This window comes from Equus caballus, chromosome 1, assembly GCF_041296265.1.
Source record: "Equus caballus isolate H_3958 breed thoroughbred chromosome 1, TB-T2T, whole genome shotgun sequence".
Lineage (NCBI taxonomy): Eukaryota > Metazoa > Chordata > Mammalia > Perissodactyla > Equidae > Equus > Equus caballus.
Window position 1 is genome coordinate 38,537,292 of NC_091684.1, and position 144,179 is coordinate 38,681,470.

General features: G+C 40.5%; 1 protein-coding gene and 1 long non-coding RNA gene across 3 annotated transcripts in view; one reads left to right on the top strand and one right to left on the bottom strand.

The window, feature by feature from the left end:
- Positions 1-7,634: 7,634 nt before the first annotated feature.
- Positions 7,635-87,638, top strand: HTR7 (5-hydroxytryptamine receptor 7). 2 transcript variants are annotated; one of them, XM_023642865.2, is made up of 3 exons: positions 7,635-8,494; positions 77,451-78,209; positions 85,931-87,638. In XM_023642865.2, exons 1-3 carry the CDS (start codon positions 7,950-7,952, stop codon positions 85,971-85,973), a joined length of 1,347 nt encoding a protein of 448 aa, XP_023498633.1. In that variant the 5' UTR covers positions 7,635-7,949; the 3' UTR covers positions 85,974-87,638. The 2 variants fall into 2 exon arrangements, with proteins under 2 accessions (XP_023498633.1, XP_023498638.1); XM_023642870.2 differs by having other exon boundaries at positions 7,819-8,494; positions 77,451-78,214.
- A 56,527-nt stretch (positions 87,639-144,165) lies between these two features.
- LOC138916702 (uncharacterized) overlaps positions 144,166-144,179 on the bottom strand; it is a 3,271-nt gene continuing 3,257 nt past the window's right edge. The window contains exon 4 of the long non-coding RNA XR_011424043.1: positions 144,166-144,179. This exon is cut by the window's right edge and continues 366 nt beyond it. This is a non-coding gene — a long non-coding RNA (uncharacterized lncRNA).

Here is a 144,179-nt window from a genome sequence, read left to right on the forward strand (position 1 = left end):
AACACTGCTAATGTTATTTGGCTTTTCAATGCAGCATACTGTGTCACTCTGCATTTATAGCAGTCACATTCATGGTGATTCATACATAGACATATAACCACACATACTCATACATACATACATATATGTATATCCTCGTTTTATAGATTATCTAATACATGTTAAATAAGTAAATATATGTATGTATTTAGCCCTTACTTCAAAATATTACATGTAAATTAGAAGTATTGACAATATTCACTTAGTTATCTTAAATCTAAATTTAAACATATTAAAACCTAAACATATTTATTAGAAGTAGATACAGGCATCTAACTACTATGTTTTTGATCCAGTGGTGCCCAAGCATACACATACTTAAATACATATTTATTTACTCTTTCCTCTATCATTACAAAGTATTTTATTTAAAAGGAGGTGCTATGAATTGAATGTTCAAAAACCCTCCAAATTCATATGTTGAAACCCTAATCCCAGATGTGATGGTATTTGGAGATGGGCCTTTGGGAGATAATTAGGTCAGGAGATTGGTGCCCTCATGGTGAGATTAGTGCCTTTAGAAGAAGAGACACGAGAGAGCTTGCTTCCCTTCTCTGATCTCGGCCATGTGAGCTACAGCAATAAGAGGGCCATCTGCGCACCACGGAGAGGGTGTTCACCAGGCCCCACCCTGGCGCCCCGATCTCCACTTTCAGCCTCCAGAACTGTGGGAAATAAATTTCTGTTGCTTAGGCCACACAGTCTTTGGTAATGTCTCATAGGAGCCTGAACTGACTAAAACAGGGATTTTGGCTCTTATGCATTGAGAATTATTGCCTCGAATATAAAATCCATTGTGCAAAGAATTTTTCCATGTTCAGAAGTATTAATATTTCTGCACAATAGTCTTTGGTTATGAAAAAATGAATAAAACTAAATATTGCTTCCAGTTGGAGGAATCAAGGCTGAATCCTGTACTGCACACAATGCAAAATAATAATAATAAAAGCCCAAAAAACAACTCTGTAATTTATTTTGGTTCAGAAAAGAAGAAATGCATCAGGTTTTCTGTCTAAAGCCAGAAAATACTAAATTATTTTTAAAAACCTGTTAAATATTTTTATTTCTCAAGCTGTGTGTTTTCAGTTTAAAATGAAGTCTATAATATAGTTTCTCAACCTTAGCACTATTGACATTTCATGTGATAATCCTTTGTTGTGGGAAGTTGTCCTGTGCCTCTACCTGCTAGATGCCAGTAGCAGCCCCCCAGCTGTGACAACTGAACATGTCTCCAGGCATTGCCAAATGTACCCTGGAGGGCAAAATCCCAGGCCAGTAACATTTAAGTGTTCATGCCAGGTAATGGTATGGGCAGAGTATTGGTGACTTTTTTTTTTTAAAGATTTTATTTTTTCCATTTTCTCCCCAAAGCCCCCCCGGTACATAGTTGTATATTCTTCGTTGTGGGTCCTTCTAGTTGTGGTATGTGGGACGCTGCCTCAGCGTGGTTTGATGAGCAGTGCCATGTCCGCGCCCAGGATTCGAACCAACGAAACACTGGGATGCCTGCAGCGGAGCACACGAACGTAAACACTCGGCCAGGGGGCCAGCCCCGATTTTTTTTTTTTTGAAGGAAGTTTCAGAAAGCCAGAGGGAAATGGAAATGAACAAATTTCCTGACTATAGGGAAGATGTGGTTTGCATCTCCTTATGTAGTAGAAATCTTCAGGGAATTGGGCAAACCTACTGGAGTAATAGATGCTCCATGTACCCAGGGAGGCTGGGCCTTAGACTCTAGGTGTCCAGGCTCAGCCAAGGTTCCCATGCTCTCGAAGGACACAGGAGCTACAGTACTGCTTCATGGGATTATGGGGGCTTGGACAACAGTGAAAAACAAAGCACCCTTCTGGAATGTTCTGCTTTGGGTGCAACACTCCGTGTCCATCATGCAACCTGGCAGTGGGGCAGGGGTAGGGGCAGAGGAAGACACAATAATGATTAGAGTTGAATTTCTCATCAGATGAATAGGATGGGGGCTCAGTGTCATTTAATTTAATTTTAGAAAAATAATGTGACACTTCTTACTCAGAGTAAAATTCATACCCACCTCGCATGGCATACATATTTCTTTATGATCTGCCCCCAATAAGTCTACCCTTACTACTTCCAATGCATTTTACCTGACATAGCTTTGGCAAGTGTTCCACATACTTATGGAACCCTGTTGGCACTGCACTCCCCTTTCCTCCAGTCTACTAATGAAATATCTACTTGAGCTGAAATGTTAGCTCTGTGAATTCCTTAGTTTCCCCAGGCAGGGCCACTGCCTCTTTCCTCTGGGCTCCTGTGTCTTCGGTCCATACCTATATTATGAAGCTTTTCACATTGCACTGTAACTTGTCTGTCTCTTCTACCAGGCAGTGAACATCTGCAGAGCAGAGAATTTACCTTATTTATCCATCCCCAGCACTTAGCACAGTGCCTATTAATATGTAGCTGGTACATGTTTATTGAATGACTGAAAGAATGAATCAGGTATAGTCTTGCCTGGAAATGGGACATGAACACGATGGCAATTTTCATTTCAGATATTATTTTGAAGAATGTAGAAGGATTCCTGAACTTCTCCAGAGCATTAGAACATGTAGAATAAGATGCATCCTATCAATTCTTCATTGAAAGCCTTTCTTACGTCTTTCTAATTTGATTATCTTTAAATACCACACGTCCCTCTAGCTTCTGCTCCAATTCCCTGCTACTCTTTTGAATAAAACAACTCCAAAAGTTGTCTACTCTCCCAGTTGCCATTTTCTCTCTTCTCATGATCTCTCAAACCCATTCTAGTCCACTTTTATCCCTACTACTCCACTGAAATAGTTCTTGCCTTACTTGGCATTTGACTCAGTTCATCAATCTCTTCTCCTTGAAACACTGTCTTCCCCTACTTTAAGCATCCAACCTTACTGGTTCTCCTCCTAACTCAATGGCCTCTCCCTCTCAGTCTTGTCCGTTTCTCTTTGCCTCCCTGACATCAGGATGTTGGAGCATCCTAGGGTTAATTCCTCAGACCTCTTCTCTATCTACTCTTCCTCTTGACGGATCTTTTCCTGAACTTGTATCTGACTAGCTGACATCTCCATTGGATATTCCATAGGACGTCAAACTTAATGTGTCCTTTTAAGAACGAACTCCTAAAACAATACCTGGTATGTATTAGACACTCAATAAATGTTGATTCAATCAATGAGTAAATGCTGCTTTTATCTGTTTTCCTTTAAATTGAAAAACTTAATTTTTCTTTTAATTAGTCCTTCAGGTTTGGACCATGGAAGCTGACATTGTCCAGTTTGTTCCTTGAAAAAACCTTTCCATGGAAGCTTCCTCTTCATGGAATTTGTACTGAGGAACAGATTCCCCACTAGGGGGTGTGCATGTACCACTTACATTTCAAAATGGTCCTGGTATGAAAAATTGACTACTTAAAAAAATACACAAGTGTTCGTGGATCTGTTTTCTGATGTTCTATTCATCTTTTTTTGATGAAAGTTTTTAAAGGTTGTCATTTTCTCTCTTCTCATGATCTCTTGAACCCATTCTAGTCCACTTTTATCCCTACCACTCCACTGAAATAGTTCTTGCCTTACTTGGCATTTGGAGGAGAATGAAAATTTTCTAAATGGAAGGAACCAAAGAAAAAAAAAGTGCATTTTGTAGTCAGCATTAAGGGATAATGCAAATGAAATAAAGTAATTAAAGGAGGTATATATCTAAGTTAAAACTCATGATTCACTTTTAAACTGAGGAATTATTTTAAATCATGAATGACTCTTGGTTATAGGCATTATTCTATATCCTATTCATTCGACAAATGTTTATTGAACACCTAGTAGGTGGCAGGAATAAGAAAATATCCATGCCTTTGGGGAGTCCACAGTCTAATGGGGAAGATAGTCATATATATGTAAAGCATAAGGCAACAGTGAGTGCTATAATAAAGGTGAGAAAAAAGTACTTTAAGAGCCTAGAAAGGATAAGACGAGCTATGGTGAGGGGACTGTCACAGAGAAGGGGATATTCCTGTGGCCCAGACTAAATGCTTTTCCGCAACTGGGCCTCCCCAGTGTCCATGTTGCCAGATTGCGGTCCTCATCAGTAGGAGGTCTGTTCTGTCTCTTTGCTACTGCTCTACGGCCTGACTGGCAGCCACAGGGTAGCATTTGGGTATTTATAGACAATAATCTCAGCATTACACCTATCTGAGCAGTCTGGCTTTCCTAGTCTTTTCTCATCCAATTCTGGGGTCAAGGGACACCCAGACAATTAGCTCAGTTGAGTGAGGCAACGGGCTGTCAAAGTGAGCAGCTGAAAAACTCGGGAGAAGTGAAAGAGTAGACCTGTGGGAAGTCAGCTGCTTTGGGCATCAGAAACTACTGGAACCCCAGTCAGCATCACATTAGCATGCTTAACTGAGTAGTCAGTTGCCAATGAATCCTATGGCATAGAAAGCTTTATTTTACTTGTGTTTCTTAAAGTAAATCTAGATTGTCAGAGTATACTTGTTTAGGGGAAAATACACTCTCCTAAGCTGATGTCCTGTGGACGGGCATGTGTGGGTCTGCATAGATATGATTAAGGACATGCATTTAGATGAGCCAGATGAATACCTAGAGGGAAGAAGAGCTTATTAAAAGACGATAATTCCTGTTGTAGGACTCGGCTGCTCTTCTGTACTCCCCTAGAGCAGTTCTGAGAGTGGGAGATTGCCATTTGGAAACATCAGAAAGCTCTAGTCTCCAGTGCCCTCGTTGCCCATCTTACGAGAATACTGTTATAGGCAATGAGAGTCTAGACAAGGTTCGGTACTTTTTAAAGCAATAGAGGTATTTTTTAAATGAAAGAAAGAAAAGTGATGAAAACTAAAGACATATTTTGATTCAGATGCCAACACTTCCCTTATTATCTGCAGTATAACTGCCAAAGAGTGGGCAGGCCGGGGGACGAGGAAGGAAGCAACACCTTGACATGGATTTTAAAACACCAGGACACCAAGGGCGAAACAAATAACAAATTGAGGTGAATGTTTGGGTAATTTATGAATATTTTTTTGTGAAGCTGTATCTTCAGCTTTTCTTTGTGAGAAAATTATGGAAAAGTATACATGAGATTTCAGCATTTTTATGAAGATAGGATTATTTGTTAGTCAAGGTTAGAGGAAAACTGATAGAATTCCAGATTGTTCTGTCAGGATTTTGGAATAATACAATGATAGATGATATTTAAATTCAACATAAGCAAGGTAATGCTGCAGAAGCCGAGATTTTCAATAACTATGTTTATGCATTGTGACAGCTTATAAATTAAAAACCTAGCAACTCTTAGGAAATACATTCAGCTATCACCAGGTTTAATGTAATAGGGGTGACTGCTCGATCAAAAGGGGAATTTTGACCTGATGCTCTACTGAAAATGGAAGAGGAAGTAAATTAGAAAGTAGTATTTTACTGATTATTTGGTGGGTTTATACGTCCTACAATTAAAAAACAAAAGCAAAAAACATCAGAAGGTGCTAGGAAATATAAGTGGGCTGGGTAAGGGCTGGTAAAAGTGTAGGTGGCAAATTATATTGACTGTAGATTCAAACAAAAATAAAACAACTGCTTTTAAAATTCTTGGTGTACTTATTTAATGTGGAATATTATTTAAAAGAGCCAAGACAGAATGTAAGCTGACCTGATTACTCAAGGAAAAAAAAATGAGAGAAGCCAAATAAGTTAAAATAAGTTAAAAAGTTAAAATGAGAAAAGTCAAAAGTATCTTGTGAAATTTACTTCCTTATGGAATTTTTAAGAGGCCTTGAGACAATTCTAAACCTCAAAACCAAAAATGGAGACATTTCAAAATAGTCAAAGATGATCTTGAAAAAATCATTTAACTTTCCCAGCCTCTATTTCCCTCTCTGTATTGAAGAGGGAACAAACGGTTTCTTAGATGACTTCCAGCTACAAACTAGTTTTCTTTTGTCTGAAATTATGTTTAATACTAACATAAATAAGGTTGAAGAAATTTCCTCATCCATCCTCTTGACTATTAAATAGTATTGCTTTGTGGCCTGCATGTTATCCTCTACTCTTACTCTGACTCAATCTATCCATCTGCTTATCCCAGGCAGAGGAGAGCCTCTGACATCTTCCTAAACAGTGAAAGAGCAGTGAACATTGGCCCACCATTCAGGGATTTTTTTCTCTACTTAATTTTTTTTTTCTTGGGGAAGATTGGCCCTGAGCTAACTCTGTGCCAGTCTTCCTCTACTTTGTATGTGGGTCTCTGCCACAGCATGGTTGCCAACCACTGGTGCAGGTCTCTGCAGGGAACCGAAACAGCAGCCCAAGCTGAGCATATGGAACTTAACCACTAGGCCCTGGGGCACCACCCCTCCATTTTTTTTTTTTTTTTTTTTTAACGTGTAGAGGGAAGACTACCGACATAGTAATCAGATAAACTTGGGTTTGAAACCTAACTATTACTTACCAGCTAACTGCAATAGCAGCTGTGTTTCCTTATCTGGAAATATAGAGCTAATACCCACCTTGAAGAATGAGAGTATTATTCAGCCCCCAGATCAATACATTTAGAGGTTTCTGTTTCTTTTCTTCTTATTTATAATCCGCTAGGGCCTAACTAGAAAAGGAAACAGATTTGATTATTTTTAGAGTCTTAAACTAAACAAATCACTGCTGGCTCCCAAGAAAACCCTGAAACAAAACGGAGTGAACTAAGTCTCACAAACGATAAGAATCAGCCACTCTGACAGGGTTTGAACACCAAGGGCATTTGAGGCAATAGGCATTAAGTCAACGTACACCTCCAGCATTCTTCTGCAGAACATTATAACCGGTCATTTCTTCGCTTATGTGCAAGCTTTCCCGAATGCCATGGGAAAATTAACCCTCCTTTCAGGGTATTAGGCTTTGTAGTCTGAATATAAAAGCAGCCAGGGTCTATTTTCAGGCCTGTTTCTAGACGCCTGGAGGGTGAGCCAGAGTGGGTTTAAGCCCCCTGGAGGGTCCAAAGCTTTCCCAGGGCCCCCAGCTCCTTCTCGGTACCAGGACCTGAAGGCACCATTCCCTTTTTCCTTTCTTCTTCTTCTTCTGAGCTCCCACCCCCACCCAGTTCGGCGGTTTCTCCTTTTCCCATAAGTGGTCAACATAGGAAACGGAAGTATCTATTTATTGTTTGGTGTAGTAGTGCTCGAAAACGTTTTTTAATTAAGAAGAAGAAAAATTCCTCTCCAGGTTCTCCCTTTGGCCCTGAGTGCGAAGGGCCGCTGGCTCGCGATCCTCCCCCCGCGCATCTCCGGTGACCGCCCGGAGGAGGTCGGGCTGTCGGAGGGGTCGGCGCCCGCGGCCGCACACAGGTCCCCGTGCGGGCCGCCTCGGGAGCCCGGGAGGTGCGTGGAGCGCCGGCCCCCGCCCAGGGGGAGGCGCGGGAGAGGCGGCGGCCCCTGTCCCGCCTGGGAGGCCCGGCCAGGAGCCGAGGAGCTCAGCGGCGGCGGGGACGCGGCGCGGCTGCCGCAGGGGAGCGGCGGCGGCGGCGGCGGCGGCGGGCGCGAGGGGCGGGGCGCACTCCGCAACTTCTGCCGCTGCTCCCGGGCGCTCTCGGCCGAGCCGCGCGGCGGCGGGCGGCGGGCGGCGGGGCGGCCCGGCGAGCCGGCGCGTCCCGAGCGTCCGTCGGTGCCTGTGGCATCTCCGGCAGGGAGTCCCTGTGCGGCCGCGCTCCCGCGGTGTCCGCAGCGGCCCGGGGGCCCGGGACGTGCGGGGCCGCGAGGCCAAGCCGGGGCGCCCCCCAGCGGCCGGCGCGGGCCCCATGGCTGGGCGGCGCGGAGCGGAGCAGGCGAGGTGAAGCCCCAGGGCCGGCAGCCGGAGCTCGTGGCGGGGGCGCCGGCTCCATGGGCAGCAGCGCACGGCGGCGCGATGATGGACGTTAACAGCAGCGGCCGGCCGGACCTCTACGGGCACCTCCGCTCTTTCCTCCTGCCCGAGGTGGGGCGCGAGCTGCCGGACCTGAGCCCCGACGGCGCCAGTCCGGTCGCGGGCTCCTGGGCGCCGCACCTGCTGCGCGGGGTCCCCGAGGTGACGGCCAGCCCCGTGCCCACTTGGGACGCGCCCCCGGACAATGCCTCCGGCTGCTGGGAGCAGATCAACTACGGCAGAGCCGAGAAAGTTGTGATCGGCTCCATCCTGACGCTCATCACGCTGCTGACGATCGCCGGCAACTGCCTGGTGGTGATCTCGGTGTGCTTCGTCAAGAAGCTCCGCCAGCCCTCCAACTACCTGATCGTGTCCCTGGCACTGGCCGACCTCTCGGTGGCTGTGGCGGTCATGCCCTTCGTCAGCGTCACCGACCTCATCGGAGGCAAGTGGATCTTTGGCCACTTCTTCTGCAACGTCTTCATCGCCATGGACGTCATGTGCTGCACAGCTTCGATCATGACCCTGTGCGTGATCAGCATCGACAGGTAAGGGCCGGGGCGCTCCGTCCCGGGGTCCGGATGGGCATGTGCTGGCAGCTCAGCCCCGCGCGCTCGCTTTTCCTGAGAGGATAAGCCAGACTTCACGGCGGGTTGAAGGGCTGCGCTTTAAACATCAACCCCCACACATCCACCCTACACCAACGAAACAACTTCAGGCACGGCAAAGCCTGTATGCACCGTTAAAAGAAGAGCCCGAAATGTTCTGGTTTACTGTAGTGAAGATTTTAAGACCAAAGTTAAGAGTGTTTTAAGCATTAGCAGTTCCACCAGGGGGTCCCTTGGCTTGGTTTTCAGAAAGGAAGGGATTTGATCCTCTCTGAGTTTGACAGACGTTTTCTGTGAGCCTTCAAGAGTCAATTCTTACTTTAAGAAATCAGTGGGAGAAAAGCCACCCTGCTTCCCTGATTGTAGGAGCTACTCCCCAGGCCAATGGAAAGACCTAGGATGGTCCCAGAATTGGGGGTCTGCGTATACCCGTATGATTGCTGATTCTGAATCTTATTCTTTTCGAAGTCTGTTTTTCGTTTTTGGCAACGGTGTCTGTAACCTGCAGGCTTACTGACTGGAGCCTTACTCCCTGTCTGAATGGTTAGTTCTAGCCTGTCATCATATCCCTTGGGAATCTTCTCTTGAAAACTCCCCCACTGGCGTAATTGAAACAGAGGCTGACCATCTGTCAGGGATGCTGGGGAAAAAATTCCTGCCTTGGGTGTCAGATGGGACTAGGAGACCCAGGGTTTCTTTAGACTCTGGGATTACAGGATCCTGCAATGGACCTAGTCTTTGGCTCTCGAAATATTGTGCAGTTGACAACTTGAAGTATAGTCCCAGTGCTCTGTGGCCACAGAACAGCTCTGCTTCTCTTGAAACCGAAATATTAAGCCTTAATATTCACATGCAGAATTCTACTGGTGGTTTAAAAGCAGCACGGGACTGGTATCCTGTTGCGTTTAATGATACAGAGAAACGGTTGCTTATTTTCTTAGTGGACCTATAGAACCTTTACTGTGTAGACTTTTCAGCATAGGAGAAGTAATTGATGCCTCCACACTTAAAATGACAGTGTCTCAAAGGATGGTCTAGCACGAAATGGAGATTTTCCTCCCTGTAAATGCTTCTCATAATGGTTTGTTGATATTTAACATGTTCTGCAGTTTTACTCCTTGACCAGGGTTTATAATTACTGAATAAAGGGAATGATAGGAAAGGGGATATTTTCAAGGAAAAATACACTGTAGCTGCATTTACAGATCTAGATTGTTTTTTAAAAATTGATCCTGCCATTTTATATATTGTGTTAGGATCTTCTGACAGCAAACAAGGAATTATTTTTAAGAGTAGAGCATGAACTGCATGTATGAGAATATTAGCTCCACACCTGACAGCTGAAGTTCAGGATTACTGTAGTTAAAAATGACAAAAACATTTGCATTTACAGCCTGGCTGTGGCAACAGGAACTAGGAGAGCACACTCCATGTGCATAGTAAGTATATGTATGAATTATAAGCACAGGAACTCAACTGCTCAGCCAACCAAAACAGTGCTTCTTGTATGAATGGAGGCCTTTAAATGGAACTTAGTGTAATAAAGCAAATGGCAATTTATGCTGCAAGTAATACATTTATAATTTTTTTTTCATTTCCTAATTGGTAAATGATAAATAAACAGCACAGTGTGCTAACTTGTCTCCAAAGACAGCCAGTGCTTCTGTTCTTCTGGGCACATTCAGGTCTGGCTGGGACATCCTGTGATTCCCGTACGTGATCGAAAGGCTTTCTTCCCTCGCTGTGCATGTGTGACTTACCAGCAGCAGGAAGGTTCGAATACAGAGAAGAGCTTAATCTTTCTTGGCAAGAGCTTCTAATTTCTTTGTCAACTATATCCTTATGATTGTCACAAATTGTGGGAATACAGGGATATAGGTTCTATGTCTTCATTTCCTGTGAGAATTACCCCATTGTTGAATTCTGCTTAAAAATTAGTTTAGAAGATGAACATATTTCTTTACCTAAATGAAGAATTGATAACATTGGAAGACACAGATTGCTTTTCTTCCAACAACACTCAGAACTAAAAATGAGAAAAAGGAAAATGCACTTGCTATCTAAGGTGAATTATTTCTGAAAAGAATGTTTTCTGCAGTTCCATGGTAGACGATGACCAGTGATATAAAAATGTGCTAAGAAAATGGGAAAAAAATGTACTCTTCATTCATTCATTTCTTCATTCCCTCTTGAGTACCTAATGTAGTTATGCTGTGCTTTGTGCAGCATAATGAAAGGTGAATGACAGTATTCCTGCTTTTGAGCTCAGCCTGTATTGTGAGAATTCAGATATCTGCTGGGCATTTGACCTATCCAAAAGGGAACCTTTGACTTGTCTTAACCAATCCCCACCATACCAGGATGCTTTTCCAATGCAGTGTCATGCCATTCTTCTTCATGGGCTTCAATACTCCCATGCCTACCCTTTCTAGATAATGACTCATGTTCACTGAAAATGTAGCAGCCATTGCATGGGAACTCCCTTACCTTACTTTCCACCGCCAAACAAGCAATCTTTCCTCCATCTGTACTCTTCTTTTTATTTCCCTCCAGTTAAAAAGCAAGAAGACATGGTGTCCCAGCAAAGACCAAACCACCTGTACTTCATATCCCTTCCCTCTCACCTTCCTGAGGACTTTGTTCCTTCCTTGATCCCTCATCTTTTCTTTGTCTTCAGCTTTGCTTCTCTACCAGGTTAAGCTTGATCTTCCGTCTTTAAGAATTCCTTCTTTGGCCTCACTTCTCCCTCCAGTTGCTGCTCCGCTTCACAGTTAAGTTGCACAACGAACTGTGCCCACAACCTGTGTTTATTTCCTTACCACCCCTCAGGTATATGAGTTTGACACTCACCAGGTCTACTGCAATGTCTAACTGGCCTTCCTGGTTCCACTTCTGTCCACCTTCATCCATTGCCTGTGAAGAAGCAAGAATAATCTTTGTAAAAAAATCTTTAAGTGAGATAAAATTTTCCTATAGTGAAATGAGCAGATATTAAATGTACAATTTGATGAGTTTTGACAAATGTGTATACCCATGTAACCAACATTCCAATCAAGATATAGACTATATTTGTCATCCCGGAAAGTTCCCTATGCTCCTCTTAGAATGATCTTTTAAAAATAGAAATAATTACCTTTTATATACTGTTTAAAAACCATGCAAAACAGTTGTATGTATTGATTAGGGAAGCTTCTATAAAGAGTGAAAGGATAAAATAGGGCAGAGGAATGGTGACCACCAAATTCCCGAGAGTGCTTTTTTTCGCTGGGGTTGGTGGAGGTGTCCTCAGGGGTGGTGCACAGATCAGCTGTATTGGTAATGTTTTGTTTCTTAAACTTGGTGGTGGATACAGTCTTGTTATTCTTACTCTTTTTTTTTTTTTTTTTGAGGAAGATTAGCCCTGAGTTAACTGCTGCCAATCCTCCTCTTTTTGCTGAGGAAGACTGGCCTTGAGCTAACATCGGTGCCCATCTTCCTCTACTTTATACGTGGGACGCCTACCACAGCACGGCGTGCCAAGCGGTGCCATGTCCGCACCCGGGATCCGAACCGGCGAACCCAGGGCCGCTGAGAAGCCGAACGTGCGCACTTAACCACTGCACCACCGGGCCGGCCCTCCAGTCTTGTTATTCTTTGTGTAATTTTCTGTATGTCTCAAATATGCTTTTTACCTTTTTTGGGAAATACCTGCTATAGAAAAGTGAACAATCCCAAGTGTAGAGCTTGATGAATGTAGAGCTTGTAGATGTTGTTGCTAATGTTATTTTACTCCAGAGAAGATAGCCGCTAGGCAGGTGAATTGGGGAACTGATTATTGTAATCAAGTTAGAGACTGTAGAAACAAAGTGAATAGGTAGATGTGATCTGCAAGTAGATCAAGAAATTGAAAATTACTAACCTTCCAGAGGTCCCCTCCTGCCCCTTCCCACTTCCTTATACTCCTAAAGATAACCATTGTCCTGCCTTTTAGCATCATAAATTAGTTTTGCTTGGTCAAAACTTCATATAAATGGAATAGTATAGTATGTACTGTATTAAATCTGGCTTCTTTTGCTCAGTAGAATGTCTGTGTTATTCATTCATAGTTTTTAGCCTATCAGTACTATTCATTCATTTTTATCACTGAATAGTAATCCATTGTATAAATATACCATAATTTGTTTACCATTTCACCTGTGGGTAACATTTGAATTGTTTCCAGTTTCTGGCTGTTACTGCTTCTATAAACATTTATTTATGTAGAAGTCATTTTGTGGACAGGTTTTTGTTTCTTTTGGGTAAATATGATACTGGGTAATAAAGTACCTTATTGCATGTTAATTCTATTTATCCCCTCACACCTTTTGTGTTATTGTTGTCATACATCTTATTTTTTATTTCCTTTTTTTTTTTTGAGGAAGATTAGCCCTGAGCTAACTGCTGCCAATCCTCCTCTTTTTGCTGAGGAAGACTGGCCCTGAGCTAACATTGTGCCCATCTTCCTCTACTTTATATATGGGATGCCTACAACAGCATGCCGGCGTGCCAAGTGGTGCCATGTCTGCACCCGGGATCGGAATTGGCGAACCCCAGGCTGCCCAAGCAGAACGTGCACACTTAACCACTGTGCCACCCGGCTGGCCTCATTGTCATGCATTTTAATCTACATATTTTTAAAACCCGTTAGATAGTACTTTTATTGTTCTTTTAAACAATCAGTATTCACAGATATGAAATGTACAGTTTGATGAGTTGTATTTACCCACATGTTTACCTTTTCCATTGCTCTATTTTTTCCTGCATTCTTATGCTTTCATCTGGGATCATTTTATTTTGCCCAATTAGAATTTGTTGACTTTTTTTTTTAAGTGAAGGTTTGCTGGTGACAAATCCTCTCAGTTTTCACTTGTGTGAAAATGTCTTAATTTTCCATCATTTTTGAGTGATATTTTCTCTCAGTATGGAATTCTATATTTGAGGTTTTTTTCAGCACTTTAAAACACTATTCCATTGTCTTCAGGTTTCCATAATTTCTGTTGAAAAATCAACCATTAACCAACCTTATTATTCCTTTGAAGATAGCCATTTTTCCTTTGGCTGCTTTTAGGATTTTTTCTTTGTCTTTAGATGTTATAAATTTTTCTATGATGTCGTTAGGTCTGGAGTTTTGATTATTTTTTGCTGTTTATTTGCTTTTAACCCTGCTGGAGTTCTTTCTTATTTTTGTATTTGTGCATTGATATCTCTAATCAGTTTGCTATTGTCTCTTCAAATACTTTTCTGGTCCCATTTTTTCTCTCTACTTCTATATTTTCAAGTTTATGTAAATTAGACCTTTTTACTCTAATGTGTCTTACACTCTTTTCTATATTTTCCATTTTACTTTTTTCTCTGTGCTTCAGTTTTGAAAAATTTTTACCTGCCTTCCGATTTATTAATCATCTCTTCTACTATGTCCAATCTCCTGTTCAGTCTTATCTGAGTTCTTACACAGTCCTAGAAACTCCATTTGATTCTTTTTATTGATTCTGATTCTCTACCTTTTCACCTAATTTCTCCATCTTGTTATTATATTTTTGAGTATACTAATCATAGTCATTATTTTTCTACTAATTCCAATATCTGAATCACTTGTAGTTTTTTTGTGTGTGATCTGTTTTTTTTTAAACACTGTTTTCTGTGTGTGTCTTGGCATGCCTAGTAAATTTTGATTGCACACTCAACATTTTGTATGAAAAATTGTAGATGTTGTTGCTAATGTTATTGTACTCCAGAGAAGATAGCCACTAGGCAGGTGAATTGGGGAACTGATTATTGTAATCAAGTTAGAGACTGAGCTTACTGTAGGCTGTTTTAGTCTTAATAAAGCTCTGCCTGTCACTGGACTGATGCCTTGTCCTAGGGTGTAGCCTTCTTGGTATTTCAGCTAAGAGCATGGGGTGTTCTCAAGGACTCCTCCCCCTGGCTAGTTCAGAACTCTAATTTTTCTCTCCTCAGTACTGTGAAGCGTTTTGGGAGCTTTCTCCTTGGCATCTTAGCCTGCTGCCCTATACAGCTTCAGAATTCAGCAAATATCCTGAGGGGACTACCAGCCACGTTTTGGGCTTGGTATTTTGCACTTCCCATCTTACTGGAGCCTGGCCTCTCAGGTCTCTAATATTTGTCTTCTAACCTCAGTAGTCTACCAAAAGTTCTTCTGGTATTTTTGCCTCTTAATAGCAACTCTGCTGAGGCTTTTTGCCTGGATCTTCAGCTCCTTACCCCTCTCCTAGTTTTGGCCAATGTGCCCAAGGAAAGAGTGGTTACAGAACTTTGGCTCACCTCTCTGTGGTTCTCGCTTCTCCAAAATTTTGTCCCCTCAATTCCTGGTTGTCTCAACAGTTCCGTGATGCCTTCAAGCAGGGGTGTGTGGTTGTGTGTGTATGTGTTTGCGTTTTTGTGCTATATGCAGCTTTTCTAGTGGTTTTCAGCAGAAGCATTGATCTGAAGCATCAAGCAACTCCATCATCGCTAGAAGTGGAAGTGTGCCTGAAATATTTTAAATATATAAAAATAGAGAAATATAATTATGTAAATTTCCTGCTTAAAAGCCTTCCTTGGATTTCATTTAACTTAGAATAAAATTCAAACTCTTTAGCATGTCTACAAGGTCCCTGGTTTGTCCTGCTGTACTCCCCAACAACATTTTGTACCGTATTTCATCTTTCTCTTTGTAGTTTAGTCATATTGACCTTTTCCAGTTTCTCCATCACGCCAAATTCTTTCCTGCATCAGGCCACTTCCATGCAAACCCACCAACTGATATATTTGTGAAACTGTGATTTCACGTCTCAGGTTTAATTCCCTTATATATGTTTTTTGATCCCAAGTTGGAAAGCTTAAAAGTGTTTAACCCTCGAGAGAGCCACAATTAAAATATCTGAAAAATACCAAGTGTTGGCAAGGATGTAGAGCAAAGGGAACTTTCATGCATTACTAGTGGGATTTTGAAGTCATGAACCACTTTGAAATAGTTTGGTATTCTCAAAGAATGCTGAAGGCATGTACATCCTATGACTCTGTTATTTTACCACTAGTTATGTATCAGAGAAACTCTTGTCACCAAAAATCTTGTACAAAACTATTTATAACATCCACAAACTTGAAACCCAAAAACTTGAAAAAAATACGTCTGTGTATCAATAGTAGAATGGACAAATTGTGGTACATTCATACAATAGAATAGCATTCAGTGGTGGTTATCAAACTTGAGTGTACATCAGAACTATCTGGAGACCTTATTAAACACAGATTGTTGGGCCCTACCCCAAGAGTTTCTGATTTGGTAAGTCTGGGGTGGAGCCCAAGATTTTGCATTTCAAACAAATTCTCAAATGATTCCCATGCTACTGGTTTGGGGAACTTACTTAGAAAACTGTTACAGATAGCAATGAAAATGAACAAACTGTAGCTAAAATGAATCTAACAAAGGAAGTTAAACAACTTTTTATTATATTTTGAAACAAATGTGAAAGTCTAGAGTAGGGGCTGGCCCTGGGGCCAAGTGGGTAAATTTGCATGCTCCCCTTCGGTGGCCCAGGGTTTCACCAGTTCGGATCCTGAGAGCGGAGGACATGGCACTTCTCATCAAGCCAGGCTGAGATGGCATCCCACATAGCACAACCAGAGGCACTCACAACTAGAATATACAACTATGTAGTAGGGGGCTTTGGAGAGAAGCAGAAAAGAAGAAAAAAAAGATTAGCAACAGATGTTAGCTCAGGTGCCAATCTTTAAAAAAGAAAAGGTCAAGTGTATAGTATAAAGGGCTTAATTATATCCATTGCCTAGCTTCAACAGTGATAATTTATGGCCAATTTATTCAGTGTATACTTTGCAACTCCTCCTTCCTCCCATTGTTTTAAATCAAATTTTAGATGTCATGTCATTTTACCTAAGTACTCTGAGGTCACAAACACAATGCTGAGCAGAAGAAGCAGAGTACAGAAGAACACATATAATGTGATTCCATTCAGATAAAAAGTTAAAACAGACAAACAACATTGTTTAGGGCCATACATACATGGAAATATTATAAAGAAAAGGACGGAAATAAATATCATGAGAATGAGAATAGTTATTACCTCTGGGAAGGAGGGGGTTGTGATCAGAGAGGCATGCTGCTGAAGTCGTGTAACGTTCTATGTCTTGACTGTAATGGGTAGTTACATGAGGGCTCACTTTTAAAATGACTGGTAAAATATCCATGTATATTTTAGGCACTTCCCTGCATATGTATCTTGTTTTATAAAAAAAGGGACGAAAGTGTTTATTTGATGACATCTCATGAGGTGTTTTTGGATGCCTATCAGCTCTGTAATTAATCTGAGCAGATGCAATTCTTGTTTTAATGCTATTAGCAACCATTAGTTTTAGTTTCATGTTTGAGGGCAGGGTCATCTTTGGGTGGTTCACGGTTACAGGAACTCATCTGGCTCATTTGCAAGAGCCATAAGCTTTAGTTCTGACTGGTGTCTGGCTAAAGCCTTGCGTCCTCGCCAGGTACTATGACTCATTGGCTTCCATGGTCTGAGAGTCCTGCTCTTGGCTTTAGTTCTGCTGTGATCAGCAGTGCAGGGTACATTCTGGCTTCTCTGGATTGCCTTTCTCTTTGAAGGAAGTCATCCTTGCTCATCTCTCAAATTAATTTTCAGCTTGTAGAATTTCGCTTTAAGAGTTGATATAATCCTCTTCTAGCTTTGCTATGGGAAGGGGAGAGGGCCGAGAAGGAACAGGTCTTCTGCTTTATTCTTTTGTGAGGTAACACTTCCCACAAACTACTTTCGTTTTTTCTTATGTTAACTAACAGAAAGTAATACCTCAGGGTAGAAATGCTTACAGCTAATAGATGTTTCGTGTTTTATCGTTCACAGACCACTTTCCCCATATAGAAATCTCCTCTGATCCTCCCTACAACTTTATGAGGGGGGCATTATTATCTCCACTTGATGTAGGAGGAACTGGAGGACAGAAGTGACTTGTCCAAGGACACACAGTTTGTAGGGGTGGAACCTGTGTTCAAAGCCTATTCAAGTGCCATGTATTTATGTATATATATATTTAAGGAAAATAATAAAAGTTTAGACATGGGTCGTGATGAAGGAGATAGTTTCTGACTTAGGTCTTAAAAGAAATGTTGAATTAGACTGGTGATGAAATGGCAGGAGAATTTCCAGGCAGGGAAACAGCAGATGCCAAGAGCATGGAGGCCGTGAATCAGTCTGTGAGTGAACTTATAGAGAGGGAGCAGGAAGGCTTTCCATGTGAGAGAAGAGCATAGGAATCTACCAAGTCAGTAAGACATGCTGCTTGTTGCCCATCCCGACCCCCATCCTCCCCTTTCTCCTTGGTTATAGGACTTCCTGTTTTTACCTGGGAATATGGCTGTCCAGAATAAAGACTACATTTCTCGGCTCCCCTGCAGCAGGGTGTGACCATGTTACTAAATTCTGACCCAAGAGATATTGGTAGAAGTATTGTTTTGGTTTCTTGGAAATTTCTTTCAGGACAATTGATGTGTGCCCTCTTCCTCTTCTTTTTTGTTCTTTCTTTCATCTTGTCACCTGGAATGTGAATATGGTGGCTAGAGCTCTGGTCATTGTCTTGGTCAAGATGGACAACCAGGGCCACACTTGAGAAGGAAGAGCAGTGCGCTGGGAGGGTAGCCTGGGTCCTGGAGGATTGTGGAGTCCACAGGATTGCTGGAACGCTGACTTCTTACTGGCTGATAAACAGATGCCATTATGTTGTCTCTCACATGCAGCTTAACTCAATCCCAACTGCTAAGTGCCAGTTTCTTATCCCACTCCCTCATCCTTCCTACTGGTATCCACACACACTTCTTAAAATATCATTGTGAGGGTGTCACTGTGTCAGTCTCCTTTGGAAACCCCTCAGGAATAACAGCTACCATTTTTGAGGACTTTTTGTGCTATATAAATTCTGAGAGATTTTGCACACAATATCTCGCTTAATCTTCATCACACTCTCGTAAGGGTGTTTATTGAGTGTCTGTCATTGAGGGTCTCTGTTGGCCAAAGGAGAACAGGACAGAGTATGAATATTTTAATCACATTCTGTAGATGAGGAAGCTCAGGAGACATACACCTTGTATGCGGCAGGAAGAGCATCTGAATCAAAAGCCCATGTATGTCCCCTACATTGTTGTAGCCATTGCCTGCTACATGAGGAGAATATTGTTAGGATAGCATTCAAGGCCGTTTATAATTTGACCCCCTTGTAGCCTCAATCTGACTGACTCCATCATAGGCACCCTCCTTTTTAACACTATGTCAAAACAGAACTAATGCTCTTATCCCCCAAACTTGTTCCTCATCTAAGGAACTGATGCCGTTCCAGTAAATGGCATTAGTCTCCACCCAGTTGCTTTGCTAGACATTTGGGTATTATCTTTGAAACTTCCTACTGACTGTCACCAGCCAATCAACAAGTCCTGCTGATTGTCCCTCCACTTTCCTTCTTCTCCTCTCTCAGCACTAGCAACTCATCCCAAGCTCATATAAGCTTTCATTTGGACCATTCTGAGTAGCCACCCAGAAGTCTCCCTGTATCTGCCCTTGCCCCATGTTAATGCAAAGTGTGTAGCCCTAGGTGCACATAAGAATCACCTGGCCAATTAAAAAAAAATACCAGTGCTTGGATCCCACCTCTAAAGATCCTGATTTAATTGGTCTGGGTGGGCCTGGGCATCACTATGTTTGAAAATATCCCGCAGGTGTTTCTAATGTGTAGCCAGAGGGAGAACCCTTGAGTTAGGGTGACCTTTTAAAAATCCAAATATGATTTTATCCATGGATCCCAAACTTATCTGCACATTAGAATCACCTAGGAATCATCAAAAAATTCCAAAGCCCATACCCAGGCCATACACAAGCCCAGCTAATTCACAATCACTGGGGGTGGGACTAATGCATCTGTATGTTGAGAGCACCCTAGATTAGTCCTGGATTATGCTGTTCTGCTACTTCAAACTCTTTGTTATTTATTTGTTTATTTATTCTTTTGATGAGGAAGATTGGCTCTGAACTAACGTCTGTTGCCAATCTTCTCTTTTAGCTTGAGGAAGGTTGTCCCTGAGCTAACATCTGTGGCAATCTTCCTTTGTTTTGTATGTGGGACGCTGCCACAGCATGGCTTGGTGAGTGGTGTGTAGGTCTGCGCCTGGGATCCGAACCCGTGAACCCCAGGCTGCCGAAGCAGAGTATGGGAACTTAACCACTAAGCCACCATGCTGGACCCTCAAACTCTTTAAAAGGTTAATAAGTTGGCTTGCTCTTGGGATAAGATCATAAATCTTTAGTTGACCTAAAAGATTGTGTTATTTGACCTTGCCTATCTCACCAGATCAGGGGTTGGCAAACTTTTTTCTGTAAAGGGCTAGATAGTAAATATTTCAGGCTTGTCCACCATGCGGTCTCTGCTGCAACTATTCAACTCTGCTGTTATAGCACGAAAGCAGCCTAGACAATATGTAAATATATGGGCGTGGCTGTGTTCCAATAAAAACTTTATTTGTGGATCCTGAAATTTAAGTTTCATATAATTTTCACGTCATTAAGTATCATTCTTCCTTTTGATTTCTTCAACTATTTTAAAATGTAAAAACCATTCTTAGCTGTACAAAAACAGGCAGAGGCCAGATTTGCTCTCACTGGAGCTTTCTGACTTCTGCCCAAAATTTGATATGATTCAATTCAGTTCCTATCTAACCTTCTATCTATCCACCAATTATCCATCTTCCTCCCCTTGTCCACGTCCCCCCAACCCCTGCCATTCTGCGGCTGTGGTCTTCTTTCAGCTCCTTGACATTTTGATGTTCAGGGCCTTCACAAGTCATTGTATTGCCCAAGCCCTCTCACTCACCCAACACGCTTTTCTGCCTCCTTGGCTGGTTAATTTTCATCACTCTTCAGACAGCTCCTTGGTTAGATGTTATTGTCTCATGGAAGCATTCCTAGAATCCCCAGACTATCCTTAAACAGTCTTATAACTCCCTGCATTCTTTCTTCCTAGCGCTCACTTCAATTTGTAATTAATGGTTTGTGAAATTAACTGTAATGTATTCATGATTTGTGGGATCATCTGTACATTCTGCATGGCAGGACCCGGGTCTGTCCCGTTGGAGCCTACTTCTCTGGCATAGTAATTGGCACACAGTAGGTATTCGGTTAATCTTTGTGGATTGACTGAGGAAGGAAGGAAGAGAGGGAAGGTGGGGCCTCTGATTCCCAAATGCCTGGCCTGCACTCCTGCACTTCTGGTTCTCCAGCCTCCTATAAAACGTTCCTCTTGGTGACAGTGTAGAAGCTTCCTTGGGAAACCAAATTAGGATCAGGAGATTGTCTGATGAAACAGAAGCAGCGTGGAGGCAGAGAGACAGTCCCCAGGGCTTGTCCTATCAAGGTGTAGTAGGCTGGTGAGTCACTTTCTGCTCTCCTTGTCTATGCAGAACACTGACTTTAACAAAGCCCCAGTGATACAAAAGCCTTAGCAGCTTAGAGGCAGGAATCAACTCTTTATTATCATCATTGCTGTGCCATGAAGCAGGGTGAAAATGCAGGGAAAATTAAATGAAAATCCCAGAGCCTTTTTTTTTCAGTGAATAAGCACATTTTTGACCAATCTTGTGCATCCGAGAGGGAAAGCCATGGGTGTCAGGCATGAAGGCGATACCCAAGTAGGAGAGCATAATAACTGGCAGTCACGATTTCATTTATTGAGTGTGTACTGTGTGCCAGGCCCAGTGCCAAGGGCTTTAGGTAGTTCATCTCATTTAATCTCCATGACCACTCTCATCCCTGCCGCCCCTGCGTGATGAGGAAGGGGAGGCTGATGGAGGTTAAGTAACTTGCCCAAGAGCACACAGGAAGAAAGCAGGGGAATCACATTTGGCTGGGGGAGGTCTGACTCCAGGTTGTCTGAGGCTCAGAGGGGTGCTGGCTTTATGAACATCATCTGTGAACCACATCAAGCAGTAGGTGTTTTCTCTTGCCTTTCAGAGAGGATGACGATGATGTTAATATAATAGTAATAATTATTACTACTATAATATTAGTATAAGTCCATAGTCTCTTATCTAATATCCTTGGGGCCAAATGTGTTTCAGCACAGTCTTCTCCACTTTATTGTTGATCCAGGGCATCCCCTACTCCAGACCATCTGTTAACTTCTGGGTTAGGGTTAAGGTGAGGTCATTATGGAGTATCAAGATCCATTCCTTCACTGGTTTAAGATAGAATCTGAACAGCAGGCCCTGACAGAGAGGCCAGGGGTGTGTGTGTGTGTGTATGTGTGTGTGTGTGAGAGAGAGAGAGAGAAAGAGAAGAAGAAATGGATGGAGACAGATAGGAAGAGGGGAGAGGAGGAGAGAGGGAGAGAGAGAATGCATGCATGAACAAGCAAGAGGAGATGGTGGAGGTGAGATTTATTTAATAAGCAAACCGTTATTGTTGGCCTGCTGGCTATTTAAGTACTGAGGGGATACAAAAATGGATAAAGACAGAGCCCCGTCATGAAGAGGTTATCTGTTTGAGCATAAATTAAGATTATTTTATTCACATATCAGAAAACTTGGCGCTTTAAAAAGTTGGGTTATACATATTGCTTTGTAGTCAATCCCTGTGTGATATGACCTTTCTTGAAGGAGTTTATGAGTCCTTTAGTGTCTGGTGGTGCACAATTGGATTGTTTGAGCATTTCCATCGATAAAAAACAGAGTACTCTGTGGTCTGTTTTTGACCAGCCTTTCTGTGCCTGAAGAATTCTTGTTAAGGACTGCTGTAAAATGATGACTCCTAGGTCAAATCTAAGTGCTCACTCTTCTGATGTTGTTATGTTGAAGTACAGGATGCCAACTGCTGGGAGCTGAGCAGCTGTGAACCTTTGGGGGAACACCTCTAGTGCATTTATTTGTGGAGCTTTATTTTTGTCCATTTAGCTGGTTTGCATTCTCACTTTCATCATGGCCTCTGTTCTAGCTCAAATTCCTAAGCATCCTACGTTTCTGGGCATTCTGATAATATTTTCCACTTTTCAAAGAGGCAGCTGGATAGCTTTCTTTCTTCCAAATCGTCCTTTCATCTGGAACATCAGCCAGAACCATCCACCTCAAGGGGGCTATCAATATTTATGGGTAAACATGGGGAGACTTAAATGGTGTGCTCCAAACCGTCTATAATCAATCTGGTCCAGCTGCCTGAATATTTCACAATTTTATCTGGGGAAATGTATATTCTGTATGTTTGGTTTGAAAAAGTCTATTTGACTGATAGTCTCAGTAAAAGTCTTTGAAAAGTCTTCTGTTCTGATCAACAGATTGCCTTGCAGTTTCATACTTGATAATTTTCTGGATACTGCAGGCCCCTACTACTCTGGCTTTCTTTCTGAGTTACAAAGGTGATAGTCCTTTATTAGCAAATTCTTAACATCAAAATCGCCTTCTCTTATCATGGGAGTCATAGGGGATTCATCTATTCACTTCTTCAACATTTACTGATTACTTAATCTTCATTGGATACTCTTCTATATCCTAAACAAGGCAAATAAAGTCTTTGCTCTCTTGAATCTTATATTCTAGTAAGAATAGGCAAGAAACAGATAAATTAAAAAAAAAACTACACACTAATTCATTAGGAATAAGTGCCATATGGAGAACTAAAACAGAGTGATGCGTTAGAGTAGGTGATTGCAGAAGGCCTTTCTGAGGAGGGGACATGTGCGTTGAGATGTAAGTGACGTGATAGAGCTGGCTGTGTGAAGATCAGGACGAAGAACATTCCAGGCAAAGGCAGCAGCTGGTGCAAAGGCCAATGTGATTCGAGTAGAGGACCATGAAAGGAAAGCCTGGAAGGAGATGAGAGTAGAGCAGTGGTCACAGATCACTTTGGGATTTGGGGAAGGTAAAGAGTTTGGATTTTATTCTCAGTGCGATGGAGCCACTGGAGAATTTGAAGTCTAGGGTCACGTGATCTGATTTATAATTTTAATAGTTCATTGTGGTTACTTTGTGGAGAATTAACTGGAGAGGGGAGAGAGTGAAAGCTGGGAGACCAATTGAAAGGTTCCCATAATAGTCAAGATGAGATAATTGTAGCCTGGACTGGGTTGGGAGTAGTGAAGATGGGGAAAACTGGAGGGATTCCGGATATGTCTTGGAGACGCATTAGCAGGGCTAGTTGATGGATTGGATGTGGGGAGTGAGGGATGGAAGAGACTAAAGGATGACCCTTGTGCTTTTGGCTCAAGCAACTCAGTAGACGGTGATGCTGTTTACTGAATGGGAGAATAGTAGAACCGGTGGTAAAAATCAAGAGTTCTATTTTGAATGGTAAGTTTGATATCAATAGACATCTGGACATAAGAGTCTAGAATTCCAGAGAGAAGTCAGGATTAGAGATACAAATCTGGATGTCATTGTAAATGATATTTAAAGCCATAGGGTGCGAGAGAATAGATAGCAAAAGGTGTCTGGATACCAAGCCTTAGGGAGATAAAATATTTAGAGGTCAAGAAAAGAGGAGCTGGCAAAGTTTGAAAAGGAATGGTCAGTGAAATATGAGGAACACCTGGAGAGTGTGCTATCATGGAAATGAAAGGAAACATGTTTTGACAAAGATAGATTATCAACTATGTCAAATGCTATTGTAAGATAAGGCTAGAAAAATGACCAATTTGGTGACCTTAGATCACTGGTGATCTTGAGAAGGACAGTTTCAGTGAAGCAGTGGAATGGAAGCCCATGTGGAGTGAGGTGAAGAGAGAATGAGAGGAAAGAAATAGAGACAGTGACTAGAAATGACTCTTTCAAGAAGTTTTGCTGATATCTACTCAGCTGGAAGTCAGAAAGTCTAGATTCCAGCCCTATATCTACTGCATTGTACCCTGATGATAGTTATTTGTGTAAATGTCTTAAATTCCATTAGAATGGGCAAGGACTTTGACTTCATTTTTCACTTCTCCTTCCTAGCACTCACAAAGTTCCTGGCACACAGTAGGAACTTAATTCATCCCTCCATTCATTCAGTTAATATGATTAATGAATATCCTACTAGAGTAGAAACCCTTTAGGCTCGAGACCATGTCTGATTCACATTCTGCAGGCTCACGTATACTAGTTGGGATGCAAAAATATTCCTGAATGAATAAATGAGTCTGGCAAACTTGGGAGTTGAGTGAGGAGCTAGGGTTAGGAAAGGTCAGAGATGGGAGCTGTTTAGACCAGGGTTCCTGTAGGACTGGGGAAGGGCACAGAGATCCCTGGTGAGGCAGAAGCCAGGGGTTAGGATACAGATTCTCTCTCTGTGGCTCCTAACTGTGACCTTTCATAAGTCACTGTACCTTATCTCTAAACCTTCCTCGTAATGACAGAAATATCTCCATAGAATTAGTATGAGGAATAAATGAGATTATATCCATGAGGAGTTTAACAAGGGCCTGACTCATACAAAACACCCACTGGTTGAGAGCATTGTTATTATTACTATTATTAATATTGTTCAACTCTGAGCTGTGCGAGGGCCTTGAGTTCTATCAGCCAGTGAGGGCCGCTTTCTGGGATTAGAGGGTTGTTTGAATCAGAGGGCCCTTCCTGACTCTCCTTTCTTCTTCCATCCTAAAAAGAATCAGTAACTCAAGTTTGCCTTTAGGAAAAGTCTATATGGGTTTTTGATGAGGCTTCAGGGAATGCCAGCCTGCCCCAAACCACCCTACTTGTCCATTGATGCCAGAAATAGCAGCCAAAGTCTATTCTATGATTAAGTTTAGATGCTGCTTGAGGCAAGCCAGAGTCTTGAATTCCTTCCTGCTGGGGTGTGCTCAATGGGTCAGTCAGGAAGGATAAATAATTGCTATCTTACAGAATGCTTTAGGTAATGGGGGGTCGAGGGTTTGTGGTGCATCGTGACTCCTCAGATAACATCCTAGCTGTTTCCTCCTCTTGCCCTTTCTCTGTCTACTTCCTGTGTGTTGAAGGAAGTATAGGGGCTGTTTCCATTTTCCCAAATATACCATGTCCTCCCTTGCTTCCATGTCCCAATATGTACTGTTCCTTCTACCTGGCATGCCCACCCCTTTTCTGCCTATTTCCTAAACATTCTTCAAGATTCAGCTAACATCTCACAATCTCCAGGAAGCTGTCCCTGACACCTCGGTCTGGGTTAGGTGCCCCTCCCAGGCTCTCCCTTAGCACTCTGAGCTTCTTTCTCTATTATCATCATGCTGAAATATAATTGTTTATATTTCTATGTCCCCCATGCACCAAATGCTGAGATCCTTGGGGACAGGGGCATCTGATCCATCTCTGTTTGCTCTCAGCTTCTCTTGGCATGTGGAAGGTGCTTAATAAAAATTTGTTGGATAAATGAATGAATGAACGAATGAATGAAGCAAGCAACAATTGGCTATTTAATTGGGTCTTGGGTATGAAACAAGTAGGCAGGGAAGATGAGAGAGGCACCTGGAAGCCATACCATTTATGATCCAGCTCTGCTTTGGTGGGCCTTGTTTCCTTCTCCCCTGAGTGGGGACCTCATCATAGCTGCCAGGAGCATTTTTTTTCTGTGACTTTGAAAGCACAGTTCTGCTTTGCATGATTTGTGAAGACACTGCAAATTTCATTCCCAGGATATTCTTTCATTAAGGTCTCCCTCTAAGGGCTGTCAGTATAACAGAGTTTTTACTTGCATAGCTCATTACGTGAACATCCCCAGCAGCCTTGTTGGGTTGGCTTCCAAGCCCCAGGGGCAAGACTAGACACTGGAAATAATATGATGGGATCCGCTACAGCCACAGATATTTCAAATATACGTGTGCAAAATGGGAAATCATGTGATGAAATCCTACCTTGCCTCCAGAAGCTCTTATTGCTACATCTTGGGCCACTCAGACGCATTTTTACATTTCCACTGGTTCCCGTCTTGATTCTTCTTCTAGGGAATAACTCCCACCCTGGTAAATTCCTAGGAGACTGTTACACTTCCCTCAAATATCACTCATGTATAGCCTTGTGATAGAGTATAAAAATGGCCCCCAATTTTTCCCGTTCCTATATGCACACACCTTTCAAGGGTGACTTGACAGCCCTTCCCATGTTGAGTCCAGGGTTGGCTTTATAACTTGCTTTAGCTAATGGGTCTTTAGCAAATATGATGCAAGCCCAGACTTGAAATGGCATGTGTGTTGGAATTTGCCTTCTTTTGATGCTTTTGGGGAATCCTGTGATTGCTATCATGTGAAGAAGCCCAGGATGGATGCCAAGAGACCCATGGCTTAGTCTTCCTATTTCCATGGCTGCCAGTTACCAGTCAGGTGAATGAGCTTGTCATAATTACTCAGGCACCAGCCGATTTATCCGCTGACCACACACATAAGAAAACCCACTTGAGGTGAACTGAACCTGCCTGGACCAGAACAGCCTAGCTGACCTGCAGAAGTGTGAGCTGAATAAATGGCTAGCGTTTAAACCACAAGGTTTTAGAGTAGTTTGTTACACAGCAAAAGCTAACTGATAATGTCTGTAGCGATTTGACCTTCCTCTCCCCTGAATTTATGTTCCCATATTGATTTGTCCATTTTATAGCACGTCCACCATGTTCTCTGGATGGTTATTTATGAGTCCAGCTCCCAGGTATACCTTGGATACTCCAAGAGCAGAAGCAGTGTCTGGAGTACTAATAGGATTTGCCCACCTAAGACATTTCTCAGTGCCAGGGACCAACAGTGTGCTCTGGAAATGTGGACGGGCCAGAATGTGTGCAGCTCAATTGCGATGTCTTTGAATCTTGGCTTCTGTGTCACCAACAGCCTTTTTACTTATTTTTCCCCTACTCCCCAGCACCATATCCAAAACCTGATGTTTGCTCTACCCTTGACATTTTGTGTTTTCACATTCTCTTCTACAGTTATGGTGTTCTTTTACTTACCCTTATAATTTCTTGCTGTTTCTATAGATAATAGCAAAGTCCCCCAAGTTTTTTAAAAATAGGATTACGTAGCTATATAAGACGCTCGCCAAAATAAAGCCTTTTGATAAGAATCCAAGTTTCCTTTTTCTAAATTATATTTTTTAAATGGCATTTTATGTGATGATTGATTTTTATTTTACTTAGATTTGATTTTATTTTCAATGTGTAGGATTCATATTTTCAAAATGAACATCTTTTCCACTGAAAGCTATTAATTTCATCTTGTCTAAGGTGATAATTCTTCAAACAAATTCAGTTAATGTTTAGCTTCAGTAAAAATCCCTGATCGATTGTTGGCATTTTGGGCACCCTGGGAAGTTGTGTGAAGGAGTCCTTCAGAGTCAGAATGAAGGAACAGGAAGGTAACTCAGGTAAGAGATATTAACAACTCCCCAAGAAATTTTTGTTCAATAAATGCCCATTGAAGGATTAAGTGTTACTGCTTGTCAGTCAGACCCTGTGCTACAGGCTGAGTGTCTCATTGAGTCTTCCCAATAGCCCTGTGCGGTAGGTCCTATTTTCCCATTTTACAAATGAGAAAAGTCTTAGACAGTTTAATCAGATTACCCAGAGTCAGAACCTGTACTCGGACTTGGGTAAGTCTGATTTCACAGAGAAGAGAATGGAAAATGTGGTCTATTCCTGGTAGGTGATGTATCGTCTTTTAAACATGAAAATCGAATAACATATCTAGACCTTGGAGGTCCACCTAGGGGCATGATATCAGCACCTTGAAATATCCTGGACAGTGATAGGATAGGGGCAGACCTTGGTGTGTGTGTTGGTCTATGCCTGTTCCTAGCTGCCCAGAAATTCCAGGTTGGGCATGCCAGAAGTCAAGTGAGGTCAGGTTGTCCCCCTCAAATTGCCAGACAAACAGAATCAGAGGATGTTAAAACTGCAAGGGACCTGCACTAGGTTACATCTCCAGGTCTACTCTCTACCTTCTCCACTCCGTTCTCTTCCTTGGAAACTGATATGCCCTCTGGCTTCTGATTGGGTTCAGCCAATGGGAAATCCTGGGAAGAGTGTCAAAGGGGAGCCTACCCTTCCTTTGGATCACCTTGCATTGACTGTGCTCCTTGCATTGACTGCTTCTCTCAAGGTTGCCCTTGCTACCTGACTCCTTTCTGGGTCCTGTAACTGCCTCCTTTTGTCCTCCTTTTGGGCCTGGGCTGGTGATTGTTCTCTTGGTGCTGCACTGTGCTTTGTAGTTTCCCTCCCTCCTGCCTATATCTCTGTAAATAGTCTCCTTGAATTCTCCTAATTTGAGTGTGCAGTCTGTTTCTTGCTGAGACTCTAATTGATATAGAATTCTTGAAATTATATAGTCCAGCCTTTACACTCTATAAAGAGAAAACTGAAGCACAGAGAAAGTATGTGCTTGCTTGAAGCAGCTGACTGCTAAGTGACAGGACCAGAACTTGGAAGGCACACTGGACTGACTCCTCCTCCAGAGCTTCTCCCACATACCCCAGTGAGGAAAGACCAGTGAATGAACAGCATTAGTTAGGGCAGTTGTTTATTTTATTTCCTTTTTTTTGTGGAGCAGCTTCACTGAGTCACATCTTCCTGTAATGACTTTGGCCCACATCATCACTCAGCTGTACTTGGGCAACTTCTCAGCTATGACTATTGCCTTATCTTGGGTGCTCCAGACTAAAAAATGCCGTGAATGGGTTTCTGTGTTTCACTGGTTACAAACTTAAAAGCAGTGTAGGCAGACAGTTTGTGCGTGAGTGTAGTTAATGTCTTTCATGGTAAATGGGTTTTGTTCTTTAGGAAATGCAGGGTTTGTTGATAAGTTATTGAATGGTATTCAAGTTGGAATTACTGACACTCGGCTTTTGCCGATGCACTGGCACAAGATAAACAGTCAATAAATATTTGTTGAATAATTGAATGAATGAATGTCAACGAGTGGGAAATAGTAGTTCAAAGTTGGCAGTAGCACCTAATCTGTCTAGTGAAGTGCTTAATTCTTTGACTTCTGAGGGATTCTCCGTTGGCTATTGAAATCTGTTGAAATTAATAAGGATTTTGTTGATCTCCTGACTTTCTTTATTCTGTTTATTTTCCATGCCTGTGATGATGTAGGAAGACCACTGCATTTGGAGTCTAAAGGCCCTGCTTTTAGTTCTCATTCTGTGACTTCTTTGTGAGCCGTGAGACATCACTTCACTCTCTTTGACCCTCAGTTTCCACATTGTAAAGTTGGGTTGATAATGCCTTTCTCAGAGGATGTCTTGGTGGTAAAAACAAAAATGTGTAGGCCAGAGTGCTTTGTTGTAAGTTGTGGAGATTATTGCTTTTACTCTAGTGTTAGGGTGTTACAATTGTCCTTTGAAAGGACAGACTTGGCAGGACTATGGGCCTATGTTGACATTTTGATCCGTGTGCTTATACTAGTTCAGATGCGTGGGTTCTTCTCCCAGTATCTATAAAACTCATTTGTAGTTCTTATGATTCTAAAGAGATCACTTGAGAAAAGGATCAGAAACCACATTTCCTATAGGGGATATCCCCATCTTGTAGGCAGGTCCTTGCTCCAAGCCGTAATGGTCTGAATTCACATTCAGCTCCTCTCCACATTAAAACTTTCTCCCCCAACACCTCTTTCAAGGTGGTGGGGTCCTTCCTCCCCTCTTTGCCTATTCCCTCTTCCCCCACAGCAACAAAAGCAAAACCTAAAAACCATCACTCTCTTATGCTGTCCGGGAACAATTGAAAAGATCTTTATTATTTTATTATGCAGTACAGTTTCTTTCTTTTCAGCTGTTGTCTCATCAGATTAGCCAAGAGCCTTCCCTTTCACAACCTAAGGGCTGTGTCATCCTAAGCAAAAGAATGACTCCCCCCACCCCCAGGTGAATTCTGCACTCTCCCAGAATGCGGAAGCAGCTAGAGTAAGTATTTCTCCCTTTTTAAAAATAGCAGATTTTCCTTCCTGATGAATGTAGATGTGGTTATGATTAATAAAATACAAATGTACTTAAGAGCATTTAAGCTATTGTAGTAGTAGCTTTTTGTCTTTCTTAATTTTTTCAAAAAGTACAATTACTACTAAGTATGGGTTTGAAAATGTTTGACATCTAAAAGGGGTCCTCATTTCTGAAGAAGGATGGGAATCCCTGGGATATACCTTTTAGCTTGTGAGATACTGCCTGGACTCCATCCCTCCCCAGAACGAATGGGAAGCTGGCTGGTGCCAATCTAACTGAGCTTCTTGACCCGGGGTCTGGGATGGTACTTAGGGTTTCTGTTTCAGATTTATGCGTTGAGGAATAAGGTTGCAGTAAAGCCACTGTCCAGGACAAAAGTGAGCTTGGGAACCAAAAGGACAGTTGGGAGTGGGTAGACCCCAGAATTAGAAACAGATATCAGGTTAAGCTTTCATGGAGCAATTTTGGGTTGTAACTCTGAATTATACACCAATCAATAGATATTTGGGAGAAATTATGGGGAATGGGGTACACTGTTCAAACACAAGATCCCAAACCTAGTAGATTCCTCTTGACTTTGGGTCCCTAGCCCTAGGATCTCTGCTTGCCATTGTGGATAAAGAGGCAGTATTAGTGAAAACGGAGTAGGAGAGATTTTCTGGGAAGGGGTGAAAATGAACACTTACATTTCCACAGTGGTTTTTACTTCATCTTTTTCTTCTTCTTGTTTGACATCTTCAGTGAGATATAATTTACACACCATAAAATTCACCCACTATAATACACAGATCAGTGATTTTGAGTGAATTTATAGATTTGTGTATCTATCACCACAATCCAGTTCCAGAACATTTCCAATACCTCCCAAAGTTCCCTGTGCCCTTTAGTCTATAGCCATTCCCATCCCACAGACCCAGGCAACCAGTAATCTACTTTCTGTCTCTATAGATTTCCCTTTTTTGGAAATTTTGTATAAAAAGAATCATGTAATATGTAGTTTTTTTTGTATCTCATTTCTTTTATTTGGCATATATTTTTGAGGTTCATTCATATTATAGTATGTATTGGTAGCTTATTCCTTTTTTATTTTTTGATTTGTTTCTGAGTAGTATTCTATTGTACACCTATACCACATTTTTTTTTAATAGTTGAAGGACATCTGACATTTTTCCACTGTTTTGGCTATTATGAAAGTTCTGTTATGTACATTTGTGTACAAGTATTTGGGGGACATTGTTTTTATTTCTCTTGTGTAGATAACTGCAAGTGGAATTGCTAGTAAGTATATGTTGAACTTTCTAAGACTCTGCCAAACTGATTTCCAAAGTGGTTTGTACATTCCCAAAAGTAGTGTATCGGAGTTCCAGTTTCTTCCTGTTCACACCAGCACTTGGTATTGCCAGTCTTTTGATTATAGCTACTGTAGTGGGTATATAGTAGAATTTGATTGTCATTTAAATTTGCCTACTGACTAAAGATGTTGAGCATCTTTTTGGCCAATTGTCTATCTTCTTTGGTGGGATGTCTATTCAGAGTTTCCTCTCACTTTTAAATTAGGTTATTTGTGGTTTTATTATTGAATTGTAGGAGTTCTTTATATGTTCTAGATACAAGTTCTTTATCAGATATATGATTTTAAGATATTTTCTTCCATCCGTAATCTTGTTTTTAGTAGTATGTGAATTATTTAACTTATTTATTGTTTTTAAATATTTATTAGCACTTACTGTGGAATGGATACTGTTTAACACATTGGGAATAGAGGACGAACAAACTAGACCAAATGCTCACTCTCACAGAACCTCAGATCTAATGGAGGGAAAAAACAACACATACATTTTAAAAAAATGTAACAGGAAATAATTTGTGCTAGACAGAAAAATAAAACATGGGAAGGTGAGGCAGAGAAGTTCTGCTTCAGATGGAGGTGGGTGGGACGTTCTCTGGTATGAGGACGTTTGAACAAAGATCTGAATAGAGTTAGGAAGCTGTGTGTCTATGCAAAGGGCCCATCCATAATCTTTAAAAATCATTAAAGTGTTTCACCCTCTCAATTTCAGTGCTCTGGGGAAAAGCCCTAGGTCATGAACACCAGGGATGATATGCAAAATATTTAACTACATGTTACCGCTAACCAATCACAGTAGATGTGGGTCATAGGGCTGGGTGATGGAGAAGAGGGGGCCACTCAGGCAGCTTGGGGGAGCAGCTGTTTGCCAGCTAGTCTGGAAGTATTGTAATATTGTAACAACCGATAGAGTCATACCAGTGTATACACCTGGTATGAGATCAGGCTTGGGCCAGTTATTGCCAAGCAATTGGAGGGAAACAGCAGTTGAGTCTGTGGAGGATCCCAGAGGTAGCAGTGCGGAAGCACCAAGAAGAAACCTACCTCGAGTCTCTCCAGTGGACAGCGGGCTTTTAGGGGTCCACACCGGATGCACATGGGCATGGAGGCTCAGCAGGACTCAAGGTGTTTTTCTAGAGCATTAGCTCGCGACCTGGGCTCCTCTGAGGATCACCTGGGGATCTCTTAAAAGTACCTGTCCTAGGGCCCTGACCCAGGTTGATTAAATCAGATTATCTGCAGGTGGGGCTTAAGCAGCTGGAGTTTTAAAAGCCCCCCAGCTGATTCTAATGACATCTACGTTTGAGAACCCAATGTTGCTTTGGGCAAGATGGTCCCCAGTCCTGAAGGAGCTACATAAAATCAAGGTACGAAGTTAGCGTTGGCAAACATACTTTCTTGTGCTGCTTGAGGAAAAGTGGAGAGAAACAGCAATATCAACTCCCATTTTTTGAGCACTCTTCAAAGCACATTACTTTATTTAATCCCTCAATTATTGTCCCAGGTAGTCCTCATTCCTTTGTCACTTGTGAGCAAACTGAGTCTCAGAATGATTACAGTTTGCTCAAGATGATGCAGTTCATAAAGGGAAGAGTTCCTCCTTCTCAGAGGACTCGCGTTCTTTCTGTGACAGTCCTGGAAAGGTTTAGTATTGTATCGTGATCACATCCCCCAAACCTGAAGAATGGAAAGGAGGCCTCCGCGTTATGGCCCAGGAGAACCACATTGAAACTCGTGCTCTGTGTTCCTAGAACAGTTTTTCATTTCGATGATGGCTATTTTTGGTATAATTCTAACAAGGTTGCTTATCTGGTTTCCTAGTTGTCAGATTAGAAGCAGAACGTTGGAAAAGGGAGAAGAGTTGCTCAGGGAGGTGCATTAAAATGGCAAAAAGTTGGAGCCAGAGACCCACCGGGGAGGAGGAAACTAGTGAGCTGAGTGGGTTGAACTGGTTCATCTCTGAGGTCCCTTCCAGCTCTAAAATTCAATATGTTTAAGATAAAAGCTATAAAAAGCCACAGAAAAACACCCAAGAATGAAAAAGCCTAGCCATGTGGACCTAGTGTGGGGTATATAATCCTAGAGAACTAGGCAAGTCCTGACGGTGGCACTGTGTCACAGTGCGATTCTTGATGCTTTTGATGAGGACGTTGAGTCATCAGGAAAACAGTAGATTTTGTTCTGTAGATGCTGTTTCAGAATGCAAAAAATCACCCAAATTATTATTGAAAGATTTCACTCAAAAATGCTTATTAAATTGTTTGCTGCATAAACATCCACTGTTTGGAAAATTTACTTAGTGGGACATCTTCCCTGATACATTCATCGTTGTTTTATGGGGGTTTTGTTCCTTGACAGAATAATTCAGATAGTTGTGACAGTATCCTGCATCCATATATTGCTTCATACTAATTCAAAGCATTTTTCCATCCTAGTTTCCAGTTAGGGCTTTGAAAGATTTCTAGTTCCGCTTATCGGGTATCCTTTGTACGCAGCCTTCTCCTACGGCTTCTTACGTGGTTTTATGGTTAGCCGGCTTCTTGATGACAAGGACTGGGTCGTCTTCATTTTGGTATCCTTTGAGTCTCCGTACATGTGTTACATCAATGGTGAATCAGTGAATGAATGAACCGCAGTAGAATAAAGTTCCTCTATGGTCCTGTCTCTAAATCCTCTAGGTTTGTCTTTCACTGGGAAGTGCCTCTTGCTTACCTTTCTTTCCATTCCCATCACCACTACCTTGTTTTTTCACTGCACTCCAAAATCACCACTGAAAAATAAATCTCCACATGCTGGTTGTGAAAAATCTAGAAAATACATGAATGGATACACCTGACAAGGAAAAAAAAAAAAGATGACCAGGAGTCCCACTATCCAGAAATAAACATTGCTGACATTTTAGGCTATATCCTTCCAGTCTTTTTTCTTAGATCTCTTTTATATAATGGAGATGTCAGCTGCCATCCAGCCTGCTCTCTGAGCTTCCCCAGAAGAATCCACTTGCGTGAAAGTATTTATAAGCAATTTATAACATATTGTAAATTTTCTTTGACAGTGGAGTTTTGGGTTTCTTTTTGAATCTTCCTCTCTCTTTTGTGGACTCCCATCTCACTAGCTCCTGTCTTCTTTATCCTAGTTCTTTCCCAGACTTCTAGTATCTTATGGCTTTGTTATTTATTATTCAGAGAACCTTTAAACCTTTGTGCTCATATCGTTGTTCTCCCTAGGAGGTTGTGGTACTGGGAGTGGTAGAGGGAGGTCATAATTTTTTTCTCTTACATATAAATGTCTTTCAAAAGTGGGTTCATAGTTAGTTTTTTTTTCCCCATTTTTTAACTTGTGGTAAAATATGCATAACATAAAATTTACAGTCTTACTGTTTTTAAGTATAGTTCATTAGTATTAAGTACATTCACATTATTGTGCATCCAGTCTCTAGAACTCTTTTCATCTTGCAGAACTGAAACTTTGTACCCATTAAACAGCAACTCCCTATTCCCCTCTCCCCTCAGCTCCTGGCAACCACCATTCTCTTTTCTGTCTCTATGAATTTGACTACTCTAGGTACCTCATATAAGTGGAAATCATACAGCATTTCTGTCTTTTTTCATTTAGCATAGTGTTCTCAAGGTTCATCCATGAGGTAGCATGGGTCAGAATTTCTTTCCTTTTCAAGGCTGAATAATATTCCATTGTGTAGATATACCACATCTTGCCTTTCCATTCATCTGTTGATGGGCACTGGTTGCTTCCATCTTTTAGCTATTGTGAGTAACGCTGCAGTGAACATGGGTGTACAAACATATCTTTGAGACACTGCTTTCTGTTCTTTTGCATATATATCCAGAAGTGGAATTGCTGGGTCCTATGCTAATTCTATTTTTAAGTTTTTGAGGAACCACCATACTGTTGTCCACAGCAGCTGCACCATTTTACATTCCCACTGTAGATAGAATTTTGTATCTTGCTGTTTTTCACTTAAAATTATGTTGGGAGCAATTGCCACACCACATCAAAATTATAGCTTTTGGTGACTGCATAATTGTCTAACATGGTTTATTTAGTCATTTCTCTAGATTTTGATATTTAGGTTGATTCTAGTTTTTGACTGTTATTAAGAGTATGGTAAAAATACTTGTTTACTGCTCTGTTTTTTTTTTTTTTTTTTTTTTTGGTGAGGAAGATTGACCCTGAGCTAACATCTATTGCCAGTCTTCCTCTTTTTGCTTGAGGAAGATTGTTGCTGAGCTAACATCTATGCCAGTCTTCCTCTGTTTTATGTGGGATGCCACCACAGCTTGGCTTGACAAGTGGTGCTAGGTCTGCACCCAGGATCCAAACCTAGCAACCCCAGGCCACTGATTGAGACCTTCACCACTATGCCACCAGGCTGGCCCCTTGCTGCTCTGATTATTTTCTCAGGATAATTTCTTATAAGTGGAAATTATAAGAGTCTGTATATTTTTAATATTTATGGCACATATTGCCATGTTCTTCAGAAAGGTGATATGAATTTATGTTCCTCCAGCAAGTGTGTGGGAGAGTATCTGTTTCATTGCATTCTTGCCAACACTGGATAGAATCATAAGACATTTTTAAAAAAACTTTGACTACTTAAGAAACAAAAAGAGCACCCCATTTTGGTTTGTATCTTTGATTAGAGATGTCCAACTTTATATTGACTGGCTTTGTATTTCTTCTTTTGTGAATTGCTTTGTGTTTTCATCTTCATTTTACTGATTTAGAAATAACTTTTATTTTCGGTTATAAAAATACTTTGTTCATTGTAGAAAATTTAGGATGTGCAAAAAAGTATAAAAGAAATAAAATTCTTGTTTGGAGATGAATACTATTAAAATGGTGAATATTCTAATCTTTTTTCTTTCTATATCAGTATCTATATTAATTAAAATTTAACTTGTAAGAGCTCTTTATGTTTGAAAGATAAGCCTATTTTTTAATATATGTTGCAGATATATTTTTCTGGTTTATCATTTGCTTTTTAATTTTCTAAGATATTCTTAATATAGTCAAATCTATCTTTTATTTCTTAGATTGCTTTTTTGCTTAAGGTGTCTTTATCCTTTGACAATTTAAATATTTGTGATTTATTTTAGATATTTCATGGATTTTTTTACATTTAGTTCTGTAGTTATTTTCATTGTTGTAATAAGATTTAATATGTACTAAGGTTTGTTTCTGGGCTATTATTCTATTTGACTAATTATGAATTCTTATACCAATATTTTGCTGTTTTAATTTTTTATTGTCTGAAAGGACCATTCATTTCCTTTTCAAACTTTTTTGACTAAATATTCTTCTAGATGACCTCCAGAATCATTTGACTCATTCTAAGAAAACAAATATCCTATTGTATTTCTAAGATACAATTTTCTATATCAACTTTTACTTTTTTTTTGGTTTTTTTTTGCTTTTTGGTGAGGAAGATTGGCCCTGAGCTAACATCTGTTGCCAATCTTCCTCTTTTTTTTTCCTCCCCAAAGCCCCAGTAAACAGTTGTATGTCCTAGTTGTAGGTCATTCTAATTCTTCTATGTGGGATGCTACCACAGCATGGCTTGATGAATGGTGTGTAGATCCATACCCAGGATCTGAACCAGCAAACCCTGGGTCACTGAAGTGGAGAGCATGAAGCTAACTACTTGTCCATGGGGCCGACCACCCCCCCTTTTTTTTTTTGGTAAGGAAGATTGGCCCTGAGCTCATGTCTATTGCCAATCCTCCTCTTTTTGCTGGAGGAAGATTGTCCCTGAGCTAACATCTGTGCCAGTCTTCCTCTATTTTGTATGTGTGATGCCACCACAGCATGACTTGATGAGTGGTATGTAGGTCCACGCCTGGGATCTGAACCCACGAACCTTGGGCTGCTGAAGTGAAGTGTGTGAACACAACCACTATGCCACTGGGCTGGCCCCGATTTTGACTTTTTCTTTGTTTGTTTTTAGTTTTTTTTTGAGGAAGATTAGCCCTGAGCTAACATCTGCTGCCAATCCTCCTCTTTTTGCTGAGCAAGACTGGCCTTGAGCTCACATCTGTGCTCAACTACTTCTATTTTATATGTGGGACACCTGCCACAACATGGCTTGACAAGCGGTGCATAGGTCTGCACCCAGGATCTGAAATGGCGAACCCTGGGCTGCCAAAGCGAAATGTGCAAACTTAACTGCTGCACCACCAGGTGGGCCCCCCCAATTTTAACTTTTTAATGGACTTAATATCTTGTCTCATCCTTCTGAGGATGTTAATTTTACTATTGAAAATTGTACTTATTTTAAGTCTCTCCCTGTTTGCTCTAATGATTCTTCTTCTTCTGGTGTTAGTTCTTGTTGAGTTTGATGCTTCATCTTGGTGCTTTTGGTTGTCCCCAAATGTTGTGTGATTCTTGGTTGTGGGCTCATCTTGTCTGTTGGTAATGGTGTCTCTTTCACTGCAGCAGCCCCAGTCTCTATGAGGGAGGGTGGGATGTGTTTCCGGGGCGGGGGGATGGTTCTACTAGTTAGTGTGTTGGGTGTAGGGGAGAGTGGAGAATGACAGGTTTGTCTGTCTGTTCCTACTGTGGTAACCATCCCCACCCAGGTCTCACACTATTCATTGTCCTGGAGCCCCATCCTATGTGTACCACTTCTTGGCTTAGAGCACCCCCAGAGGCTCTGCCACGTGTTTCAGCAGTCATTGTCTCTGAGCGTTTTAGACTGGGGGCTCTCTTTTAATGTGATCCAGTCTACCTCGAGTCTTTAAGGGATTCCATATGAGTTTCGGTTCATTGAAGGCACCTCTTCTTGCTTTCCAATATTGTTATAGATTTTTTAAAAGACTCTTCTTTACACGTTAAGGAATTGCTATCTAAGGGCCGAGGCTGCAGTATACATTGGTCTGTAATTCTGAGCTGATGTTATTTTTGTTTTTTAAGAGTTTTTAAAAAACTGATTTTTAATATAATTGAATTTCTTTTTCTTTTTTGTGTTTTTTTGGTGAGGAAGATTGTCCCTGAGCTAACATCTGGGCCAATCTTCCTCTATTGTGTATGTGGGATGCCACCACAGCATGGCTTGATGAGTGGTGTGTAGGTCCGTCCCTGGGATCCAAACTTGTGAACCCTGGGCCATCGAAGTGGAGCATGTGACCTTAACCACTACATCACTGGGCCAGCCCCTGTAATTGAATTTCTTTTCACTATTTATATATTAGTGAATATATATATATATTTTAGATAGACTGGTATACTACTATATTATATAAATACATTTCCTAACATTAAACTGTTTGCATTCCTGGAATTAACCTCATTTGTGGTCATTATGAATGATTCATTTAGTTTATTTTAAAATTCCATTTGTCGGTGTTTTGTTGTGATTTTCACATATCACATATCTAACCCATCACACTTATAATTACTTGTTAACAGCTAGTCTGTAAGTACCAGGAAGACAGAGACCCTACTTTTTTCTTGTGTTTTTGGGTAGTGCCTAGTAGATAACAGATCCTATATATTACCTATTAGAATTAAAGACACGGGGCTGGTCTATAGTTAATTTTCGCAGTTTGTTCTAATCTGGATCTGTTTTTTTCAGATTTAGAATTACATTAGGTTCATGAAATGAATTGGGTGGATTTGCATCATTTTGTCTATATTAGAGCATCAGGTTCTGGAGCCTTTTTTGTTTTTAATCTTTCAGTTTCCTTCGTTATTATTGGTCTACTTACGTTGTCTACTTCTTTTGGGGTCAGCCTGGAAGATTTATATTTTCCCATAGACATTGCAAGCCAGCTGAATTATACTCTCTGCTTTACCTGAAGCTAGCATGGCTCTCTCTGCTTCTTTAAAATCAGTGTTTGTCCAGTGAATTTGTTTATCCTTCAGCTCTCTGTGATTTTAATAGATGTGTTTATTTTAAGCCATGTCTTGTTCAATATTTTTAAAGATCATCTGAGGGTCCTTGTAAATAGTTAGATTATTCATTTAAGTGCTTTTATAAGTTTTTCATCTTTATTTTTTCATGAGGGGCGGGTAGTTTTGTGGGAAGCAAAGAGAGGCTGCTACTGGAATGTTGGCCAGATGTCATCTTCAGTGACATTTTCTAGTACAACCCTCAACTGAGCTTTCTGATTTTGGTTTCCTTCCGTTCAATCCATTTTGCCTATTTCCATCCTGTTGATTTTCCTGAAACACTACTTTGATTATTCGTTTCCCTGTTGAAATTCTCCCTATTGTCTTCAGAACAAACTTAAGATGTCTTAGGTGGTGTTTAGAGTTCTCCACACATAGGTACATCTTCTGTTATGTCTCATTAAGCCCTTACACAAATTATTATTCCAGCTGAATCAGTCTTTGTATATCCCTTACTCCAACCCCAAACCTGCCTTGTAGTTTTTTATGTTTCAACTTTCTTCAAGCTTTCATTCACATTTGGATGTTCTTTTCCATCTATCCAAGTGCTACTGATCGCCCTTGGCTCAAATCTGACCGAGTCCATCGAGTCTTCCCTTATTGTCACAACAGGAAGTGGGCTTTTCTTCCTGTGTGGGCGAAGGCAGAGAAAGGGACAAGGAAGGCACGTGTGGGTAGACATGAATGTGTGCATTCCAATTCTTGGGGTGGATGGTGTACTCATGGTGTTGACTGTATTATTTTTTAAGACAAATAAAATAAATAAAAAGAGGGCCATGCATGGAGCAATGTTGATAATGTGTTATAAACCAAGAATTATGATTATTTCCATCTGCTATGACTGTAGCCAAAAAAAAATCTTCTATTTACAAACTTTATTTTTTATCTCCCCAATTAGACATTCAAGTCTTAGAGCCAGGGGCTTGGTGCTGTTTTATTTTTAATCCCCCACTGTACCCTGCAGGGAGATAAGACTGGAGTGGAAGTCAGGAAACTTGAAAATTTGAATCACGACATCATGGTTATGTTCCTAGCACTGAGAGCTTGCGTGACAAACGTGTGACACTTAAAAAAAATTTTTTTTAGTGGTTTTCAAGTTAAAAAATGGTTTCACATTCTGTTTCATTTTATCCTTTTAAGAGAATCATCTAATCTGTAGGGTCATAGATGCCTCTGAAAATGAGGAGTTTGAGTTACATGATTTATATGATTCTGTCTCTCTTCAAAGTTCTTTAATTCCATGATGTCTTTTTACAAACTATACTGAAAACAGATTTGAAGATTTCCCAGGTAAATACCAAAGAACTCTAGGAAACAGCTGTGACCAGATATTTCAGATTTGAAGAAGAAAAACTCCTGTCAAATACTGGAATAATTTTCATTTTTCTGAAAACTTGTTAGAAAAGATAAAGAAACAGGAAGATCATCAAGTTTCAACTTACTGGAAATCAAAATAGTAACTTTTGTTTTTGGCACCAGAGCTAACATCTGTTGCCAATCTTTTTTTTTTTTTTTCCTTCTTCTTCTCCCCAAGGCCCCCTGGTACATAGTTGTGTATTCTAGTTGTAGGTCCTTCTGTTTGTGCCATGTGGGACGCCCCCTCAGCATGGCCTGATGAGTGGTGCCATGTCCACGTCCAGGATCCGAACCGGTGAAACCCTGGGCCACCGAAGCGGAGTGGGCAAACTTAACCACTCTGCCATGGAGCTGGCCCAATTGTATCTTGAATGAAAGAAGCTGGATGGGAATGTCAAGAGTTAACTTTAAACATTCTTCTCTTTGGGCTCATGAGACATAGAATAAATACAAAATGTACATCTTTATTTTAGGTACAATTTCACAGGCTACAACATATTTTAATTTAGGCTGGTCTTATTTTGTATTCTCTCTTCCTCTCTTCCCTTTTCAGTGTACCTGAACAAAAATGTATACACGTACACTTGGACCACTCATCTTTCTTGAGCATTTTCTACCTAAGAATCTTTCCTTGATATTTTCCATTTAATCCTTCTACTGGATTCTATTCAGTATTCAGTGTATCACTTAAATGCTAATTATTTATGTAGCCTTCCTTTAACTTCTCAGCTGAAATTCATCATCCTCCAATCTACCTCCTCACTCCTAACACACACAGACACACACACACACATTTTCATGGTGGTTCCTACGTATTGCTTTATTCTAAGTATGCATCTGTCTGTCTTCTCTAGACTTAAACCTTCTTGTGGACAGGTACTTGATGATAATCTTTTTTCTGTCCCACCTAGGAACCGTAACAGTTACTGACCTATGAGAATTGCTCACTAAAGAGTATGGCTCGGCACAAAGTTTTCTGAACAGCCCTCCCCCGCCCCCTTACATGAAATACCATGTAGCATTCAAATATGTAGAAAAAATTAAGGAGGTTATTTTATTAGTATAAATTTGTTAGTTCAAATTTGTGACATTTGATTATTTTAAAGTCATCCAAGAGAGCAATGAGGCTGATTTAATAAGCTTCCGATGAAATTTGTGTTTATGGAAGACAGTTCCAGTGACATCAATCTAAGCATCCAATTTAATTTTCTCTCTCTTTCACTCTGTATCTCTCTCTCTCATACATGCACACACTCTCTCTCTGTTTGCATGGTGTCAAGAAAATCTGGACTCACACAGGTGAGTAGTTGCAAATGGCAGTATTTTTAATAGCTTGCTCTTCATTTTAACTGCTACAGTAGCTCAAAAGAGTAGGAAATACTTATTTCAAATTAACATCGCAGCAAGTAACAAGTGCATGCCGTTATTAATTGTTAAGTGTTCAGTTTAAAGAGTCAATTAATGGGTTCCTCAGCCATTTTAATCTGTCACCATTTGGCAGAACGCACTATATGAATGTATCTTGTCATTTAATTGAGTACAGCACACGTATGTTGTAGGATTGATTTGCTTGTACAGTTTTCTGTGAGTGGACTTGTGCAAGTCTGAGTTTAAAACAAAACCAAACCCTGCAATCTTCTTAGTGAGTCTCACGTTCCCAAGAAGTTCAAATATATCCACAAAGAAGCTTTATTGTTGTAAAGGATCCAGAACAAAGCAGAGTTAACCAGGCTGCACAAATTAAATCATTTAGGGTCTCTTGTGTGTTCAGTTTGATAGAGAACACAAATGAGTGTGGGTGAGGCTTTATATTACAGTTTTAAAAATGTTGCTATATTGAAGAATGAAATTTGAATCAATGTTTGCAGAACCCTGGAAGCCCAGTTTGGCTTCCACATGACTAGGGTCAAAGGATGTTGCCATCAGAAAGGTTCATTGTGTCTGACCCTTTCATTTGTCCAGAGGGTAGCTGTGATGAGATATGGGAAAGCCTGCAGCATACTATCTAGTGTGTGCACTAAATATTTATTTTCTCGAAGTAATGAATAAATAAATGAGAAAGGAGAATGATAGCTGTTAATATTTATTGAATGTGTGCTCTATGCCAGATTCTCTAAGTGCTCATAATAAACCCAGGACTGTCCTCTTATTATTCCCATTTTACAAATAAAACTGAGGCATAAAGAGATTAAGTAACACGTTCAAGGTTGCCTAGCTTAGATATGGCAGAGCATGGCTTTGAATTCTGGCTCAGTGACCTCCCCAAATCCGCACGTTTGACCATTGCACTATACCCACAGATGTATTTAGCAAGTACAGTGCTTTCCCTAGTGATTTACTTTTGTTTAATTGTAGCTGATCTCGTGCAACCATGCAAGGCTGATCTTTCTGTTTTATTTATCATTTTCATAGAACTACGGTGATTCTGAATTGTCTGTTAACCTTCAGCAGTACATCTGCCAACAGCAGTTAAAGAAGCAGATCATGTCTGGGCACTTGGATTTATAAAGTGGATTTGATGTTCCCAGGGAGCCTTTCCACATTCTTTTCAGTTCAGGCAGATGCACTGATCTGTGTGGGGCGTCCCTCCGGACACAGTTTTATCGTGGGCAGAACAGATGAAAATAGCATTGAAAACCAAAGCCCTTGGTTATTTTTTTCTACTTTCCATTTCAATGATTGTTGATTTTGTAGCTTGGGAGGACTAGTTTTGAAGACCATAGAGGAAAAAAAACAATCACAAAAGGAAGAGTCAAAGCAAAGGCCTTGAGGGGCTGGCCCCGTGGCCGAGGGGTTAAGTTCGCGCGCTCCGCTGCAGGCGGCCCAGTGTTTCGTTGGTTCGAATCCTGGGCGCGGACATGGCACTGCTCATCAAACCACGCTGAGGCAGCGTCCCACATGCCACAACTAGAAGGACCCACAACGAAGAATATACAACTATGTACCGGGGGGCTTTGGGGAGAAAAAGGAAAAAATAAAAAATAAAAAAAAAATCTTTAAAGCAAAGGCCTTGAGCATTGCTGGATCTTTATGCTACTTTCAAGAGCTTTTTGTTGTGCAATAATACAAAATATAGCTTAGGAAGAAGGAAATGATATTTGCTTCAAATGATCATTATTTACTTCTGATTTCAGAAGTCATTTAGCTAACAGATGTGCTGAGACACTTCGTAAGAAAAGCCTATAGGCTGTGGGAGAAGGACAAGTCAGCGCCTAATTATAATTATTATACTGTGATTACATTATATCCTAGTGTTATATATCAAGTGCTATAGGATCTCAATAATGACAGTAGGTAGCTAGAGAGGGGCACAGATAGGAAGAACTTCACAGTGGAGGTGCCACTTGAGCAAGAGCTTGAAGGATGAATAGGAGTTTGCCAGGTTGGGAAGTAGGGACCAGAAGTGCAGACTCTTCCTGAATTTTCCACTTTGGCAGAGTCCTGTGTTTCCCTGCATTCATCTACCACTTCTCTTCTTTCTTTCTCTTTACTTTATGTCAAAGGAGAAAAGCAAATGAAAATGACGAATTGAAATAAAATACTCTATTTTTTCTGTTATTTTTGATAAGACGTCTTAAAAAAAGTGAATTCTATTTGTTTGGTTTGTTTTGCTTTAAACAAAGTATAGATAGAGCCTTTATTCTTATCTCATAGTAATATATTGATATTACAGTTAGCTAATATTTAGTAAAAGAATGTGTAAAGAGAGTTGAGTTCCTGCAGAACTAGAGATCAGGAGCAATCATTTTCTTTTAGCCTTTATATCTGCACCCAATCTAATTCTGGTCTCTGAATGATTGGTTTTTATCTGCTTTAACGAGATTAGTGCAGTTATTTGTAGATATGTGTTGATCTTTCCTGTAAGAATTTGAGATCTTCCCTATCGTATTGTGACCATGATCATGGATTTTCTGGAAGAGCTCTGTTTAAAATGTTTTGCTTTGTTGATCCTTTAAGAATACCAAGGCTTGATCTGTTTTGGGTTTGGAATGTTAACTTTATACACTAGGTGACTAGCTTTGGTTATCAGATCAAGTGTCAGAGGTCTGTAGAATGATGGCACGGCGTCTACATGAAGACATTTACCTGAATTATCCAGATAATTGCTCTAATCTTTGGCTGCCTTTGACTCTTCTGTCAACCACTTGGTAATGGTCGTCTTTCCTGTGCCAGGCCGCTCTCCACTAGATGGTGCTAATATTTGCTGTTGCACCTCCAGCCCTGGGTAGTTTAGTAATAAAAGGTGAATCGTTTATTCAATAAATATTTATGGAGTGCTTATGAACCAAACGCTTTCAAGGCTTTCAAGGTTATGAGTGGTGGGATCTAAAGATAACTATGGAGTGGACCCCACCGCCCTTGGGAGGGTACCCTCATTGTTGTACACAGACAGCAAGGAAGCAAGTGGAAGATCCCTAAGAGAGAGGCAATCTAATGAGGTGGTTAAGCGTGCTGATTCTGGAGCCAGAGTGCCAGGATCGCATCGCAGCCGGTCCACTTACTGGTTTGCTAGCTAAATTACTTAACCACTCTGTGCCTCAGTTTCCTCATCTGTAAAATGTGAATAATGACAGTACCTCCCTCATGGGGCTGCTAAGGGGTTTACGTGAGCTAAATGTGTAAAGCGCTTAGCACTGCAGCTGATAGAATTGTTGGCCATTCGCTCCCAACCCCCAGCTGCCGGCACCTAAGCCCCGTGAAGGCAGTGAGCTTTGTCTTCATTATTTACTGATGGATCCTAAGTGAGCCAGGCACGTATTCCTCTGGAATAAATACATTGAATAGTAAGGGAGGCTTCGAGGACGGGCTGTGTGAATCTAGCTGAGTGAGTAAAGTGTGAAACTATGGAGCTAACAGGGACTCATAAGCTTTCTAGTTTATTCAGTTGCTTCTGGATTTCTGTCCTGCTCATTCTAAAGAGGTATCTTTGTCATAAAGAATGCCGTTTTTATAAGAAGGTCTTTCTGAGAAAATGCAATAATGCAGGGGATGGTTTTTCCCATGTATTCTGCTAGAGTGGAAGGCAGGCTCTCAGGGTGACCTTTCCTGCCGGGGGCGTCTTTTGGGACACTGACCTCTGAGGGTTGCTGTAGCCACTTCTCTTGTCTGCTCCGCCTTCGCTCTTTCTCTCCACGTTGAGCAAACATCTTGAAGGCAAATGTCACGACTAGGAATAAGAAGAGCTTAATTTGTCACATCGAGTACAGCTGTGTGTGGAACTGCAATTTGCATTTTAATGTCCTGCTTATTCCAGAAAAGTGGCATTTTACAGATTTCCTGTATTATTCATGAATTTCAAGCCTTTGTAGTTTAAAAATAAAAGTTCAGGTAATAACTGAGAATAAGAGAAGTTAAACTCTGTCAGGTTTCTCACTCTTTCCTTGTCTCATCACTTTTCCTTCTGTTTCAGCATTTCTTAGCCCATTCCTATCAGGAATTTCTTAGCCCATTCCAGTATCAGGAACAAACACACATGGAAATGTTAACCCAGGTTCCACATCTGCCTGCCTCATTAGCTTCCAAGTTTCCAAGAGAACATGTGTGGTTAAAAAAAAAAAAGAGGGGCCAGCCCCGTGGCTGAGTGGTTAAAGTTATGCACACTCTGCTAAGGCAGCCCAGGTTCACAGGTTTGGATTCTGGTGCGGACCTACTCCACTCATCAGCCATGCTGTGGAGGCATCCCACATACAAAGTAGAGGAAGATGGGCACAGGTGTTAGCTCACGGCAAATCTTCTTGCCCTCCCCCCCACCAAAAGAAATAAAAGAAAAATCTCTGACCTGCGTAGAGAAACGTGAGCAGATCTTTAGCAGCAGGCAAGTGTCACGAGCATTTTCCTGCTGACGAAGTGGATGAACCATCCTTAGCTGAGGCCTGCCCTTGGCCACTTGGCATTTACAGAGTGTTAATGCCCCCATGGTGGTTATCCTGCTTGTGGGATGTGTGGTCAAATGCTGAGCAAAGATCAGGTGTTAACCTGTCTGCTCTTCTAAATTATGTGTGTTGTTTTTTTGTTTTTAAAGATTTTATTTTTCCTTTTTCTCCCCAAAGCCCCCCAGTACATAGTTGTATCTTCTTTGTTGTGGGTCCTTCTAGTTGTGGCATGTGGGACGCTGCCTCAGCGTGGTTTGATGAGCAGTGCCATGTCCGCGCCCAGGATTCGAACCAACGAAACACTGGGCCGCCTGCAGCAGAGTGCGCGAACTTAACCACTTGGCCACGGGGCCAGCCCCCTAAATTATGTGTTTTTAATGAAAACACAGGTTGGTTCCAGTCAGAGATAAACCTGGGCATAATGCGCTGAGGAAGCTGCCTACCCGGAAGTGCCTGGGGTGAGCAGTATTTAAGATGGAAGCCAGGTTGTGGGAAAGCACCTTGTAGAAAGGCCACATCCCTGTGGTCACATGCATTTAGGTGAGAAAGCACACTCCGGGGGCAGGCACATTCCGATGCTGGGTTGCTTAGCAGGCAGCGCGGTGACTGCTTTCTAGCTCCCCTGAGACGTGGTGCCAAGGGGCGCAGGACTTCGTGGATCGCTGCATTCTGGGCTCAATCCCTGTCAGCAGGTGTTATGGTGCAGTCTGAGGAGCAGTAAGAATCATTGGGGCAAAAACCAACACAATGTTAAGACTAAGTAAAGAATAAGAGTGAACCACAGAGTTATTTAAAATACATCACAGAGTGGAGGCTGGAGGTGGATTGCTGGAAGTCCAATGCTGGTTCTTGGCTGAAGTGGCCCTTGCCACAGGCCAAGTGTTAAGATTGATGGGGGAAAATGCAGGGGTGCCATTCAGTTGTTCAGAGAATATTTATTTAGTGCCTAATTACCAGGTACTGAGTCATGTACAATATGGAGAAGTGTGTGTGTGTGTGTGTGTCAGAGAGAGAAGGGGGGGGAGGGTGAGGGAGAGAGAGGGGGGAACAGACAGACAGTTGGGGGACATACATAGGTAAAAAGGAATTTGCATCCAGTATTTAAAAATCCCCTAGACTCTTCTTGGCTTTCACCGAGAAGACTGTTCAAAGTGTATGTCCCTGTCACGTCTTCAATTTGATTATCTCAATTAGATGTTTAGGTCTGAGTGATCAAACTCCTTTGATATTTCTAATGCCTGTAAGTGATGTCTGTGGGACAAATAAGTCTTCTGCTACAGTTCTCTGCATATTTCAGTGATTCATCCATCCAACCAATGTTTGTTTAATGCCTGTCATATCAGCCAGTGTACTAGGATTTGGATTTAGTACTGAGCTAGGAAAAACATGATTTCTGCCCGAATGCATCTTGCAGTACTGAGGATCCAAACAAATAAGCGGGTATCCATAGTCCAGGGTAGTTGGTGCTATGAAGAGATGCCCTAGGAACACAGAGCAGGGCCCTCGGTGAGACTGGAGAGCCTGTCTGGAGGAAGTGGCATCTAGGCTGATATCTGAAGAATGAGTAGGACTTAGCCCAAGGAAGACTATGTTCCTGGCAGAGGAGCGGCCTGTGCCATGGCTGGGAGCTTGAGTCTTTCCCAGAGCGGTCAAGAGCCTGAATGGCTGATGAATGCACTGGGCAGTAATATAGAACTATATGTACTTGTGCTAATGATGCTGAATCACACAGTCCGCTATTACATGTCCTGAATCAAGGCGAGGACCATCGACTTTCTCCTGACTGACCATCTTGGAGAGTGAGTTGGCTCCACAGAGGACCAAGCAGAAGAGGCGGTCATCCCCATCCCTTACACAAACCTCTTGCCTTCCTTACACTTTACTGATATTGGCTCAGTTGTGCTCACCACTCCGTTTATGATAATACTGGGTGAATATTTTTTTTAAAAACTAGATGTTAATAGAATTCGTTCTTATAGCTACTGTTTATTGAAGAAAACCTATGCGCCAGGCACTGTACCAAGGCTTTTGCAAATGTTCATATTCAAACCCTGGCACGGCTCTGTACGGGAGGAGCTGTTGTTCCTTTGTTCAGATGAGGGCCAGAGGCTCCCAGAGATGAAGTGACCTACTCTTGGCCTCTTGCCTAGCCTGGATTAGGGCAGGGAGTCACACCCAGGCTGTTCCTCTCCGAGGCTGGGCACGGAACCCCAGTGCTTGAGCTTCAGAGAAAGAAGAACACAGAGATAGTCAGTGTGTGATGCAGGGGCTATTCATGGATCTTTTCAAAGTCTTTGTGATTAATTTTAAGATAATGAAAGGATAATAGGGGGCAGATGGTTATGTCTCCTGAGGTGGTTGGCAACATGATTAGAGAGTTTTGTATGTGGTGTATTTTATGACAGATAATGTATAAAATGCTATATTATTCCACATCATCTGTTTAATAGGACTTGTCTTAGCGAGAATGTAACTAATCTCCGTCTTTCTTTGTGTAATTGTATCGTACCTGTCGGGAACTGAATTTTCTAGAAATCTTGCTTGAAATCACAGAATAAAAATAGTAATTATACAGTAACCTTTCTCCTATGGGCAGACCTATTTGGAAAAATTCCTGATGAAGTGCCATAGCTTAATGGAAAATGAGAGGAGAAAACTCAGGCAGGGGTGAGTTAGTGGTGGCTCCAAATGTAGCAGGAACAGGATGATTATTGAGGCAGATGACAAGGAGAGGCAAACACAAACCATGCAAATAATGGGGTGAAGAAAATGCTCAGTAAATTTCAACATCAAATTAAAATCCAGGCTATTTCTGGTAGTAGTATGGATGGACTAGATATTCTGTGAAACCTGTCTAATGCAAAACACTAAAAATGCTGGATAAAATGTTAAAAATCTATGTTATTTTTGTTGCATGACTGAGCGGGCAAGAAAGTAAGAGGAGGGGTTGGCCTGGTGACGTAGTGATTGAGTTTGTGTACTCTACTTTTGCACCCTGGGGTTCACTGGTTCAGATCCCGGGTGCGGACCTACACACACCGCTTATCAGGCTATGCTGTGGAGGTGTCCCACATATAAAATAGAGGAAGATGGGCACAGATGTTAGCTCAGGGCCAGACTTCCTCAGCAAAAAGAGGAGAATTGGCAGCAAATGTTAACTCATGGCTAATCTTCTTCACCAAAAAAAAAAAAAAAAAAGATAAGAAAAGAAAGAAAGAAAGCTAGAGGAATCCTCACAGGCCTAAAAGGGAGAGAAAGCAAGCAGTCAGAGAAGTAAACCAGTGTGGGAGCTGGTGGCCTCCCTTGGGGCTAGCCTGAATTATGGTCACCTAGAGCCTTGAATACAAAGGCTGCATTCTGAAGGCAAGAAATAAATTCAGGGGTTTTACAAAGTGGGGAGTGAGACTGAAGCTGCCACCCAGATCCAAGACCCTTGGAAAGGTGACCTTGGTGGGGAGCTTGCAAGGGAATTGGCAGGGAAATTTGCCTTTCTTAACCCTGGCCCTGGGGAGTACCAAGTCTCTCCTGAGAATCTGTCACCATAAGCAGGCACTCCTGGGGTTTAGGTTTGAGTTCATACTACTCCTGAGGTGCAGGAAAAACAAACCAAAAACCCCAAACTAGGATTTGGTTTAAAGGGATCCTTGGTTGACAATGCTGCCCAGTCTGGCAGAAATGGATGCAAATGGTCTCTGGAGAAATATTCCCTCCATATAAACCTCAGAGAACTGCCACAGTTAAAACTTCCAATAAACATGGGCTCACAATCACCAAATCCTAAAACTCCTCAGGAAACCAGGCACTACTAGCAAAAACTACACATAGCCCAGTTGGATCTGCAGACTTCAGATATAGTTATCAAATACTGAACATAAGATACCCATGCTTACATATTTAAATAAATAAAAGAATCAAAAGTAAGAGCAAAGAACAAAAGTAGTCAAAAAGGACCAGGCAGATTTGTGGGAAAGAAAACAAAAGGCTCCAGGACGGGTGTTAGAAAATTGTACAAGCTTCGAATGAACTCATGAGGAGTCTCAAGAATGTGGCATGGGGCAAGGGTTTACCTTGTTTTGGAAGATTCTGGTTGAGTCTGGTTGGCCATTTAAGGGCACTGTCTTAGCTTTTTCTTAGTGCCTTTCCTCTGGAAGGCTCCAGGCCATCTCATTCCTTCATAGGTAGGAAAGGTGAAAGGGCATGATTCTAAGGAGTTAATTGCTCAGGGAAGTCAGTAATTCCAAAGCCTTTTGGAATCATTGCTGTCATCATCATCGTCATCTCCATGAACACTCATTAAGCACAGACTGTACTTCATGCATTGTGCTGAGCACATAATATGGATTATTTAACCTTATTTAGTAAGATTTTACTTTATTTAACCTTATTATGTAAGTGCCATCATTAACCCTCTGTTACAAATGAGGGGATGAAGTCTTAGAGAGATTAAGTGGCTCACTCAAGCTTGTGAGTTAGAAGCTGGTGTGAACCCAGTTGGCCTGACTTCTGAGCTCACATTCCTGAGCTTTGCTGCCTCTGGAAGCTGCTCCGTGTCCTCTTGGAGAAGCAGAGCAGCCATTGTGATACCCCAAGGAGTCTGGGGCACTGTGTGTATTATCTCTTGCATATGACTATGGAATTGGAGGTGCCATGGACCGAGCTAGGGCGCTATCCAGGAGCCTCTCCAGGATGCAGGTTGAAGCACCCCTCGCTGTATTTGTGATGTCCCGTTAATGACAAGAATCAGCCTCCCAAGGCGGAACCAGAGCTGAGCTTGGTTCTAGAGTCCAGCCTGATCCAACCCAGGTAGAAGACTGAGAGAGCTAAGGTCTAGAACCAGAGGAGAGAGTGCCCAGAGCAAGCAACAGGACTGGGGGGAGTAAGTCTTGAGTAAAGAGCAGATTGTGGCTTGACTGCTGCCTGCCCTCACTGTGGCCACAGGCAAGGATGCCAGGAACATGATAGTGGTCAGAGAACAGCAGAGAGAGGGCTTTTCCCAGTGAAATCCCGATTTTGATGCAGAAAATCTGATGCATGAATATATCTTGAAGTTGATAGGGTAGGGACGTTAATTCTGATTCTCGGCTTATGAGAAAATAAAAGAAGAGGCCTTGTTATATAACAAGACAAAATATTTGACACAAGGACATTGCATAAATCTGATTGATTTGCTTTTTCATGGTAGAATCACACATACTTTCTAGGCAAAGTAAAGTATTTACTTTCTCAGGTTCTTATCTTCAGTTAAAAGATGAATAGCTGCATTGTGTTGACCATATATCACCCTTCTCATGTCTTCTGGATTTTCTGTGGAATGTGAGCTCAGTTTTCTCTTTGTTTCCAAAGGAGAATGTGTTAAACTCTTTTCCTCCCTGAAAGATACATTTAAAAGAAAAAATTTCAAAAAATTGTGGCTCATTTGTTAGGGGTTTGGCTTACATTCCTTATTCTCACATTCTTGCTCTTCAGCTTTAAAATGAAGGAGGTGTATTTATATACACTGATGGGGAGGTGTCCGATATATCCAGGGAAGAGGAAAAAGCGACTTGTAGAATATGCACAGTATGATCTCATTTATATGAAAAGATTACATATCGTCATGTATGAATACAGTATGCGTGGAGAATTTCTGGAAGAATACATGGTTAATAGTAAATACTGCTGAGAGTGTTATTGGAGCTCTAGGGGAGAAATGGAGCAGGAGACTTTCACTTTTAAATTCATACCACTTTGTGTTAATCAAAATTTTGCTGTGGGTCATATATTACTTTATAATGTAAAAAACGGAAAAGATGGCACAATTTTAAATTTCAAGCCACATAGGTCATCGATGTAAATATTTATTCCTTGCAAGGGAACTTTGTTTGTGTTTTCTTTCTAAAACCTATGGTACTCTTAGGAGGGATAGGAAACTAAGATGTATGGAATCCTATAATGTTCTAGGCATTGGGCTTTGTTTGTCTTTTGCTGGCACCAAAAAAACCCCTAAAAAACAAAACAAAAAACAGATCACTTCCCATAATCCCATTGGCTTTTACTTCTTAGCAGATTTATAAATCTAAAGAGTTTGATTTTGTTATTCTCGATGATGGCTGACCTTTATATGGAATGTGGGTCTGTTCCATTTCCCTGTGGCACTGGGCCTCTCACCGTTCCTTGTCACTCCCTGAGCTGCTACGTATTTCATTTGATCATTTATCAGACATTTGTGAATCCCTTACCATGTGCCACTCTATATACTGAACTCCATATTTGAATTTTAAAAAGACAAATAATACACCTTAGAAGCATGTAATTTTGTAAGACAGACAAATAATAACATGATATGACAAGTATAATGACGTCGACAGAGTTCTAACTTACCCTAGGCGCAGGTCTGGAGGGTAAGGAATAACTAATGGGAATAGGAGTTAACCAAGATAAGGGTTAGAGAGTAGGGCATCGTAAGGAGAGGAGCCACTCTAAGGAGCTAAAGTATGGAGGTGAATGATAACGTGAATGTGGCAAGTATTTGTGTTGCTCACCACTGTTTCCATCCGTCCTTCTAGCCACGTGGCAGATTGACTTCCCTGCCCTGCTGTTAGTCAAGGCTATTGTAATACGCTATAACTAATGAAATGTGAGTGGAAGGGACACGTATTCTTTCTGGGTGGGAGCATTCATCTGTGGGTGTGGGGTCTCTAGCATACTCTTCCTCTGCCACAGGGACTGTGGAAGCATCCCTTGACAGAGAGGTGTACTGCTCAGCCATCACTGAGGAGGAGAGCTGACCTCAAGTGTTGCCTGGACTCATAAAAGATGTGACATGAGTGAAAAATAATTATCTGTTGTGATCTTGGAGTTGTTTTTTGATCAGAACATACCCTGGCTTCTTTGAACCAATACAGTATGTGAGAAACAAAAAGCAGGTCAAGGGAGGGAGTGGCCTGCAGTGAGGTTGGAGCCGGGGTCAGATCATGGAGGCCTTGTCTGTCTCTTGTTTCCTAATTGGGATAAAACGCTGATTGCTCCCTGCCATCACATCAGAATTTGTTTCTTAGCAGATTTAGAAATAGAGAGTTTCTTTTTGTCGTTCCTGATGACGTTGGTCCCTCTTCCTCTGTCTGTCCTAACTTCTCTGTTCCAGCATTCTCTGCTGGAGACACTGGCACTTCACCAGTGTTCCCAGCCAGAATGAGGGCAGTGACCCGCTCGCTTCTGAGTGGTTGATTCCTCCAATCATCATTCTGTGTGGAGTTAGGGGTGCTGATCCCCTCTTTGTTAGGTGAGGCAACACCAGCTAGGGGGGTTACCCAGGAACAAAGCAAAGGTCAGGGTGCCTGAGGCTGGAGGGAGAATGTTTTGAAGTCTGGAGTGATGTTGTAGTCAAAGCTGAAAAGTCAAGTTCAGAACTGAGTCGGCAGGGGCAGGTGGAAGAGGACTATGTGGACAAGGACTGTCCAAGAATGGAGCCATGTTCAGATGGTGGAAGAAACACGAAAGCCCAGTGCCAGACGTAGTGGTTGTGAGCAAGTGGGAAGTGGCTTGGATTAATGACATGGGTAGAGGGTGAGTGTCCAGTGCATGTTTCTGTGGGGGACCCCAGTTCATTGAAAGGAGCCATAATTGAGCAGCCCAGGCAGTGACACTTTCTTTCGGTTATTACACTCTCTGCTTAGGGTAATCAAGAGCCTCAGCATGTCTTGTGGTCTGCCCTGCTAGCTGAAATGGCTGGCGTGCAGAGAGTCCTGTCATCGTCCTTATCCTTTGGGATCCATGGTTCGGCTAGTTAGTATCAACTTCAGGGGAAATGGTGGAGGAAAGAGCAATAGGAAATTGTGTATTTGGAAGTGTCCATGGAGGAATTTCCATCATTGACTGAAGAGGCCTGTGTGCTTTGGGATGGTGGTTGGGGAGATGGCATTGTTACTTGTCGACACAAACTGTGTTCTCTTATACTGATTCTATCTGCATCTCACTTCCCATCCAGCTGCCATGAGACATAGGGAATTCAGGAACCAACTCCCTGTTTCCCACAATTGTGCTGTAATTCCCTTGTGCTCAGCTGCTGGTTGCCTTTTCCAAATCCCAACTTTCATTTTTCTTTATTAACAAGGCTCTGGTTTTGCTTAGGATGGCAGTGCTTCTAGTTGCAATATTTACCTCCCGTCCCCTCTTGGTGCTGTGGTGGTCAGGTTACATAGTCCTGGCCAATGAGACTGAGACAGAAGTTCTTGGGGGTGGCTCCTGGAAAAGTCCTTAAAAATGGGCAGACTTGGGGCCGGCTCTGTGGCTGGGTGGTTAAGTTTGCGCACTCCGCTGCGGCAGCCCAGGGTTTGGATCCTGGGCACGGACATGGCACCGCTTGTCAGGCCATGTTGAGGCGGCGTCCCACATCCCACAACTAGAAGGACCTGCAACTAAGATATACAACTGTGTACACGAGGGGTTTGGGGAGATAAAGCAGAAGAAAAAAAAAAAAAGATTGGCAACAGTTGTTAGCCCAGGTGCCAATCCTTAAAAAAAAAAAAAGGAAGATTGGCAACAGTTGTTAGCCCAGGTGCCAATCTTTAAAAAAAAAAAAAATGGACAGACTTGGCTGGCTTTGTCTTTTGCCTTTTGGCCTTTCTCCTGTCTTGTTGGCTGGAATGTGGATGGCATGCCTCTTTTATAGCAGCCATCTTAAGGCCACAAGGTAAGTCTGTTAAAAATAGGAATTTAGAAGGATAACAGTGTAGAGTCACCAGACCTGTTTGGGACTCCTGACCTCCAGAGGAAAACAAACCTTACTTTGGAGAGGTTAGTATATTCAGCGAAAAGCATTCTTAACTGGTACACCCTCACTTACTCTGTGATATAATCCTTGTTCTCATTTGCTATGCTATAGGGAATTCTGGCCAGACCTCAGCTAAACTAAGACCTTAAATAATTGGATTTTCTTACCTTTGTATCTCCGTACGTGGATGGCTATTATTCAGAGTAATAACACTGAGCTGTACAACTTAGGAGTCATCCAAGAAAATTCTATTGCCATCAGTAGACTATACTTATTTAGGTGGAAATCTGCCTAATGTATTTTAGAAAGATTTTTCACAGTAAGGAACAAACATTAACTTTAGAATTCAATTAACAAAACTATATTATTCCCTAAGTATTCTGGTTAATCAGCATTTTTACACCTGATCATTTTATTGTACTCTGTTTAAACATTGCTTTTATAATTTAAAAAAATGTTATGTTCTTTCAACCTATGAGAAGTGTGAGGTGTGAGGTTTATGAAATTACTTATCGAAATCAAATTTAGGTCATCAACTTAAAAGAAAGAAATAGTTAAGCTTCAAATCTTTTCTAAAGTTAATAGAATTTATCCAGTTAATTAAAGGATATAAAGATTGCCAACATTCTGCTTTTTCAAATAAGCATCCTGAACTAGAGCTAGCCAGCATACATATGTATGAGCATGCGTTTGAATTAAAGTATTTGAAAACAAAAAGTTAATCTGTGGGGCTGGCCCAGTGGTGTAGTGGTTAAGTTCACGTGCTCCGCTTCAGTGGCCCAGGGTTTGTGGGTTCAGATCCCAGGAGCAGACCTACACACCTCTCATCAAGCCACGCTGTGGTGGCATCCCACATACAAAATGGAGGAATATTGACACAGATGTTAGCTCAGGGACAATCATCCTCACCAAAAAAAAGTTCATCCAAGGAGATGATAGAACCAGACAATGTTGATCCAACAAATCTGAGTGATACTGGATATTAAAGTTAGCCAGACCTTTTATAATTAAAATGTTTATCAAACTAATTCCTCAAATATTAAAGGCATGAAATAGTATAAGGAACACATTAGAAGGAATACAGGACAGGTGGAAACTATTGTCTCAAACTTCCAGGTCCAGTGTGGCAGCCAGTAGCCACATGTGACTTTTGAGTGTGGTTAGTGAGAATTGTAATGTGTTGTATGTGTACAACGTGCATTAGATTTCAAAGGCTTTATATAAGGAAAGGACTGTAAAATATCTCCTTAAAATTTGTATATTGGTTATATGTGGGAATTATAATATTTAGGATGTATGGGTTAAATAAAATATAGGATTAAATTTAAGTTCACATGTTTCTTTTTATGTTTTTTTTTTTCACTAGAAACTTTACATATGTGACACATTATATCTCTCTTGGAGAGTGCTGGTCTGAGACAAGTAATTGAAACAGACTCTCAGAGATACAGGAGAAAGCTAGTGAATAGAAAGCATTGTTCTTGTAAATGAGGAAAAATGAAGTTAAAATGCTGTCAGAGATTCTTGAAATATCTGCTTCCTAGAATCTGGTCTCCACAGAGTCTCTTCACAGAGCAGCCCGAGTGAGCGTTATGAAATGGAAGTCAGACCCTGTGTCCCCTGCTCGGCCCTCCAAGGGCTCCTTGTCACACCTAGAATCAAACAAAGGCCTCAGAATAGCCTGCCAGGCCCCATCCGGTTTGGCTCCTGACTGTGCAGATTTATCACTTACATCTCGCTCACTCCGTGCTCGCTACTCTGGCCCTTTGGCTGGTTTTTGGACATGGCCATGGGCTGCTCTCAGGGCTTTTGCATGTAGGATTCACTTTCCTGGCTCCTCCTGTGGTCCGTTCTCTCACCTCTCTCAGGACTCTGCTCAGATAGGCCTCCTCTCACCCTGCTCTCTCCTCTTAGCCCCCTGCACTCTCCTCCTCTCTCTCCCAGCATCCTTTCTCATTCATCCACATAGGCCCTAACACTGCCTGAAAAAGCACAGGTAATGTTTCTTTCCTTGCCTTTATCACCACCATCTCTCCAGTGCCAGAACGGTATTGGGAAGTGGTAGCTCCTCAACAAATATTTGTCAAACGGATGAATAAATGAAATAATTTTAAGTGAAACAACCAAAAAAGGAAAAAGAAGTTTGGAAAGAAATATACCAAAATGTTAATGAGATCTATTTCTGGGTGATGAGAGTATGCATGATTTTAGCTTCTTTCTGCTCCCTACCCAAGCCCGACCCCTCATCTTCCTCCTGAAAAGAACCCCGTTTTGTTCAGGCACTCCCACTTCTACACGTGGTTGTGTTTCACTAAACCACTCCTGGTTGTCTCATATTTCTGTCTGTGACTGGTTTAGGTGTGTGATGTATTTCCTGCTGGTGAGCTGTGAGCAGCGGGCCGCCCAGAAGGCCATCTAAGAAAGGTTTCATTGCTTAAAGGGATGCTAATGAAGAAACGGTTTGTCAGAGTTCTTTTTTTTTTTTTAAAGATTTTATTTTTTGTTTTTCTCCCCAAAGCTGCCCCGGTACACAGTTGTGTATTTTAGTTATGGATCCTTCTAGTTGTGGCATGTGGCAGACCGCCTCAACGTGGCCTGATGAGCGGTGCCATGTCCGCACCCAGGATCCGAACTGGTGAAACCCTGGGCCGCCCAAGTGGAGCGTGCATACTTAACCACTCGGCCACGGGGCCGGCCCCTGTCAGAGTTCTTCTGGTCTTGGTTTGTGTGTGATGCTTGGAACAGCAGCAGCCATTATGTCCCTGGAGCCACTGAATCTGACGCTGGGGTTGGCAGAGTTAAAAGATGGAAGGAAACTGGGTCCCTGATGATGCTGTTGGGTTGACAAATTAACTTTCTTGGAGCTGTCCTACTATGTGACTTCCTATTTGGGGAGATAATAAATCATTCTCTTTGCTTAGGTCATTTTGAGCTGGGTTTTCTGAATTTTTTTCCCAGCCAAATGTAGCTAACTGATACTCTGTTATAACAAAATTCAAGTGAGGCAGCCTCCAAATTATAAACCTGTCAGACAAAAGCACAGAAGTCATAATAAAAGACACTATTGTAAAGGGGTATCTCCCCAGGGAATAGATTAGGGACACAATTAGCACAAAATGAGTGCTCAGTACTTAAAGGAAGAACAACTCCCCAAAAGAAGAAATACCTTGAATTATCTATGTAATTATATAAACTTGAATGATAAATATAACACAGAACAGTAGAAAAACTAATTCTCCTTTTCACCTATTCTATGCTGATTCAGACACATTTGGAGCTTAATTCTGTAGTCACATTGTAAGATCACTGACAAATTCTACCGAAACAAGGAAGACGCCTGGAATAACTATTATCTTTGCTGCCCCTAATTCCCTGGTGACCTGATTTTCATCTAGGAAACTATCCCTACCCCTGTTCTTTTTTTTGTGTGTGTGAGGGAGATTTGCCCTGAGCTTACATCCATTGCCAATCTTCCTCTTTTAGCTGGAGAAAGATTGTCCCTGAACTAGTAGCATCTTCTGCCAGTCTTCCCCTATTTGGTATGTGGGACACCACCACAGCATGGCTTGTTGAGCAGTGTATGGGTCCATACCCAGGCTCCAAACCTGCTTAGCCCGGGTCGCCAAAGTGGAGCATGCAAACTTAACCACTACACCACCAGGCTGGCCCTCTACCCCTTTTCTTACTCCATGTGTTTTGGGTGGAGTAGATGCCACCCCAGTCTGGAGTGTTGGGTAGGGAGGGCATTGAGTTTTCCTGGCCTGTGTGATTGGTTCAGGGGTGGGTGTGTGAACCAATCAGAACCAATAAAATGCAGTAAGACCTTTTCTGGGTTTGCTGGGAGAGAGCACACACTTTTCATTCAGACTGAATCTTGCAAAATATAACTCTGGAGCTGCTGGCAGCCATATTGCCATACACTGAGCTTGAGAATGAAGCCATGTTGATGAGTATAGAGGTGAGAGTTGGAGATACCCTAGATTCTCTCGACCTCATTTGACCTCCTGGATCAAGGCATGCCTGAAGCACAAGCTCAACTTTTTTTATTTGTGAGCCATTACATTTGCCTTCTTGCCTACTCCTGTTTGAGCTCAGGGTTCTGTCATCTCCAATGGAAAGAACCTGACTGAACAGAAGGTATGAAAGGATCATAAATGTCTGCAGCCATTTTAATAGTTGTCACATGGAAAAGATTGAGAATTATTCTCTGTTGCCCTAACGGAATGACATCCGTGGAAGGCAATCCATTAAAAGGCACATTTGTCCTCGACTTAATGTAGAACTTTTAAACCCTTGTGACTATCCAACAGTGTAGCTTTTGCTTCAAGCAGCTGTGACTTCTCTGTCCATGTACGAGTTTAAGTAAAAGCTTGGGATGCTCTAAATGGGAATTTCTATATTGAGTTAGAGTCAGGGCTTCTAAGCTCTTTCCAAGTAGACTTTCAGTGATTCTCCCACATAAATGGAACACAGGGATTTTCTGAGAGCGTGTATACAAACGTGCTTTGTAAATGATTAAGGAGAAAAGTGTGCATTGGTTGACAGGAGGCTCTGGAGTCAGAAAAACCCCTGCCTGAAGCCCAGTTTTGAGCTTTATTAGCTATGTGACATTGGGAGAGTAAGTTAACCTCTCTGATCCTCAGATTCCTCATTTGTAAAATGGAGATAATAACTCCCATGTTGGGTTGTAGAACTGAAATTCACTGCTGTGTGTAAGCCTTTCTCACAGAACCTGGCATGCCGTGTGCTCAGTAAATGTTAGCTAGTGTTATTCAAATGCTATGAAAACATGAAGCAGAATTATTTTTGTTCTTGTTCTTTTAGAATAATTCTGGGGTAAAAAGAAAAAAATATATGCCATATTTCATTAAACTTACACAAAGCAGGTTGCGTTTCTGGGTAGACACATATATAAAGGGCACATAATCTTTTCCTCAGACAAGTAGAAATTTTATCAGCTATGTTCTTTTATTCTAGAACGTTTTAGCTTTAGTATAAAGACATGTCCTGTAGAAAGGGATAAGGGAAAGAAGAAAAGAGTAGAAAGAGCCTCTGGGCTGAAGTGGGGTTTTTTTGATGACTAATGTGCCAAAGGGGGAAGGAAGAGGAGAGGAAAAAGCTGCTGCTCTGCGTTTCGTGTTTCTTAGAAGAAGAGGAAGACATCTAAGTCATCAGAATCTATAACTAATGGTTCATATAGGCTATGTCTACTGAATAGTATTTCAAACTATAGAATAATGCCATTTTAAGGGAAAATATTAAAAGGCTCTGAGAATAAAGGATTAGTTTGAAAGACGAGAATAAATAACCAATCGAATACCTGATACCTTTTGCTTTTTTCAGAGTATTAGGTAGGTAAGAGTAAAAATTATGCTGCTATGATGTGGGCCTTTGTTTTTAGGAATTTGTTTTAATACTCTCTGTATTTAGGAAGTTATTGAATTATTTTATGGTAATTTTGTCATCAGTTTTCAATTGAGATGCCTTCCTAAATATTGTTTTTAGACATAGAGTGATTTATAGTTCTTAACAAAAGGTTTTTAAAAAAATTCTTTGCTTTATATTTTAATTTACTTTGAAAGTTATTGATATTTTTACGTGATATTTTCTTTCTCTTTCATTTATTTTCTCTTTTAATCTCTTTCTCATTTCGCAGTCTACACAGGGGATTTTCAATTTTATTAATTTTGGTCAGAGAACTAATTCTTGGTGTTTGTTATTTTGCCAACTGGTTCTGCTCTTACTGTTTTATTTTTGCTTTGGTTTTTAGAATCTAATTTTTAAAATTCCTTTTCTAAGTTAGAATATATTGTATCATCAGTTTTCTAATTCTAAACATCCTTTTGTTCAGTTGCTCTCATAATTATTTTAAAGTATATATTTGCTTATAGTTAGTTGTAAGGTCTGAAGCTTATTATGGTTAAAACTTTAAACCAGAAAATGCATTTTGGTAAGTATATGCTGATTTATATTCTGCTCTATTTCAGTGGAAATTTATGGACATTTTTGATAGGCCTAGATCAGATAAGCAATTCAGTTCAGAAAGAAAACACATTGAAATTATGCATACATATGCATACATAATATGCATTTCAAGATTAAATACATTTGCTAGTTGATTGCTTTGGGGGAAGATTAATGGAAATGGGAAAATTAATTAACGATTATCAACAGTAATGAAGAGAAAAAAGAGTACAGAGTAAATTTAATTTATAACTTTCCATACAATTGACTTAAGAAAGGGAAATGTTTTTATCAAAGTATTAAATCCAAAGACAAATGTCTTACCCAAAGCTCTAGGTGCCATATTTTTATATGCTTTTTAAAGACTTGAATATTGATGGTTTAGACTGCTATGTATCATATTCTTAAAGTAGGAGTAATATAATGTTTACATTCAGATGGCCAGCAACTTGAGGTACATTGAGGACGCTTGTCTTCTTGTCTTTTCTGCAAGGGTGGCTCAGGGAAACACACCCTCAGCAACTGCAGGACTTTCGTGAACAAGGCCCTGGGCTCCAGTTAATGGGAGCGTTCTTGGCTAATTAGAAGAAACGTGAGTTCTGTGCTCTGTGTCAGTGGCATCTGCAGTAGCTGAACAGCAGCCTTGGCCAACAACATCCTTCTTTGTCTTCAAAGACCAACCAAGGGACAGGTAGCAGCTATGCAGCTTTAAAAAATCATGAAGGAGCTCTCAATGCACCAGTGTGAAAGTACCTCCAGGATATATTGTTAATTGAAAAAAGCGATGTGCAAAATAGCATATCCAGTGTGCTGTCTTATGTGTAGGAAAGTGGGAGATAAAAACATATATTCCTACTTATTTGCATTTATTCAAAGAAAAGCTGGAAGAGTACACAATATTCTAATAAAAGTGATACATATAGGAGGTGGGAGATGGAGAGGGTAGAAACAGGATTTGAAGCAAGACTTCTCAATATAAACCTTATTGTATTTTAAATCAGTGAAATGAATTAACATAAAAAAAGAAAAAAGAACATATCACCCTGGATGCATGAGGAGAATGGATTAGGAAGGAGAAAAACAGATGTGGAGAGCCAATTTAGAGGCCTTTGCAATAATCCATTCTAGATTGGTGGCAATGGAGATAGAGAGAAGTGATTAGGTTTTAGAGATATTGAGGAGGTAAAATAGGCAGGACTGGATTGGTAACTGGGAAGGAAATGATGAGAGAGAAGGAGGAGTCAAGGATGACTCTCAGGATTCTGGACCACACCCTTAGATGGATTCACCTAACTGGGGAAGTAGAAGGAAGCTCAGTTTGTGGGGATGATGATACGTTTGGACATGTTGAGATAGGGGCAGGCCCACTGAAGGTGTTTAATAAAAGTACGTTGAACGAAGTGTGAATAAGATGCTTTAGAGATATCAAAGTAGAGATGTGAAGGAGGCAGTTGGACTTGTGGGTCTGGAGCTGCAAAGGGAAATCGAGGTTGAGGATTGAAATTTGGGGATTGTCAGCTAATCGAGGTTTTTGAAGCACTGGTAATGGAGGTAATCAACTAGGGAATATAGTTAGAGCAAAAGTAGGATGAGGACCAAGCCTTGAGGAATGCCAAACATGAAGACCCCATAGCGGAGGACAAGGCAGCAGACAACACTGGGCAAGAGTGGGCAGTGGGCTGGGAGGACTGGGAGTTGTGGCAGTATGGGACCAAGGGAAGCATCTCAAGAAGGAGGCAGTGAGTGCATACTGGGGGCTGCAGAGCCATCAAGCATGGTCAGGATGGAGAAACATCCACTGGATCTAGAGAGGTCATCAGTGATCTAGGTGAGAGCTGTCTCAGAGGCCTCTGGGGTGGAAGGTGGATTGAGGACAGTTTATTTCAGACAATAGTCCCACATCTTCCAGTCACCCTGGCTTGAAAACTGATGAGCTTCTTCACCTCCTCTTTTGTCTTTGTCCCTTTTCCCTACCCTTGCTAAACCATTTCCAAGTTCTGTATACTCTGTTTCAACAATGTCTTTTGCTTCTGTCTTCTTTTCTCCATTCATACTGCCACTTCACCAATTCAGGTCCAGTCAGCTCTCATGGCAATGAATTCCACAGACACCTACTCTAGCTGCTATGCTCTGTTGTATGTAGGGCATAACCACCCTCTATTTTTACTTTCTTTCTTGCATGCTTTGTATTTCAGCCTCTTACTCTCCTATTGGATTGACTCAGGTTGCAGCCTTATTTGCCAGTCCCTTTCTTTAAAGTGGGGTTCTGAGGGAAGGAGGTCAGCTATACATTTTGGGTATCTCTAAGATAGTGGGTGGAGTGAGAGCCTTGCCTTACATGCATGTTCTCATTTAATCATCACAGTGACCCATGAGATAATCTTCTTTTTCCCTTTCTTACATGCGAGGCAACAAAAGCTCAGGGAGGCAGAGTATCTTTTTCAGGGTACTTTAGTAAAAAGGACAGAGTCAGAATTCGAACCAGATCTGCCTGATGCATGGTTTAAACTGTTTTCATTTTATCTTGATGTTGAATATCATCTAGCCGCTACATGGACATGGTACGTATTTCTGCAGCCTAAGATAAAGAAGTGGGTGAAGGCAGTGTCACAGCAATTGAGAGTAGAGAGCATTTCAAGAAAGACCGGGCCTTCTGCAATCACATTGCAGGGAGAAGAGAAATAGAGAATTATCAGAAATGAAAAAAAAAACAATTAGAATTGGCTAAAATGGAGGTGGCTTTTTAGAGTAAACTGCTTTAGGATGATGGGGGTGGAAGCCAGGGTTTTGGGAGAATCAGAAAGAAGTGGGTGGGTAGGAAATAAAAGCAGCTGAGGTAGACAATGTGTTCAATAAATTTGGGGTGACAAGGGATGGAGCACCATGGAGTGGAATATAATATATGCACACAGTATCTACACAGGCACCCACACAGACATTTGTATCTATAGATGGAACAGAACAAACCTGTGAACTTGAAAAGTTAGAGAGAGAGAGAGAAAGAAATAACTGAGAAGCCAGACCCTAGAGGAGGGAAGAAAACGTAGGCCCAAAGGCAGTGCTGTTTACGCCCTTTCCAGGGGGAGGGTTTGAGTTCTGTTGAATAAGACCCAGGTAGGAAATTCCTGCTTGAGATACTGGCAGACTTCAACCTAGAGGGACAAGCCCATCTCAGGTTTAAGGAAAAGCTGTGTCCAAACAGCTAGCCTGGGAGGTCTAGATGCAAGAGCTTCGAGGCCGTGATCACACTGCAAACCTGTACTGCAGCTCGCCCCCAGCCCCACCCTGAACTCTCTGTTCCCCTCCCCTGCTCTGTTTTTCTCCATGGCACTTATAATTATCTGACCCACTATATATTTTTACTTATTGATTTAAGATCTGTCTCTCCACCCCAACCCACATTGTGAGCTTCATGGGTTTTTGTGTTTTGTTCACTGCTTTGTCCCCAGTCCTTATAACAGTCCCTGGTATGTCGTAAATGCTCAGGATGTGTTCTTTGAATGAATAAATGAATCAATCAAGATGGAGTCAAAAGGAAAGCAGGCCTGCAATGAACCTTGGAGCTGCTTCAAACACCAGTGAGTGTTTGTGGCTCAACTCTAAGGGCTGCAGGTACTAAGTTAAAGCAGGGTGACTGCACAGACTCATTCCTAGTAATGAGGTGAGGTGCTTGCCAGCAAATTTAGTTTCTAAGATTGTGTGCTAGTTAGGAGAATATGGCATTGGTCTCCTGTCTCAGTTATCTACTGTTGCATAGTAAACATCCTGTAACTTTATTTTTATTTATTCTTGTTCCTCACTCTGTGGGTAGGAATTTGGGCAGAGTTTGTGTGGGTGGTTCTTTGACTCCAGATGGCATCATGTGGGATTACTCACTTGGCTGCACTCAGCTGGTGTCTGGGCTGGACTGGAAAGTCCAAGAAGGCTTCACTCACGTGTCTGACTCCGCAGTGCTCCTCCACGTGGTGCTCTCTTTCTTAACATGTTTAGCTTGCCTTCCTTGCAGCATCGTGGACTTCCAAGAGGGGGTTTTCCAAGCAGTGAAGGCAGAAGCTGCAGATCTCTTAAGGCTCAGCCACAGAAGTTACACAGCATCTCCTACCCTACTCTCGTTTGGTAAAGACAAGTCACGAGGCTAGCCCAAAGGAAAGGAGCAGGGAAGTGTTTACTTCTCAAAGAGAGTGGTGGCAAAGGATGCATAGCTATCTTTAGTCCACCGTGGCTCATTAGGAGATTATACAATTAGGATGCATAGAACCAGCTTTCTGCCAAGATTTCCTTCACCATCCAAGAAGTTAATAAGAATTTAGAGGGCAAGGATGATTTGCAAAAATTTCTGAAAATTTGAATATCGTTAAATCAACAGTTAGTTCCAAACCTGCCAAGTTCATGGAGAGATTTGTAAAGAAGGACCAACTGGCAGCTGAATGAAATTACTGGCTGAAATCATTGTTTCAAAAAAGGGCTTGCAATATTTTAAAGAAATAGTTTTTTCTGAAAATTAGATGTGCTCATTATAGAAATTTCAAGCAATTGTAAAAAATACAAATAAGAAAGCAACAAAGCATCTAAACTTTCCCCATGCAGGAAAAAACCCAGCGTTAACATTTGGTGAGTATCATTTTAGGTGTCTCTCTATTCTTATGCCCACTTAGGAGGATGGCTGGCTATCTGGTTGGCCGACTCAATAGACAGGTAGATAGAAAACTGATAGATAAAAAATTATGACATCATAATATACATGTTATTTTAACAAAATTTTAAAACTGAGTTTACTTGAATTTAAAAGAAGAAAAATAAAATCAAAAAGAAGGAAGTAAAAACTTTGAGCTATTAATTTTAGAGCTATTATTTCCTGAAAGATTATGTGAAGATTATGGGAAAAATATGAACACCATCAAGAAGTTGGATTTATATCAACTTATGTGAAAATTTCAGACAGTATCAGTTGTTCCCTACTACGAAAGTTGAAGTGGTTAATACTCCAATGCTGTATCCTACACCACTTCCCTCACCTCCTGATTCTTGTGGTTTATAATTTTGACTTTGTAAAATTTACATTCTGTTCTTCTAATGTAATTCCCACAGGTGTTAGTTCTGCATTTAAATAAGTTCACTGATAACCATGGTTTCTGTGGTTCTGAATTCTTCATTCTGATTCACCTTTGGTTGGATGAATTTTGTCTTTTTTCCCCCAAAAAAGGGTTTATGGGGACTATATTCTGCAAATTCTGTCATGTTTGAGAATGTCTACTTGTTGACTTTGTAACAACAGGTACAATGTTAACATAAATATCTTTCCAGACATTTTTGTATTATGTTCTGTTATGGAATGATGCTATTGAGAATCAGCCCCATTTTTTCCTCCCTTATGTATTTATTTATTTCTTTTTTCATTCCAATGCCTGCATACTTCTTTCCATGTCTGGAAGTTCAATAACTTTGCCTGGATAGGTCTTGTTGATAATAATTCTGTGTCATTTTTTCCAACTATGTTATATGTCCCTTTGATCATAACATTCAGGTCTTTCATTGATTTAAGGAAAAAGTCCTATATTATATCTCTGAATGCTTTTTACACACTGCACCTCTATTTACATTTTGTTGTTGTTCCATTTGTTGGGTTCTTTTCTTTAGGAGCACTGGTTATCCTTATGTCGTATTATCTTTGTGTGTCCTCCTTGTCTATCATCTTCTAATTGCTTGAATAAATTTTTCTCTCTGCATTGTTTATTATCACCTCAAGCCTTTACTTCATGCCGTTGGCTTGCTTTTCAGGTCTGTCTGTTCTATTCCCAGCTGCTTCTAATTTATCTATTAGACCTGCGCTAGTGGTGTTTTGGCCTCAATTTATTTCCTTAACTCTACAGTCTCATTTTCTATCTCATTCTGCTGTTCTAACATCTCATCTTTGAGCTTCTGCTTTAGTGGTTACATATACTTGTTAAAGTCCTTTACAGTGAAAAGTATTTGTAAGAAAATTGCTTCTATTCTAAGGGTTGTGTTTTCTTTTTGACTTGGTTCTTCAACAGTCTTATGCATGTTCTGTTACTTTCTTCTTCCATTGTTGTTGTTATTGTAGCATGTTAGTATAGTTGCTATGACATTTGTTTTCATCTTGCTCATTCTTTTTTTTCTCTTTCTTTTTTCTTTTGAGGAAGATTAGCCCTGAGATAACTACTGCCAATCTTCCTCTTTTTGCTGAGGAAGACTGGCCCTGAGCTCACATCCATGCACATCTTCCTCTACTTTATATGTGGGACGCCTACCACAGCATGGCTTTTGCCAAGCGGTGCCATGTCCGCACCCGGGATCCGAACTGGTGAACCCTGGGCCGCCGAGAAGCGGAATGTGCGAACATAACTGCTGCTCCACTGGGCCGGCCCCTCATCTTGCTCATTCTTAACATAGGGTGTTTATTTAAATGTTAATATTTCTTCAGATATAATGTGGTTGAATTTTCCTTGATATTCTGCCTTATTTGAGGTCAGTTAATTTTCTCCCTTTAGGCTGCTACTATTTATTGTATTCACTTTTCTAGAGGCTGAAGGTGTAGGGGTGGGGGAAGCGAAGGGAGTAGACTCCTGGCACCTGAGTCATGCCCTTAATGCAGGACTGTTCTTTATTCTGAATTTTCATTAAATGTCCTATACTGGAACATATTCCACGAAACTAAGGGTTACCCACCTTCTGACCTTGGTGGATCTCCCAGTTCAGCCCAGTGTCCTGAAATATAACAAAATCTGGTGATCCTTCTTCCTTTTGCTGAAATGTTTTGTTGGGGCTCCTGTTCTTGCTGGTTTTCCATTGCTTTTCCTTAGGCTGGCTTCTCACCACCCCAGTTTGCTTCTCCCCAAATAAAAGGGTACTAGTCAGAATTTTGAGGATTGTGTTCACTCGCCCTTTTTCTTCAGGACTGCTTCCGTGGGGTGGGGTGGGGTGGGGTGGGGTTAGAAGCCACTTAATGCTATCAGAAAATAGAATACATTCTTTTTTTCCCTGCCTGTAACCTTTCGAAGTTTTTAGTTAAGGGTTTTTGTCATTCCTTTGTTTTATTGTTGTTGGTAAATTTTTGGCTCACTCTTTGCTTTTTCATTTCTCTCTTTCTCTGAGGAATAAAATTGGTGGGAAAATTCAGGGTTTACTGTAAATTCAGATACAACCGAAGTGATTAACACCATATATGATTCAGGATCACTATTCATCTACAGTATTCATTTTCACGACTTTCTGTAATTATCTAAAACTCCTTTGATAGTTTTTGATAGACATAAAGAATTTTACATATTAGGTAGGTAAAAACCCGAGTTGACAGTAAGAGAAACCTTCTATTTTTGCATTGAATGACAGAAAAATTCAGCAGAAAACAACTGCCTAATGATAGAGTTATAGACAGGATTATACTTACTCCAAGGCTTGTCTCAAGTTGAGTGGGTAAAAAATAGGTCTTCGTTGAGCTCCCTTGGCAGAAAATTTTCTGTATCCGTAGCTTCTGTTATCACCAAGTGCTGGTGCTAGGCAGAATTCTAAGGTGGCCCAGAGATTCAGTACACAAGGAAGGTATATATCACTCCTTCCCCTTGAATGTCAGTGGGCCTGAACTAATCAAGTGAGCCCTTTTCAAAAGGGTTGCAGGATCAGGGAGATTGTGAGCTACAGCAGATGCTCTCCTGCTGGCCTTGAAGATGTAACCTTCATGAATTCTACAGTTAAAGGAACTGAATTCTGCTGACAACCACCTGTGCGTGGAAGAGTGCTCTGAGCCTCATATGACCTCCGCCCTGGCCGACACCTTGATTTCAGCCTGGTGAGACCCTGAGTAGAGAACCCAGTTGAGCTGTGTCCAGACTTTTGACCTACAGAACTGTGAGGACACTTAGAGTATTGGTGCTATTTCAAGCCACTAAATTGTAGTCATTAATTATGTAGCAACAGTAAACTAATGCAGTATATGAATTTTTTAGAAGTACTTTTAAATTTAAGTGATTGCTTTATTTTAATTGTCTGATTCTCTCTCTAAGGGGAAACTCTCATTTCTTGTTTTATAATTTATTTTCACAAAGAGGAGGCTTTTGTTGTTCTGTTCCAAATTTTGTTGAATTTCATTGCTATTTCTTCCCCCCCTCCCCCTTCTGCCCACTTTCTTCCTTGATAATGAGGTCAGAGTGGGGAATTTAGACTGTTTACTGGTCCTGACTATAATTATAGCTTGGAAACACTGATGAAAATGGTTTAAAAGCATACCAGAATGCCATTATAACAATGGCTTTAGAGAACAGGTCAACGTCTAGGTTAATGGCAAGTGGTAAGTCCAGTGTGGTTTTTAAACTTGACTTTTAATTTTTAAAAATAAAATTACTGATACACGTTCAGAACATTGCACAAATCATAACTGCACAGCTCATTTAATTTCTGCAAAGTGAACCTCCCTATGTAACACACCCAGATAAAGAAATGGAACATTTCCAGAACTCCAGATTTTCCTCAAACACCCTGCTACCCTTTAACATTTCCTCTCCCTATAAGGTCGTCGCTATTCTGGTTTCTGTCACCATAGGTTAGTTTTGCCTGTTTTTGAACAGTACGTTCTCTTTTGTTTTCGGCTTCTTTAGCTCAATATTATGTTTGTGAGCCTCATCCATGTTTATGCATTAAGCAGTAGTTGGTTCATTCTGGTTGTTTTGGAGAATTCCACTGTATAAATATAGTACAAGTTATGCACCCATTCTACCATGGTAGCAGTGTACTCATTTTGTTCTTGTAGAATGGGTTGGTTTCATTTGGAGTTATCTTATTTTAGTGCTGCTATGAACATTCTTGTATGTGCATTTTGATATTTTCCTGACTGTTCATTGTCTACTTAGAAGAAGTGCTGGGTCCTAGAATACATCTCTATACCTATATCTATCTATCGATATATATATCCAGCTTTAGTAGATATTAAGAAATAGTTTCTGCAGATAGTTACTGCATCAATTTATACTCCCACCAACAGTGTATGATTTACAGTTGTTCCATATCTTCACAAAACACTTGCCATTAAAGTTTTTATTACTATCATCATCATCATCATTATTTTTAAGCATTCTGATGAGAGTTGGTGATATCTCATTGTGATTTTAATTTGCATTTGCCTGATGACTCATGATGTTTAACATCTTCTCATGTGTTTATTGAAGGCCAGTAATTTTCAAACTTTGGGTCATGATCCATTATTGGGTCATGAAATTAACTTAGTGCATTATGAGAAGCATTTGAAAAGTCTGAAGTAGAATAACATACAATAGAAGAGAGTGAATTGCAAGTTGTAATGGTAAGTATGGTATTGTGAAACTTTTGTTTCAATTTCATTATATGTAAGCATACACATATCTATATCTCTATACTACATATGTATGTACACACATGTATGGCTCAATTTCTTATTTATGTACGTAAATATATGTATTTGTACTAAGTGACTGTGGAAAATATATTTCTTAATGTGAGAAATATTTATTCTTACTTCTTCTTGTCAGAAAAGTTTGCAAAACCCTGTTGTGTATCATGCATTTTTTTTTTAAATCTACAGCTTGATTAAGACATAAAAACTGCGCTTACCTCATTTGCATTTAGCACAGTCCTGGGAGATAGAACTAATAGCCGAGACAATGGAAACATGACTCAAGATGATTTTGTTAGGCCAAACTGGAAGCAAACCATCAATCTGAAGTATATAAAGTAGAAGTAAAGTCCTTCATAGATGAGGGGAAAGTCCTTGGAATTGAACGGGGGCTGGCCGCTCTGACGGTGGGCCGTGGGATGAAGAACCACAACAGTCAGTCCTAAATACAAAGCCCTGGCTCTCCAGACCTGCTCGAAAGGCAGTCTGGATGGTGGCCCAGGAATCCATGTGTTTCAAAAGCTTCTCAGTGGTTCTGATAATTGGACACCTTTGGGGACCACTGACACGGGCTGGAGATTCCAGTGGGTTTCACCTACTGTACGGGAGGAAGTCTCCTGGAAGAGGTTTTCTGAGTGAGCACAGCTTTTTTAAGCCCAACACTCCAAAAACCACTGTATTTCAGGGAAATTCTACTCGGTTTCTTTTACCCTCTAAACTGCTGTGCTATAGCAACAAAACTCAAGAGAAGCCATTGAATTAAAGAGCCGTTATCTACAGTTTCTATACAGTTAGAGAGGAAGACAGGCAGCAGGGTTAATTTGCTTTCTAATCCCTCTCTATGCAGATTGCAACTCGCTAATCCTCTTTTCCTTCAACCCCTACTTTATTGGAACCCCTAATGTGAGTTGCATGCATTTCCCAATTATATAATACTTTGGTGTCTTTATCTCTGAGATTTATTGTATTTTAACATTTGTATGCATTTTAAAGTTAAATTCTGAAGGCTTTATAAGCACCCCGCTTTCTAATTAACAGGGAGCATAAAATGTAAGTGTGACAAATATTAACCATGCATATTAGGGAATGTTCAGAAGCAATCTAGGTTGCTTTTTTCTTTTCTCTCCTTCAAAGGTAAGGTTTATATTATACAAGATTTGGAAGGACAAATGTATAATTTGGACAAACACTTCCCTGAATACTAATATTACTTTATATAGTAATTATGGGATTTTAAATGCCACTGAGTTCTGTTTCCTTTGTGTAAATTTATGGATGTAATAAAACACTTTTGACAAGCTAATCAAATAGAAACAATCTAAGATTTAATTATCAGCTTTTTAAAGATTTTATGAACCAGATAGTCTCTTGCCAAAATCACTTAGGTGACTTAGGAATAAAGAATCCTCTTAAATCTTTTATTTTGTTATTAAAATTAAAATGGCAGTATTTTTTTTACATTCTCACAGATTGAAGAAAATTAAGCAATAAAAAAGTAAAAGGAAAATTTAGAAACTACTCAAATCTCTACAACTCAGATAAAATTCCTATTAATATTTTGGTAGATATTCTTCTAGACATCTCAGTATACACACAAGCACATGCACTCTCAGAAACACCTAGTTGTACATAAAAAGATTAATACAATATATGACACTATTGCTTCTCCTTTTTTTAAATTATCAAACGTTTATTGAATTGGATTGAAATAAGCAGCTAACATGATCACTATGAGGTTAGAATTGTTTTTTTTCTTTCTTTTTTGTGAAGAAGATTGGCCCTGCAGTAACATCTGTGCCAATCTTCCTCTATTTTATGTGGGACACTGCCACAGCATGGCTTGGTGAGCAGTGCTAGGTCTGTGCCCAGGATCCAAACTGGCGAACCCCAGGCTGCCAAAGCAGAGTGGACAAATTTAACCACTATGCCCCTGGGGTGGCCCCTCTATTACTTGTCTTTGAGGACTAGACATTGTTTTCTATCCACTTCTCTGTTGTTTTCATGTCAATAAATAGATATGTGCATCTTAATTTTTAATGGTTACATGATATATTTTATACTATACTTTAGTCTCCTGTTGATGTTTAGATTGCATCTTTTTTTCCCTCCGTTATGTGTTCAGTTAACATCCTTGCACGTTAGTCATTTTGCACCTGTACAATTATCTTTTTAGGACGGAGTCATTGAAGTCTGATTGCTGGTCCAAAAGGTCAGTGCTGAAGTATGTTAATTACCAAACGATCCTCCAAAAGTGTTACCTCATTTGAAACTCCCACCAGCAAAATGATAGAGTGCCTGTTTTTTCACACTTTCCCAATATTGCATTTTGTCTTTCTTAAACATTGACAGATGATCAAAAATTTGTCATTGCTTAAAAATTTGCATCTCTTTGATTATTAATAAAGTTGTACATATTTCCAAGTGCTTTTGGATATTCTTATTTCTTCTTTGGTTAATTGCTTCAATATTTTTATTGGGATTGGTTATCTTTTTCTCATTAACGTGTAGGAGATCTGTCAATATTGGGATATGGTTATTTGGACTCCAGATTTGTCATTTGACTTTTAACTCTGCACATAGTGATTTTTAAATTAAATTGAATGTCATTTTGTAATTTGTTTTTGTGCTTAAATTTTCATCAAACATTTATCAGTATGTCATTTTGTAGTTTCAGACATTTGTATCATGGTTAAGAATGGCCTTTGTCCCTCAGGATTACAGAAATCCTCACCTGTATTTCCTCATAGTAGTCTGGGTTAATGTTTTTACATGATAATCTTTGTTTCATCTGGGATTTATTTTTGAATACAGAGAAAGACAAGCCAGTTTTATTTTCACCCCAATTGCTAGCCAGTTGTCAGACTTCATGAATATTTGACCTTTTACTACTGACTTAAAATGACTCTTAAATTTTCTTATATTGAATTCCTTTACATGTTTGAATCTGTTTCTGAGACCTGTTGCATGGATGTCTCTATTTCTGAATAATTATTATTGAGTTTTTATTTCTTTGGCTTTATATTATTTTTTATAGGATAACTATCCCTTCATTTTTCTTCTTTTTCAGATTTTCTGTCTATTTTTGCATATTTACTTGATGAATTTAAAAATCATTTGGTCAAACTAGCAAAAGCCCTGCTTGGGTTTTCAACTGGAGTTGTATAATATTTTTAGATTAATTGATGGAAAATTAGCACTTTTAGAATACTAGGTTTTCTTATTTTAAAAAAAGGTTCTTTGTTTCCCCCATGGAATCAAGCATTTTCTTAGGTCTCTCAGTAGCATTTTATGTCTTTTTCATATAGGCCTTGGCCGTGATAAAATAGTTTCCAAGATATCTTAATTTTTTGATTGTTGCAGTGAATGGAATTATTTTCTTCCATAATATTTTCTAATTGTTAATTTCTTAAAAAACCTATTGACTTTTGTTTATTTATTTTATTTCCAGACACTTTAATGAGCACTCATATTTTTTTCTAATCATCTTTTGATTAATTTTAGCCTTCAAAAATCTCACCAAGTTCTACCCAGGAGACTAAAGAAGTAAATATAACTACTTTACTATAGAACATGACTTGAGACCATTAAAGAATGGAGCCTAAAATAGGACAGTTTATGGAATATAATTTGTATATCAGGAAGGACCGAATATGGACCAATTCATCACTGAAATGTAATATGGGCCAGACTAAGTATATTAGAATGAATAAGCATGCTGTTCTTACAAGATTATTTAATATTCTGAGATGAACTTTGGTACTCAATCTCTCAGGATTAATCTTTGTGAATTCTATAATATTTGTGTGAACAAGAGAAAGGCTGTATTTAATTAAGCCTGAAAACATAAATCTCTGTTTCAGTAAGGAAAATGTCAAGGAATCGAATGGAAAACTGAACTGACTTTTTCAAGAATAGTTTACCAGCGTGTGAATTCCAGGCTTGCTAATTTTTGCATACCTCCACAAATAAAATATAACTTCTTTTCTTGTCATGAGTAATCCTTCCTCCTTCCAGCAAGCACCTATTGGTCTAACTACCCAGCATCCCCACGCCCCCATAAGTAGGTGTAAAGTGGTCTGACATTGCCATCTGGTGGCCACCTGGGGAACTGTGTGAACTAACCTCGCTCCTGTTGGACGTCCAGTCTGGGTTGGTGTCTTGGAAGCCAGATCCAGGCTTGGGAACAAGTAATTTATACTCCTGGCTACAGGCAAAGAGAGAAGATAATCAAAGTCCAAGTCTTGGCAAAGGCTGCCTGGGGGAGCTGGGAACCAAGGAAGGAGCCAGAAGGCTACGTCCACAGGAGGTGGGAGAGAGCAAAGGCTAGGTCCAAAAGGAGAGAGCTGCTAAGGAGTTCCAGCAAGAAAAGCTTGGTGAGAGCTCCTGAACCAAAGCAAAGAGAGGGAGACTTTAAAAAAAAATTTTTTTAAGAGAACCTCTGCATTCAACCTCAGAACAGGGATCAGCTTTATTGTGGGCTTCCAGTCAGTTCCAACCCTTTCTTCACCGGGGTTCCTCATCTACATTTTTCCTTTCCTTTTCTTAAATTGTTTTCCTCATAGCTTAAAACTCAGGTAATTGCAGATAATTCCACAGAAGGTAAAGCTTACATCATACTTCCCTTCTCTCGTTCTCTTTTCCGTTTCCGCTCTTTCTTCCTCCTCCTCCTCCCTTGCTCCCTCTCTTCTTTCTACCTCCTTCTCTCTTTTCCCTTCCTTTTCAGCCCTTATTCTTGCATTCTCTGGAAGACGTCTCCCCTTCTTGTCCTTCACTCTATTTGGGAGCCAAAACATAATTGTAATTACAGCTGATAAACCTAAGGCTAGTGCCCTCCGGTCAGCTTCCTCCAGGAAAAAGGAAGGCAGAGGCTGTGAAATAAGGATCATTGCTACCAACACCTGACTCCTTGGGCGGGATCAGGAGTCCCTTCAGCATTACCTTGAGGCTCAGTGCTCCCATCCAGCCCCTACATGATGTCCCCCTGTGCCTGCATTCAAGATTTTTGTCTCTTTTCTTCTCTGCCATATCCCCAACATTTAATCAGCACCTGGCATATAGAAGGAGCTCTATTAATATTTTTCAAGGGAATGAATAAATATTCTCAACGAATAAGCAAATCTGGCTTATTCCTTTTTACTCTATTTCAGTTTTGCCTTGTAGTAAAAGTTGCAGAGATGCTAATTTTCATTATGAAAGCATGATTTTCGACTTTTGTGGGATAATTTAAGCATAGCACAGGAGGATATTTCAAGCACAAAAATATATTTTTTAAAAATTCCAACCTACCAACTGGCAGACTTTCAGAAAATAGCCTCTTGTTAAGCTAGGGACTCTCTGTACCTTTTCGTGTTTCAAGAGTGTATCTTTTATATACATAAATGAAGTAAAAAACCGACAAAATGACCAGCTTTTACCTGTCTTGGCTTCTTAAGTGCTCTTTGCATCCTCCCCAAAATAGAAACTAAGACTGTTAAATACAGAGGAGATAACAGCTTTGGAAAGCTGAAAACTATTAAGCATTTGGAAAACATCTTGCTGTATACGTTTTCTCTGTTGGCTGAGTCTCTTTTGCATTACAAATCCTTGATAACACAGACGGAGAAATATTTATTCTCTCTATAGAACTAAGCACAGAAACAAATGGGTTTATTTAATATTTTTCAGAGTTGTGCCCTTTCTTATGATCCTTCTCAAGATAGGAGAGACGAGGCAGGCTGTTTTTAGTTTATAGATTGTTCCTCTGACATTCCTGTTGTGTGAGAAGTTTCTGGGGGTAAAAAAATCATCACTTGCTACTTTCCATTCCCAAACCCTAGGGTTTCCTAAATATCTCCCCAAACTGTGTAATCTTAAAGAAATGCTTTCACTATAGTGCACATGGGAAGTTAAAATGAATTAGAAGCTGGCCTGAATTAAGACAACCAAGGAGATGAGTGGGTGTGTAACATCAGAGTGTGGTCGACCTTGGTTAATTTGTGAGGATGTGTCACAACATCCCACGTCAGGCTTGACATTTTATTCCTGGCGGATTTCAGTGGCAGTGTCATGGGAGAGGGCAAATGTTTACTCTCTAGGTCACTGACTACGTGGAATATGAGAAGCTACAAGGTATGAAAAGACTAGTGTTATAGGCAGAGGGCTCTTAGACTGAATTGTGGCGGTGCCTCCAGCTGACTGTGTGACTCAGAATAAAATTGGTAACGTCTCAGAGCCTTGGTTTACCTTTCTGCAAAATGCGAATAAGGATGCCTAGGTAGAGGGCTGTGGGTGAGGCTTGGAACTACCAGGTATAAAGCTCAGCGTCTGGCTGCTGCCACTTCCTGGTTGATCAGTGTGATCACAGTAGTCCCATGTTCTTCTGTTTTTCTCCTAGGTACCTTGGGATCACGAGGCCGCTAACGTACCCTGTGAGGCAGAATGGGAAATGCATGGCGAAGATGATCCTCTCCGTCTGGCTTCTTTCCGCCTCCATCACTTTACCCCCGCTCTTCGGATGGGCTCAGAATGTCAACGATGACAAGGTGTGCTTGATCAGCCAGGATTTTGGCTACACGATTTACTCCACCGCAGTGGCATTTTATATCCCCATGTCCGTCATGCTTTTCATGTACTACCAGATTTACAAGGCCGCCAGGAAGAGCGCCGCCAAACACAAGTTCCCCGGCTTCCCTCGCCTGGAGGAGCCGGAGAGCATCATCGCCCTGAACGGCATGGTGAAGCTCCAGAAGGAGGTGGAGGAGTGTGCAAACCTTTCGAGACTGCTCAAACACGAAAGGAAAAACATCTCCATCTTTAAGAGGGAACAGAAAGCAGCCACCACCCTGGGGATCATCGTCGGGGCCTTCACCGTGTGCTGGCTGCCGTTTTTCCTCCTCTCGACAGCCAGACCCTTCATCTGTGGCACTGCCTGCAGTTGCATCCCGCTGTGGGTGGAGCGGACATTTCTGTGGCTGGGCTATGCAAACTCTCTCATTAACCCTTTTATATATGCCTTCTTCAACCGGGACCTGAGGACCACCTATCGCAGCCTGCTCCAGTGCCAATACCGGAACATCAACCGGAAGCTCTCCGCTGCCGGCATGCATGAGGCTCTGAAGCTTGCTGAGAGGCCGGAGAGACCCGAGTTTGTGCTGTAAGGTCATTTATCACCATTTTCCTTTTATCCCCCCAACCCTTTCATGGAACTTCTTGAAATGTATTGCAGAAAGCTTCCTGAATCAGTGGCTAGCTTCTTTTCTACTAAGCACATCAGATTTGAATTCAGAATGCTATGGACTCCAGTCCTCCATCCAGTAGAATTCCAAAAGCCAGAGATAGGTACGTGGTTGGATTGGAAGCTGACACAGGTTTGCTGGTGAATTGCAGTTGATGTGATTGATGACAAAGGAAGTGATGTTTCCTGTCCTTTCTCCATAAATAACATCCAAATTGTGTCCTTATATCTCCACTTCTTGTAACATTATCTTTTTCATTGCTATTACTCTTATATCCGGTGAAACTTTTTTGATGACCTCATCCTTCACCGATAAATTCTTTTGAAAAAGGAAGCAAATCCACACAGGCTAGAAGGAAGCAGCCTGGGACAAAGGGGAGTCGTTCGTGTGGGGAGATGCCAGGATGAGGCAAAGACTTGAAAAGTACGGAGATTTCAGGAAGTGCTGTCCCTCTTTTTTAGGAGTTGAGAACTGATAGATAGATCATTGTTGAGTTTGCTTAGGAGGCATTAGTGACTTTCCAAGTGACTGCAATAGGATGTTGGGATCTGGAAAAGGATGGCAAAGGGCCAATGGGGATAAGGAAATGGACGTTTCACCTGTAACCCGTATGTTAATGAATTTGGCATTGTACAAGAGACAGTGAGTAATTACAGTCGTTAGCAGGTCAAATCAAGATTTTGCTTTAAATTTGAGGTAGAGGTGACATCTTCATGTTTGAAAGCTGTGGGGAAAGAAACTGAAGTGAGAAGATGGAAGGTGCTGGTGAGAGAGAAAGCAACTTAGTGTTGCACATGAGAGAGGAGGAGATTGCTCTTCCCTGAACCTGGCAGGAGGGAATAGATCAGAGAACGCAGACCACTCTAGCTGAAAAGGACCTTTCAGTCATCTTGTCCAAGCCCTTCATTTGACAGAAGAGTCAACTGAGACCTGGAGAGTGAGATGTCCCACGGTGAGCTAGTGGCATCACCAGGTCTAGATCCCACATCATCTGAATCTTACATCTATACCTTTTTCATATATTAGACTTCTTTGTGTATAATACATGTGGCAAAGGGCACCTCTATGCTCCCAGCTATCTCAGGGGAACAGCCCTGCTCAAGGAGGGTAACAGAGTGCCCTCATGGATTACAGTAGACTCCAGAGGCTCCAAACCTCAGACACTCTCCAGATGACTCTGGAAACCTCTAGGAACTCAGCCTGTTCTCTAACTTCACTAGAATGAAGCAAGCAGAAACATCCCTAACAGAGATTAGGGAAACCAGAGATCAACATTCTTGTCCTAGGAACTCAAAATTGTAGGACTACAGATATGCTAATTCTTGACCTGAGTGTAACTTTCACAGGTATTCATTTTCACTTTTATTATATATACTCTTTTATTATATATATACTCTTTTGTACATATGAAATTGTTCACAATAAAAAACTCAAAAACATTTTTTAAAAGAATGCAATTTTTGGTTCTGGAATATGCACTAGGAGCGATCTGTCTTCCCAGGGATCTTTCCAGGACTGTAACATTCTTATTGAATTGACCGCAAGTGTTTGCCCCCCAGATTCTAAATCCCTTCTGGGAAGGAGCTGTGTCTCAGTCAGATTTCTAGTTGCAGAATCTAGTACAGTTCCTGATACATAAGAGAAGATAAATGTAACTAATAATCGCTAACAATTATTGAACATCTACTACATGCTATACATCTTTCTACCTGGAAAGTAGGTGCTTCTAGCATCCCCAGTTTTCAGAAGAATAACTGAGGCTCAGGGCCATAAAGGACCTTACCCAGGATCACATGGCCCCTAAGTGGTGAATGCGGTATGAATCACCCCCATGCATGTGCTCTTAACCATGTGCAACACTACCTGTCGGCTGATTTCATTCTGTAGGCAGCGAAGAGCTATTGAATGTTTTTGAGCTGGGCATTGTAGCCATCAGCTCTCTAAGAAGACAATTAGAAAAACTTGTCAATAGAAGTAAGTTAAGTTTCTTAGACGCACTGCAGCGTGGAAGGGCAACTCCTTGACAGAGTCTTGGTAGTTTCTCAGATGGAGGAAAGAAGGAAAGGATATTGATAGAGCTGCAGGGCTTGGGCTGGGTGATGTTAAGGTGGGGAGCCCGTGAGGACTGGGCAGAGTTTATGACACTATAGCTTTGCATCGGTGGGGACGGCTAAGTGAGGGCCTTGAAGCCAGTATTAATGAGCAAACTACTAGTCTTGATAAGTAAGCTATTTTAGTCGGTGTGCAGTCTCATCTTTTGGAAGCAACTATTTCCTGGAACACATAGCTCAGTTATTTTGCCTAGTCCAAAAGTTGTTTAGCACAGGAACAGGAAAGCATATTGGTTTCAGTTCTCAGGTGTAACGCGCTGAGAGAGCTGTTTGAGGAAAGTCTCGCTGGCAGCAGTGAGAAGGGTAGAGAAAGTAGAAAGCCTGGTGACAGGAGGTCTAGTTAAGCAGCCAGTATAGAAACTAGGGAAGGGCACATGAGGTCTTGAACTAGAAAATACCACTATGTTTGTATGCCTCCTACACAGTCAAGAACTGGAGAATATTTTATTGATTATTTTAGCTAATAATTCACACATAATTCACAAAATGCTAATTTTTTAAACGTCACACAAAGAGGTTTTCCAGTTTAAAATAGTAATCCACATTTATTGAAGATCCACTCCCAGGCACTATGCTGAGCACTCTCTGTGAATTTTATCACTTCATCCTTAAAATTTTATGAGAGGTTGGTTTTCTTCATCTCCATTCCCAAGATGACAAAACAAGGGCCTGGGGAGCTCAAATAATTTTCCCAAAGTCTTACCTGTAGGGACTATTAGAGCTGGATTTGAGGCCAGGATTTGAGGAAATCTGTGTTCAAAAGGACTTTTCACTTCCTTGCTACTGTGTCTTTTATAAAAGTAAATTAACATTATGTCTAAGGATATTTGCCTCTGTGTCTGCAGCTAGTGTGGAGGCTTGGGTATTATTTTCCTGTTGTCTAAGACAGGGGTCAGTGTCCTTTTACTGTGAAGGGCCAGACAGTAATATTTTAGGCTTTGCTAGCCAGAGGTCTCTACTGAAACTACTCATCTCTGCCTTTGTAGTGAGAAAGCAGTCAGACACAAGTAACCAAATGAGTATGGTGGTGTACCAATAAAACTTTATTTACAAAATCAGGCGGCCAACTGGATTTGGCCCACCAGTCATGGTTTTCTGTCCCCTAGTCTAAGAAAATGACGATCCCTTCAGTAAGTCTCTCTTTATTTGAATTTTATAATTATTTTATTTATAACTATAGAATATTAAAGTCATTTGGGATGATTGGCCTAAATATTCATTAACTTTAAGAAATTTCTAATGAGAGAGTTGGAATAGCTGCTGTTTTTAACTTCTATATCAGGCAGGTTTCTAGTCAGTTGCAGTGTGGGAAGACTCTTTTTTAAACTCTTGTTTGTAACTGTGGCATGCATTGAGAAGGATACAGAAAATACGTGATGTCTTTCCTGTCCTAGTGCAGATATTTCTGTTGGACAGACCTCGCATAAACACACACATATGCACTGTGACCCTTTTTTTATAAGAACAAAGGAAAGGTGGAGACAGGAAAAGCTCTAGGACTCAAAGGAGAGGAAAATAACTGACAGCTTACCCTAACCCTGGTCTGGGAAGACTTCCTGAAGGATATGGGCTCAAGTATGTCTATGAAGGCGGTCAAAGCATTTATAACTGAAGGAGAGTAGCAATGGCATTCCAGGTGAAGGGGACATTTTATGTAGAGGCACCAGTGTGGGACCTTATGCAAAGGACAGTCTGGCTGAAGCTAAGCATTGGTGTCGGGGAAGATATGGTGATCACAAGTTAAGGTAGAATGACATTGAATTATGAAGAGTTTTTCCATTCTAGCCTCAGGAAATTGGGATTTTAGGGTAGAAAAGTAATTCTCAACCAGGGGTGATTTTGCCCCCAGGGGACATTTGACAATGTCTGGAGACATTTTTGGTTTTCACAACTCGGAGAGGGGAGGACCTACTGGCATCTAGTGGGTAGAGGCCAGGGATGCTGCTAAATATCCTGTAATACACAGGCAGGCCCCCACAACAAAGAATTACCCAGGCTGAAATGTCTACAGTGCGAAAGTTAAGAAACCCTGGTGTGGACAATAGTAAGCCATTGATGGAATCTCTGCAATTCGGAGAATGGAATCATGAAAGCGATGAAGAATGATTCAGTGGCACCATGTGGGATGAATCAGAAGGTAGAGGCTGGAAGTAAAGAGTCTCTTCATTGGCTTGTTTTCTCTAGAAACATTTGAGGGCCTACTATATATGAGGCATGGTGTGAAGCACATCAGGGAATAGAAAGATGAATAAGTGACAGTCCTTGCCTCTGGAAGCTCACAGTCCAGTGGGCTGGGGGGACTGTAGACATGGTAGTGGTCTCTAGTAAAAGACTAGTGACCAGAACGCCCCACATAGTCCACACTCTGCACAGTTGCGGTTAAATAAACACCAGTTGGATAATCCAGAACAACTCATAACTCTACTGGAGTCTCTGGAGAAATGACCTGGCATCCAATCCATAGTTCACGGCAAAACTTAGAACCCTTTGCTCCCCACACCTACCTCTCTAGTGCTCATACCTCCTGGGCCAGCCTGGAGACTCGGAGCTCCTCCCACTCATCTCTCTAGCCCTTTCCTCCCCTTCCTCCTGCTTGGGTTCTAGTCACTTTTACTTTTGCCCCTACCTCTGCCTTCTTAGGTCTATTTTTTCTCCTACATAATAGTTTTCTACCTTTCCTGTGTAAATGATCTTCTAGACTGTGTATTGCCAGTTCCAAATATTTACCCATTTCTTCCCATTTTCTTGATCAGCATAACAAGAGGCTCAGGAGTCCAGCAGGTGCTTAGGAATCTTCCTCGGGGTAGGGAGTGAATAGAGAGAAAAGGCTATGAATACTTCACTGGCAATTTTAATTCACTACACTAAATAATAATCTTTGTCACCTTTTCACAAGTATTCAAATACTGGCAATATAAAACCAAGGGTGATAATGTGGTATAAGCAAGGATTCTTCCTTTTCTTTTTAATTTGGTGACCATTTATGGATTTACTTTGAATTGGCATAAATTGCTTTTTTTTTTTGAGGAAGATTAGCCCTGAGCTAACTACTGCCAATCCTCCTCTTTTTGCTGAGGAAGACTGGCCCTGAGCTAACATCCACACCCATCTTCCTCTACTTTATATGTGAGATGCCTACCACAGCATGGCTTGACACACGGTGCCATGTCCACACCCGGGATCCGAACCGGCGAACCCTGGGCCCCCGAAACAGAACGTGCACACTTAACCGCTGCGCCACTGGGCTGGCCCCTAAATTGCTTTTAAGTGTGACATTTTGACCACTTTTGTTCTTCGATACCAATATCGTGAACAATATGGAAAAGTGGTTTCTAAAATGCATCCATGTAAAAGAATTGCATGAGATTGTTTTGGGGTAGCTCTTCCTTTCCCTCTCCCTTCTTCTCCTTGCTGGTCCTATTGTCTTTCTCTTCAAAGAGCCCCTAAAGATCCCTGTCCAGTGCCGTGGTGAGTGGGAGCACAGTGAACTTGGGTTCCCGCCATGAGGTCTGTCGACATCCCGCTGCAGCGTTTGTGCTGAAGCTTTAGACTTCAGGGTGACTTTACCTTTTCTTTATGGAAACAAGTGATTAAAAAAACGAAAACGAAATGGGTCCCAGTGGGAATTGGGATGAGGCATGAGGGCCCCTGAAGCCCTGGTATCTGCGGTGGGATGTTGCCTAAAGAGGAAAACGAACAGAAAGTTTACTATTTCATGGATTTTTTTCACCCACAGTAGCATTTTCCTCATCAGGAGCTAGCTGGAATTCAGCACCTTATTTTTATTAAATCATCAGATAGTAGTAATAATAGCTTTTTTCCTTCATGCTTTGCATTTGCCTGCATTTTAACTTTGCAGCGTCTCTAAAGTAGGAAAGGCAGGCAACTGATCTCTCTTGCCTTTTCCAATGTTTTTTGTTTTCTTAGGAGGTAGTAAATACACATAGCATAAAATTAAATCAAGCATACAGATGGGTATACAAGAAAAATAAGCCTTGGGGGTATGTCTTAGGGGGAAAATATCCACGGTGGAAATCACAAAGGAGGTAATATTTGGGGTGGGTCTTGAGCAAAGGGTAGGATTTTAATAAGAAGGCATGGCAGAGGTGGAAGTGGGAGTGGGGCTACTCAAAGCAGAGGGGATGTATGGACAGAGGGGCACAGATGTGGATGGAGATAGATCCGGAACCTGGGGCAGGCCTTCAGCAGTACCTGGAAGCTGGGTGGATTGCGATCATCATGGAGGGCCAGGTGGGCAATGTGGGTGAGGGGAGAGATGAATGCTTTTGAGCAGGAGTGAGGTCAGGATTGCTGTGTAAATAGGGGCTCACAATAGGAGGAGAGAGATGGGTTAGGAGACCAACGTGAAAGTGAGGTCTCCTGTCAGGATGGCCCACAATAGGAAGGTGGCCTTGAGACTAGGAAAGAGTCCAAAGAAGTCCAGGTGTTTGGAAGTTGACTAGCTGGTGGGTGGTGAGGAAAGGGAGGCTTTGGAGATGGTGCTATGCCTTGAGGCCTGGAAGCATTCGGTACAGTTCATGAACTGATGTGAGCAGAGCAGTGCTGGGCTGCAGAGGAAGTGCAGTCTCTTCTCGGTGCTGAGAAGAGGCAGAGGCCCCAGGCTAAGAATAAGAGTGGAGCACCAGTGGGGCCACAACCTGTTTGCAGTGTCCACTCCCAGAGACCCAGAGCCGGGGGTCTGAGCTGAAGCACGATGCTTCTCTTCAAGTGCCATCATGTAAGGTGAGGGACAAAGCGAGAGTGGTGTCTTATGGAGAAACTGATCCTGTCACCAGGAAAAGGCATCCGTCGGGTCTTGATAGCTAAGTGAGAGGGGCTCTTTCGATGGGATGCCGGGGCGGGGGGCGAAGGCTGGGGCACAGTGCCAGGCCCCAGAAACTCATAGACGTAGCTCTCAAGCACATGGATGTAGCTTGGTAAGTCGAGTCCTGTGAAGGTACAGAGTTAGGGAGTGTGGATCTGGGGGGAATGTGGCCCTACACCAGGGAGAGAGAGACTTTTCCTCAGCCGTTGGCCAAGACTTCTCTATGACTCATGGCTCTTCTGTGAAGCTGGGAGGAAGGAAGTGATGGAGGAGGGGTTTCCTGCTCTGCACACACGGTTTGCTATAATGCACCCTCCTAGATTTGAAGGGGAGAACACTTCTCATGAGTAGTCATCATTGTTCTTTTGAAGTAGGGCAAGTGCAGTAGTATTTTGCAAGCATTTTTGAGACGTGAGCCATTTTTGGCTACAGCTGTATTATGAAAGTGAATTTCTACATGGATTATCTGGGTCTGATTTGCAAATATATTAAGGCCCTGGCAACTTACAGAAGCTATAAAATTTATGAAAAGAGCCACAGCACTTTTTCTTTCCATTTAGAGATGTTCATAACCCCTTAGAAGACGCAAATGATTCAAATTACTGAATGCTATAAAAATTAAATCCACCTACCACAAAAAGAAACTTCGCATTTATGGTTCTGCTAAATCATTTTCTTGTCTCCTCTCTCTCTCTCTTTATAGACAAAACTCTGACTACTGTAGAAAAAAAAGTCATGACTCATGATGAAAAGTGGAATAATGGAGACGAAATAAAAAAGGCGAGACAGGTGGAAACGGGACGAATCATTCGCTGAGACTACGGAACGGAACTCGGCTTCTGTCCTTTCTTGGGATGGCTAAAACGTGACAAGCAGGGTGATCTGTCGTACAAAGTGTATTAGGAGGGAGATGGTGACCTCTCCTTTTTTTCTGTGGATCCGTGCTATTGTGTGCAAATGAAAATAGTTCTCGGTTTGAGACAGCCAGGTCAGCCCAGCCGTAAGCGCACCTGCAGAACTGAGTTCCAGAAAGGAAACGGTTTCTGGGGCTTTGCTTATGTCTGAGTCCAGGGAAGTGGAAGAAACTTCCAATGCACACTTCCCATGCTTCTGAGTGGAAGCATTGTGGTGGATATTCAGGAATCGTTCATGAGACAGAATGTCTCTTGTTGTAGGACAGAAGGGAGGGTGTTTTTCCAAGCAAACCGCGGTAAGCCTAGTGGCGAATATGTTGCATGTCCATGTTAGAAAACAGAATCCCGTCATCAGCTAATACAAATGATTTCCCAGAGTAGTGTCTGTTTAAAGCTTCTGTCAAACAGTTTGGCTTTTTTGCAGGGTCCCTGTGACTTCCCCAACAACGCACTTTCTTTGTTAAGTTACTTCTTGTTATGGTCAAACTCAGGAACAGATCTCAGGATGGAGAGAATCATAAAACCAGAAGAAAGCTTTTTCTCGCACTCACACTTCTTCTGAGGGGTCCTGAGAGGCGAGGAGGATTCCTTCTGGGAGGATTTTTACTTGGGCAGAGAGCGAGTGCTACCTAACTGCACTGTACATTAACGTGATTACTGGCACAGAACTTTTGACTGTCGTTTACCTGTGGGTGCAGTGGGCCCACGGGCTGGTCCGTAAGTGTGTGTTTTTTGTATGGACGTATGGGAATAGTGGTGTTTCCATGAAAGGTTGTGATGCTTCTGGAGATGGAGCATCAACATATTAATTCTCTTTGAGCAGCTTTGTATGAAACTGAATTGGGTGAATCCGAGGTTACCTGGGCCTCTGCTGGGAAACGCTCCAGAATACCATTCTGTTCCTTCTAGAGGATTTGTTTGTGTGTTCTCTGTATCTTAAATCAAATGTGTGCCTGGCCAATTCTGTTCTTCTCCCGTCTCCCTCTCCAAAGTGGTAGATATTAAGGGCAGGTAAGGAAACAGAAAAGGTCCCTTTGCAGACAGTATTTTTTTAAGAAATGGTACTGTGATACATATGCGCGAAAGAGATAGAAAGACATTAGAGCAGAAAAGAATACCTCTAAGGGGAAAAAAAAGAATACAAACCTTCATTTGATAAAAGAGAACTGAAAGAGAATGTTATTTTCCTACAATAAAGGTAGCTGTTCTCTCGCAGGACAATGTGGAATTCCGACGTGGATTATGGATTTCTTTCAACTGTCGCTGACATTGCTTCTTACAAGACACAGGGGAGGGGCTGCCTGTCCTGGACGGGGAGGTGGGCACTGTCCTGGCAGACAAAGCTTGTACAAATTCCTGAACCGCAGATTTGCTAAAGTGACTGTATATACTTAGATTCATAATTTAAATGATTAATTCTGGTCAGATAAATGTTGTTAAATTTGGAACTGTTTTATTACATTACATCAAATAAAGTTTATTTATAGCTGTAATAAAGCAACTTCAGTAATGATTTTTAATTGAAGGTCTTATGTCATAAGTGTTGCTGTATAGAGAATAGCAGAAGGGCAAGCTGTATATATTTGCTGAAAACTTAACAGGTAGTTAAGACAGTTCTGTGATTAATTGCGTTTCACTGTGAGGATTCATCCATTTTGTAACTTTTTGTTTTTAAGAATGACTGTTCAGCCCTTGATTTGATTAATGAGCATTTACTGGGCTTCTGCCACATTCAACACTGTGGGCATCAAGAAAAAAATGGGTAAAGCAAGTCCTTAGTTTTGAGGAGCTTGCCACCAGATAGAAGGCAGACATTTCTCAGATTGTCACCATAGAGTGTAGTAAGTGCTATAGCACTTTGCAGGGCGTGACATCTTTCTTTCTTGTAGTATAACACAGGGCAGTATGGTTAATTAGATGGATGAAGGTTTTCAAACGTCTCTAATTTTTTTAGGACCTTATATTCAAATTAGCTCTTTATCCTGCCTGCCTTGAACACCTGAGTATTGAACTCGCTGCTTCATTCTGGCTACGGGGGCTGGACGCTGACCACTGTGCATTACATGTATGGCAGCCAGACGAAAGGAAAAGGGAGGCATTGAGGGAGAATGAGAAAAACATCAAAATGTCAGACAATTTATACTATTTCACATATGGCATATTTTGTGCCAAAGGTACAGCTTTTGTTTTAACTGAGATTTGGAAAAATCACTGATGTAGACATTTTACATATATTTTATGACTATTCAGCAAGAGTGACTATTATGACTAATCTCTCTTCTCACTCTAGTGTATCAGCTGTCATCTTCTGGGAAGACTGACTATTGGGAAACGCTTTTGGGGAAGTAAAGTACTTGTAAGAGATACCTTAGTGACTCTTTCCTTAGTGTTTAGTTTTATTCTGTAAATATCAAACAGTAGGCATCCATAGAGGTCCCAGGTTTTCTGGAAACTGTTTCATAATTCTTAAAGTGTTGACCACGGTGTCGTGTGCTTGAGATGCTTGTATGTGTTTTTGGTGATTGTATTTTCATGCAATTTTATTAGATTTTTTTGATTGCAAGGCACGAAATCAACAATACAAATAGAAAATTCAGGCAATTTTTCAAATAATTTATGCTCATGTAATAATTGTGTGAATTACTGTCTGGAGATGGTGGGAATTTTCCTTTCAGTATTTTGATTGTCAACTGAGTCCTCAGTTTAGTGGATAGAAGTATTTACAAATCCCGCCTTTTTTCAAAGTCCACGCTCTCTCCCATCTCAGGACTTTCACACATGCTTTCTCCCTCTGTCTGGAATATTCTTCCTGTTCTCAATTATTTATTTAATGTATGTCTTCATCCCTGTTCAGTAATTCTTCAAGGGCAGGGACCGTGTCTGTTTTCCTCACCTTTATGGCCAGCACGTAGCACCATGCTTGGAACATATATTGTAGGCATATACTTAATATTGCTTAGGAAGGGAAAAAAGAGGGAGGGAAGGAAGAAGAGAAAGGCAAGGAGGAAGGCCAGAGTTGACTTGGCACCCTTTTTGGTTTTCAGATGAGGAAATCGAGACTTGGTGGGATCGAATGACGTGTGAAGTGAGTGGGAGAGAAGGAGCTGGAATTAAGCTCTCCTGTGTGCAGCTTAGGCAGGCCCTCCACTGCCTGGTGCTGCTTCTTTTGCATGAGTTTCTCATATCAAGAGAGCGACCTTTTTGTAATTTTCTGCACTAGTGGAGCAGAGCTGTGTGTGTGTTATGGCCCATATGTTGAAACTTGTTTATCTACAGCTAGCCAGATGGCCCTTAGCAGCACACAAAGAAGCCATTTGGAAACTTCCAGAGGGTCAGCACATTCTGAAGGCACTGGGAGTAAGGCATACTGTGATGTCATTCCTTACTTACTCTAAGTGCTGTAAATCAAAAAAGGAAGCCCTCGTTAGATACTCTGTGTGAAACCTGCAGACCTTGAGAACTAACTCAGGGGATCCGTTCCTAGAGACAGGAGTTTATTTAATTGGATATCTCTTTGAACTTGCTTTGTCTACACTTCCTCTAGAGAAGAAAAGTAATTTCTTAACTTAAAATACTTTGCTTTTTAAGCTCTTGCTGGCTAAAACAAACAAACAAAAAACCCCACCTTATGCAGCACAAGCAGCAGAGGTGTGACGTGATGTGATCGGCAATGGAAACGTAAAAGCAAGCTTGAGTGTGGCTCATCTGGAGCACGCTCTCAGAGGAAGGGAGGTTGACGATTCTCAGAAGTAGACTTGCAGATAACACCTACATTGGGCATTTGGCACTCTTAAAAAAGCTGAGTTGAAGGAATTAAGACATCTTTTAACTATGGTTCCCTGGATAGACACACGTGAAATCTTAGATTCTATTGAAGCTATAGCATTTGTGCTCAGAGATTATGGAACAAAAGGAAGGTAATGGACAAGAGGTATTCAGGAGACTATAAAGAAATGGAAAGCCTAATCCATGATTCTTCCTCTAAGAAATTCATTCATGCATCCATTCACTCAAATAAATATTTATTAATATGTCAGAGACTGTCTAATGGCTAGAATCCAGTGGTGAGTAAGACAGAAATGATACCCATTCTCGTGAAACTAAAACTTTAGTAAGAAAGCTGAATGTTACACAAGTGATTATAATAAATGTGATGTGTATTATGAGAAGGCAAGTACAGGCGTTTCAGAAAGAAGCGCCTACTTCAATATATTGATATAAATATTGAAATCTCAGTGGAGGAGAGAAGTGGTAATCCAAAATAGCAGATGGTAAGAAATAACTAGAGTTTATCTCTGAAGTGCACTGTGTAGTATTTTTGGTGCCAAATTACCTTTCTTAATTACATTTTGATTGGGCTATGATTAAAATGCTCTTTATTCTTTAAACCCACACAGTCTCCCAGTAGGAGAGATGTACAGAGCTCGGATGAGAGGGAGCAGAAAGTCAGCTGTAAATATAAAAGTTTGTCGTGGATAATTCACAATTCACAGGTGACTAATTCACCTGTAGGAAAATGAGATAAACTGTCCCCACGGAGCACTGCAGAGCTAGAGAGTCTCACGGATGATCCAGGACACCCCCCTGCTGTTTGGAGGTGAGAGCATGCTAAATGAGAGCTGCGTTTTGTGTGAATCTGTTTAAAAGAGTGTGGCATAGAGCAGTGCTTTGCGAACTCTCTTTGGTGAAGACATTTTTTTAAATCTGTTGCACAGCTATGCATTTGCAAAATATAATAAAAATGAATTACAGGAAAAGTGAAGTGGAAAAAACATACAAAATATAAGTTTGGTTTTTTCTTCTTAGGTTCAATAGACATAAAGTTACATTTTAGTGAGCATAGTCGGAACAAACATAACATGGAGAAAAAGAAAAGAATTGCAAACAGCGACCATTGTCCACGGAAAGTGTGCAGTTACTCAGGTGGGGAAAACCTAGCAGTTACCAGGCTGAGAAATGACTGTAGCATGATCATTACATGTGTGGGACACCGAGTGTGCAAGGCTCTTCCACAGCACGCTGGATGAGTGTGATGGGGGCAGGCCGTACTGCTGGGAGGATGAGGACGTCAGGAATAGCTCGCCTCTGAGAACTACACCAGGGGTGCTAGTGGTGCAGAGGTTACCTGCAGTCATGAATCAGAGCCTTTAAACTCAGCCTTCCCTCCGTGTATCTGCTCTTTAATTATCTACAATTAAATTGAATCCAGAATGCTGATCTAAAGGCACTAAAAGGTATTTAATTTTTAGAATGACTATATTAACTAAATTGTTCTTCAATAAGGCCATGAAAGAGACTAAATTTTGACAGTGTCAACAACAGTTTGAAGATGAAAGGCTGTGATATTAGCAAGGTTAATATCAAGTAACCACACCATCCTATATCTTAAACCCAGTGTTTTCTAAACTTCACTCTCAATAAGAATTATCAAGGGAGCTTGTTAAACATGAAGATTCCTGGCCTCTATTTCCAGAGATTCTCGTTCATTATGTCCTGGGGTGCAGTGGAGGGTGAAGAGGGCATTTAACCAGACTACCGGGTAATTCTGGTACAGCTGCTCTGGGTTCCAAATGTTGAGAATTGCTGCTCCCAAACATGCTGGCAAATGAAATCATCTAGCTGATTCTGTGTGCAATTAGTGTAGAAAAGTGTGGTTAATATGAAATAATATCTTACTCACTTGTATATGGTTATAGAATCTTGTCAAAGAGATAAGATGCTCACTCACTCTCTCTTACATAGCCTTTAGTACTCACTGCTCTCTGTTGGCACTGAAAGTCCAGCAGCTTGTGGAAGATAATCCACAGATCACCCCAGATAGTTTTCAGCAATATTTAAAGACATGCGAATCTTAGGTTTATATGAAGACCTGACTAATTCCTACATTATTGAGTAACTCCTGGTGTTACCAAATTAATATTAGTGCTAGCACAGGGTCAGCTGAGAATCAATATATCACATTTCTGTCCCCTTGGCCAAGCAGCTGATCAAATGTTTGTCCACAAAACAAAGATTAGATCTTTGTAAAATATGTGTTGAATATTAGCCATGGAGAATGAGATGTTGATCTTGGCCAAGATCCACGCTTTCACCGTTGGGGTGTGTGTGTGTGTGTGTGTGTGTGTTATGGCAGTGGTTAATACAGCTCAGATTAATTGAATGTTTATTACTTATCAGTCATTTCGATAATTATCACAGCAACCCTAAAAGGCTACTTTTATCCCTATTTTATGGGGAGGGAACTGAGGCTTATGGAGCTCAAGGACGTTAACTTGTAAGTAGCAAAACTGAGCTCTCCAGCTGATATGTACTTTTCATTACATCTTCCCTTCCATTCCGTAAAAGCATCTAAGTCAGTGGTTTCTGGCTGGTTTTGTGGGCCTGGAAATATGCATCTGAACTCTGAGGGGACTCACTCTGGGTCTCCAAATACCTCTTGAGTACTGCAAGGCAGTTGTTCAAGGTTAAATCCCAGATAATTGTGAAGGGAGCAAAGGTTGTGATTCCTGCTTCTTAATCCTATTCTTGGATTTCTCCACTTCCAGGTATGCAGTGCCGCAATGCTTTCTCCTGGTTGTGCATTTCTGTTGCAGCCTGCCTGTGATGGTTAATGTTATGGGTCGATTTGACTGGATCACAGGGTACCCAGATATTTTGCTCAACGTTATTTCTGGATGTCTCTGTGAGGGTGTTTCTGGATGAGATTGGCATTTGAATCCATACACTGAGTAAAGCAGATTGCCCTCCTCAATGTGGGTGGGCTTCGTCTGATCCATTCAGGGTCTGAATAGAACAAAAAGGTGGAGGGTGGGTGAATTCGCTCTGCCTGACTGCTTGAGCTGGGACATGAGTCTTCTCCTGCCCTTGGACTGGAACCATCAGCCCTCTGGTTCTCAGGCCTTTGGACTCAAACTGAACTCTACCCCTGGCTTTTCTGGGTCTCCAGCTTGTAGATGGCATATCGTGGGACTTTTCAGCTTCCATAAGCACGTGAGCAATTCCTTATAATAAATCTCTTTTTAGAATATAAAATTCATATATATATCAGTAGGATATTCGTTTATATGTATATGAAGATATATAATATTTATTAACTTACATATAATATATATAAAATAACCTATTGGTTCTGTTTCACTGGAGAACCTTGATACACTGCCCCAACTGCTGTTGCCCTATAATGTGTATCTTTCTATATTTTCCTGATTAAAACTTATCTGTCCTATGTCCCATTCTCTCATCTTTTGCTGTCTCTTAACTGTCAGGCAATTAATCAAATACACTAATCCATTATTCAGTGGCAATGTCACCTTCCTACAGGGTGCAATAGTTACATTGAGGTAAGTACACGGTTACATTGGATCAATGCCTGAACCTGCGAGAGCGTTGATAGAAACTTCAGACAGTGTGACAAGTTGACAGTGGCAATAGCAGCTCAAATCCTACCTTGTGTGCTTCCTTCATTGATGAGGATTCGGTGAACCCCACTGCTGTTTCGTTACTTACAGCCTCCCCAGGGGCCCCTGCAGCTGAAAGCATGCTGATAACCAAACCCATAGATGAGACTTGGGCCAGGCCTTTCTCCTGCTCACGTTGGAGCCAAGAACTGAGGGAATTCCTTAGCTTTTTAAAGCAAAAATGAGTGAGGATAATTAGGTAACAGCTGAGATTTGTCAGAGCGATTTGGCCATTTGCCCCCGGTCCTGTCTTTGTGGAGATCTGCTTCTGTGAGACAGTTTTGGGTGCTCTTCTGGCCCAAGAAAGCAATTCTGGTGAAGAATGTTTACTGTCCTCCCCATTATTCCATCAGCTTCCTCATCAATGGCTCTGTATGAAATGTTAGAATATATTTTGGAAGTGGAGATAAAATGAACACCTGAAACTATTTCTGGGGCCATGAATTCAAGATTATTCTTTATACTGCTTATTCTCTTGGCTCTTAGAAATTTAATTGCAGCAAGCTTTTAAATGTTGGCTTTTAACTTATCTGCAAAGAAGAAAAGATTTAATTAAATCAATTATGGGAAAATTTGGCCTAAGTCCCATTCATCCATTTGGATCATGCAAAGCACAGATTTTTTGGATGAAAACCATCCCTTACATATTATAACATGAATTGTGGTGGGGCATGCAGTTTTCTGGCAATACTATCTAATATAGACCGAATGAAATGTTTTCATTTCTATTTCACCACAGCAAATATGAAAAAGGACACCAATTTATTTAATTTATCTGCCACTGGTAAGGACAGTTGAGAAAAAGACATATGTTTTCTTGAAAAGAAATGATAACCAGAGTTTTAGAATGATCTCATTAGACAGGTTTGAGCTGCTGAAAGAATAATGCAGAGCTTTTAAATTTGATATTTCAAAAAAGTAAAAAAAGGATGATGTGCAATAAACACTCGTTTGTCTATTATGTTGTCATTTTCTTGTATTTATTTCAAGTCTTTATTAATAAAAGAAAAAGTTTAATATACAATTAAGGACCCCTTTTGTACCCTTTATTAGAGCTGTGTGACCTTGGGCAAGTGCCCTAATCTCTTGTTTCTCTGCGTCAGTTGCTTCATCTGTAAAATGGAGATAATACTATCCAGTTCCTCATGGGGTTGTTGAGAGGATTAAATGAAAAACAACATAAAGAACTGAGGACAGAGGCTGATGCACCGATGCCAATTGATGTCCTGTGTCATTGCTCTCTTCCTCCGCCTGAACCCGATTCTTCCCCTAGAGGCAGGCACTTTCCTGAAGTTACTGTGCGTCCTTCTCATCAATGCTGTATGCTTTTAATACTTGATAGTTGTGTCTTTTAAAACTTTACCTAACTGTGTAAATTTTGCATGTATTGCCATACTATGTGTGCCATCCTTCTGCCACCTGCTTTTTTCCCAATGCTAGGTTTTTGAGATCTTTTCATGTTGAGGGATATAGATCAATTTCATCCATTTTAATTCCACTATAATATTTGGTTAGCTGAATATACTGCAATGCATTCATCCATTTTTCCTCTCATGGACATTTAGTTTATGTCTAATTTTTTGTGACTATGAAGAGTGCTGCTGTGAGCATTTATGGATGTGTCACCCTGTGTATATTAGTGAGAGTTTCTTCTGTGTAGGGCTTCCCAACCCTTTCACTCGGGTCATCCTGCCAGGTGTCACTGTGCCTCTAAACCAAGGCTGTCCCCAAGGTTGAAGAGGTCAACATCTTGTGGCGCAACCAAAACCCATTTACCCATTTAATATAGACCTGTTTGGAATCTCTGTCCCAGAGTACTAGTCTTCAAATTAGGGTATGTGCACTGCACCAATATCCCCCCGATACACTCACATAAACATGCACACACTCACACAAGAACATCTCACACACATACACACATGTATGTTTGTGTGCACATGCATGCATGTGTGCGTGTGCACACACACACGAAGACTTTTCCCATATGTGTGATTTTTAAAGCAATCAGTTTCCAGATCCTGAACTTGATCTGCCTGAGGGCCGCATGCAAGTTCCCACCTCCTCATTCACCATTTCTTTCTCCCATATTACAAAAAAAGAGATCTCTTACCCACCCAGGATCTTAATATAGTGTTATGCCCCAAAAGGGACTATTCAAAATATCAATGTCCACATACTTTCCTTTAATTGTGGGCCTACAAATCTGCAGTTGAGCTTCATGTCTTTCCTTGCACATAATTCTGTTAAAGGCAAAAACTTGGGTGGAATTTAAAATCCAGATAAAGGGGGCCGGCCCCATGGCCGAGGGGTTAAGTTCGCGTACTCTGCTTTGGCGGCCCAGGGTTTCACCAGTTTGGATCCTGGGTGCAGACGTGGCACCGCTCGTCAGGCCATGCTGATGCAGCCTCCCACATGCCACAACTAGAAGGACCCACAACTAAAATATACAACTATATACTGGAGGGATTTGGGGAAAAAAAGGAAAAAAAAAGAAAAAGATTGGCAACAGTTATCAGCTGAGGTGCCAATCTTTAAAAAAAATCCAGATAAAGTATAGAATGTCCAGTTAAATTTGAATTTCAGATACACAACAAATAATTTTGTATTATTTTAGTATAAGTGTGTCCTGACGTAGTATGTCTCAATTTGTGCCATGGGAAAATACTTATGTTAGACAATTATTTTTGTTTTCTGAAATTCAAATTTAACTGGGCATACTGTGTGTGTGTGTGTGTGTGTGTGTTTGAGACTTTGCTAAATTTGGCAACCCTAGTGGAGTTAAAAAAGGTATTTTGACCCATGATGGGATGATCCAATTCAGCTATATTGCAGAGTGTGGTGACAGCACACTTTTTGTCTAACGATGTCTCCTGTTCCTTCTCCTGATTATCAAGAACACATCACCACTGAGGGGAGTCCCATGAGAGCAAAACAGGTGAGAAATATGTAGGGCGTTAGTGTCTTATTTCATTGGGACAACGAACTCATGGCGACTCCTTGGTCTGTATCCATCTGTGTTAGACTAAGAGTATTCAGCAGTTGTAAAAAGCATGCTGAGAAACACCAGCCTGTGAGAAGCACAGCCTGCCTTCCTCTCTCTGAGAAAGGGGCAACTTTGGAGACTATGCTTATTTGCCAGGGCTCAGTCTTGCCTCTCCTGCATCATTTGCATGATTTAAGCGGGGAAGAGGTGAACACGTCCATATTTATTTCCTACAGCTCAACATTACACCTTTGAGGAAAAGAAACATATGTTGGAACAAAGTTAGTGTTTTATATTTTCCTGGACATTTAGTCAGACTTGTAGAAGAAACGTTTCCATTATTTTTGCCAAAAGGTAATTGGATGTTATAAATCCATATACACTTTTTATTTGGACTCAAGCTTGCTGCTCATTTGTTCTCAGCTCATTTGTTCATTCCTATCAAATACTTATTGGATTTATCTAACTTAGGTATATCTGGTGGAATTTATTGTAAAAAAATGCACTTAATCATTAACACACTGTTGGTAAGCTTCACACTACTGGTGGCCTCATTGCTTTTATTTTGTTGTTAATTTACAGCAAGCCCTGTTTCATTTTAGCATAAGTAATATTCACATCTGGATATGTGAACTAAATAAAAAAAACTTTTCCCATTCATTTCATTAGAAGATGCATTTTCAATAGTTTTACTTTTTTGTATTTAATAATTACTCATCAAAATTTGCAATGCATTTAGTTTTTGATCAATAGTAATTTAGTAGTAATTAGTATACTAATTAAATTTAATAAGAATTAGTAATATTTAAAAGTCATTTAAAAGTCATTCAATTTTTTAAATGAAGAAGGGAAATTTTTTGCAATTTATCATTATATACACATTTCTGAAATGTGTATCAGAAATGTTATAGGGTGATCAATAAAATACATTCAAGCATAAAAATATATTAAATTAAGATAAACTTCTGTAGTGAAGTGGAATAGAAATATAAGTTCAAAAAAAGGGTAGAATTCCAAATGTTAAAGTGCAGTTTGTGTATTTGTAAAAATCAGTAGTATTGGTTATCTGATATAACGTGAATACATTTAAAAGAATGACATCACAGTTTTATTTTTTAAATGTCAGCATTTATGACAATTGCAAAATTACATCTTCTGCAACTATTTACATTTATGATTTAAAAATGTACGTCTATTTCAAAATTGGCAAAAGTGGCTGCATAGGTTTTCAAAATTATAGAGTCCATGTGCGAGAAATACAGATGCCCAACAGCCCTGTGGTGCGCTCATTGTGGGACTGCTGTGTAGGAGGGCGTGTATATCCTTAACTAGATTTTGCCAAATTCTAAGTGATTGTCCTGTTTCACATTCCCGCTAGCAGTGTATGAGAGTTCTCATATGTTCACATTTTCTGCAACACTTAGTCTTGTCAACCTTTAAGGTTTTGCCAATCTGAACGGTGTAAAATGCTATGACTTTGTGGTTTTAGTTTGTCCTTCCCTGATTACTGGTGAGGTAGAACTTCTTTTCTTGTGCTATTTAGCCAATTATATTTTCTCTTCTGTGGCTTGCCCACTCAGTTCTTTGCTATTTTTCAGTTGTTAATGTACGCATTTGTGATATGGGGAACTGGTTTTCACAGCATGTTGATTTCTGCGGCTTATTTTTGGGAAAGAAAACCCTTTAAACTTTCTTTTACTCTCCTAATTCTCAACCTAGTCCTTTATTAGCCAAAAATATTTCCTTTAACAGAGCATTCGTGCTTTTGGTCTCTTACATGGATTTCCTCTATAGAAATTAACTGCTGATTTTCCTTCCCATATAAAACGTCAAACCGTGTGGACACTTGTGACTACATGATGAAAACCACCTATTTTTGCGTGGCTAAATATACAAGTAACTTGATACAAAGGAAACAAATATATAAAATAAAAGCAACTTATCACCTTACTAAAAACCTAGGGTCATGTTGATTGGTTTAATAAGTTTGATTCTTTGAAACATGAAATTGTTTAGAAAAAGAGTTTCCTCTTGAGGTATTTAGTGATTATTTGAAATACAGGCAATCCCTGAATTATGAGCCGATTGGCCAGGGCAATGGGCATAAATTGAGCCATTGAAATATAACTGGTTTTTGGAATAGGCTGAACCTCATGGGTGATACCAGAAATAGGCTTAATTTTCTTCCCACCACTCTTTTCAATTCTGATCATCAGATCTCCCTTCCTGGCCCCTAGATGCCAACCTAGGCAAAGCTCAAAACTTTCTAGTAATTTTCAGTGATGAGAAAATTTCCTTTCAGTGGTTAAAATCAATTTTAAAGTATTAAAAAGTTCGGTCTGTTCCAGTTGAAAACTTTAATCCCAAAGCCAGTTTAAACTTTCTCTTTCCACTACCTCAGTCCCAACCTGAGGTCTGTAATCAGGGACCTTCTGTGGGTCCCTGGTTACAGGGGTGTGGACTCTGGTTTCACACATCCTGTGCTTTCTATTTTCTCCCCAATTGGAAAAAGAAGGAGGATCAGAGAAAAAGGAAGGAAGGCAGGAGGAAAAGGGACAAAAGTCTTTTTACTAGCTGGTGTTGGTTGTGGGTTTCTGATATGACAGGTGTCTGGGTGCTGGCTGTTTTTGTGGGTCATATTTTGGGGTTTTTGGACACATATCCATTCTGTGGTGGGTTCTGTGTTCTCCAGATAACTTCTTAAGACCCCCAGTTCCTGCCCCAGTGGCCACTCCACAACCTCTTACTGCTGGTATTCCTCTGGCTCTGGCTGGCAATCCTGCTGGGTGAGTCACTTTCAGTCAGCTCAAGCCTAGTTGCTTCCATCACATCTGCTTTGCCCAAGAGCAATCTCATACACCTCGGCCATGCCAAGTGGTAGGAGTGTGGTCTCCTCACCCAGCACTATTGTTCTTTCTCCTCACCTTACTGTGGAGGGTTGTTCCAGCCAGTCTACCCCCTGCAGAATTCCCCAGACTGTGGCTACTCAGAGTGTGGCCCAGGGGCCAGCAGCATGGGCATCATGTGGAACCTTGTTAGAAATGTGGAACCCCAGGCTCCATCCCTGACTGACTGAATTAGAATCTGCTTTTCACCATGATCCCTGGGTGAGTCACGTCCACATTAAAGTTTGAGCAGCCCTGACCTAGGCCAGAGGCAGGCTCTGTGTTCAGGTTGACTCCTAACTTCCGGGGGACTCATGTGAGGTTCCCTGAAGTTCGCTCACATCACCCTATTTGCATCCACCCTGAGCTTCTACAGCTCAGTACCATCCAGCTGGGCATGCAGGAACTCCCAGTTTCTACGAGAATTTCTCTAGGAACTGCTGTCACTTGGTTTGGAATGGGAGCAATTTCTTTTCTCTCGCCAGGGGTAGAGAGAAAAAAATCCAAAACTCTTCCCCTAAGGCCTAGAAGTTACTACTTCCCTGACCCTCTTAAGAAACTCTAGTCTTTTGCCTAGACCAGCTAGATAGGATGGGAGTGGAGGGGGTTGCAGGGTCAAAGAACCAGTTGTCACCTAGCAAGGCTTAAAGGGAGGTGTCTGACAAATCCACAGTTCCTCTCTTCAGAATGTAGAGCCAACAGTCACCTCTTGTCCTCAGTTTGGGGTTTTATTCTGAAATTCTATGATAACTGGAAGAATTAATGTTCTTCCTGTTATGGTGAGAAGTATTATATTTTATAAGTATAACATTGTGAAATGTGATCTAATTTTGGAAATTCTTTGCCTATAATAAGAAAGCCAAAGTTGATAATAAATGAAAGAAGTATAATTTGCAGCCTATGTTATTTAGCCCAACATTTCTAGTGACAAGAAATACAATACCTGGATACAATTGAAATAAAAAAGCGTCTTGAGGGCATCTGACACTATAGTGGGGCAGCAGAGATGTATGCAGATCCCAAAGCTATTTTTATTCCTAGGGAATTGCCTGTAGGGAAAACCTGGGGTTCACTTCTGCTGGACTTAGGGTACAGAAATGAAAGGATCTCTCAAGAAGGCGAGTTTAATAGTAGACTCTCGCCACATTCAGCTCAGACCTCAAAGGGCTGAGATATCCCCAGGGTGGAGGTCCATGACTAAACTCATCTCACCCTCAACCTCAGCCCTACCTCAATTCCCATTTCCCTCCCTAGGTGCCTTCAGATAAGGTTGCCTGGAGTTGGTGGGAGAGGAGAAAAGGGGAAAAACCCTCCGACAACTTTCCTAAGTTGGGGCCATAGCCTTTTCTAGTGCAGATTTGCAGCCTTGGTCCATATCATAGTGGTCTAGGGAACTCTAGCTTTCTTCATTCGGTTTGAGGGGCTTCAAAGCAGTTGACAGTGCTTCCAGACACCTGGAAGAATCAAATGCAAGTCCTCTCTGGAGGAAAGCATATTGAGTCTGATCTTCAAAGAATTCCCGTTAATATTTTTTCAAGGACGATGATTTGTATGTGGTAAATAAACAAACAAATAAGCAAACACACAAGGAAATAAGTGAGAACCAGTAGAAAAAACACATAGTAGAAACAGACCCTCAAAAATTTTGATTAGAATTTTAAGACAGATTGTAAAGAAGAAATAAAAATATAATAAAGTAAAAGTGAAATACAGGAAGTTTCAAACATTTATTAGGCATATGAAGCCGAATATTTTATATACAAAATACATTATAAATGTCACCTCTTAGGAAAATACTTCTTTTATGCTTGAATTGGCAGAAGTTTCTTATAATATGAATGCCATATGTATGGAAGTAGACAATTTCTTTTACAGGTGAGTGTCCCATAGCAAACGTAGGTATTCTTTTATTGCTTCAAGAGCTTTCTTTTCTTTTTTCAATGTTTTGTTGAGGTATATTTTATATTCACTGAAGTGCATACATTTTATAGAAAGCTTAGTGAAGTTTTACATTTATGTATACCCATGAAGCTACCACTCCCTTCAAGTATTGAACATTTCTAGCACCCCAGCAGATCACTTCTACATCCACCATTCTATAACGCCCCAAAGGTTACCAATACTGTGACCTCTATTACCATAGATTACTTTTGCCTGTTTTTGAATTTTATATAAATGGAATCATATAATATGTACTTTTTTTGTACTTGGTTTCTTTTGCTCAGTGTTCAGACTATGAGATTCATTTATGTTGCGGTGTGGAGCACTAGCTTTTTGTTTTTAAAAATTATGTAGGGGCTGGCCCTGTGGCCGAGTGGTTAAGTTCGCGCACTCCGCTGCAGGCAGCCCAGTGTTTCATTGGTTCAAATCCTGAGCGCGGACATGGCACCGCTCATCAAACCACGCTGAGGCAGCGTCCCACATGCCATAACTAGAAGGACCCACAATGAAGAATATACAACTATGTACTGGGGGTCTTTGGGGAGAAAAAAGAAAAAAAATAATAAAAAAATCTTAAAAAAAAATTATGTATACTACATTGTATGGATATACCACAATTTATTTATCCCTTTTTATTGTTGACAGACATTTGGGTTGTTTCCACTGGGGACTATTGTGGATAGTACTACTGTGACAATTCTTGTACATGTCTTTCTGTAAACATAAGCAATCGGTTCTTATATGAATATAGCCAGGAGTGGAATTGCTGGGGCATGGCATATATGTTTATTTAGCATTAGTAAATACTGCCAAATAGTTTTACTAACTGCTTAGACCAATTTATACGTCCAGCAGCAATGCATGAGCATCCTCCAAAAACTTTTTATTTGTCTTCAAAGTTAAGGTCATCTACTATCATTGCTGATATGATGTGAATGAATTTCTCTAAAACCTTTAAGTAGTAAATGCTAGGAAAAAGGAAACTTCCATCATGACTTCTGCCTTGCTGAAGTTGTCAGCTGCCCATGCAGGCAGGAACAGAGTCAGAAGATGAAAGAGTTCGAGTAACAGCATTTAAATCTATGAATACTATGGTGCCTGAGGCCCCCTTCATCCTGACCTTTCCCAGTTATATGAGCTAGTAAATTTCAATTTTGTTTAAATGAGTTTGAATGGGGATTCTGACACCAGCAACCAAGGGAATCCCGCTAATAGATAACCTGTGCTGAAAGGAACATTGCAAAGGCTCTCTCAGTCTCTGTTTCTAATGCCGCAAAGTTCAGATTTTCAAAGTGAACATTTTGCATCATCAACCATATCGTACAACACTTTATACGTCTGTACCTGCTTATTATGACATAAATGTGTGCAGCAAACATTGCATATGTGGACAATTGGAATTCCTGGGAATATTTGCCCAGAGTTGCCCCTGCAGGTACATGGAGTTTTCTAGACCTGAATTATTTTAGGTGGTGGGCGAAATAATGTAAAGATAATCTATTTTCTTATCTTCCACAGCAAAGTTTATTAATCCATTAACAAATGAAACCAGAAAATCCTCAGAATGGGATTATTTTTCAGATAATCCTCATTTTAAATACATTTTATTTTTAATTCTGAGCCATTAAAGAATTATCATGCTGGAGAAATTCATGGTCAAGGGAGGTGGGCACCTTTGGCAAATGCAACATCCCAGCTAATCTTCAGGAGACGCTACAAATACTCAGCCAAAGAAAGTTAAGTAACAACCATTACAGTTGTGGAGTCAGGGATCTTTGCATGTAGAAAAATTCTTATAATTTTGGGAAGAACAGGGAGATGGTAGAGAGGGAGAGAGTCACAAGAGCTCTTCCGGGGTAAATAGTACATCGTATGCCAAAGCTCTGACGTCCTCGGGATCCTTTTTAATCACTTTTGTTTGTAACTTAACTTTTTTACTTTTGTACAGATGTCAATAATTAGAAGTCATCCTTGAAACAACGTTTTTATTCAAAAAAGTTTTAACTGAATTTTTATAAAGCAAACTTCCACAACCAATTAGAGTCTGCACACAGTTTTTTGTAACTTTCAGAAGAATCAGTAATTTATCAGATAAAAGCAAGACAATGTCCCTTCACCCGTTCCTACCTGAAAAGAAATGACTGGTTTTCAATGCAATGTATCTCTGGCGTATCTGGCAGAATTGAAATTGCTGAAATTACTAAGCAGATTTCAAGATGATTTGGGAAGTTTTGGCTTCCTTCCCATCACTCACATGCACAGGTGTGGCTAAGATTGGGCTCATGCACAAAAGTGTTCAAGAAATAGGTTCACCTAAATAGGGTTAAAACTATGAAACCCAAGTGTCCCCAGTCTTCAGGGGTCCCCTCTTGTCCTTTGATACCCTGAGTCATCTGTGGCAACAGAGGATCTTGTCTTCATTATCTTTCCCTCCCCAGGTATCTGAGACTCCACAAAGAAATCATCCATGTCCTTATTCCATTCTGATGGCTACTTGTTACCTCCATCACCTGTTTCTATGTAAGCATCCTCCATCCTTCTTAGGTCGCTTCTTGCTGATTGGCAACCAGTTTCTCCTTCCTGCTGCTCTTCTATTGATACCCAAATAAGCGTAAGTTTGGGCCTTGCTTATGTTGTAGATAAGATCAGGCTGTAACACCGGGCAAACACAACTGAAGGTGTGTCTATAGCACAAGGGAATAACAACATAGAAAATATTATAGTGGACATGTCCCCAGAGTCCAGTAGCCAAGCCCCTCTACCAGAGGGAGTTTTCTTGATGTCCTTCCCTTTAGTTCTCAGCTCCCACCAGCCCCTCTCCACAGTGGAAAGGCCTTGGACAGGCCAATCTCTGTTCATCCTGCCAAGATGTAAAATGAAGAAAGCCAGTTAGCTCTAAAGCTATACTTAATCTATTCTAAGATGCCTTTAGTTGTAAGACGCAGCATTATTTTATGTACCTCTTGACCAGTCAGGGATTTATTTACAAAGGCACTAATTCCAAAGGTGTTGGGGAACCACAAAGGAAAGTACAGAAACCTGGGGCTAACATCTGAGGAGCTGTCACCACCTTACCGTGAAAGAATGAGGGGCGGGAGATGTTACAGAAATCTACACGGGGGGAGAACTGTGGAGCAGGCTGCTTGAGTCAGGGAGAGAACAGGAGAGTGAATGCTCTGCCTCCTCCCCTCTCTCCCTCCCATCTCCTGCCGGTCCTCCCCACTGTTCCAAGCCAACCTGACGCCAGAGGGCACAGGAGCACATCCGCATGGTGCAAAGATCAGCCTCACGAGGAGAAGTGTGGAAAGTGGACCTGAACAGGCAAATGGATGACATCTCTGGAACAGCTGCCAAGAAAGAGTAAATTCTGCCAATTAAACTATGAGACACTCCTCCCTTATCACTTAGAACTTTTATGTTTCACTTTTGAAAGAGTTCTGTTAGACAAATAAAAAGAGGGATTTTTTTTTTTTTTATCATGTAGTACCTTTCTGGATTTAAAATAACTTTATATTTCATTACCAAACAATAGTGTCATCTTTTTGAAAACATTTTGTGGCAGATATTTTTTTTCAAAGGTGACCACAATAATAGCTCTTATCCCACACGTGCGTCTAGAGCCTTACTAATTTCACATTAAGAGAGGAAGCCTCATTCCTACTCACTTGAATCCAGGCTACTTTGTGACTAGCTTGTAACCCATAGGAAGCAGCAGATGTGGTGCAGCATGACTTCTGAAGCTAGTCTGAGAGAGGATACATCCACCTTGGTTGCTGGGAAATTGGCTCTGGAACCCAGAGCCTCTCTGTTAACAATCTGACTGGTCTGTGGCCACCACGCTGTGAGGAAGCCCAAACTAGCCCCATTCCAGAGAGATTGCACGCAGAAGCCCTGAGACTACTTGAAGAGAGAAAAATGCTTGGCCAGTTTCCAGTCGTTCCTCCTCCCTCCACCCCTGTTCTTGGGGTTCCAGCCACTGTGGGACTGAGTGTTTCTGGGTTAACCCTTTCTGAATTCCTGGCCCACAGAAACTGTGAGAGAGAATCAAATGATGGTTGTTGTTTTAAACCACCAAGTTTTGAGGTGATTAGTTATGTAGCAAGAGTAACCAAAGCAATTTTAAATGCCAATTATACTCAACAGATGTAGTACCAATAATGTATGTAACTAATTGAAGTGATGACAGTATGAATAACCATGATCAAGTTTGCACACGCCCAGGCATGGACAACTGTGTCATGTCAGCCCCCTGGCCAACGGCAGTTGTAAGATGCATATTATTTAAAGATGCATTCTAGTGAGAAACAATATGCAATTTAGTATTGAAATATGGTAGTATTAGTGTAGAAGTACGGACCAAAAACCCCAAAAAGAATTAGGGAACTGTTTGGTTAGGTGACTTATTTTGAAAAAGGTTAATATTTTATGGCTAAGATGATACATTCTCATTTACCGAAAAAAAAAAAAACGCATAAAAACCTAAGACAATAAAATCCCCAAAATCTCACCATCCACATATAAATTTCCAGATTCCTGAATGTACATGGGCACACATATAGATATGTGGACATATGATTTATAAATAAGTTCATCCTACACTGCAGCGTATTTTTTCCTACTCAAAACATGCTGATTTCATGTTTCTACTTCAATCGATAGAAAAACTACATCCTTATTATTTTATTTTATTTATTTATTTATTTTTAGGAAGATCAGCCCTGAGCTAACTAATGCCAATCCTCCTCTTTTTGCTGAGGAAGACTGGCCCTGAGCTAACATCCATGCCCATCTTCCTCTACTTTATATGTGGGAAGCCTAACACAGCATGGCTTGCCAAGTAGCGCCATGTCCACACCCGGGATCCAAACCAGCGAACCCCAGGCTGCCAAGAATCGGAACATGTGAACTTTAACCGCTGCACCACCAGGCTGGCCCCTATTTTATTTTATTTTTTTGCTGAGGAAGATTCGCCCTAAGTGAACATCTATGCCAATCTTCCTCTATTTTGTACATGGGTCACCGCCACAGCATGGCCACCAACAAGTGGTGTAGGTCTGTGTCTGGAAACCGAACCCAGGCTGCCAAAGCAGAGCATGCTAAACTTAACTACTAGGCCATGGGGCTGGCCTCTACATCCTTATTTTTTAATGGTAGCTGAGTATCTTATTTACTTGACCAATCATCTAATGATGGACATTTTGTTTTGTCTTTTCAATTTTGCTTTTGTGATTGTTAAAACAATAGGCATATTTATGCATATACGTTTTCCCTACTGTGTAACTATCTCTTTGTGGAGAATTTCTAGATGTGAGGTTGTTGGATTGAATGGACTGCACAATTATAACTGTGATAACAGACTGATAAAAACACCTCCCAGAAAGGGTATATCCATTCATACTCCTATCACGTTTTTGAAAATACCAATTTTCTTTCTCCTTTGCCAGTGAAGGAGTTCAGAGCGTGCCCCCCCAAAATATGCCACTTTGGCATATTGATTATTTTGAATTAAAGGCGCTTGAGAAACAGCAGATGCAAGAACACTCTGACCTCCTTTTTATTCCTGAAAGCAGGAGATAAAACTCCCATGAGTTTTATGTGGAAGGTGCCCTCTCTGTACCAGGAGGAAGGAAGACATTCTTATCAGCAGAGATGTGGAACTGAGGCTGAAAGAAATCTGTTCAAACAGACCTCGTTAAAGTAATTCTTATCTTCCTTTAGTCTCTCCACATCACTCAGCTGCTTTTCCACAATTGCCTCTCTTTGTTCAACCTACTTTAAAAGCGTGCAGTTTCCGCCATTACTTTGAGTCTTCACACCTTATGCGGGCTCCTGTGTTGTGTAAAACAATATAAATCTGTACGTTTTTCTCCTCTTTATCTCTTACGTCAGTTTCATTCTCAGGCCTAGCCAAAAAACCTTGCGAGGGTAGAGGGAAATGTATGCCTCCCCTACAACAACATTTGGTTTTTGTCATTCATCTGATGCCAATCTTACGGTTTGAAAAAATGTCTTTTTTATTGTTTTCATTTGCAAATAATGAAACTGAACATCTTTCTATATTTTTTTGTCCGTTTAAATTTCTTCATTGTGAATTGACTATTCATAGTCTTTGACCATTTTTCTTTTTATAGTTAATTTGTAAGAGTTCTTCATACAGTAATATGTAGTAATTCTTTGTCCATCATGTGTTACTAAGTAATTTTTCCTAAATCTTTCAAACTTCTATAATTGTGGCATTTTGTTTCTGTTTTTGCTGCCGGAAAAGATTTAATTTCTATGTAAATGTATTTTCTTCTATGGTTTCTGCCTTTGCTGTCAAGTTAGGAAAGACTTGTTTCACTCTATTGTTATTAAAAGTGTTTACTCATACTTTTGTTTCACTTTTTACATTTATTAAATTTTTAATCCAGCTGGAATTTAATTTATGAAATTTAATGTTTCCCCTAGAATGGTGAGCCAGTTGCCCCAAATTATTTAGAGAATAACAAATCTTTCCCTTGTGAATTGAAATGCCACATTCATCATACACTTGTTGGAAGAGGTCGTCAAGAGGACATGACCGCAGATTGACCCTTGAGCTGTACCCCTATCCTTGGAATGCACGCTCTGCCCACTTTCCCCACGTAGAAGCCCTTCAAGAACATAGCCTTCAGAGAGCAATGTGTTGTTGCGACCCCATGGATGAGATACTGGACTGAAGCCAGTTAAGGCTTCTATATAAACTTTTAAGCTTCTGGTGGGCGGGTGCGGAGATCTACTCATCTGGGAGCCACCCAAGATAAGCCTCGTAAGTAAGTTCTCTGCCACCTACCATCGGGAGTGGCCCACCTGTTTCTTCGGTCTCTCCCTGCCCTCCGTGTATAGAGTACCAGGGTCGGTTTCAGATTTCACCCGGGCAGCTCCTGAGTTTTCGAACCAACAACTCTAAATTCTCATAATACTTGTCTGTTTCTGAGATTTTCTACTCTGCCCCTTGGCAGTCTGTTTTTCCCTATGCCAATACCATCCATGTTGTTGCTGTTGTTGTTTTACTGTTATTGCTAAATACAAGACGTTACTATCTAATACGGAAAGTGTGTGTCCCTTCCCTCCCATCCCTTTCATAATTTTTGTTATGGTCTTTGCAGATGGTTTTTAAAATAATTTTTGTTACATTCTACAATAATCCTGTTGGGATTTTGATTGGGATTACATACAATTTGTAGTCTATTTTAAAGAGAATTGACATCTTTACAACATCAAATCTTTCTGTTCAGAAACAAGGTATGTCTTTAAACTTATAATTATGTTATTTGACATATAACACTGTATTAGTTTCAGGTGTACAATATAATGATTTGATAATTGTATACATTGTGAAATGATCACCACAATAAGTCTAATTAACATCTATCACTTTATAGAGTTACATTTTTTTCTTGTGATGAAAACTTTTAAGATCTACTCTCTTAGCAAATTTCAAATATGCAATAGAGTATTATTATAGTCATGATGCTGAACATTGCATCCCCATGACTTATTTATTTTATAACTGGAAGTTTGTACCTTTTGATCCCCTTTGCCCATTTCTTCTACCCTCCGTCCCCCACCTCTGGCAACCACCAATCCATTCTCTGTACCTATGTGCTTGGTTTTTTGTCTTTTGTGTTTTTTTTAAGATTCCACATAGTGAGATCATATGGTATTTGTCTTTCTCTGTATGACTTATTTCACTTATCCTAATGCCCTCAAGGTCCATCCATGTGGTCACAAATGGCAAAATTTCCTTCTTTTTCATGGTTGAATAATATTCCATTGTATATATGTACCACATTTTCTTTATCCTTTCATTCATCAATGGACACTTAGGTTGTTTCCATATCTCCGCCATTGTAAATAATTCTGCAATGAACATGAAGATGCATATGTCTTTTCAAGTTAGTTTTTAGTTTCTTCAGATAAATGCCCAGAAGTAAAATTGCTGGATCATATGGTAGTCCTATTTTTAATTTTTTGCGAAACCTCCATACCGTTTTTCATAGTGGCTGCACCAATTTACATTCCAACCAACAGTGCACAAGGGTTCCCTTTTCTCTACATCCTTGCCAACACTTGTTATTTCTTGTCTTTTTAATAATAGCAATTATACCAGGTGTGAGGTGATATCTCATTGTCATTTTGATTTGCATTTCCCTGATGATTAGTGATGTTGAGCATCTTTTCATGTACCTGTTGGCCCTTTGTGTGTCTTTGGAAAAATATCTATTCGGATCCTCTGCCCATTTTTAAATTGGATTGTTTGTTTTTTTGCTTTTGAGTTGTATGAGTTCTTTATATATTTTGGATATTAACCCCTTATCAGATATATGATTTGCCAGTATTTTCTCCCATTCAGTAGGATGCCTTTTCATTTTGTTGATGGCTTCCTTTGCTGTGCAGAAGCCTTTTAGTTTGATGTAGTCCCACTTGTCTATTTTCGCTTTTGTTGCTTTTCCTTTTGGTGTCAGATTCGAAAAATCATTGTGAAGACCAATGTCAAAGAGCTTACTGCCTATGTTTTCTTCGAGGACTTTTATGGTTTCAGATCTTACGTTCAAGTCTTTAATCCATTTTGAGTTAACTTTTGTGTATTGATAGAGTTTTATAATTTGTATTACTGCATCTTTATTTTTAGTTTTTTTCTATTTTTTTTTGTTATTAGTTGCTATTATAAATATAGTAGTTCTCTCTAGTTATCCTGGGTATGTGAAAAGACTGATTGCATTTTGTATATTTATTTTGAAACTAGCTACCTTACTGATTCTCTTAGTAGTTCCAAAAGTTTTCCAGTTTGTATTCCTGGGGTTCACAGGTATAAAATTGTATTAGCTGGAAATAATGATAATTTTGTATCTTCTCTTCAAGTATGTATAATTCTTATTTTATTTTCTTAATTAATTGCAATGTTTTGAATGTTCAGAACAATAATTATGATGATCTAAGATATCCTTATTTCTGACTTTAATGGAAACACTTCCATTATTTATCCACTCAGCATAATGCTGGCCTTAGATTTATAATATGTATTATCTTATAATATTAAGGCAGTATCCATTAAATCCTACTTCCCAATTTAAAAAAAATCAGGGATAGATTTGGAATTAAACAAATGTTTTTGGCAGCAAAGAGAGTATATGATGTTAATTTATTTACTAATATCAAATTATCCTTGCAGTCTAGAATGAATTCTATTTATTCATGATCTGCTATCCTTTCAGAGTCTCATTCAATTCTATTTCCTAATTTTTTTTAGGATGTTTTTGGGCAATATTCATAATTGAGATTGGTCAGTAGCTTTCTTTTAGTTTAATATGATTTGGCAATACTGTCATGTTGTTTATACCATATATTTGGAATATTTACTTTTTCTTTAAACTATTCCAGGGCTCAGTAGAGAAATTTATTCCATATAGATCTTAAAAATTTGCTCACAAAATGACCCTACCATGTCTTTTTGATAAGTGGCTTTTAAAAAGCTTTTTCATTTTCTTCTGGCTTTGGTTTCATGTTAAGAAAGACTTTTCCTGGGGCTGGCCCCGTGGCTGAGTGGTTAAGTTCACACTCTCTGCTGCAGGCGGCCCAGGGATTCGTCGATTCGAAGCCTGGGTGCGGACATGGTACTGCTCATCGAGCCACACTGAGGCGGCATCCCATATACCACAACTAGAAGGACCCACAACTAAGAATACACAACTGTGTACCTGGGGGCTTTGGTGGGAAAAAAAAAGAAAGACTTTTCCTAACCTAATTTTATATTACTCACACTTTTATATTGTTCTGTTAAAATTTTCTATCTTTAGTTAATTTTGTGCTTGTTCTTCTTTAACTATGTATTATATCATATTTTGAGTTAAATACTAATCAAACATTTTATGCTAATTTTTTGATAAAGAATGTATTTTTCAAGCAGCACAAGTCGGAAAACATAACAAAGTTCTTGGCTGAGTTGGCCACACCTGAGGTAAATTTAACTGACGGCAGCTGCTCCAATTTCACAGCTGAATATTATTGTATAAGAATTGCCCTAGGAAATGCAAATCAAAATTACACTAAGATATCACCTTACACCCATTAGAATGACAAAAATATCTAAAACTAATAGCAACAAATGTTGGAGAGGTTGCGGAGAAAAAGGATCCCTCATACACTGCTGGTGGGAATGCAAACTGGTGCAGCCACTATGGAAAACAGTATGGAGATTCCTCAAAAAACTAAAAATAGAACTACCATACCATCCAGCCATCCTACTACTGGGTATTTATCCAAAGAGCCTGAAGTCAGCAATCCCAAAAGTCCTGTGCACCCCAATGTTTATTGCAGCTCTGTTTACAATAGCCAAGACGTGGAAGCAACCTAAGTGCCCATCAACAGACGAATGGATAAAGATGTGGTACATATATACAATGGAATACTACTCAGCTGCAAAACAGAACAAAATCATTCCATTTGCAATAACATGGATGGACCTTGAGAGAATTATGTTAAGTGAAATAAGCCAGCGAGAGAAAGAAAATCTGTGTATGACTCCACTCATATGAGGAATTTAAAACTATGGACCAAGAACAGTTTAGTGGATACCAGGGGAAAGGTGGGGTGGGGGGTGGGCACAAAGGGTGAAGTGGTGCACCTACAACATGACTGACAAACATTAATGTACAATTGAAATTTCACAAGATTGTAACCTATCAATAACTCAATAAAAAAATAATAATAATAAAAAAGAAAAAAAATAAAATAAATAAATAAAATAAAATAGTAAAGAATTGCCCTAGGTATGTAGGGCTCAAAAAAGCTTTTCCTCTTTTTGGAAATTAAAAAAAAAGCTTTTTCCCTGTATCTCTTTTTTGGGATACATGAATAGCCATATCCCCAAATTTCCCACTTCTTTTCCTAAACCTAGGAGACACACCAATCCTCTCTGAAAGAACTTGTCTTCATGCAAGAGCAAAACCTCATGGGTGATTTCACAAAGAGCTGACTGACTTATGTGGGCAGAACCTTTACTGGCTGGTGCATCACGGAGGTTGAGAGACATCACAATGTACAGGGAAAGAGACAAGAAGAAATGGCTTCCACTGAAACTGAGATCTGAATTGACCACAACCGAAATCAAGTCAGCAGCAGAAGGCTGCAATAATGATAAAGTCGCACTCTTCCCGCCTTCTTATTGCAAGTGAGGGCACAGCTTTCTAGAAAGTTTATACTGTATCTAGAATTTCTGGAAGAATGTCGTCACTCATGATTAGATTTATCAATCCAATTTTAACCCTAGACTGTGTGGTGAGTGCTTTCTTGTGTTTGCTATTACTTATAATGGTGAAAACACAATTTTCTAAAGCTGAAATGGAATGTTTCCAATATGAAAAGATTGGTATTTAAATAACTGAAATACATAATTAGTATTAAAATGCTTTTAAGAAATATTTGATCTAGGTATTTGGCATAATAAAACAATCAGAAATAAGGTAAATATTTATGTACAAATCAGTTTATCTCAACATTATTTCTGTGACCTTTATAAAGCCATCATCCCGGAGTGGTGATATGAGCAAAGAAACACAGACTTATAACAATAATCACCAAACATTATTCCAAAATAGTGGATGTTCTGTATTAGTTAGGGTCCTTTGATTACAAGTAATAAAAAATAACTGTGGCCAACTTAGGCAACAAAGGAATTTGTTGGAAGGATGTAGGTAGATCATAGATGTGAAGGAAAAGTTGAGATCTACTTCTTGTAAAAGACACATTCAAGGCTAATGGAGAGGGGGTGTCCCCTTGCAGGAATGAAGAATGGTCATTGCAGGGCACTAGCATCAGAATGAAGCAGCCCCAAATGTTTGCCATCCTTTTGTCACTTTACTCAAGATTCAAATAATTGAGAAAGAGATTCCAAATGGTTTTACTTGGGCCCCGTGTCCACTGTTAGGCCAGGGGAACACAGATACTTCAGTTTTACCAAGACTTCAGAGAATAGGGAGGGATAGGAGAGACAGGCCATCTGGGACACAATACACTACCTTGTTGACTTTGCTTGCAGCTGGATGGGGGCAACATGACTGAATTCTGAGCGATAGAATGGGCAGAAGCGATGTACTCCACGTCCAGGTCTGGTCCATTAAAACTCCTGCAGAATTCTCCGTGCTCTCTCTGCTTCCTCATCTCCAGGCAGGATGTGGAAGGACCAGTGTAGGACACAGAGTCCCCAGGGGATGTCATATCCACCACGTGGAAGGAGCTGAGTTTCTACATCATCCCATGAAGGCTACCCACTGAACACCCCGTTGGAGAGGGACATGAGTGAGTAGCAAGCTTTAATGATGTTAAGTCACTGAGATTTGGGGGTCGTTTCAGAAGTTAGGCTGCCCCAATACTCAAGGATGAATGTTGGGCAGGCAACCCCCACCCCCCCAAACCTGATTCCTGTAATTGAATTTTAAAAACACAGTGAAGAGGTTGCATAGGCCACTGCAACACTATCTCCCATCTAATTGTCTCACATGGCTGCTTCTGGATCTTATCCTCCAAAATTCTCAGAAAATCCTTTTTCCAGTCCTAGCCTATAGTCCTTGTTCTTCAACTTCAACTTCACCTCTTTCCTTTTGAATCTGTATCACAAAATCTCAAAGAATGATCAGGCAAAATAGAACTCACCTCTGAGGGAGGGAGAAAGAAAGTAAACAGCTGTCAGGCAAAGGGGGATGTCTGGGAAAATTCATATATTAATAATATTGTCGGGCTGGCCCAGTGGCACAGCAAAGTTCACACGTTCCGCTTCGGCGCCTGGGGTTCACCAGTTCAGATCCCAGGTGTGGACATGGCACCGTTTGGCAAGCCATGCTGTGGTAGGCGTCCTACATATAAAGGAGAGGAAGGTGGGTATGGATGTGAGCTCAGGGCCAGTCTTCCTCAGCAAAAAGAGGGGGATTGGCAGCAGTTTGCTCAGGACAAATCTTCCTCAAAAAAAAAAAATAATAATAATATTTTAACATTTATGGCAGTGAAAATTTGGAAACCACCTAAATGTCAAACAATAGGAAAATGGTTAAATAAATTCTGGCATACTTGTTCATACTTGTTACTGGTTATACGAACAAGATTTAGTTGCTATGCTCATGGAGTTTATGGTTGAAAAGGGAATATTTTATAGCCATTAACAATAAACATGTTTTGGAAATATAGTTAATAGTATGAAAAGAAAACTAATAGCATAATTTCAAGTGAAAAACTACAGGTAAGAAGCTGCATATATAGTAGTAAAATCCAAATAAAAAGATTTTTATACGTAAGTCCTTGTGATGCGTGTATATATACATATGTATGTATGTGTGCGTATCAAACTGTTAACGTGGTTATCTCTGCATATTGGCAGTATGGGTGATTTTTATTTCCTTTTTTATGCTTTCTATGTTTTCACAATGTTAATAAGTAACTTTTTAATAGTAAGTGGGATTTACAGCTTATTTTATCCCTTTCCTTATAATTTTCTTCATTTTCCAAATGTCAGTAGAATGTATAATTGGAAAAAAGTATCGATCAATTCACAGTATTTGATATCACTGTGTGCTGAGAGACTGTCTGCAGCAGTGGTTTCCTGATTTAGTAGACTTTTGCCTCTAATAGCTCCGTAGACCTCAATATGTGTGTGTGTGTGTATTCTAATTGGATTTTAACAACAGAGTGGTTTATTCCCAGAGCGCAAACAATTTGCATATGCTTGCCTTGACTGTGTCACCATGGACTCTAATGAAATTGAGCTTACCTGCCCTTTAAAATACAAGCAGTAAAATTTCATCAGATGGCTTTTAAGCAAGCAAATTCATATGCTTAAAATATGGAGATGAAATGATTAATAACTCTGGGCAATTCTGTGCAAATTTATTTAGTAAATTTGCTTTGCACTTTCCCTTTGTCAATGTGGAAATCTATAGAGATATTAAAGTGCAATTTATGTTGCACGTAAAGAAAATGACTTTTGCGTGATACGCTACAAAGCCATTGAATGCTAACCCCATAACATGCGCCCCTCCTTGAACTACCAAATACCATGGAGAGGAATGAGTGAATTATCGTAGGTGATTTTAATTTAGATTACTAAAACATTTCCATAGACGTGGAAGTCTGAGTTGATTAAACTTTAAACTTATCTGATTAAAGCACTTATTATATTACGGTTGAAGTTACAGGAAAGTACTTCAATTGATTGGATAATTATGAATAAATAGGGAAGGATATGACTTAGAAAATTTGTTTCAATTATTTGAGCTATTGCTATATGAAGGAAGTTAAGAAACTGAAATTGTCATGACGTTGTAGCAAATTGCCAGGCAGAAGCTTTGAAGATTAATAGCTTGATGACATCTGTGATGTCTAATTATTTTCTGAGACATTGTTTACTTAGTTTGGGATAAAAAGATAAAGATGAAAATATGAAAATTCAACTAATAGAAACATTTGACCGATTTGAATATTATTGGCAGCATGTCTCTAGCTTATTTCCTTGGTTGTCTTTAGAGAAGTCCCCCAGCAAAGGGGCCATTAGGTCTCCTAAGTAGGTGTTCCTCACTGGGAACCCTTATTTTGTTTGTAGCTCTTAAGAAGTACTGTAGTTAGCCTTCCTTATCAATGAGCATGATTAGTGGACAGTTAAACATTTAAATTGCTGACCTCCACTGAGGATGTTAAATAGTGATCGCTGTTTTCAACTTAAACTCAATCTGGGAGTTAGGTTTCTTTCCCAAAAGCTAAGGAATGGAAGCTTCCTTTATGCTGTAAAATGAATCAGAACAGGAACATGGGCTAACCATTGATAGAAGAGCTAGAGAGAGAACATTTTTTGGGGGGAAACCCATTTAAATATTTTCTGCATGTTCATAGGCTTAAGTTAACTATATTGTAAAACTGCACGTGGACCTTGTTACAAGTTGGGATCAATCTCATAAAATTGTTGGCATCTTCATAAAGGCATGTGTTAAAGAGCTCTTCCACTTATTGTGACAGATACCTGCTCTGGATGGACACCCACTAATTATAAACATCAAGATTCGTCGAGTCCAAAGAGGAGAGGCCAGTTATGAAGCTCTTTCTTTAATTCATGAGCCTTCTGCCCTAGCCAGTCTTGGCTGCTCCCTGTTAGTGAGAGAGTTCTCAGTTCCCAAGGATAGTCTGATATTGAGCAGTGTGTGGGCTTACATTTCTATTATCTCTTGCTGTCATCTCTTCAAGCTTCGTCCTTTTTTCAGATACCAGGAGGAAGTTAAGTTTGCAATCAATTGATAATGTCAGGCATAGCTATAAGTTGCTTCCACAGAGATCATAGGAAATAAAATTCTTAAGTTATACTATTCAGGTCTGTGAGATTATAAGATTGGCTGTCAGGTTCTTTTGGAGCAGACTTTTAGGCGTCCTTCCTTCCTTCCCTCCTTCCTTCCTTCTTTCCTCCATACCTTACCTTATTCCATATAGGATTTGAGAGAATTTCTATTCACTCATTCTAAGCCTTCCTAAACTGCATGGCTATAAAGAGAGGTGTGCCGGATCTGTCTATCTTGGTATTTTATTTCCTCTAATACCTTACGGAGGTGGAGGATGACTCATGTCCCTTCAGCACCTCTGATCTTCTGTGATGAGAGTCCCTGTGTCATAGTGAGGACAGAAAGAGAGAAGTTCTAAGTTGAGACCCTTACTATGAGATCTTGGACAAGTCTCTTCTATTTCTTATCTGCATAATGGGAATTATAGTATGTCTGCCTCAGTGTGTTACTGAAGCATCAAAGATGATAATGACTATACACATGCCTTGTGAAGTGCCATACTTTTATCAACATTGGTGCTATATCCCACTGATACATTTGTGGGCTAGAACTACAAGAAAGTGTCACATATCATTCCTTTGGGGAAAGAATGCTATATTTTCTTACTTGTACATAAGTATAAACACTTGATTGATAGGGTCTACCCAGATTTAGGTATGGCAAATCAACAAATACTTCATTGTTTGCCTGAACCGGCACTTTTAAGGAAAATTTATCATAATAGTAATAGCATTTCTTGGTTCTCCTACTATATGCTTAATGTTTAAAATGGGTTAGTTTATTTAAGCCTGAAAATAAGCTTAATAAGATTCTATTATCTCTATTTTGTTCATATGGAGAAACTGAGGAGTAGAGAGATTAAATCACTGGTCTAAGATCTCGTGAGTGATGGAGGCAAGATTTAAACTGATTGAGACTCCATGCTCTTGTAAAAACATTTTTACTCTGCTTTCCTCCCTTAAAACTTATCAAAAGCAACAAAAAGAATGAAAAACAGGGAAAGAAAAACCAATCCTTTGTATTCAATGAAACAGTAGAAGGGCCATAACTGCCACCTGCAATCTAGGAGGCCTTCCTGCCCCAAACTGTATCCTGGACCTAAAGAGGAGGAACATGAGAGCAGAAGCAAACACATTTCCCACACATGTCCCAAACCTGAAGACCCATCCTACAATTCTTCAGATTCATAGGATATCTATGCTGTGACGAGATACAGCTCACTCAATGGGGAATGCCCCTGTGGAGGCCCAGGTTAATAGTTCTCAATGGCAGGCATGTATCTCTAAAAGAGAAACCTCACTGACACTCCGCATTTGTTGTCTAAATCCATCCAAAGGGCAGCGAGATGAAGGAGAGCAGGGAAGCTGTGGTGTTCACCTACTCACGACGTAGAAAGGACTTGATTGACAGCTGCACTAAGCTCAGAGACAACGGGGAGGCTCACTCCCAGAGCACAGCATTAGGTCTCCTACTTCTGAACTTGCCCTCCGGCAGATTTCAGCAGCCACGCCCTCCCTCTCCACCTTAATACTGCCCTCCCCTTGGCTTCTGGGCTCCTGGTCTGAATCAGCATGGGCTTCTCAATTCCTAGCTCTGCAGGAAGGTCAGGAAGAGACGCTGGGGAAGGAGCAGAGCAGTCAGGGCTGTGATCTGAATCCTTGTTTGGCTTTTGGCTTTTCTGTGTAAGTACTGGAAATGTGAGTCAGGAGGAGGAACGTAGGTAATCAGAGCTTGATTGATTGTCTGACTAGTGGCACAAATTGGTTTTGAAATTCTGCAATACTCAAACTCTAAATCCCAATATTAGAATTTCTTGTACATTCAACTCTGCCCCCTGCATAATTCTGAGTGTGAGTCATCCCCTTTGTCCCTCTCCCCAGCATCCCTTTCAGTTACACATCTTTTGCTTCTAACTAATTTTGTCCCTGTTTATCCCTGGGTTTATTATTCACCAGTGGCCTTCATTACCATTTCAGTATTTCACTGGGGAGGAGGAAATATTCCACTTGCGATGCTGAACAACACTGAGCAGAAGCCTTATCTTAGTGAACTTTGACTCCTATGGAAAGCCAGAAAAAGAGAGAAGTCTCTCTGTAGCTGGGACGGATGGGGCCACAGCAGGGCCTGTATATATTTCAATCTCTTTGTTATTTATGTTTTATGAGCCAGGAATGTTGGCGATAAGCGCCTTTTTGAAGTGGATGAAGGTGTCTGGATGGCTATTTCCTTTTATTCTGATTAAAACTGTTAGCTTAACATATACACCAGAGCTTGTAGTCTGCCACATAGGTCATGACAGACTTGGTGACACTATGGTGTCCACAACCACAAACCTGAACTGACCTTGTAGACTGCACTCCCCAGCCACGTTGTTCCTTCGCTTGTAGTTGGCCCCACTTAAAGAATCACTCTATTTATTTTAAAGGAACTAGAAAACAAAATATATCACAAAAAGAATTACCACCATACACAGGAAAACTTCAGACAAATAAGTGCATATATTTCCAAAGAAATTACAGTGTGTTTTGTAAAAGAGAGCTCCAAGGCTCTGCGAAGAGACTGTAATACATCAAGCAAGAAATGAACAGTGTGTCGGTAGAATTGAGGGAAGAACTGCAAGAAAATAAAATCATTACAGAGACGAAAACCACATTAGAAGCGGTAAGAATCAAGCAAACAATTCTGAAAACACAGCCCGGGATGTGAGTGCTGGACAGGAAGAACCATCAAAATAAATGGAAATGACAAAGATGTTAAAAAGAGTGTTAAAAAATGATCAAACTGGAAGACAGAGAAAACATAATCAACATAAGTATAACTGATTTCCTGAAGAACAGAATAAATTGAACAGAAAAAGTATTCAAACCCATCATTTATGCATTCAAAGAACATTTATTTCGCAATTCTTATGTAACTCTAGACAGTGGAAAAGGTATTGAACAAAGATACAATAGAAGATAACTTTCTTGAACTAAATAAAAACAGGCAATTGAAAAAAAAAACAGGCAATTGAACTAAATTGAACTAAAGACATAGTTTATCCTACAAAGAAAAACAAAACTTGATAATTGAAATTATGACATATCTGGTGAAAACTGCTGAATTTTAGAAATAAGCAAAAATTCAATGGTCAGAAAATGAAAACCTTACACAAAGGAAAAATATGTTTGGCCCCAGGCTTCTTAATAGCAACACTCAGTGCCTAAGGACAATGGAGCGGTATCTCCAATATCTAGTGGCTTGATTATGCAAGTGGAAAGTTACAAAACAGACATTCTAAATTATGTGGTTACTGTGAGGCAATCTTGAAGAATCTACTTGAAGACAAAATTTAGCACATCAAAATATGAATGATGATGTCCTGAAGTGTGGTGTTGTGGTGGAACCCATGGAAAAAGAGACCAAACGGCAATGGGGAATTTGACTATACAACAGACCCTGTTATAAATCTTGACACGGTAAAATAACCACAAAACTGATAAAAAGTGGGAATTGAGGGGGGGGGATGGTGGAAGAAAGTATAGTGTTAATTTCCATGTCTTTCAAATTAATGAATATTAACTAAATTTACAATAGATAATTTAAAAAGAATCCCAAGCACAGTTTTTAAAAACAATTCTACGTCTTTTGTTTTGAGTGCTTTTTATAAATGAAATCTCTTGTAAATGAATATTAATTTGAGATTTAGTAAGTTTTCAGTTGCTCTTCAGTGCCATCTGGTAAATTATAAAACCTAAATCTATAGTGAAAAATGAAATCTTGCTTAAGACATAGACTTTAAAATGATCCCCAACTGTGAGTATTACATCTGGTAAAAATTTTCTTTGAAAATCTCCTCAGAAAGTGCATGGTGGTGAAGGCCACTCTTGCTTGGTAAGGTGTACATAGCCAATTTAATTTCCAGCCTTGGAGGAGACCACTGTTTACTCAGTAGAGGACTAGGTAAGGTGGTCAGTTTGTGTTTGGGACCATATTATACAAAGATACCTCTTTTTAAGCACCAAAGCCCGTATTCGGTGCCGTGAAATGCTTGCACTGCAAGAGGTGTTGGAGGAGGTCATTAAGAGGACATGACCGCCAGTTGACCCTTGAGCTGGACCTGGGCAATCGGAGGCTCCTGACTCCCTCCCCTGTCCCTGGAACGTATACTCTGCCCACTGTTCCCACCACCAAGGACGTGGCCTTGAGTGAGTAAGGGCTGCTGAGGCCATCTGGACAGTCTATATCACTGAAACCAGTCAAGGCCTTTACATAAACTCTCAAGATTCTGGCGGGCGGATGGAGAGATCTATTCATCATGCAGCAGTCCAAGACGAGCCTTGTAAATAAGTGCCCTTGCTTATCAAAACCTGCCACCTACCAAAATGGAGTGGCTTGCCTCTTACTTTGGTCTCTCTTTGCCCTTATGTATGGGGTACAGTTTGCAAATCAACAAGAGGTGTGCTGTCGTTGAAAGTGAATAAGGAACAACAGATGGAAATCTCCTCTCTCATGCCCACTGTGTGAGGGGAATATAAATTAGATAGTCTGCACTGTATAAATTTTTACTTGTCCTCTGTCTCTTTCTTTATCTATATAGTGTATGATTGTATATGTGCAAGTTAAATAAATGCTGAGATAATGTGACTCCTCTGAAATATTTTTATTAAAAATAGCATGTAGTATAAATTCATTTTGCAAAAACCCTCCTTCCTTCCCTCCCTCTTTTCTTTCTTTCCATCTATCATTTATCTATTTGTATCTCTCTCTCTCTATCCTTCTATTTATCCAACCATGCAGCCATGTGTTTATGGCATATATTTATGTAAACATATATAAAAATGTATGTATGTATTTAGAGAATGGTGTGTGTGCTTGTATATATGTATATATATGTGTATGTATGTGTGTCTGTGCACATACATGTCTATCTATATATATTATTTATATATAATATGTGTATATGAGTGTGTGTATATATATATGTATATATCCACATATATATAGAGAGAGAGAGGGGGAGAGAGAAAGATTTATCTGATTTACCTGAAATGATGTCCACCATGTGATAACAAAGCTAATTTCTGGTAGGTGGGATTTGGGTACTTTTTTATTGTCTTTTTTTTTCCTACTATTCAGTATTCCTAGAATTTTTTATAAGAGTATATAATTTTATAAAGTTAATAGCCATTCTTTTCTACTCTTTACACATAAAGAATTATAAGAAATTAACTTCTAATGTGTTATGTCATTGTATCTACAGTCAGACCTGCACAAACCCTGCACTTTGCACTGAGACCAGCAGGGAGGGGGCGAAAGCTGAGTAACCAGAGAGGTGGGTCTTGGTCTCTCACTGTGCTCCATCTCTCCTCTCGTAGCCCTCCATGTTGGTTTCTCCTGAGGCGCTGGCTCTCATTTCCTGAAGCTTACTTTTCCTCTTGTCATTCTAAACATTTTTTTATGTGTGAGTGTAAGTTAGTGGGAAATTCTAAGTTTTTGTCTGTCTAGAAATGTCTTGGTTTCACCTTCATTATTGAAAAAACTATTTCTTTGGATAAGGCATTCTAAGTTGAAAGAGTTATGCCTTTCAGCATTTTGAAGATATTATTTTGAAGATATTAAGTGAGCTGACCTATGTCATTGCTGCTGGGAAAGAATCTGTTAATCTAATTATTATTCACTTATAGGCAATTCTGCTTTTTCTCTTGATGGTTTTAAGATCTTCTCACCATCTTTGGAATTCCCGCACTTTGTCCGTGTTGTGCTGAAGTGTGTCTATCCTGCTATTTGCTGGCTTCTTGAATCTGAGGATTGGTGCATTTTGTCTCTTCTGGAAAAATATTAAATGCTGTATCTTAAAAATATTGTTTCTCCCTTCTTGTCTCTGCTCTTTCATGAGTTCCAAATAGACATTTTTTGGATCTCGTGCTAGCCTGGTTGCATCTTTGCTACTTTGCCACATTTTAATCTCTTTATCTCTTTATGCTGCATCCTGGCTGATTGCTTCACATCTGTCTTCAGGACAAATTCTCTCTTCATACTGTCTAATTTGTTATTCAACCGGAATATTAAGTTTCTTTGTTCAATTATTCTAGGTCTTTTGTTCTTTTTGAAAAAGTATTTTTTTGTTTTTTTATAAAGATGTTGTTAAGAGAATAAAACAAAAACAAGCCACAAACTGGGAGAAAATATTTGCAAAACACATATTTGATAAAGGACCTGTATCCAAATGTACAAAGAACTCTTAAAATTCAACAATTAGAAAACAAACAATCCAATTTAAAAAACGGGAAAAGATCTTGGGGGCTGGCCCCATGGTGTAGGTTAAGTTCAACACACTCCGCTTCAGTGGCCTGACATCGTGGGTTCGGATCCCTGGAGTGGACCTACACCACCTCATCAGCCATGCTGTGGCAGTGACCCTCATACAAAATAGAGGAAGATTGGCACAGATGTGAGCTCAGAGCTAATCTTCCTCAATGGAAAAAAAAAAAAAGGAATGTTGGTGACAGATTTTAGCTCAGGGCAAATCTTCTTCAGCATTAAAAATAAAATGGGAAAAGATCTGAACAGACACCTCACCAAAGAGGATATACGCAGATGGCAAATAATATGCTCCCTATAATATGTCATGAGGGACATGCAAATTAAAACAACAATGAGATACCACTACACATCTATTAGAATGGCCAAAATCCAGAACACTCACAACACCAAAAGTTGATGAGGCTGTGGAGCAAAAGAAACTCTCATTCATTCTTGATGAGAGTGCAAAAGAGCACACCTACTTTGGAAGACAGTTTGGCAGTTCCTTACAAAACTAGACATACCCTAACCATAAGATTCAGCAATCATGCTCCTTGGCATTTACCCAAAGGAGCTGAAAATGTACGCCTACACCAAACCTGCACACTGATGTTTATAGCAGCTTTATTCATAATTGCCAAAACTTGGAAGCAGCCAAGATAGCCTTCAGTAGGGGAATGGATAAATAAACTATGAAACATCCAGATAATGGAATAGTATTTGGTGCTAAAAAGAAATGAGCTGTCTAGCCATGAAAAGACATGGAGGAACTTTATATGTGTGTGGCTAGGTGAAAGAAGCCAGTCCGAAAAGGCTGCATACTGTATAATCCCAACTACATGACATTCTGGAGAAGGCAAACTATAGAGATAGTGAAAGGATCACTGGTTTCCAGAAACTCAGGGTGGGAGGGAGAGAGGGATGAATGGGTGGAGCACAGAGGATGTTTAGGGCAGTGAAACGATCTTGTATGATACTGCAATGGTGGATACATAACAGTATGCATTTGTCAAAACCCATAGAAGTGTGCAGCACATAGAGTGAATCCTAATGGGAATAATGGACTTTAGGTAATAATTATGTATCCATTTTTGTTCCTCAGTTGTAACAAATGTACTACTCTAGTGGGAGATGCTGATAATAGGGAAGGCCATGCATGTTTGGGGACTAAGGGATTTATGAGAAATCTCTGTTCCTTCCACTGAATTTTGCTAAGAACCTAAAACTGTCCTAAAAAATAAAGTCTATTTTTAAAACTTAGACTGTAGTATCGATGAAAAGATAGAAGTATAGGACAATAGAGAAAAAAAGAGAGCTCACAAACAGACCCACATGTTTATAAAAATTGGATTTATGACAAAGATATCATTGCAAAGCTGAGGGGAAAGGATATTACTTATAATAAGTGGTCCCAGAACAATGGGATATCTGTATATAATAAATGAAACATGACCCCCTACTTCACACCATACAGAAAAATGATTACTAGGTGAATTGTAGATCTAAATGCAAAGGCTGAAAATAAAACTCCTAGAAGATAATGTAGGAGAATGTTTTCATGACTTAAGGATAAAGTCTTAAACCAGACACATAAAATGTAACTACCAAGGAAAAGATTGACAAATTTGACTAAATTAAAATTAAGACACCTTTAAGAGAGTATGAAGACAACCCATGGAGTGGGAGAGGATGTTAATGTTGTATATAACTGACAAAGTGCTCATATCTAGTGAACGTTTAAAAAAAAATACTCCTACAAATGAATGAGAAAAAAATCAAACGATTTAATAGAAAAATGGACAAGAGATTTTAATACTTTGTGAAAAGTACCCCAAAGTGCTGATAACCATATAAAAACATAAGCAAACTCATCAATAATCAGGGAAATACAAATTAAAGCCACAACGAGCTACCATATACTAGAATGGCTAACATTAAAAGCAATTTTTTAAAACTTGATAATACAACTATTGGTTAGGATGGGGAGCAACTGGAATTCTCACCCACTGCTGTGTGTGTGTGTGGAGGGGAGGGGTATAGACTGCAAGAACCACTTTGGAAACTAGTTTTGCATAACTAGTAAAATTGAAAATATGCATACCTATGACCCAGAAACTCCACTTCTAGATAGATACCCAGCAGAAATGAGTGCAAGTGTACACATATGTGCAAGAATGTTATTGTCATCTTTATTTACAGTAGCCTCAAACTGGAAACAACCCAATGTCCATCAGTAGTAGACTAAAGTGTGATATTTTCATGTAATGAAATATAGCAATAAAAATGAACAAAATACAGCTACAAACTAAACCCGAATGAATCTCAAAACCTAATGTTGAACGAAATAAAGCAAACATAAAGACTTTATACAAGGTAGTTCCATTTAAAATAGCCAATCCTAATCCATAACGTCTGGGGATGCATTCCTAGATGGAATATAAATAAATATGTTTCTATCAGGAAAAATGAGGCTGTTTTGTCATAAATTTCATCAGAGTAGTTATCATTAGGGAGAAGGGGGAAAATGATGGGGAGTGGGCATACAGAGGATTTCTGAGGTACAGACGATGTTCTGTTTCTGATGGTTAAATGGGGTTCATTTTGAGTTAAATTATAGAGGTATGTGCTTTAGTTTGTGAACTGTGACAGACACAACCTAGGATGACCACATGATTCCCATGTCTCGTGTGGACAGGTCCTGTGCCATGTTTCTAATCAATAGAATAAGGCAAAATTAATGGAAGGTAGGTGATTCTGTGTATGTGATTACACTACATAAAATTGTAACCCGTCTTACAAGGAGACTCTGTTGTTATCTGTGAAGAGCCCATATTTATTCTCTCTCTTTCTTTCTCTGTCGATCCCCCCATAGTTCCCGCTATTATTAACAACTGGCATTGGTGTTGTACATTTGTTACAATTGATGAATCAAAATTGATGCATTATTATTACCTAAAGTCCATAGTTTATATTAGGTTTCTCTCTATGTGCTGTACACTTCTATGGGTTTTGACAAATGCATACTGTTATGTATCCACCATTACAGTATCATACAGAATCGTTTCACTGCCCTAAAAATCCTCTGTGCTCTACCCATTCATCCCTCTTTCTCTCCCCACCCCAAACTTCTGGAAACCAGTGATCCTTTCACTTCTCCATAGTTTGCCTTCTCTGGAATGTCATGCAGTTGGAATCATACAGTGTGTAGCCTTTTCAGACTGGCTTCTTTCACTCAGCCATGTGCATTTAAGGTTCCTCCATGTCCTTTCATGGCTTGACAGCTCATTTCTTTTAGTGCTGAATAATATTCCATTGTCTGGGTGTTCCACAGTTTATCCATTCCCCTACTGAGGGATATCTTGGCTCTTCGAAGATTTGACAATTATGAATAAAGCTGCTATAAACATCAGTGTGCAGGTTTTTGTGTGGACGTAAGTGTTCAGCTCCTTTGGGTAAATGCCAAGGAGCAGGACTGCTGAATCATATGGTTAGGGTATGTCTAGATTTGTAAGGAACTACCAAACTGTCTTCCAAAGTAGCTGTGCTCTTTTGCACTCTCATCAGCAATGAATGAGAGTTTCTGTTGCTCCACATCCTCATCAACATTTGGTGTTGTCAGTGTTCTGGATTTTGGCCCTTCTAATAGATATGGAGTGGTATCTCATTGTTTTAATTTGCATTTCCCTGATGACATGACATGGAGCATCTTTTCATATGCTTATTTGTCATCTGTGTATCTTCTTTGACAACATGTCTGTTAAGGTCTTAGGCCCATTTTTTAATTGGGTTGTTTGTTTACTTACTGTGGACAATCTAATTTGATGTGGCTTTCTGTTTTCATACATAAAGTTCTCCTACCTTGTTTTTTGTATACCCCCACCTTATTTATTTATTATTATTATTATTTTTTTGTTGAGGAAGATTTGCCCTGAGCTTATATCTGTGCCAACCTTCCTCTTTTTGTATGTGGATGCCTCCACAGCATGGCTGATGAATGGAGTAGGTCCATGCCTAGGATCCAAATCTGCAAACCGGGCCACCGAAGTGGAGCGTGGAGAAATTTAACCACTGGGCTGCAGGGCTGGCCCCACTCCCAGCCTTTTTAAAATAAATTACAAGGTTTGTTTTGCTAATATATTGTTTAGGATTTCTTGCGTCTATGTTCACGAGTGAGGTTGGGCCTGTAACTTCTTTTCTCGCAATGTCTTTGTCAAATATTGATAATAAAGCTATGTGGCCTCATAAAATGAATTGGATATTGTTCACTTTTTGTGTATTCTTTGGTAATGTTTCCTTATGAAGTCAACTTTCTGTGAGCCTATGATTTTTTTTTTAGGTACAGGTTTTTAATTATAGATTCAGATTTTCAAATTGTTATGGACTACTCATATTTACTATTTCTTCTGTATAGTTTTTATAAATTTTATTTTTCTTGGAATTTATCTAATTTATATCTTCTGTTTTCCTTGGCTAATATCTCCAAGAATTGACAAGTTTTGTTAGTTTTTTTCTTAAGCACACAACTTTTGGCTTGATTGATATTCTCTATTGTATGTATTATTTCTGTTTCATTAATTTCTTTTATCTTCGTTATCTTTCATCTTCTACTTTAATTTGCTAGGTTTTTATAATTTCTTGATATGGATATTTATCTTGCAGATTTTAGTCTTTCTTTTCTAATACATGCTTTAAAATTGTAAATTTGCATTTAGATGTATTCCAAAGTTTTGATATGTCATTTTAAATACGATTTAAATACCTTCCAATTTCCATTTGATTTCTTCTTTGATCAAAGTTTACTTTTGTATTTCTGAAGTTGCAAACACATGAGGATTCTCTATTATCTTTTTGCTGTTGATTTCCATGTGGAAATAATTGTTTGGTGGAAATAATATTAGATGATATTATGCTCCTCCAATGACGATCTAAGTTTGCTTCTGCTAGGTATCTGGGGACACAGGAATCTAGGATAAGCTTCAAAGATTGATAGGATTCAAAGCTGAGCTGCAGTCTCTGTGGGTGCCTATGGATTTCTAGGAAACTCCTTCTCCTTGGGTGTAGGTCCTCAGGGGCCTAGAACAAAGCGAGGGGCATTCACTCCGGACTTTCTACTTAGCTCTTTAAAACCTTGTAGCTTCCACCACTCAATTATCTTCTGGAATTGGCAAACATCCACAGCAGAAGAGCAGCCTCAAACCCTCAAAGACCTCCAGTTATCCCAGGATCTTTGCATCCTAACCCTCACTATCCTGTGAAATCTTGAATGCCTTTCAGCAGACTTCTACATTTCATCTTGCCTTTCTGATTGTCCCCAGTGGAAAGGTTTGTCTGTATTCCTTAGCCTGTAATTCCTTTTTTTTTTTTTTTGGAGGAAGATTAGCCCTGAGCTAACATTTGCCGTCAATCCTCCTCTTTTTGCTAAAGAAGACTGGCCCTGAGCTAACATCCATGCTCATCTTCCTCTACTTTATATGTGGGACGCCTACCATAGCATGGCGTGCCAAGCCGTGCCATGTCCACACCCAGGATCCGAACTGGCGAACCTTGGGCTGCCAAAGCGGAATGTGTGCACTTAACCACTGCACCACCGGGCCTGCCCCTAGTCTGTAATTCTTAAAAGTGGAAGTTTTATTTAGTTCTCTTTCACATCTGTCTGGTCAATTTTAATAGTAACTTGTTCTTGTCTTATACTTAAGAATCTTCTCTTATATCTTTAAATATATTAAACATACTTATTTTGTATTCTGTATCTGATAATTCCAATACCTGAAGTTTTGTGGATTTGATTCTACAGGTTTTTTTTGCCTCCAGCTGTTAGTTTTTTATTATGGTGTCTTATGTCTTGAGTTTGGGGATTTTTCATTGTGTGCTCATTTTCCTAGGAACTTTATCTTGAATTCTTTGCCTTTTGGGCTTAAAATATGTTAATACAAAAAGGATTTTCTTTTGCTGCTGCTGGGCTCCTGAGAGCCTAACAAACCTGAACCCACTTTAAGCTAACACTTCAGTTTAGGTTTTCCTGGGACAGACACATCATTCGAGTTTTGGCCCCAGATTTGCCTGATGATGAGCTTGTGATTAGGAATTCTAAAAGGAGCCTTTGCCCCAACCGCTTCCACAGCCAAGGCCGAGAGTCATGTATTTCCATTGTCTTTCCCAAGGGTGAAAATCCTTGGTTGGGGGAGTGGGGTGATGGTGGTGGTGGTTTTAGGTTTAATTAGAGTTAGTGACTGACCTTTCACCTTGTTCTCACAGGTTTCTTTCCTGTCCTTAGGCCCGTGAAATACTAGGCTCTAGACCTCCTGGGATTAATAGGAGATGTGCGCCTGCTTTTTTTTAATTGAGATACACAGTCACCCCTAGGTATCCAGAGGGGATTGATTCCAGGACCCCTCGCAGATACTAAAATCCACAGATGCTCAAGTCCCTTAGTCAGCCCTTCATACGCATGGGTTCCCATGGGTTCCGCATCCACAGACGAGGAGGGCCGACTCCTGTAATTGACATATAACACTGTGTAAGTTTCAGGGGTACAATATGTTGGTTTGGTACATTTACATATCCCTATTGCAATATGATTACTACAGTAGCATCAGCTAACACCTTTATCGTGTCACATATTTATCATTTCTTTTCGTGTTGAGAACAGTTAAGATTTCATCTCTTAGCAACTTTGAAGTATATAAAACAGTATTGTTGACTACAATCACTGTTTTTGCATGAGATCTCCAGAAGTAATTTATCTACTAGTTATAAGCTTGTACCCTCAAACAAAATCTTCCCAATTCCCCGACTCTCCACCCCCAACCCCTGGTAAATCCCATTCTACTCTCTGTTTCCACAAGTTCAGTTTTTTGGGATTCCACAGATAAGTGAGATCAACCAGCATTTGTCCTTCTCTGTTTGACTTATATCACTTAGCATAGTGCCTTTAAGGTCAATCCATGTTGCTGCAAATTTGTGCCTCCTTTTGATTCTTGAGCATTTCTTCTTTCCCCGCAAGCTCAACTGTGAATTAAAAAGGGTTTAAAAAAATTTTGTGCAGAATTTTAAGTTTTAGGGCTGTTCCAGGAGCATTTTCTATAAAAATCTAGTCAGCCATATCACTGATATAGAAGTCTCCCTCTTGTCATTCTATACTTTGTGATTCTAAGATGACTTTTTTTTTAAAGATTTTATTTTTTTCCTTTTTCTCCCCAAAGCCCCCCAGTACATAGTTGTATATTCTTCGTTGTGGGTCCTTCTAGTTGTGGCATATGGGATGCTGCCTCAGGGTGGTTTGATGAGCAGTGCCATGTCCGCACCCAGGATTCGAACCAACGAAACCCTGGGCCGCCTGCAGCGGAGCGCGCGAACTTAACCACTCGGCCACGAGGCCAGCCCCCTAAGATGACTTTATTAATGATTATTATATTATGGCTACATTTACTACATACCACCCCTTCCCTTTCTGCATTTGCCTGATCTATGTGAGTCCAATACATTTTGACTAAAAGGAGGGGGAAGGAATCTGAATGTTTAGTATATTGCACAGGTCAAACATTTAGGTAATTGATTAAATTCGTCACTAAAATGTGCAATGTTGTTTAAATACACCAACAGCTTGCATGTTCTGATTTGCTGCTATTGTTTTAAATATAAGAATAATTTGTCTATTTTGGTTTTGGCTCATCTCGTCATCTCAGTGGTGCTCTATCTTTTGTTTAAAAATATCAGTCACATTTAAAAGGTAGGAGGCATTATTTTAGAACTAAAGATTAGCGTAAGAGTACGGTTAAGCTATGGTGGCATGTAATTCTATTATAATAAATTCCTTTCTTGGCATATTCTCTTGAGGATGGGATTACATAGCAGAGAATATTAGTATCACCAGTTACATGGATACATTACTGAAACTTCTGTCTTAGAGCCTTAAGAAAAACATGGGCTCTAAAGAGTAATTTGGGATTGTGAAGGAGTTTACTAACTGGATATTCCTGTTATAATTTATTAATCTCATTTTATCCACAAGAAATCTCATACTAGTAATCAGATGACTTATTGATATATTTAGAAGTACCATAAACTAGGAGAAAATAGAAACAAATACATTAGTTCCTATGGATAAACAAATCTTCTTCCTAGAATTTTGTTCAGACAGTTTCTAAACAATGAGACGTGCCGAGTTTACGGTAGTGGGCCCATCGCGTTTATAGTTTCACTTGCTCTGCAAGTCGAAACAAAATGGAAACATACTCAGTAACATCCGTCTGAGGTCAACAAAGCACCGTAAGCGCCAGAACAAATCTGTTATTGTTCTAGGCTCTCACTGGTTTCTACAAATATTCTCCTTCTTATATGAAAATCACAAACAATAGTAATTCCCCTGAAGAGGAAGATGAGGGTCTGAGGATTGATTTTCAGGAATGGAGATAGATTTGGTCTAAACTACCCACACTCTGAGAGTTGAGCTAGCCCAACCTGTCTGATGACAATAATAAGAGGAATAATAATTAAACATGCTTATGTTACTGTGGTGTTTTATAATTTACAGAGGTTTTAATTTATTTTATCTTATTCTGATCCCGCGAAGAGACCTTTGAAGTTGACAAGGCATTCTGCCTTTTAGAAATGAAGAAACCAAGGGTTAGAGAGATTGCATGACACAATTGAGAGTAAACTTCAAATATCCTGATTCTCAGCGGAGTATCCTGTCCCTACACCAGTCTAGTGATTTGGCAAGAGTCTTGCTGTGGCTGGAGGAGAGTCCAAACCAAACAGGGGGAGGACCTTGGCCACATGCCCTTGATGTGGTCTGAGACACGATTCCCTGACACTCTCATGTTATGACTTTCCTGGGGATTCTCATGTTACTATGACTTCTGTGTGCTTAACCAATATCTTAAAGCATCAATTATTTTGGAATAAAATAAAATAAAACAGTGGCTGGCCCGGTGCCACAGTAGTTAAGTTCACACGTTCTGCTTTGGCGGCCCAGGGTTCACCAGTTCGGATCTCAGGTGCAGACATGGCACCGCTTGGCAAACCATGCTGTGGTAGGAGTCCCACATATAAAGTAGAGGAAGATGGGCACGGATGTGAGCTCAGGGCCAGTCTTCCTCAGCAAAAAAAAAAAAAAAAGAGAATTGGCAGTAGTTAGCTCAGGGCTAATCTTCCTCAGCAAACAAACAAACAAAGAAAATAAAACAAAACACATCAAAAACTTTTACCAGAAAGTATTGTTGGGTGCAATGAATGGATGGATTGGAAAAGTGAGAGGGAGAGATGCTTTCAGAGTTTATTCTTTTGTCTTTTGTTTATGTCTGTTGTCATTAATTGAGTTAACTTGTTCCCTTGTTTCTCAATGGTACAAACCTCTCTGGAATATTCCTCCCATTTCCTGTCTCCTTTTCTTATTCTGCTCTTGGTGGGCAATGGATGGAGGGGGTTAATACAGTGGAGGGAGTCATTTCAGTCTCTTTGTGGCTACTTAGGCCTGGAGCACAGTGAAGTGACCAATAGCGTTTATCAAAGAAACTTGAGCAAAGTGACGTGAGTGTTTGACAGCTTTTCTTTCACTTGTGTGAAGCCTGAGCACTCCTGTAAGACACTTTTCTAAGCCCTCTCCAGGTTATGCCTTATAGCTCCATGTCCAAGAGGAGATTAACCCTCTGAAATGTTAATTCAGGAATTGTCCACTAGAGAGATTCAGAGTGGCAATGGGAGACTGTAGATTTGGCGTGTTTGGGCCAAAATTGTCTAGTTCTCATAGAATTTTATTGAATTTTGGAGGTTTTTTTTTTGAATGATGAGTGCTTCTCTTTTTCAACTATTGTAGCCAACCCATCATCAGCCTCGCATGGCTCCCCTTTTCAATAATGTATCTCCATTGCTCTCTCTGTGACCCCTCTGGCTTTGCCCTGGTCAAGTTTGTGCAGTTCTCAAATACATCAGTCCATCCGCTTTCTAAGCGGTCTCTCTCACCTCCGTTTGGTTCCCCTCTTACCCTCCTTAGTGTTATTTTAGTGGGATTGTTATAAAATTCGTCTCTAACCCACGGTGCTCCCTATATAGACTCTGTAGGTGTCTCCTTAGAATTGTCACTAGTTTAGCAGGAAGACTTTGCAGATGCTGGCTCTCATTTCACACTCAGGTACGCTTTGTCCAGCCAAACGAAATCCCTTGCAGTGTCTGCATGAGCCACGGTATTTGCCGCCTTTGCCCTTCCTTCATATATGTGCAGCTCCGTGGACCTGCCATTCTTATCCGCCTTGCTCACCTGGCTGGCTCTTCTACATTGTCACAGCTCAGAGGAAGCATGATTTTCTCCAGGCAGCTTCCCTGCCTCTTCCCTCCCAAGCTGTTCAGTTTCCACCGCTTCCGTGTGTTCCCTTAGCCCCACCCTCACGTACCCCACAGCACATGTCGCATGGTACTCTAATCACCTGTGAACTTATCTGTCTCTCCCACTAAACTGGAGATTCTTTTTTTTTTTTGAGCAATATTAGCCCTGAGCTAACATCTGCCAATCCTCCTCTTTTTGCTGAGGAAGACGGGCCCTGAGCTAACATCCATGCCCATCTTCCACTACTTTATACGTGGGACGCCAACCACAGCATGGCTTGCCACGTGGTGCCACGATGGCACCCGAGATCAGAACCGGTGAACCCTGGGCCGCTGAAGCGGAACGTGTGCACTTAACTGCTGCCCCACCAGGCCAGCCCCTAAACCGGAGATTCTTGAAGGAAAGAACTGTGTCTTAATTGACTTGGGATCTCCAGTAACTCTCATAGGTTCCTTCACATGATTCATAAAACATGAAGAATGAGCAAAAATATGACCTAAAAGATATCCCAGATAAATTAATCACCCCTTGTCAGGGTTCACCCTACTGCACACTCAGGTGCTGGACTGATTCTTTTAGAACTTTTAGACAGTCCAGGATGATGTGGCCATGCAGGCCTGACTGCTGGTTTAGCTCCTGCCTGGTTATGCAAAGTGACTGCCCATGTGACATGATTTCAGGGTCAGGTGGGTTCCTTCTCCTGCTTGCTCTAAATGCCTGGAATTGTGCTGTGAATACAGTATTTCCCTGTGGGAGTCCTCGTCCCCTTAAGATTTTGTCTTTAAACGTCAGAAACAACAGAACTATAACTGGCCATAAACATGTTCAACCCCATTCTTTGGAAAACTGAACCAGAGGCTCTCTTAAAAAGTGGTTTTGGGGGCCGGCCCAGTGGCGCAGTGGTTAAGTTCGCACGGTCTGCTTCTCAGTGGCCTGGGGTTCACCGGTTCGGATCCCAGATGCAGACATGGCACTGCTTGGCGCGCCATGCTGTGGTCGGCGTCCCATATATAAAGTAGAGGAAGATGGGCATGGGTGTCAGGGCCAGTCTTCCTCAGCAAAAAGAGGAGGATTGGGAGCAGTTAGCTCAGGGCTAATCTTCCTCAAAAAAAAAAAAGTGGTTTCCCTAAGGCCATACAGTGGATAGGGACATGCAGGCTAGGGCTAGAGCCTAGGCGTCTTGGCCTTCTGTTCAGGTGCTTGCTATGATGCGATTCTGCTGCCAGGGCATGGAGGCATTTTCAGTTCTCTGGGTGTGAGAACGACCCAGCGTGCTCACTGCAGAGTGGCTTCCTGGGCCCTACCCTGAGTGATTCTGTGTCAGCAGGCCTGCGTGGATTTGGGAGTCTCTAGTTTATGCCATCCCTTGGGGAATTTTGATGTATTCGGGTGAAAGGCTAAGCTCACGAGAGGGAGGGCAGTCCCTCCCAGCATTGGTCCCCTTCTCAGAGAGTTTGTTTGTCTGTCGGGTTAACCTAGGCCAGGCCAGTTCGGCTTTCGCGAGATGGAAATATTTGACAGGGGCAGGCATATAATCTGCTGCCTTGTGTTTTGTATATACAATGTTATTTATTTATTTGCAACAAAGCACAGAGTTAGGCTCTTGAACTTTACCTCCTACTTGGAAGCAGTAACGGCCCTAAGTAGATGTCAGTGGAAAGACGTCTCCTCTCAGGCCTCCCTCCGTTCCCACACAGCACAGAGGCTGCTCGCGCACAGCTCAGTTGGTGTGTCTTGGGGACCAGATGCCAACAGGGCTGTTTTTAGCTTGCTCTGGCTTTCTTGGTATTTTATGCACAAGTTCGTCACAGAGGGAGTGCTATCTTGTCACTCACCACAGGATTTCTAACCTGACTTGAGAATTTCCCAACATTGTTAAAAAATTGTTCCGCTTTCTTCTAACTAGAAGATCTCTCTCTTTCTCTTTTTTTTTTAAAGGAGATCGGACTGCTCTCTTTCAGACATATAAAACTTCCAAATTAAGTAGAAAACTCTTTCAAACGTATGTTTTACAGCCTAGAGGGAGCTCCTCAGGGCAGACTCTGTACTGTACATCTTGTCCCCTTGGCCTCAGCGTCTTTAGTAAGTGTGGGTGGAGTGTGGTTTTCCTTACAGGGGTGATCCCTTGGTTCATAAAACTGAAGAGTGAATGAATTTATCGCTCCAGGCTGAAGGGGAGCTCAATGAAAATCTCATCCAAACTTTATATTTTTGCAAGTGAGGGAACGAAGGCCAAGCATGAGATGGTGGAACAAGAGAGTGTTGGGGTAGAATAAGAGAGCTCCGGTGCCTAGGAATAGAGGGGCCTCTGGGTAGGAAGAAAGCGGCCCCTTCTAAAGGCATTTGTGGTTCTCTGATTCACCAGCCTCACAGGCCTGCCTCCACAGGGCCTGACCTAAGACAGTGCCGCAGCGCTGGAGAAGGTGGTCCTGAGATTCTCCTGGGTCTGAAATCCAGGTGATCTCTTGATGGCTCTGGGAGCGCTTGAATTTGATCTCCTGTTTGTTTCATAAACATGTGATGCAGAGGAGGGGAGGGCCCTTGATTTAGAAGCGAGGCAATTCTGGGCACATTCATAACTCACTTCTTCCTTAGAAGGGAGGGGGCTGGGTTTCAGCGAATAGTGGAATCATTTCTCCTTGACAGAGAAAGGGGCCTCATTTCAATGTGTGTTATATATACGTACATCCCCTAAAGGAAAGGCAAATAGGGAGAACTCTCAAGTTCCATACTAGCGGTGGCTGTCTGTCCCTGTGTCTATCTATTGTCCCAATATCCATGACCCATGAAGTCATGGATATTGCCTGAGTTTTTGGCATGAGTGTCTCCTGTCACCTCAGCTGAGGACTCCCCACTCTAGATTTCAATCCAGTGGAAAGTGGACTCTCCCTGCCACTCGGTGACTCTTTAGGCAAAGCAAGTAGTAAGGGAAGGTGGATTCGACACCAGTGCAGACATAGATGGGGATGTTTTATTAAGAATGCCGGAAGGATAATTTTCATATTTCACCCTTCATTATAAAATTTTATCTTACTTTATCAGAAGAACAAGAATTTCACCCACATTTCATGAACCATGCCTTCAAAGGTGAAAGTAAAAAAAAGCTTTCAATGTAAATTAAATCTACAATATCCTTTAACACCTTTTTCCTTTTTCCCTCACTTTCTTTCTTATTTAAAATTAATTCTTGAGGCCAGCCCAGTGGCGCAGTGGTTAAGTCCCCGTGTCTGCTTCAGCGGCCCAGGGTTCACCAGGTCAGATCCTGGGCACTTGTCAAGCCATGCCGAGGCACATCCCACATAGAAGAACTAGAAGGACTTACAACTAGGATGTACAACTATGTCCTGGGGCTTTGGGGAGAGAGAGAGAAAAAAGAGGAAATATTGGCAACAGATGTTAGCTCAGGGCCAACCTTCCTCACCACAAAAAAAAAAAAAAAAAAAAAAGCGCACTTTTAAAATTGATTCTCAGAGTCAAAGACTCTTCCCAGGGACTAAACACAAGGGCTGACTTGTCTGTGCAGTGTCACAGCATTCCTGAACTGTTCTGTCTCTATTTCCTAAGCACACTCCCTCAATAATCCTATGGTTTGCTCCTGTCTCTCCTTCCAGTCTCTGCTTAAACCTCCCTTTAAAGTAAGGTCTTCCCAAGCTGTTTTTTAATAAAATAACAATCCCGCCCCCCCCCCCCCCTCACCGCTTTTTCTGCACTCCCTATTCTCCTTTCCTGCTTACTTTTTCATATCACCACTCTATCTCTTAGTTTGATTATTGTCTAGCTGGCTCCACTAGCAATTAAATTCCCCAAGGATAGAGATTTCTACGTGTTTTGTTCACGGCTGTGTCCTTAGCACCTGGAAGGCTATGTGGTTACAGTAGTTGCTCAATCAATATTTGTTGAGTGAATGAAACGTAGGAGTAAACGAAATAATTAGAGAAAGTATTGCTAGAGGAAAGAAATATAAAAACAGAAGCGTAAGCTTAGCATCTCCTCTCCTGTCTCCTGCTTCTGCACTCCTAGATCTCATCTTCTAAGACATAAGAAAAGAAAGTCAAGCACATACCAGTGTGGGACCAGACTCTGTTTTAGACAAATAGGTTAAGGACACAAAGGCAGGGGGTGCTATACTGTCTCTTGTAACAGGCAAACACAGGAATGGGTCTGCAGATGCAAAAAGCTTAAGGACCAGGGCTCTCCATCAGTCTCCAGCTTTTTTCTCAGCCTTGGCACTAGTCTTGGCCTCATTCTTCTGGCGCCCTCACAAGGCAGAGGACATGGCTGCTGGGAGCTCTAGAATAGTATTATGAGAGCTCCCCATCAAGGGGAAAGAAAGCATTGTTCTCACTGTCTGCATATAAAATCCTAGAAAACAACTCCCATTGGTCTAACTTGGCCAATTCCTCCAACTAGGCTCTAAACCCCCAGAGAGCAGGACCATTTTCCCTTTTGCTCACTGCTCAATTCCAAGATCCTAGAATAATGCATGGCACAAAGTAGGTGCTTGGTGAATAACTCCTGAGGGATGAGTGGATTGCTGTGAGCAGAAGCAGCACGCTGACTGGCAGCTACTCTGTAATCACATGGAAAGTTATTACCCCTCCATCCTACCAAAAATTTAAATAAACTGAGAGGAAGGAACTCCAAGCGGCTAACGTATTAGGTGCCCACCTTGGAGTCTAAAAGTGTTTATGATTTTTTTATTCAATCAGGAGTGATCTTAGAGTCCCTTCCTGGGAGAGCACAGTCTTTGGCTGAGGAGAATAAACATGAAGGTTAAGGAAGACTGTGGCCCCTTCCAGGTATAAGCATGAGGGATGAAATGCCAGTTTTCTGGTTACATTGTTTTTACAGAAACAAAAGGATTAAATGTATAAAGGCACTGAAGGATGGATACATAGGCACACAAATTATTTTAGAAGTTGCTTAACAATATCACACTTGATTTTTAAAAATTTAAATGTAGGAAGGAATATATGCAGTACATTTCATAGACTAAAAGGATGGAATGTCCTTCGTAGGCAATTCAACATTTACTAAAAATCTCTAAAATTGTTCATACTTTTTGACCAGCAAAACTAGGAATTTTTCCAGAAATCTCTCCTAAGGAAATAATGAGATATGCAAAAAATTTATGTAAAGTCACAAAATTACAGTTATTTATAACAGAACTGCCCCCCCCCCCCCCCCCCCCCCCCAGTTAAAAAACAGGAATTAAGGGTCTGGCCCTGTAATGCAGCAGTTAAGTTCGCACGTTCTGCTTCTTGGCGGCCTGGGGTTCGCTGGTTCGGATCCTGGGTGCGGACATGGCACCGCTTGGCAAAAAGCCATGCTGTGATAGGTATCCCACGTACAAAGTAGAGGAAGATGGGCATGGATGTCAGCTCAGGGCCAGTCTTCCTCAGAAAAAAGAGGAGGATTGGCAGTAGTTAGCTCAGGGCTAATCTTCCTAAAAAAGAAAATAAAAAACAAGAATTAAATAATCTGTGGTATGTTAATAACACAGGAAGTGTTCACAGTATACTGTTAATTGAAAAAAGCATGATTGTAGATCATGATGTAAAGCATGATTCCAATTTTATATATATAAAAAACTATCATATTAACAGGGTGCTTCTCTCAACATAAAGGATTAAAATATTACTGGTGAATTTTATTTTATTTTCTGCTTTGTGCTTTTCTGTGAATTTTGAATTTTTACAGTGAATATGTATTTCTTTTGTAACAACATTAAACACAAGAAGACCTTAGCAATTTTTACTTGTAATTTCTCTAATCTTGTTTATACGTAGAGCTTAAACATCTAACCAGTCTTATGAAGTGCTCCTGGTTACATCTGACATCCTGAAATTTATATAGAAACATTGTAAAATGCATGTGTTTTATGGCCCTTTTATTTGTTTGGCTGGGGGAATTGGGTCCTGCAGCTTTAGTTTCTGCAATAATTGCACATTTCTCCACTTTTAAAATGATTTGCCCTGAAAATTCTCTGCAAGAAAAAAATTGTCAAGGAGTTATTCCAGGGCGCCCACAGTAAACATCTCTGGGTGTGAAACTCGAAATGTAACAGAAGTATCGATTCGCTTTCTCTTATAGGATCTCCCATCAATGGGATGCCGGCAAGCACTGTGAACAGCTCAACAACGGGATTTATGGATAGAATTAGAGCAATGTGGGAGGAATATAAAAGGTGATTTCAAGAGGACTGAGTAATTGAAGGAGTAGCAGAATGGTATTATGCAGGTGGGAAATCAGGAACATTTCTTGTTTTCATGCAAACAGGTTTAGGGGGAAAAGACAGAAAATAAATAGAAGCAGAAGCAAATCCACAGTATTACTCAGGAAAGTGTGTTTGTAAATCTATCTTCAATGCACAGGAGCGATTCCACAGGTCCAAAATGTTTTACTGTTCAATTCAACCCAGAAAAAAAACCACTTAGCATTACTACTGATTCACTTTTTATCTTTAGTTCTTTCTTTCTTTTTGGATATTAATAAATAAAATCTAGCAAATACTAAAGGAGTATTCTTTTTGTTTGTTTTTTTTTGGTGAGGAAGATTGGCCCTGAGCTAACGTCTGTTGCCAATCTTCCTCTTTTTTTCTTTTCCTCCCCAAAGCCCCAGTACATAGTTGTATATCCTGGTTGTAAGTCCTTCTAGTTCTTCTCTGTGGGACGCTGCCATCGCATGGCTTGATAAGCAATGTGTAGGTCCATGACCAGGATCTGAACTGGCGAACACCAGGCCATCAAAGTGCAGCATGTGAATTTAACCACTACCACTGGGCCAGCCCCGATATGTTTAGTTCTTAAAGACAGCACATCTTTTATTTATTAGCAGTCTTATTGATGTTAATGATTCCAGGTCTGTATAACAAAAAGTTGACAGGAAAATATGTTGTTTACCTTATAGAGGAACAGAGCAGTCAGAAAAAATTGTCTGTGGAGAAAGACTAGTCACTCAAGAATGGATGTAGATTTAAATAAGTGAAAATTGCAACAAAACTTTATTAAGATTTTGATCATCTTAATTTTGCAAGGATTTACCAAGGTTTCAGCAAGAAAGCCCAAGCTCAAAAGAAGATGGATTATTTTAAATAGATTTCCTGGAGGTAACTACCTCAAGGAAAAACAATATGGTAAGACCATTTTGCTCAAAATAGCTGAAAAGTTGGAAAACTTTGTATGTCTAGTAATAGAGCAATGGTTATATGATACATTATGATACAATCACTCACTGTAATATGATATAAATTTTTTTTTTGAGGAAGATCAGCCCTGAGCTAACATCTGCTGCCAATCCTCCTCTTTTTGCTGAGGAAGACTGGCCCTGAGCTAACACCCGTGCCCATCTTCCTCTACTTTATATGTGGGACACGTAACACAGCATGGTGTGCCAAGCGGTGCCATGTCTGCACCTGGGATCTGAACCAGCAGACCCCAGGCTGCCAAAGCGGAACGTGTGCTATTAACCACTGTGCCACCAGGCCAGCCCTTATATAAACATTAAAATGATAGTTAAAAACACTGCAGTAGAGGGTTGGCCTGGTGGCACAGCGGTTAAGTGCGCACGTTCCGCTTCTTGGCGGCCCGGGGTTCGCCAGTTCGGATCCTGGGTGTGGACATGCCATCGCTTGGCAAAAGCTATGCTGTGGTAGGCGTCCCATGTATAAAGTAGAGGAAGATGGGCACGATGTTAGCTCAGGGCCAGGCTTCCTCAGCAAAAAGAGGAGGATTGGCAGCAGTTAGCTCAGGGCTAATTTTCCTCAAAAAAACCAACCAACCAAACAAACAAAAAAACCACTGCAGTAGCATATAACTATTTATGCCCTAATGTTAGTAAAAATCAGAATGTTAAATTTTATCTATAGATATAGGTCTAGATATCTATAGATAGATATACCTGTATATCTATATATAGCATATAAAGGAAAATTAATGGAAGGAAATAGTTGAGTATATATGCCATTCCATTATTTTTTTTTCTTATGCATGCTAATATAAATCAAGATAGTGGTGTTTTCTTTTATACTTTTTTATTGTTTTTTGTTGAGGAAGATTATCCCTGAGCTAAAATCTGCCACCAATCCTCCTCTTTTTGCTGAGGAAGATTGGCCCTGAGCTAACATCTGTGTCCATCTTCCTCTATTTTATATGTGGGACACCTGCCACAGCATGGCTTGATAAGCAGTGCATAGGTCCCTGCCAGGGACCCAAACCAGCAAACCTCCGGCCACCAAAGTAGAACACATCAACTTAGCCCCAAGATAGTGGTGTTTTGTTTTTAATTTTCCAAAATTTCCATACTTTGTTTATATGAAAAATAACTTAAAAAAAGCACTCACATTCATCTCTAAATTAAAAAAAACATATTACTGTGAGTCAGCACCCTCCAAGAATCCTTCTAAGTTTAAGTTGACTTCATGTTAATTTTCTTATTTTGTAAAATGTAACAGAAAGTATAAAGTTTATTATATTTTTACATTGGCATGGAATATATTATTTCTCAAGGAGTCTAAATTTCTTTTAAGGCACAGACATTTCTTCTACTTAAGATTAGATGAAGTAAAGCATTTGGAGATAATTTTAAAAATAAAAACATTATAAAAATAAAAGCTAATATTACCATCAACATCTCTATTAGCCATGGTGTAGAGTTGTGAATACAATAGACACGTGCTCAATAACTACTTATGAAATGGATGAGTGAACGCATGAGGGCTAATGGTCCCTGAGTCAAATGATGACATTTTTTCATGACTTCTTAAGGACTGGGTAACCTTCGGTGAGAACCACATTGCATAGTTGTCTGTAGGGGACACAAGGATCTTCCCAAATCCAAATTTATATCTGGTCTAAATTGAGTTCAAAGGAAGCTTGTATTGAAATGAGGACTCACAAGGCAGTCTAAGGGCAGCATGGAAGGGTGGGAGGTTGGATCTGCTCGCCTTGGTGGAAGAGGGGTAGGAGAGAAAGAGCAGCGTGTGGGCTGTCAGGGAGGAAGACATTTCCTCTACCCGCTCTGGGTCCTTCTGGCTGGACAATGAATTAAATTCACGTGAGACAGGATAAAAGGAGAAAATTAAACAAAGCTTTATAACATATATACATGGGAGAGACCCAGAAAAACTGAGAATCCCACCAAAATGGCTGAAGCCACCACCTTAAATACCATCTTCAGCTAAAGACAAAGAAGGATGTTGGGGGTCGGGGGAGTCAGTTATGGGAGATCACCAGAAAAGCACAGTAAACAAAAGTAAGGTTATTGTGCACATTTAAGTCCTTGCCTTCCACATTGATAAGTGTTTCTAGAGATAAGGTCATCCCCCCTTCTTCCTGGTACAGAGAGGGAGGCACCTCTACAGATGGAAATTTCCTTTACAAATGTAAATGTCTCTTACAAAGGGTAAGTAAATTCTACTTTTCAGAGTTTATTTCATGTCTGCAGTTTTTAAAAGCAACCAGCCCAAAATAATGATCATGCCGAAGAGACGTATCTTGGGGTGGCCAATTCCAGTCCCCCACAGGGCTCATAGGAACCATAATCCTTTGATTATTTTTATTTAGCAATACCTGGAAGAGCAAAGTCCTTCTCCACAGGCCATATCCACGAGGAGATGTGAGAACTGTGCATTATTGGGAGCCTCTCTTTGCTCACCAGAGAGGGTTGCCACCAAGACTGATCCTGGAGTCCTCAGTCTGATAAGAGTAGAGTTGAGGTAACTACCTCGATATGCTGGATTTTAATTTTTGTTCATTTACGATAAAAAATCTTCCTGCCTTGATAGGATTTACTGGACTATTTGAAAATTGCACCTTTCAGCTAAGGCCTAGACAGAAGCTGGCCTGTTGGAAACACTTAGTTTAATAAGTGAAAGGATACTTCACCTTAAGCAACAAAACTAGAGTTTACAAAAAGTTAAACATTTGTTACAGAAAATGACTCTTCTTCAACTGGTGTGAGGTCACGTTTCCCCTTAGTAACCAAATTTGACAGCCTATAGAAATTCCAGAGTATTCCAGGTTCCCCTACCTCAGTATTTCTGGGACTCCCTGGGAAATGCTCATATTACACACATTGGTCACGGTGGTGTTGACACCTCAGTCAGTCACCGAGTTGCTGCTCTGTCCTCTGTCAGCTCACTTCCAGCCGACCAACCTCAGCCTGCTGCTTTCCCAGCTCTCTTCACCCTGTATCTGGACACCTCCTGACCATTTTTCCCCAGGTGGGCACTGTCACTTCCCTTAATCCCCCCATAATTGCCTGTTAGATGGTCCACGGATTCATGAAGGCTTGGGGGTTTCAGAAGGGAATAACAGCAAAGAGAATGCAAGAAGGATTCCAGATACGGCTGCGTTCAAAGCCCCCCCCATGAGGTCATCCACAGGGGGTGTACTTCTTTCCCTGACTGCCCTTTCACTGTAGCCCTCAGCCTGCTGCTTAGCCACCCACAGTGCAGTGCCCTGGAGCACATCCCTCTTACCCTGAGTCCAGGCCCCCAAGCCCTAAAGCCCTCCAGACATCCGCATTTCCACCCTCCCCTTCCAAGTTGACGGAGAATATTCATTCCCTGAAGGGAGAAGGCCACAGGAATAAGGTTTTCTCTGGAGGCTCTAGAATCAATCATAACTCTTAAGTTTAACAATATACATTTTCCTAATTCAGGGTGTTCGGTTGCCCATGACGCCAGTTGCAGAAGAAAGAGCCCAGGCCCAGGATGGCCTGCACTGGTGCCGTTTGCTCCTTTTACGTTCTCTCTTGCACTGTAGAGTGAAGAGAGTGCCAGGATTCCACACAGGCCTCTCCTCTCTGATGCTGGCTCTTCCATCTCATT

Bases quoted from the DNA above. Each gene is read 5' to 3' on its own strand.
- HTR7 (XM_023642865.2), top strand. From the start codon at position 7,950: ATGATGGACGTTAACAGCAGCGGCCGGCCGGACCTCTACGGGCACCTC. The intron at 8,495-77,450 runs GTAAGGGCCGGG...TTTTTCTCCTAG, and splicing joins TGCGTGATCAGCATCGACAG to GTACCTTGGGATCACGAGGC. The intron at 78,210-85,930 runs GTAAGGTCATTT...CTCTCTTTATAG, and splicing joins GAGAGACCCGAGTTTGTGCT to ACAAAACTCTGACTACTGTA.